Source organism: Schistocerca nitens, chromosome 2 (assembly GCF_023898315.1).
Source record: "Schistocerca nitens isolate TAMUIC-IGC-003100 chromosome 2, iqSchNite1.1, whole genome shotgun sequence".
In the NCBI taxonomy this organism is placed as follows: domain Eukaryota; kingdom Metazoa; phylum Arthropoda; class Insecta; order Orthoptera; family Acrididae; genus Schistocerca; species Schistocerca nitens.
In genome coordinates, this window is record NC_064615.1 from 675,064,147 (window position 1) to 675,208,325 (window position 144,179).

General features: G+C 38.6%; 2 protein-coding genes and 1 pseudogene across 2 annotated transcripts in view; 1 reads left to right on the plus strand and 2 right to left on the minus strand.

Moving 5' to 3' along the window:
• The first annotated feature begins 1,910 nt into the window (after positions 1–1,910).
• Positions 1,911–79,049, plus strand: LOC126236796 (hemolymph lipopolysaccharide-binding protein-like). Its single transcript, XM_049946383.1, has 5 exons — positions 1,911–2,005; positions 16,263–16,430; positions 32,333–32,468; positions 73,971–74,225; positions 78,833–79,049. Exons 2-5 carry the CDS (start codon positions 16,287–16,289, stop codon positions 78,988–78,990), a joined length of 693 nt encoding a protein of 230 aa, XP_049802340.1. The 5' UTR covers positions 1,911–2,005; positions 16,263–16,286; the 3' UTR covers positions 78,991–79,049.
• On the minus strand, positions 67,094–67,211 carry LOC126237569 (5S ribosomal RNA; annotated as a pseudogene).
• A 37,128-nt stretch (positions 79,050–116,177) lies between the features above and the next one.
• The window catches only part of LOC126235237 (kinesin-like protein KIF19), a 605,478-nt gene continuing 577,476 nt past the window's right edge, over positions 116,178–144,179 (minus strand). The window contains exons 17-18 of the mRNA XM_049943969.1: positions 126,994–127,045; positions 116,178–117,218 (exon numbers count right to left, since the gene is read on the minus strand). Coding sequence (XP_049799926.1) covers positions 117,186–117,218; positions 126,994–127,045 — 85 coding nt within the window. The 3' untranslated portion in view covers positions 116,178–117,185. The remainder of the gene's footprint in view (positions 117,219–126,993; positions 127,046–144,179) is intronic.

Sequence of the window (144,179 nt, forward strand, 5' to 3'; positions counted from 1 at the left end):
AATGGAGACGTGTCGTCTTCAGCGATGAGAGTCGCTTCTGCCTTGGTGCCAATGATGGTCGTATGCGTGTTTGGCGCCGTGCAGGTGAGCGCCACAATCAGGACTGCATACGACCGAGACACACAGGGCCAACACCCGGCATCATGGTGTGGGGAGCGATCTCCTACACTGGCCGTACACCACTGGTGATCGTTGAGGGGACACTGAATAGTGTACGGTACATCCAAACCGTCATCGAACCCATCGTTCTACCATTCCTAGACCGGCAAGGGAACTTGCTGTTCCAACAGGACAATGCACGTCCGCATGTATCCCGTGCCACCCAACGTGCTCTAGAAGGTGTAAGTCAACTACCCTGGCCAGCAAGATCTCCGGATCTGTCCCCCATTGAGCATGTTTGGGACTGGATGAAGCGTCGTCTCACGCGGTCTGCACGTCCAGCACGAACGCTGGTCCAACTGAGGCGCCAGGTGGAAATGGCATGGCAAGCCGTTCCACAGGACTACATCCAGCATCTCTACGATCGTCTCCATGGGAGAATAGCAGCCTGCATTGCTGCGAAAGGTGGATATACACTGTACTAGTGCCGACATTGTGCATGCTCTTTTGCCTGTGTCTATGTGCCTGTGGTTCTGTCAGTGTGATCATGTGATGTATCTGACCCCAGGAATGTGTCAATAAAGTTTCCCCTTCCTGGGACAATGAATTCACGGTGTTCTTATTTCAATTTCCAGGAGTGTATATCTTTTGTAAAATTGTCTGAGTATGAGAAAGATAAGTGTCATTATGTTTTGAAGAAGGTAAGATATGTATTAATTGTTCAAAGATTATAACTGTGATTGTGGCTGTGGTTTCACCCCTCAGTACTGTTAAATGTTGCTCAATATCATTGTAGTAGGACACAGTCTTTGCACAGTTGTCAGTTTTTATTCATTTTGAATCAGTGTTATGTTAGGCTGCTGTGAACCATTTAACTCTATTTAACTATATTTTTATCCAGTCTGAAATGGATTATGTCATGCAACTATAGTCAGGCACCTAGTTCCAAGGGTTGAAATAATCTCCTGACTTAAGTGAGTTAATTGCACAGTATTTGTTTTGTATTTGGAAATGTACAATTATTTGAAAGCTACATTAGCAGTTATATAAGTTGTAGATAGATTATCAGTCCCTGGGTAGTATGCAAGATAATTTCACAAAATAAAAATACATTTCAAAGAGGGAGTTGTGGTCAGTTTCTTCAAAAGCCTTTTTAGAACCTGAGGGTGCTCTGAATGCAGGTTTGTGTTTCCTGCTTATCTTCTATTGCTAGTGTAATAAGCATGTGATCATATTGATAATTATTGCAATATAAAATTTATCTATGGGCCATAACAGCTAACAGATGTTTACTATGAACTCTGCTTTTTGTCATTCAGCTGATCGGAATCTTCAATCTGCGGACATAAATTTGTAGATGAGGAATGTAATAAGGTACACTTTTAATTTTTATAGATTCCTGGTGTGTGTTGAATGACAGCTTGTTGATGGCTATATGAAAGTACATAAACCCAATCTGAATCATAAACAAGGTGACAAACTCTACATGGGAACCATTTCTGTCTTGTATTGTGTTAGTATAAACTGCATTTCACCTTCAGATTTTCATTAGTAGCAACATATTCCCTGAAGAAACAATTGTACTAGGAATGGAGTTTACAAATTCCAAAATCTTAGAAGATGCCTCTGAAATTTGTGTAGCTATCACATTCACACATTTTCTGCCACTTACTTTTGCTGAATAAATACTTCCTCTACTGTAGGCACATTATCCCAGAAGATGATTCCATACAGTGGGAGAAATTTGGCGGGACATGTGATAGACAGATAAGCCTCAATGAACATATCCTTTTCCTTATGAAAGATTAGAAGAAGGAAGTTTCCCACGGTATGGATTCCTCTGTCACAGTGTACTAGGAACTGAAACACAGCACAGTTTGATATTCATTGTGTGTCTAAACCTCATGTAAGTTACATGTTGTGCTTGTCATAGAATTAATGCCCTCACTCTCTGTACTTATTTTTAGTGTAACACTGAATTCACAATAGTTTCAGAAAACAATTTTTTTTTTACTATAGAGTTTTCACTTTTTTAATTGCTTCTTGTTTTTAAGTATGTTTTTCATTGTAGTATTTGTTGGTGTGGTAGCACCAATGAATCAGTCAATTGTCTTGTTTCTGCACTTTGTTTAACTCCTAAACTTCTAATTTCCTTCCAGTGCATTGGATTTCTCAAGATAAGAAATATGAAAACCATAAAAATTGTCAAGTTCTTTTTTTATATTTTCTCATCAGATTACTAATTTTTTTCTTTATTGTGTTATAGTAATATAAATTAGTATTTGCCATATTTATTATTAGCAACAAACTCAGTTAAGGAACAAAGGTACTGGATTGAGTACAGTTATTCCATGAGCTTGGAAGAGGCTTTTGTAATGTTGGTGGTTGTTTACTTCACATAGTATGTTTACTGCTAACTTCTGCTGAATGAATGCATGATTTATCTCACCTCCATAGCTATAAAAGATAATTATATAAAATAATAGGGAGTAGCAGTATGAAAAACTACACAGTACCATCGTCATCAGTCAGCATAATGCATAATGAGGGACACTTAGATACAAAACCTGATGGACTGAACATCTGTTGAGTTTGCCTGAATGTTGACTCAATTTTTACTTTATATCCAGCAGTACAACAAGCAGTTTTATGTATAATACTTCATTTAGAATTCAACTCAGGTTGATAGTTACAGGAGACCACGAAATATGAGTATAAGGCCCAAATAATGCCCCCCCCCCCCCACTCCCCCATACACCCCACCCCCCTCCCACCACACACACAGATGAAATTATTAAAATCCTAGCAATCAACTGCTGAAACATTCATAACAAATCTTCAGAATTTAAAGCAATACTTAAAAGCACTGGAGCTCACATAATACTAGGTACTGAAAGCTAGTTAAAGTCAGAAATTAACAAGCACAGTTTTTGGGATAAATAATAGTTATTTTGAAAGAAAAGTCTAATGGGAAACAGGTGCTCCATATAAGTAAATACGAAACTTAAATCCACTTGGAAAGGAATTGGAGCCGCATACATGAATGTTTGGGAAAGATTCAGTATAAAGTGCAGGCATAAACATGTAATTGGACCCGTTGTTAACCATCAGACTCAGCCCTGGATACAACCAAAAACTTCATAGTAACCATCAACTCACTAATACATATGTTTCCCAAACATACTGTCATTAACATATGAGACTTTAATCATCCAATAATAGATCTGGATACTTACAGTTACTGGTGGATGTGATGTTATATTCTGCAGAATAATATTAAATGGTTTCTCTGCAAAGTAATTGGAATAAGCAGTTCAGATGACTTGCATGATGGAAATACATTAGATTGTATGACAACAAATATACCTGACCTCTTTAGGTTTTTCCATATTCAAACTGTTGCCAGTGACCTTGAGACAGTTGTAATAACAATGGTTACTTAAGTACAAAGAGTCACTAAAATAAGAAGAAATACCTACATTTTCAGTAACATAATTAAAGGGGCAGTCATGTCATATCTCAAAGAGGAATTTAAAACATTTACCTCTGGACAGCATCATATAGAGGGACATTGGTTCAAGTTTAAATAACAGTTGACTAAGTACTAGAGAGATAAGTAACTAGTAGAACAGTTTACAATGGGAGGGACCCTCCATGTTATTTAGTCTCAGTGAAAAAACTTATAAATTTGAGGAACAACTGCATAATAGGTGTAAAACAAAGTGTAGGGGTATAGGTAGAATGAGTCTGAATGAAATCCACTGGGCTGATGATAGGGTAATGTGTGGAGCCTTGAATGATTAGTGTTGTAAACCTCACTTTAGAATGAATAAAGTTTATTGAATTCAGATATACTTCCTTAATAGCAAATTAAAATTGTCTATCAGTCCATGAAACTAATCATTAACAGTTCTTGGCAGAACTTCATAGAAGCCAAAATACAATGTAATATGAGATGGTCCCAGATAAAGCCAAAGCACTATTAGTATGCTATGCATGCACATAGTAATTCTAATATTAAATGAAGTTTCATTAAGCATAGCACTGTTCTAAACCACTCATTCATTAATTTTTGTAGCACTATGCGCACAGTAAACAGTAGAAGCAACTGAAGTTCACTGGTTGAAGTGAATCAGATAACAGCAACTAAGAGAGAGACCACCACTAGGCAGCCTTATATATGTCCACTATACAAATTCACAAATCAGCAGTGCTTCTGCCACAGGTACCCTAGCTGTGTGTAGGTGACATTACACATATCAATTCATACATGTCTTCCATTCATATGTATGGCATTGTTGCTAAAAGTACCATAGCAAAATTTTATTGAAAGATTTCTCACAAAACCAAAAGAAGGCTTTAGTGTTGTTGGGCTCCTTGGCAGCTTTAAAACAGAATTTCCAATTGAATCAGATTCCATTTTAACCACAACATAACAAAAAATTTTCAAACTAAAGCTGTGTTCAGTGGTTTTAAGAAAGCACAGGTTATACCCATCTACAAGAAGGGTAACAGCAGTGATCCAAAAAACTACCAAATAATTTTGTTAATATCCATCATTTGTAGAATCCAAGAACATATTCTAAAATCTATCAAAATGAATTATCTTGAACAAAATGACTACCTTCATACAACCAGTATGTTTTCCAAAAATGTCTGTCATGCTTAATCCAACTCATGCTTTTCTCATATGACATCCTGAAAGGCACGGGTGAAAGTGAACTACATCTACATTTACATTTAGATTTACATGTACATCTACATCTACACTAACACTTATATTCTGAAAACCATTGTGAAGTGCATGGCAGAGGGTACCTTCCTTTATACCACCTATTCCAGCTTCTTCCCATTCCGTTCATATTTGATGGTTTGGAGGAAAGATTGTTTAAATACCTCTGTGCTTGCTGTAATTAGCCTAGTTTGTGTTTGTGGTCCATGTTGGAGTGATGCATAGAGGTTTGTGGTACATTCCTAGGTTCCTCACTTAATGCTGGTTCTTGAAACTTTTCAAGCAGCTTCTAAGGGATAGTTGATGTCTGTCAACAAACAGGTTTCTCAGCATTTTTGTTTTGGTTTTTAACTAATGTCAGTTGTGGGCTGAATGTATTTTCCTAGTATTCTATCAATGAATCGAAGTCTACCACCTGCTTTACCTACCGTTGATCCTGTGTGATCATTTCATTTCATAACCCTACAAATTGATAAACCCAAGTATATGAATATAACAATGAAAACAATCAATTATTGATAAAATTATTTAATTAATGATATGAATATAATAGAGGGAAACATTCCACGTGGGAAAAATATATCTAAAAACAAAGATGATGTGACTTACCAAACGAAAGTGCTACCATTCAACCCATTACATGCGGTCTCCCATCCTTCATCAAAGACACCAACCACTTTCTCGAACGCCTGGAATCCTTACCCAATCTGTTACCCCCGGAAACCATCCTTGTAACCATTGATGCCACTTCCTTATACACAAATATTCTGCACGTCCAGGGCCTCGCTGCGATGGAGCACTTCCTTTCACACCGATCACCTGCCACCCTACCTAAAACCTCTTTCCTCATTACCTTAGCCAGCTTCATCCTGACCCACAACTTCTTCACTTTTGAAGGCCAGACATACCAACAATTAAAGGGAACAGCCATGGGTACCAGGATGGCCCCCTCGTACGCCAACCTATTCATGGGTCGTTTAGAGGAAGCCTTCTTGGTTACCCAGGCCTACCAACCCAAAGTTTGGTACAGATTTATTGATGACATCTTCATGATCTGGACTCACAGTGAAGAAGAACTCCAGAATTTCCTCTCCAACCTCAACTCCTTTGGTTCCATCAGATTCACCTGGTCCTACTCCAAATCCCATGCCACTTTCCTCGACGTTGACCTCCATCTGTCCAATGGCCAGCTTCACACGTCCATCCACATCAAACCCACCAACAAGCAACAGTACCTCCATTATGACAGCTGCCACCCATTCCACATCAAACGGTCCCTTCCCTACAGCCTAGGTCTTCGTGGCAAATGAATCTGCTCCAGTCCAGAATCCCTGAACCATTACACCAACAACCTGATAACAGCTTTCACATCCCGCAACTACCCTCCTGACCTGGTACAGAAGCAAATAACCAGAGCCACTTCCTCATCCCCTCAAACCCAGAACCTCCCACAGAAGAACCACAAAAGTGCCCCCCTTGTGACAGGATACTTTCTGGGACTGGATCAGACTCTGAATGTGGCTCTCCAGCAGGGATATGACTTCCTCAAATCCTGCCCTGAAATGAGATCCATCCTTCATGAAATCCTCCCACTCCACCAAGAGTGTCTTTCCACCGTCCACCTAACCTTCGTAACCTCGTAGTTCATCCCTATGAAATCCCCAAACCACTTTCCCTACCCTCTGGCTCCTACCCTTGTAACCGCCCCCGGTGTAAAACCTGTCCCATGCACCCTCCCACCACCACCTACTCCAGTCCTGTAACCCGGAAGGTGTACACGATCAAAGGCAGAGCCACGTGTGAAAGCACCCACGTGACTTACCAGCTGACCTGCCTACACTGTGACGCATTCTATGTGGGAATGACCAGCAACAAACTGTCCATTCACATGAATGGACACAGGCAGACAGTGTTTGTTGGTAATGAGGATCACCCTGTGGCTAAACATGCCTTGGTGCACGGCCAGCACATCTTGGCACAGTGTTACACCGTCCGGGCTATCTGGATACTTCCCACTAACACCAACCTATCCGAACTCCGGAGATGGGAACTTGCTCTTTAATATATCCTCTCTTCCCGTTATCCACCAGGCCTCAATCTCCGTTAATTTCAAGTTGCAGCCACTCATATCTCAACTGTCATTCAACATCATCTTTGCCTCTGCACTTCCACCTCGACTGGCAGCTCTGCCCAAACTCTTTGGCTTTGAATATGTCTGCTTGTGTCTGTATATGTGTGGATGGATATGTGTGTGTGTGCGGGTGTATACCCGTCCTTTTTTCCCCCTAAGGTAAGTCTTTCCGCTCCCGGGATTGGAATGATTCCTTACCCTCTCCCTTAAAACCCACATCCTTTCGTCTTTCCCTCTCCTTCCCTCTTTCCTGACGAAGCAACCGTTGGTTGCGAAAGCTTGAATTTTGTGTGTATGTTTGTGTTTGTTTGTGTGTCTATCGACCTGCCAGCACTTTCGTTTGGTAAGTCACATCATCTTTGTTTTTAGATATAAATTATTTACTTGGATAGATAAAAGAATCTACTCACCAAGTGGCGGCAGAACACACACATAAAATACTTGTGATTGGCAAGCTTTCAGAGCCAGTGACTCCTTCTTCAAGTAGGCTTAAAGCTTAAGCTCTCAGGTTTTCAAATCTCATCCAAAGCAGTCCCCCAGTTTCCTTCTCATCCCATACAATAAGTCTCCCCTGACCCACAGTTCTGGGTGACTTTCTTGAAATCTGCCCCTTTTCCTAGACCTCTCCAGTCCTTTTCCTTCCCCCTTTTTCCTTCCCCTCCAACCCTTGTGCCTGAAGGAGGAGCCACTGGCTCTGAAAGCTTGCAAATCACAACAGTCTTTTATGTGTGTGTTCTGCTGCCATTTGGTGAGCAGATTTTTTCATCTATACAATTAAACAAGTATATGAATAAGTTGATTATTCCCTATCATAATTTTCTGATACTGTAGCCATAGGAAACTACATTTATTTTCATGTTGTGGAAAACATAATTTTACACTTCTGAAAATTTATAGTGAGTCACCAATCTCTGTACCCATTCAAAATTTAATCAAGATCTGACTTTTTAAGACAATACTCGACTACAGATAACTGCATCATCTCTATGAAGTAGTAGTTTACTGTTAATAGTATCTGTCAGGTGATTAATATACAACATGAACAGCAAAGGAACAAACATACTTCAGTTAGTTATTTCGTTACTAACGTTTCTGTCAATGGCTCTCCATCCTAGACAACATTCTATGTGCTCCCTAACAATAAATCTTCAACCAAGTCACAGATATCATATGATACTCCCTAAGACTATACTTTCATTAATAAATACTGGAACTACCTGACCTCCTCATTCCATTCATTCAGTATAAAATGTGAGGAAGGTGCAAGTTTAGTTATGCATGGCCAATGTTTTTGAAATCCATGCTAGTTGGCATGTTCTGTTGGAGATACTCATTACATTTGAGTTGGAATCAGTCAACTCACACAAATATCTGGTACAACAACTTGGATAATATGAAATTAAACTACCATGGAAACTTAGTCACAGATTAATCAGGTGGCAGACTATTATTTGTTGACAGGTTACTAGGAAAGTGCAATTGATCTACAAAGGAGAGTCATCACAAAACACTTGTGTATCCCATCTCAGAATATTGTTCAAGTTTGTAGAACCATTATCAAAAGGGCTATCAAGGGATATTTAACTTATTCGAATAAAGGCAGCAAGAGTGGTCAAATGTTTGCTTGTCTCACAGGTGAACATTGCAGTAGCGCTAAGTAACCTGAAATGGTAGGCATCTGAAGATAGACGCCAATTGTCCCACAAAAGCCTATTCACAAAGTTGTGAGAACTGCATTAAGAGAATAACCAAAAACTGTACTTAAGCTCCCTACATATCACTCTCATAAAGAATGCAAAGACAAGATTAGACTGATAGTGTGCTTCCAGGAATCTGCCGAATTGTTGATTCCACTTTAGGCATAATATTGTTATAACAGACCCTGTCATCTTTTTCAGCTGATGTGAGTTGTTTTCTTATGTATACTAGCTGCCTGAAATCCAACCAGACTGTGAAGTATTGTTGGTGTGGGATCGTTATTTATAAATGAGCTCTAATCAAAGCAAGTGCTGCATCAATTGATACACATTTTTAAGAGGTTGCACTGCTGTTCTGTGAAATTTACCTTCTCTCAGCATTTTGTAGCTTTGGTGGCTGAGGCAGCCAGTGATATCTTAATAAATTTCATGTCAGACTCGAAGCCTTGTATAAATTGGAACCTCTGTCTCAATTTATTAAGTTTTTAAACATCTTAATTTTGTTCCTCTCCCAGGAACTTGGCATTAGTAGCATGAAAATGGTCTCATGATAGTACTTCACTTCATGATTATACTTGAAGCAATGGTCAGAACAGTTAATTTTCTTGGTTGTTTTAGCTGGGTGTGTTGCTGAACTTCCTTGCATCTCTCCTTGAAGTTCTGATAGTCTTCTATACTTAAGACACACCACATTCACATACACACTTGGATTTCAGTGCCTTAGATGAAACATTACAAAGACTGAGCAGGCATAGATTAATTCTAGGTGAGGGTTTATGCTGATGAAGTATTCAAATCCTCATCTATGTTTCAAAAAAGTCACCTGTATCCTCACAAGGGTCACAGTTTGTTACTGTCCCACTCAGGCTGCTACCCAATTCACATAGACAAGCCTTTAAACAAATAAATTGTAAGTGCCTTGTGTTAAATATACCTTAACATTTCTAGTTTCTTGCCATTTTTGAGACTTGGTTTTCATGTTACTTTATCACTGAAAAGTTAGCTAAGAAACCAGAAAACTGATACTTGTAAAAATTTAAATGATTTCACTCAAAAGTTTTTTGTGGGAGGGCAGGTTATGACTCCTATGAACCTCTCATCCCCTTGGATCCATGACAGAGACTGGGCCAGAATAAGGCAGATATATGAGGGTCATTCAGTAAGTAATGCCCCACATGTTTTAAACAAGCCATTAATATACACAAACAAATGTCCTTGTTGGTGCTTCACATATGATGTTTGTTCTATGCGCCAGTGAAGTTTCTAACTGTTCCGGCAGACGGCAGAGCTGTAGTACAGCATCAAAATGGTGTCTAATATAACTCACATTACAATTAGTGTGCTGTTATTGAATTCTTGTGTGCATAAAAAGAAACTGTGGTGAACATCCATAAACATTCTTGTGCAGTGTATGGTGATGTTGCAGCTGATAGGAGTACAGTTAGGTGATGGGTAAAAACAGTTACAGTCTCAGGAAATGCAGAAACAGAGCTCCATGATCAGCCACACTCAGGATGCCCTGTTACAGCCACTGCTCCAGAAAGGCTGAATTGTTCGGTTACCATTATCCATGCAAACTGGCGCTTAAAGATTCTCTACAAGGAACACACTTGTAAGATGATGAGAATGTCAGTTGTGCAGTGAAAACATGGGTATGCCTACAGGACAGGAGCTTTTGCCAGAAGGGAATACATGCTCTTCCACAGTGTAGGCATACAGCCATAGAACGTGTTGGAGACTACATAGAAAAATGTATATTGTCACCAAATTCTGACTCTTTAGAATAAGTATGTTCTGAGAAAAAATTTGGGTAATTTTTTACTGAATGACCCTTGTACAATTCTGGGCTTATCTTTTTCAACATTAATCTCAATCTCTTCCACATGTGTTGAGGATTTTGACTGCAATGCCCTCTCACTTTGTTGATATGAGTAATTATTCTTTTGTGGGTGTTGTACTTATATGATGAGAGTCTCCTTGTCTGAGAGCATTCACCCTCTATGGTCCAGAGTCTCTAACATGAAATTCCTTTGTGACAGATGGTGATGACCTGAAGTGTGGAGTGTGAGTAGATTTTCTACATACACTGTGTACCAGCACCCATTCATTCTTCTCTTAACCAACACATCAAGAAAAGGCCCTCCTTTTAAAGTTAAATAATAAATTTTGTACTAAGATGGATAGAGTTTAAATGTTACAAGAACTCTTCAAGTTTTTTCCCCATGTGATTACTCCACAAATGTGTTATCTGTGTATCAAGAGAAAGATATTGTGTTCTAAAGGAATGGGTACTGAGGTTGAAAAACAGGAAGGACACAGCAGTGAAAATCAGAGCATCTATGCAAGAGGTAGAAACTAAATAAGAAAAAGTGAAATCATGAATCCCTTATCTGTCCTATGCTGACGCAGTCTCCATAAATTCTATGAAAACATGATATCCAGTGTAATTCATCCAAATCAACAAAGATAAAAAGTATTCTCTTTCAAAATCTGTGTGTGTACCACATAGGAATGTGGCATGTTGTATGTGGAACAGACTGTTAGAGCAATTGATGTGAAGTGTGAGGGACATCAGCAACCCACTCAATGAAAACAACCAAGTAAATCAACTGTTGCCCAGCACTGCCTTGAATGCAAACATAAAATATGACTAGACCAGTATTATGGTGCAAATGCCAAGTTTCTGAGACACTGTAACTAAGGAACCTATCTGTGGTGTCACTGCCAGACACCACACTTGCTAGGTGGTAGCCTTTAAATCGGCCGCGGTCCATTAGTATACGACGGACCCGCGTGTCACCACTGTCAGTAATTGCAGACCAAGCGCCACCACACGGCAGGTCTAGAGAGACGTTCTGACACTCGACCCAGTTGTACAGCCGACGTTCATAGCAATGGTTAACTGACCAATACGCTCTCATTTGCCGAGACGATAGTTAGCATAGCCTTCAGCTAAGTCATTGGCTACGACCTAGCAAGGCGCCATTACCAGTGTATATTGAAATGGAGATTATATCTGTACAAGAGCGATGTACACCGATTATGGATTAAAGTTAAGTATTACAAGCTTTTCATACTTTATTGCAATTCTCAAGACATTGTCCTGTTCCAGACCTCACGCCGGTCTGCGTGTATTTAAACGCGTGCATTTCGGCCTCCTCTAGCAACACAGTGTTGTCTCTTCTGCCAACACTACACTATCAAAATAAAGATGCTGGAAAACCTAATAAACGAGGACATACGTTTGAACTTAAACAAAGCTTAGACTCAGAGCTCAGTTTCTTAAGATCTCATTGAACATTTCACTCAGCATAACTAGAAAATTTTGAAATAATGTACATTTCACAGAATAACTGTTGCTGGAGCTGAGAGTCAAACTTGAGTATAAATAGTAGCACAGCACCAACAATACTGGTTGAAGTGTAGGTGATAAATATATACAAAAACACTGCCCAGGACATGAAGAATACAGGTGTGTTGACCATAAAAATATTGTACATAAAATGGCATCCACAATTTGGCTGAACACCCTGAATGCACACCATTAATGAATCATGCTGAGAAAACCTGAGAGTTGACTAGATTAGGCCAATCACATTGCACACAGAAGCTTTTATGCAATCTTGCGATCATTCTTACCACACTCCATATGGTATTGGAGTGGGAAGTAAGAGTAACAAGTGATATAATAATAAATGATATTCCCTCTGCCATGCAATTCACAGTAATTTGAGAGTATGTATTTAGTAGCTCACATAGACTCAGAGCTTGACTGGCAGTATCTAACAGGTGGGTCCCTCTCTTTCTGGGATCTGAATGACCTGGCTCTCCTTTTTAACCTTCCACAGCGAACCCTCTCTCCTCCATGAGAAAGGAACTACTAGTTCCTAAAAATAGGACAATGTCATGTATATTTAAATGTGCCTGTCAGCAGAACTGGTATTTCATCTCCACATGTTAGTTCTGTTGAGCAATTCAATATTACAATTTTATAGTGCTTCCTTTTGATTTAGTAGTATCCGATTCAGTTGGTAGCAAGTCATTTTTATTGTATAAAAATTGCATAATGTGACTGCTTTTTTAAAAAAATGTCAGTATCAAGGTATGTACCAATTTGTCCTATTACAACTAAGACATGTTATAATTATTGTATGGAAGAAGCTTAATGTGCCAAAAAATAATAAATATCATTTGATTTTAGGAATCTGTAGTATTAGTTATCATCCAAATAATATGTAAGCATCTGTAAATGGTCCTCACTTACGATGCTAAGACTGTAAAAAATTATTTCCATCTCTTTATACAAATTTGTCATTAGTCAATGGGATTAAAAAGAATTAAAATCAACATTCCTGTATCATTATTTTGCTCCATTGCAATGATGTTATAACTCAGAAGACTATGACCACATGTGCTTCTATTTCACATATGTTTGTGCCAGAATTCACATAAATACAGGCCATTATTTGCTGAATGGGGCTGGCCACATAATGTGTTTTTGCATGCAGTGCACTTGCAGACTGTTACCTCTACACAGCGTGAGTGCACCAAGGTGTGTTTTTTTCCATGCTGCATTTCAGTTGGCACTGGTCACACATGTGGCAAACATGCTGCATCTGTCTGTAAACTTAGAAGTGAGCCGTACTGGGGAAGCAGCCTTTCCAGAAATAATGGCAGTACATAATGGCTAAGAATCTCTTACCTTTCTAGCTGTGCAGTTACTATGAGAACACATTAAACTTGGCCAATAATGCCTAGAATCATGTGGTTGTGTTAACATGGCATAAAATTAAGAGAAGCAACATTAGAAATTATATTTATTTATCTATATTAGTTTAATTATTACAAAAATTTGTGTGTGAGATGAATTTATGCATTTTGTTTAGTTTTCAGTACTGTTATATGGAGCATCATGCATTTAATATAACTCAAACTGTAGCAGACATCCCTCAATATCCACAGAAATATATTAAGGCCAACATCTTTTAGTTTGGGTGTACTTTATATCATTGTTAAAGGTAATTCATAAACAATAAAATGATTAGATGAAATAAATTTTTCTTATTTCTGCAGCTATACACCAGACTACAAGATGTGATTCGTAACATATTTCTATGATTTTGAAAGAAGCCTATCACAGTATGAGTTATGTTACATGCACGATGCTCCAGATGACAGGATTGAAAACTAAAGATGCATTCCAAATTTCTTTTTGTAGACAAATTGTTGTAATAACTATGTTTAATACTTCTGTTGTTATTATTATTTGTACCAAGTCCTCTTCCAAAACATAGGTTTTGCAGAATACATAAATATCTACATGTATCTCTTCTGACTTCCAAAGTTTATTGGCACTGCTTCCTTTCCAGTGATTTCTTATTTTACTTTCACAGAAAAAAGTTCTCCTGACAGAGCATGTGATGATTTCGTACCTTCTTTTTCAAAATCATGTACTCTCACCTCATCCTTTTTCTTTTCTTTTTTTGGTTTTCATTGCAGAAGAAGAAATGTAAGTTCCATAAATTTAACTGGTATGTGACATGTCATATTATCATAATTAAAGGACATGCATGTGAATCTGCAATACACTCAGATAAATTATTCAAATAAATCTTCCATAGCAAAGTTTTCTGTTTATTTATACACAAGAAATTCAGTTTTGTTATCACATGTGTTAAATGTAAATTCAGCTGCACTCTATCATCTGGTACAACTCTTATTTATCCAACATAATGATCATAAAATATTTCATGATGAGATTAAATATGGCAAAACTGGTTATGTGAATAAATGAGCAAAAAACATCATTGTAGTGGCTGTAGAAGGATGTATTCACTCCATCCTGCTTTCTTCCTTTTTTTGCACATATGGAACTCTGCTGTCATTTGTAGCAAGTGTCATTAGGTTTCAAACTACTTTGGTAACTTTACATTTATAAGATGATTAATCTGATTTTGTTGACCTTCTTCTCTGTCACTTTGGTAGTGTACCAGTCTGTAGTTGTAAAACTGAAAACCTTAATCAATACCAAATAACACTACAGTTTTGGTTTCACTTTTTCACAAATTTGTCATACTTGACATCCAATTGTTTGGTTCCTGACTCGTTTCTTAACTTCATGGGATAAATAGCACATAAACCAAGTCAGCTCTCACAAACAAACAGGAGTCTGGAGGCAGAATTTAGGACATAAATTATAACATTACTAAAGCACAGTTTTTAGAAACACTGTCCAAGAATCAGCAGCAGCTCTGGCAAGACACTAAAACAAAGTGATTAGGCCTAAGTGTGGCACAGAACACAGTGTACATTTACACTGTAAGCCACAATAAACATACTGATTTGCAATAATCAATCAGAGAATGTTAAACAGCAATATTTCACTCAACCCAGTTCTTAATAAATGCCACCACATGCAAGGGAGGGTATCCCATAATTCTCACATTGACTACTGTAAAAGGCTTAGTTTTTTATGGTCTACTGTAGGTGCAGTGTCCTTTTTACATCCCAGTGGAGACTGTCGCAGGAAGGAGGTTTCATGGAAAAAAAGTATTGGTCCCTGAGAAAGATACATGTTTTATTCTGAGAAACATGTCACAGGAGGCCCAATCCCACTTTGCTAAGTTTTAATACTGTATCTACATGTATACTCCACAACCTACCTTATAGCATGTGTCAGAGATTGCTGCTGGTAACATTATCTCTCCTGTTTCATTCATGAATGACACAGAGGAAGAATGACAGTGGTAAAACTCCATATGAGTTCTAAAGCTCTTATTAGTATACTTCTGCCATTCCTAATTCAGTACAACACCAGCATTAAAAAAGATTATTTGTTGTTAAGTTATCTGATATATTGATAAAATTAAATTTTGAAATTGTGTAGTTGTTTTCTACTAAAATAAATTCCATTTACACAGTTGAATGGATAAATGAAAGCCAAAATCCGTGGTGTGTGCGCTATGAAATTTCCTTCACTGTTTGAGTTTGGCAATTACAGTGAAATTTTCGTAGCTTCATTGATTGTTGTCTAGAAGATGTTGCTTTATTTACAAAATGCACTAAATGCTTATGTTGATACATAGATATTACTGCAACTGCATATTGTCAGAAATAAATACCTGTGTGTGTATGTGTGTGTATGTGTGTGTGTGAGTGTGTGTGTGTGTGTGTGTGTTTTCCTTTATGGTTATTCACACTATTACACTAATTATGCTTGCTCTTGTAACAAGGTCAAACAGGTAATACTGCTATTATAATTATAGGCAGCATTTCCTTATTTATATTTGATTGTTCTACTAGAATTAAACTCTTATTTTTGAAAAGGGAATGTCTGTATGTACAAGTACATAGCTTTTATCTTTTGAAGACTACTTTTATGAAGTAAGTATACTTCTATGAGTTTTTATGTACAGTAATCCATTCCAATTTCTACTTCTAAATTTTTCCAAATTTTTAACAGGTTGATTTCTGCTAAGAGCACTTTAAACATAATTTTTCTTTGTCTGGTTCATATTTAAATCGTATGTCATGAAATTTCTTTTATATAATATTTTTTTGTATTTTTTGTGCTTTTGTTAAAGTTTTTTGGCATCTTTTTCAGGTACAGCACACAGCAATAGCTACAATGGTGAACTGTAATTGTGTGTTACTAGTGATCTCCTGCACACTACTAAACGTGCATGCTTTGCAAACTGATAAATGTCAAGAAACTGTAACCTCATTTTCAGTTTCCACTCAACGCAATAATACTGGACACTGGTACTCTGAAGTGAGTAATTTACAATGTTTTATTTCTTTCCAGAGAATTTAAATAGTATTTTTATGACAAATTTTGATAAATGTATGTTGGTTATCATTATCAAAATAATACAGAGAAAAATTTGGGATGCTTTGATAATAAAGGAAAGTGAAACATATGTTGATTTTGTTACGTTTTTTTAGCTTTCTGTAGATTGTGACTCTTTCCATATGAGGATTCAGCAGCCTACAAATTTTCCATTATATCTACTGGTCCTCTTTTTTAAAAAATTCTTACTTCTTTCCTTTGGGGAAGGGCATTACAGTTATTAAAATTCTGAGTACTGTTAGCTGTTTCAGTTATCTTTAGTAACATGAGTCTTTAATCTTCCCTCACATTTCATGAAAATGTATGAAATTGTTTTTTAACATACAGACAGTCACCATGAATGTTACCTATCGGTAGAATGCTGAACTCAAATGGATTGCAGCATTGCAGTTGAAAGTAAAGCTAAATATGTACATACTGGAGATGTGTGTGGAACTGTATAGAGTGAATGAACATAATTCATGCCACAAAGGGAAGTCATGACCAATGATTGGGTCTATATCATAACATTACATACAGAAGGCTTGTCAACCAGGGAGGATGCTCAACATGTGCAACTGAGTCAAGGTGATATGGTCCAGACATAGAATCAGTTTCAATTGATAGATAGTGCTGAGGACTTACACTGCACAGGCTGCCCACATCTAATAAATTCACAGGTTGATTGATGTCTGCAACTTTTGAATGAAAGTAATCTGAGTACTCCAAAATTGAATTCAGTGTTTGAAGAGACTACAGGATGTCATCTATCATATCAAACTGTTAGGAGATTACAGCATGATGCAGATCTGCAAGACGATAGCAAGCATCATACTGTACACCACAACACCATGGACTCAGTTGCAGAAGGCAAGAAACCATGTAGAATGGATGCCTTCGGATTGTAATTTGGTGTTATGGATGAAACTTGGATCTATTTGTACACTGATAATCACAGACAACAAATTTAGAGGCAACCCAATAACATCAAATGCCTCTGACATTCTGTCCCACGTGTGCAACAACATGTTGATGGAGTGATGCTTTGTGATGAGGTCACCATACACAATGCCTCTGACATTCTGTCCCACATGTGCAACAACATGTTGATGGAGTGATGCTTTGTGATGAGGTCACCATACACTGCTCTATGGTACAGGGATAAGATCCTGTGAACAACAGTGGGACCATGTCACCAACATTTTAGTGACAATTTCATCCTGATGGATGATAACTTACTTGCACATCATGCTGTTCTCATGAATATGTTTCTTCAACAGAATGGAGTGGCCTGCCTATTTCCTAGACATGAACCAAATTGAACATTTGTGGGATCAACTGAAACAAGTAGTTTTTGGTTTTGACAACAACCACATATTCTGTGTATCTTACTAAGAATTGCCACTGAAGATTGGAACAATTTGGATGAGAACTGACATGGCAATCTCATTACCAGTGTGCCATTATGGATTCAAGCCTTTATCTGAGCAAGGGGAAGTTCCATCACACTGCTCAGCAGTGCTGTGAAGAAACCCCATGGGAAACAGATGATTTTATCTCTACAATTTTTTAAAATATTCTTTCAATATTATTATTATTTCTTTACTTTCTCAGACGTTAAGTCTGGTTGAGAATGGAAAGTGACGCGGACCTTGATCAAGTGTCACTTCCTATTAACTGTACGGTATGTGTTATATTGCATTTAGGAACTTTCGGGTAATTGAACATGTATCAATAATTACGGATTTCTGTAGTTGTATATATGTGTTTGGATGTAGCTGTATTGCATTGATGTACTGGTGGATATTGTGTGGTATGACTCCTGTAGTTGATACTATAATTGGTATGATGTCAACTTTATCCTGATGCCACATGTCTTTGACTTCCTCAGCCAGTTGGATGTATTTTTCAATTTTTTCTCCTGTTTTCTTTTGTACATTTGTTGTATTGGGTATGGATATTTCGATTAGTTGTGTTAATTTCTTCTTTTTATTGGTGAGTATGATGTCAGGTTTGTTATGTGGCGTTGTTTTATCTGTTATAATGGTTCTGTTCCAGTATAATTTGTATTCATCATTCTCCAGTACATTTTGTGGTGCATACTTGTATGTAGGAACTTGTTGTTTTAAAAGTTTATGTTGTAAGGCAAGCTGTTGATGTATTATTTTTGCGACATTGTCATGTCTTCTGGGGTATTCTGTATTTGCTAGTATTGTACATCCGCTTGTGATGTGATCTACTGTTTCTATTTGTTGTTTACAAAGTCTGCATTTATCTGTTGTGGTATTGGGATCTTTAATAATATGCTTGCTGTAATACCTGGTGTTTATTGTTTGATCCTGTATTGCAATCATGAATCCTTCTGTCTCACTGTATATATTGCCTTTTCTTAGCCATGTGTTGGATGCGTCTTGATCGATGTGTGGCTGTGTTAGATGATACGGGTGCTTGCCATGTAGTGTTTTCTTTTTCCAATTTACTTTCTTCGTATCTGTTGATGTTATGTGGGCTAAAGGGTTGTAGAGGTGGTTATGAAATTGTAGTGGTGTAGCCGATGTATTTATATGAGTGATTGCTTTGTGTATTTTGCTAGTTTCTGCTCGTTCTATAAAGAATTTTCTTAAATTGTCTACCTGTCCATAATGTAGGTTTTTTATATCGATAAATCCCCTTCCTCCTTCCTTTCTGCTTAATGTGAATCTTTCTGTTGCTGAATGTATGTGATGTATTCTATATTTATGGCATTGTGATCGTGTAAGTGTATTGAGTGCTTCTAGGTCTGTGTTACTCGATTTCACTACTCCAAATGAGTAGGTCAATATTGGTATGGCATAAGTATTTATAGCTTTGGTCTTGTTTCTTGCTGTCAATTCTGTTTTCAGTATTTTTGTTAGTCTTTGTCTATATTTTTCTTTTAGTTCTTCTTTAATATTTGTATTATCTATTCCTATTTTTTGTCTGTATCCTAGATATTTATAGGCATCCATTTTTTCCATCGCTTCTATGCAGTCGCTGTGGTTATCCAATATGTAATCTTCTTGTTTAGTGTGTTTTCCCTTGACTATGCTATTTTTCTTACATTTGTCTGTTCCAAAAGCCATACTTATATCATTGCTGAATACTTCTGTTATCTTTAGTAATTGGTTGAGTTGTTGATTTGTTGCTGCCAGTAGTTTTAGATCATCCATGTATAGCAAATGTGTGATTTTGTGTGGGTATGTTCCAGTAATATTGTATCCATAATTTGTATTATTTAGCATGTTGGATAGTGGGTTCAGAGCAAGGCAGAACCAGAAAGGACTTAATGAGTCTCCTTGGTATATTCCACGCTTAATCTGTATTGGCTGTGATGTGATATTATTTGAATTTGTTTGGATATTAAGTGTGGTTTTCCAATTTTTCATTACTATGTTTAGGAACTGTATCAATTTAGGATCTACTATGTATATTTCCAATATTTGTAGTAACCATGAGTGGGGTACACTATCAAAAGCTTTTTGGTAATCAATGTATGCGTAGTGTAGCGACCTTTGTTTAGTTTTAGCTTGATATGTCACCTCTGCATCTATTATCAGTTGCTCTTTACATCCTCGTGCTCCTTTGCAACTGCCTTTTTGTTCTTCATTTATAATTTTGTTCTGTGTTGTATGTGTCATTAATTTCTGTTTAATGATTGAAGTAAATATTTTGTATATTGTTGGTAGGCATGTTATGGGGCGATATTTAGCTGGGTTCGCTGTGTCTGCTTGATCTTTAGGTTTCAGATAAGTTATTCCATGTGTAAGTGTATCAGGGAATGTGTATGGGTCTGCAATGTAACTGTTAAATAATTTAGTTAGATGTGAATGTGTTGAGGTGAACTTCTTTAACCAGAAATTTGCTATTTTATCATTTCCAGCGGCTTTCCAATTGTGAGTAGAATTAATTGCTTGGGTGACTTCATGTTGCAAAATTATCACTTCAGGCATTTGTGGTATCATCTTGTATGTGTCTGTTTCTGCTTGTATCCACCGTGCATGCCTGTTATGTTGTACCGGGTTAGACCATATGTTGCTCCAGAAGTGTTCCATGTCTGTTATGTTTGGTGGATTGTTTATTTTAATGTGTGTGTTATCTATTGTCTGGTAAAATTTCTTTTGGTTTGTGTTGAATGTTTGGTTTTGTTTCCTTCTATTTTCACTTTTTTTTGTATCTTCTGAGTCGTTTGGCTAGTGCTTGTAATTTCTGCTTCTTTTCGTCTAATTGCTCTGTCGCTTCTTGTTGTGAGATTTTACCTAACCTTTTTCGTTTTTTTCCCGAGATTTCATTTCTTATAAATTGTGTTAGCTGTCCAATGTCTTTTCTCAGTTTTTCTATTCTGATCTGTAGCCTGTGTTGCCATGCTGGTTTTGTGGGTTTCTTCTGTGTGTTGGTTGGTTCTGATCTCTGTCTAGTGTGTATATTTAGTGTAGTGAGTGCTCCTATATAAACCAGTAGTTGTAACTCTTCCATAGTTGTGTTTTCATTTATTTTGTTGTGTATGATTGTGTTGATAGTTTTTATTGTTGTTTCGACTTGTGGGTTATTTGGTGGTCTATGCAAGAATGGTCTTATGTCTGTATTTGTGTCTTTGTATTCTATATATGTCAGCTGAAATTTTTCTTCTATATCTAACATGTGTGTCACTTCGTGTTCTATTTGTGCTTGTTCTGGTGGCTGTCTTAAGATTTCGTTTTCCTCTGATTGTTTAATTGGTGCGTGTTGTTCTTTGTTTGTTTGCTCTGGGATGTTTGAGTCCATTACTGTATTTTCTTCTTCTTCTGATTGCACATTATTTTGTTCCAGTATTTGTTGTACTTGTTGTTTGATGTTTTCTAATTCTGACTGGGGTATCCTGTTATTTTTGATTATTACACGGATCTGATCAGCTAGTCGTTGTTCTGTTAAAAATTTTAATTCTGGGTATCTGGTAATAAATGTTGTGTATACTTGTGATCTGTATCCAGTTGTGTTGGTTCCTAGGTTTGTTGCTTGGTAATAACAGAACATGAGGTGTCGATTAACTTCATCTGACCATCTCATCCTCTGTCTTTGTTTTCCTTCTAGGGTGGTTGCAGGAAGCATATCCTGCAAAACACCTCTATTTGGATTTAAATCATTTTCCAGTTGGCTAGCAGTGTCGTTACCATTGTGGACGGGCATAGGGTTCAAGCGTCGTCCCTGACCATGACGGCGCTTGTCCGAGGCTTCTTTAGTTCTGTCCTGAACCAACTAATCACACTAAAGGGGGGTTAGCCCTATTAGTGGTTTGTTCTTTTCGTCGCCTTTTACGACTGGCAGAACATACCGGAGGCCTATTCTTTTCCCGGGCCTCCACGGGTATTATTATTATTATTATTATTATTATTATTATTATTATTATTATTTAATGATCTGCGAATGAATGTATATGTGCACCATAGTGTCAATTACTGTTTTCTTTGCCATGAATTTCAAAATACAGAGATGATACAAAACTTCTGATAATAAGTGTATTACCATATATACAGCTGGGTTGTGCAAATTAATTGTAACAAGGTTAGTACTGCTCCACCTCCAACAGTGGATCCTGTTACACTATAGCACTGTCATGGCATCAGTATGATGCATCAGTAGCACATTAGAAGTGAAGTATTAACAGTTGTTAACTTGTTAATTATGGCTACAAGTTCTCATTATCACTCATACATAGCAAAGAAAAACTTAAAATTATTAAAGAACCAGAGAACATTGGAAACTGTGCAATGAGAAGAAAGTGCAATGTGAGCAAGGCTTGTACTTGCAGCTGCTGACAAAACAAATTGCGGACTCAAGGAATGAACAGTAATCACTGGGAATTTTGTGGCCAAGTGACTGCAAGGAAAAAACAGTGAATTTTCATTGCTACATGATGAATTTTCGCCATGAAGATTCCTAAACATTATCGCAAATTGTTAACAGGGGTTAAACATCAGTATATTTTGAGATGCTACTTGACAACAACATGAACAAGAAAGGAGAATGCATCATCATGATACAAACTGGCAGCAATGAGAAGAAAAGGTGTATAGTGATAATGTGTGTAACTGGCAACAGATGAAAGCTATCACCTACCACCTTATGTGTTATTTAAAAAGAAAACTATTCTAAAAATATCAATTAAATGCTTATTTGTGAGAGCATATATGAAGGGGTGGATGGATAATGACATTGAGGTTAACAAGGTGATGGAGTTACGTAACTTGTTGGTCCTGGACAGCTTCTACAGACACACAACTGAGGGAGTGCGAGACATGTTACAAAAAGGGAAAACTGACTTAGTCTTTATCCTTGGAGGCCTAACATCCATCTCACAACCAGTAGATGTATTTATGGATTGGCTATTCAAAGCTGCACTTAAACAGCAAAACACAAGTTAATGCCAAATGAAAAAAATCAAATTGCTGAATTTTTCCTAGATTTTGAGTGGGTGAAATGTGCATGGGGCTCCATCCCTCTACCACTGGTAGAAAAATTCTTCAAAAACTTTCATATCACAAATTCACTGGACAGAACCAAGGATGAAACTATGTGGGAAGACGGCCATGCTGACAATGATTCTTCTACTAGTAATGGTGATGAATAGAATCATAACATAAGAACAATTTTTTGTAAATAAAACACAAACTAAAGCCAATATTTCTCTTTTTGTTTTTCCTGTCTTAAAATTAGGGTGCACAGATTATTCAATGGCATGAATTACTTGCATATATACAGCACACGGGGATCAGAGTACATGGCTACTTCAATGATTCAGGGAGTGCACTCTGAGTATAAATATTGAAATCATGGAGTGATGACAGTGGTGGATGAACCAAAACACATAGAATTAACATGGAATTAATGTGTGCATATTTTCATTTTTTGTTGCAGTCTAAGGGAAATAGAGGAGCTTCTTTGTAAAAGCTCTCAGTTACAATAATGTGAATTCTAAGAAAGCATTATCAAATACATGGCATTCTACTACTTAAATAGCCATGTGCTGTGCTTCAGCACAATATACAGCAGATAATAAAAGCCTCTATATGACATACATATAGTTGGAGTGTTGATTGGTTGACAGGCACATAAACAAAACTGGAAACATTGCTGAGCTCTGCAAAAATGCCCTCCTACAGAGCTAACTAATATAACAAAACACATCTACATAGCTCTTACCATTCACAACGTCCCACAGCTGCAGTAAAGAATATGCAGATATGTGTGTGTGTGTGTGTGTGTGTGTGTGTGTGTGTGTGTGTGTGTGTGTGTGTGTGTGTGTGAAAGGCATTGTCTGAAAGCTCAGTGACATCTCTAATCTCATTTGCGTGCCTCTCAACACCTCAACTACTTGGAAGTGGGAAACTTTACTTTTTTCCGTTGTTTATATCCCATCCTGTCCTTTCTAGTGTTGTATTTCTGCAATGCTGGCAGTAAACAGTATATGTCTTACATGTAACAAAATTCATGCATACTAACTGGGAATTAAATTCTATAAAATTTTGTTTGCTTTTACAAGAAAATGACATCTTCAGAGTGTCAAAACGTGGACCTAAACACCAAACAGAAAAGATAACTTTAGTAACCCACCAAAAATACCAGTTGAACATATGAACATATTGGTATGCATAACATCACCCATGTCCACTGAGTGTGTCTCTGGTGGGGAAGCCACTGATATTACAGCTGGTAACATAGATATCAATAGTTAGTCAGTATAAGTCTTCCCAGCAACTGGTTAACCCTCAGTTTTTCCTTTGTTAGCTGTTGTTACCCCCTGTGAAGTGAGCTATAACCACTGCTATTATTTACCTGGACTGGACTGGATCTGTTTTTGGATAATGGCTGCCATCCTTACTGATTTACTGCTTGACTAGAATGATGGTCCTATTAACTGTACTCCATGAGCTTGTGTGACATTTTTGTGTAGAATTTCTATTTCATGACCATATGGTTTACACCTCTATAAGATTTATTTGGAACTGTGTTGAATACTGTAATTTCAATATGCAAGCATAATGAAGTAGTTATGGATGGATTTACATTAATTTTACTCATGAAGTACTGTTATATGGTTTGCCGGCCGAAGTGGCCGTGCGGTTAAAGGCGCTGCAGTCTGGAACCGCGAGACCGCTACGGTCGCAGGTTCGAATCCTGCCTCGGGCATGGATGTTTGTGATGTCCTTAGGTTAGTTAGGTTTAACTAGTTCTAAGTTCTAGGGGACTAATGACCTCAGCAGTTGAGTCCCATAGTGCTCAGAGCCATTTGAACCATTTGTTATATGGTTTTGTGGGCTAATGGACAATTAAATCAAATCTAATTTTGCATTCAATAAATGTTTGTTTGCCATAAAGTGAGGGTTACAATAATACTAACTTATCTAACATATGCAGCTCTATCACAGCATCTGCTTTAATCTGAAAGGAGCACATAAGAGTTTTCTCATTTTCAGTGTTTTGAAAATATATGCTTCAGTTCTACACAAATGCAACTCACAAACATGAGCACAGTCTCTGACAGCTGAAGCCAGACAGTTTACTTCAAGATGTATATAAACATAAAATGGTCATTTCTTACAGTATAAACAAATCGTACTTCAGGTTGTCACCTTCAGCTCTCAACACATCTTTATAGGTGGTTGCATTTTCCCAGGAAATGATGATTATCCTTTCACTGCCCAGGCATCTTAATGTGCAGTTTTACCCCATTTGGTGTTCAACACTTGAGTAGTATTCAACAATTATTGTTTTATCATTTGAAATGCAACCAATAAGGAAAATATGTTTTGTACCTCAGGAAACATGGCCCATATGCATTGCAACAAATGAATTCAGTCTCATCTTTCTAGTAACGGGATACCAATTTACACTCACTTCTTTGATTGCTGTTTAATATCTGCTGTGTTGTGATTGATCTATGCATCATCTGCAGTGACAAACTGGCAGAGAACATTAATTATATTCTTTTTGAAATGCTCCATACATTCAATTTTACATTTAATTTTAGTCAGAATTTGACAAAAATGATATTCACATTGCACAGAGTTTTAACAATGACTCTTTATGTGAGATGTACCACTCACTTTCAGTGAGAAGCCTATGATATTATCTATTTCACACATCTTTACCCCCGACTACTACATATGATACTGTGCACTTTCTCAGTGTTTTCATCTGTATGGCAGTTTTTGAATCTACTTCAAATGAATCCTTTATATACATCATTTACATGGAAACTATGAGCACATTGTACAATACTGCCTCAATCAGATCAGAGCTTGAGTCTGACAAAGCTTGCTCTGGGCATTGTTTTACTGCTGAAGATGTTGTTATCGCACCATCATCAATGAGACAAGTTCCTGTCATGCTCAGTTAAACTATGAAACTTTCATAATTTATTAATTAAGGTTTCCATTATAGATATAAATAATATTTTTATCAGTGACTAATTTTGAACCCCTTGACTGCAAAAAGCTACTTTGGCCCACCAGCAGCCACAATTCACCCCCAGAGAATGTGTGTAGGGACAACATGAGTAATCCAGGTATGGCAGCTTAGTGTCATTAATGAAGAATTATACTCCACTTCCACCACTGACAACACAGGGGAGGAAGCCACTGTCAAACTGCCAATAAGATCTGGCTTGACTGAGGAAGAAAGATTGTGACTGATAGCTGTGTTGTGTCAGTTTTCAGATGCTTTTGAATCTGAAGTGGAGAAAAGACAGACCAAGCAGCATATGGCAAAATACCATATAAACATTTGGGATCACTCAGAAGTTAGCCAACACTCATATAGAGTGTCACAAACTGAACAACACTACATGTGGAAGGAAGTGAAGGAAATGCTGCAAGATGACACCACTGAATCTTCAGAGAGTCCTTGGTCCCGACCTGTGGTATTTGCAATGCAGAGGGTAGCACAAGTTTTTCCTGTGATGACTATCAGCGACTGAACAAAATCACAAAGAAAGATGGCTGCACATTATTGTACTATGGGCACCCTAAATTCTTGAAAGGAGAAAAGAACTTCTCAACTATGGACATACAGGGAGGCTTCTGGCAAACTGAGGTTGATGAGGCTGACCAAGAGGAGACCTCCTTCATAATTGTAGATTGTATTTTATTGGTCCTGTTGTCTACATAGCAGCTTATGCATAAGTCATTGGACAAGTCAAGTTATAAATATTCAGGTTGAAAGTAATTTCAAGGCATACATATGTCTAACAGGAGTTTAAAATTCACCCATTTCAGCTTTGTAATACTCTAGACACCTTCAGACACATGACTGACAACCTGCTTCAATGCTGGTACTTAAAAAGAACAACATAGGTTTGCTATCTGGATGACATTGCCACTTTTTGAAGGCATCTGAAGTATGTTCAGACTGCAGGTATCTTGTCTATCTGAAAAGTGTGTCTTTGCCACCCAAGAAATAAATATCTGGGGTCATCTAGTAAATGGCAAGGAGTCTGTCCCAATCCAGAGAAAATAAGAACAGTTACAGATTTTCTGATTGCTTGGCACGTTTGTGATGTGAGACATTTTCTTGGAATACACTCATACCACCAGAAATTCAGGAAGAACTTCTGTACCAATGCATGTGCCTTGCAAGAACTACTATATGGAGATGCCAAATTTTCTTTGTCCTTAAGGAAGTCCTAACATCTTCTCCAGTCCTAGCACAGTATGCCTAGAATGTTGAGACAGAACTTCATACCAACACTAGTTGTTATGGGGTAGGTATAGTTCTAGTGCAAATTCAGGAAGGTGCTGAAATGGTGATAGCTTATGATTCCAGAGAACTTCACAAGTCCAAGATGAACAACTCTACAAATGAGATAGAGTGCTTCGCAGTTGGATGGACCATCAATGAGTTCCAGTCATATGTATTTGGCCAAACATTCACAGTTGCGACAGACCACCAGTCTCTACATTGGCTGACTAGCCTGAGAAACCCATCAGGTCAACTGGTAAGATGGACACTGAGGCTTCAGGAATATGACATCACAATGATATAAAAATGGAGGTGCAAACACAAGGATGCCAACCACCTTTCAAGAAATCCTTTGGCACAATGCAGCAGCATGAATCAAATCTCAGTCATTGCTGCATTAAGTGACATTGTCTTTGAACAGAGAGAAGATCCAGCGCTGCTGAAAACCATAGAAACCATTTAAAAGGAAGGAACTGACTGAAGGATAATTATGAACAATAAACAGAGTACTGTGTAAGAGGAACTATGATGCAATGGAGTGGAAATGGTTGTTCATCATCCCAGATAATTTATTGCCATGATGGTACAACATCTGATCACCTGGGATTTGTAGAGACTCTAGACAGAATCAGCTGCAGGTATCACTGGCTAGGTCTCTAAAGATGTATCAGACAATATGTCGCCCACTGTAAGGAATGCCAATGACAGTTTCATGTGCTGCGATTACATCTGGGGCATCTGGTATCAATTTTGCCTGGAGCAGTGCCATTCCACCAAGTTAGAATCGATATCTTGGGAAGGTTCCCAAAGTCAACAAACAGGAATCAATGGATGATAGTCTGCATTGACTACCTTGCCTGCTAGCTGTCACCAAACCTGTGCCAACTGCCGAAACTCCAGAAATTGCAAAGTTCCTTCTAGAAGACACTTCTGCAATGTGGACCATCCCATGTGATGATCTATGCTTATAGAAAAGTTTTACAGTCATGACTAGTATCAGAGGTAGTTTCATATTGTGACTTACCCACAGGATAACAACTGCCTAATGTCACAGATTTCTTTACTAAGACATTGTCAGATATGCCCTTGTTGATGTTGTACCAAGAGATTGGGATATAATAATGTCCATGTGACATTGGAATACAAGACAGTGAAGCAAAACACTATAGGCTTTACACAGTTCTTTTTTCTCCATGAAGACAAAGTGACAATGAATACACTGTTCCCACGTCAACATCAAGACTACAGCAAGACAAATGGCTTTCATATGGATGCTGGATGCCCAGGAGGAGCTGCTGCTTACATCTATTACTTTCCCCTCTTTGGGGAAGTGTGAGGGGGAGTTTGTAGCCTTTCGGCTTTTACTCCCCTGTGACTTGTGTGTGTGATTTTTCTATAGTTTTTTTGGTGACTGTGACTTGTGATGTTTGTTGTGAGTGAGTCTGGTACTTGCCTGGGGTAGGCGAAAAGATTGATGTTATATGGGAAGGAACTGGATTAGGGATTGGATATTGGGATTTTCTCTTCGACTTAATCGTCGAAGATCGTCATAGGGCGCTTATGCTTATCGCGGGACATGTCGTACTGACCTAGGGAGTGGATGAGCGTGTTTCCGGATCTGGAAGAACCCTCATAGAAGGCCCTTGCCAGATCCTGGAAATGCTCTCTCAGGAGTGGGATTTCGGCTGCGGCGTGCAAGTCGTCTGTGGGAAATCCGAGAGGTAGGTGCAGTGCCCTTCTGAGGGCGCGGTTCTGCAGCCTCTGGAGTTTGTCCAGGTGCTGCTTTGCCGCGTATCCACAGACAGGGCATGCATACTCCATTACCGGCCGGATCAGGGCCTGGTAAACATTTACTGCTACTGGGCAGGGAAGGGAGCTGGTTGTGTTCAGGATAGGGTATAGGATGGACATTCTGGCGCAGGCCTTCCTGTGGACCTCGTCTATGTGGGGTTTCCACGTAAGACGAGAGTCCAAGGTTACGCCAAGGTACTTGGCGGTTCTGCACCAGGGGAGTTGGATTCCATTTAGGTGAAGGTGGAGGGGGGGACATTGAGGAGGTTCGCGCCTTCCGAGCCTGCGGGTAATCAGCATTGCCTGCGTCTTCTCAGAGTTGATGGTGATGCGCCAGCGACGGGCCCAAGTTTCCGTGTCATCTAAAACCTTTTGTAGCCTATGGATGACCAGGTCCTTGTTCGTGTTTCTCGTGTAGAAGGCTGTATCGTCAGCATACTGTGCAGTGTGCACCAGGGGGGCCGTTGGTGTGTCCGCAGTGTACAAACTGTACAATACGGGCCCCAGGACCGATCCCTGTGGCACCCCAGCACGAATACGCCTTCTGGTGGAGGTGGCAGTTTCTACTTTGATGGAGAAAGTCCGATTTGTGAGATAGCTCTTGATGAGCTGAACTATGCTTCCGGGAAACCCTTGTGTGTACAACTTGTAGAGTAGCCCTCTATGCCATACTGAATCAAAGGCTTTGGCTATGTCTAGTAGCACTATCCCGCAGTAGCCTCTGTGGTTGAAGCCCTCTGTGGCTGCTTCGACCATTCTCATGACCTGTTGTGGGGCAGAGTGGTTCTGCTGGAACCCAAATTGGAAATCCGGCAGAATTTGCTCTCTGGTAATATGTTCTTGTATGGGTCTTAGCAGGAGGCGCTCATAGATCTTGCTGAGAGTTGGCAAGAGGCTAATCGGCCTGTAGTGCTGCGGGAATAGAGGGTCTTTCCCTGGTTTGTGTATCGTGACCACTTCCGCATGTTTCCAGCAAGCTGGGAAAACACGGGATCGAGTAATCTCGTTGAGGACGTTCGTGAGGTGTGTGATTGCTGTGGGTGGGAGATTTTTGACTAACTGATTAGTGACACTGTCGTGCCCTGGTGCCTTTTTTGTAGGGAGAGACCTGATTACTCTTGCCACGTCCTCGGGGGCAAAAACTGTGGGTTCGTCTTCTGGGTCCTCCTCAGCATTGAGGAAGACGGCCAGTTGACGACGGACCACTCTTTCATGCTCATCATCCTGGGGTTCTGCAGCTTGGAACTGCTTCTCGAAGGAGTCGGTGAGGGCGTTGGCCTTTCCAGCATGGCTGTAGACCATTCCCCGCTCGCCATGCAGTGGCGGCATCCTAGCGCGTCGTTTTGTAAACTGTTTGGTCGCTTGCCATAGTGTATGATCGTCTACTTTGAGAGCTGTGAGGCGGTTTTGCCATTGCTGGTTTCTGTGCTCATTGAGCGCTACCTTCAGTTCTCTCTGTAGACGATTGAGCAGCCTCCTGGTGGCCTGATTTCTGGTGATCTTCCACTCTTTTGCCACTCTGTTCTTATGTCGAATTTGAGCTAGCAAGTGTTCCGGGAGCTGTATTTGCGGCGGTGGGCCATCCCTTTGTGGAGGGGTGGCTTCTTCCACTGCCTGCAAGATGGTGCCTGTTAGGTCTTGTAGCGCTTGTTCTACTGTTTCAGCAGTAGGTGGCGGAGCGCGAGCGATATCAGAGGCGACAGTTTCTTGGTATCGCTCCCAGTTTGTACGTTTGTACGACGTCTGGTACCGTGGGAGTGCTACCCATTCTCCCACATCGACCTCCAGAATCACTGGGTTGTAGTCGGAGAACATTCTGTTGATTGTCCTTGCGGTCACAAATCCTGCGATCCTCCTAGTGAGAGCTATGTCTAACACATCGGGCCTGCTTCCGTTTTTCGGAAAATGTGTGGGCTCGACTGGACCCCATGTTTCGAAGTGGTGGGTGTGCACTAGTTGTTGCAGTTTGGCACCTGCTCTGGAGGTTACTCTAGAATTCCAATCAGGATGTTTGGCATTGAAGTCTCCCCCTATTATGAGTTTGCCTTCAATTTGCCCTAGAGCAGCTATGTCTCCCTCATCTATCTGGTCATGTGGGGGTCGGTAGACTGCAACAATTGTTAGGGGCCCAGGAGGAAGACTGATGTCATTATAATTCCAAGCACCAGCCAATGAAATACAGCCAGGGAGTCTAATTATGGATGTCTCCACCTGTGCAGAAAGTGAGAGTGTCAGAAAAATTCCTAAAGCACTACTTTGGGCCATATCATATACTTCATCATATGTTGGATGTCAGATGTGTAGTCAACGATTATGAGCCTTCATTAAGAAGACAAAAGCACATAGACATCATCCATATCTTCAGGATGAAGCTGTACTAACATCCAGAGGAGCAGTTTGAGGTGGAAGGTTCAAGGTAACTGAAGGCCCATGATTGTGAACTTGCAATGGGAGAAGTTACCTGTGACATTCATCACAGTGAAGATGATGTAACAACACAAGCAGAGAACAAGGATCTGCCAGTGCTGCCAAACAGAGGACCACTGACAAGATTTAAATTGAGGATGCAATAGTAGTCCCTGGTGAGAACTTCTGAAACAACAAATCACGGGACCAATGCAGTGATCGATGGTAGATGTGGCATGGCATAATGGTAAGTGTTGTTGGTTGGTGTGCTGCAGTTCACCAATTCAAACCCAACTATCAACAATTATTTTTATTTAGTATTGTAATTTCTGAAATGTTCTTGAAATGTCTCATGTTTGTAACATTTGTGTATTCTTGAATATTCAGTGCCTTTATAAGTACCATCATTTTGGAATATTCATTGTTTGAATAAATAGTTGCACTCTCCATGACAGAATCCAGTTCTGTATTAGATGTGTATTGGTGTGTGTAATAAATGTGCTTTCTGTGTTAAGTGTTGTACTTCAATGATGGCCCTGCCTTCAGATTTAGTCTTGGTTGTGGTTCCAACATGACAATGGATACAAGCATTATAAAAACAGAATTTCATTGTATCACTGCCATCTATGAACTACATCAAAAACATTTTAACTTGCCTTCTTAATGTACTCATTGTCTCCCTTGACATTCCTGAAGAGCTGTATTTATGTTATGGGTTTATGTAATAAAATATGAGAGTATTTCATTCTTATAGAGACAGGAGGACATTTAATATTGCACGGGAAAGTTACAATAGGCCATGAAAAATATATGTGGTGGTGGATGTCAATGAAAAAATGAGACAGTCGAGGAACATAACAATAATAAATTAACTGAAGAAAAAAGTTATCTGAATCTGGGTTTGGTTTCCCATTTAGGTTACAATGGACTTTCAGACTGATAAGGGCACTGATGGGTACAAGAGACAGAGTGGCCCACAGAATCTTGGTGTGAGTTTCTACAACAAGAGATGTGATGGAAAAGAATCTTTGTCCATAGTGACAGCTATAACAGGTAGTAAAATTATCCTTTTTTGTTTTTTAACTTCTGTATATTTGCTAAAATTTGCTTAACATGTCTTTTGTTTGTAATAAAAATGTAAAAATGACTTTCAACTATGTCACAGAAGAAATACAGGTTTTCTGCTGCAGTTAATAACCTGTGAAAATATCTAAGTATTTCTTTCAAATTTTCTTCCATCAACAAGTTTTGTAGAAACTAATGAAGACAGCAAAATACATTAATTGAATTTTTTATTTAATGTTTATATTCGCTATACAATTATAAATTTCTATAATGTCTGGCCCTTATCACATGTAAATGTGCAGATTTTGTCTATAAATTTATACGAACAAAAATAGTCTGTATGTTCCTTGAGTGAGCCTAAATTCTGTAACTTTATCCTGCTGGTCTTTATGTCAAAAATATCTGGGAATAATAATAAACCTCTTGAGCCACCTCAGAAGGAAAAGGATGAGTAATTTGGTTTAAGCTATACAAAACTTTGGTTTCGGCATTCCTTTTGGAGTTTTTTAAGTATGGATGAGGCACTTTGAATGTTCTAAGAGATCACATGATAGTCATGTAAATCTGCAAATATGAAAATTCCAGAAAAGAAACAACAAACAAAAAGGAGTAAAGACAAACACTGTCTCACTTCTCTGTGATGGAAGGCACATGGATACACATAACAGTTCAACAGCTCAGAGAATAACTGAAGTGGTCAGGTGATGTACTACCAGTACTTTGTAAAGTGTATTTGTGCATAGCTCTGTATACAGATGCTATTGACATATCAATGTGAAGGGCTGACTGGTGCTACAATTTCTCAGACTTACTTCAAATATAAATCTAACTCATGTACTTCAGCTAAATAATTTATCACACCTGAATCCAACACAAGCAGTTGCATTGTATGAGAAAAGACCTATATTTTGCCTTTCTGATACAAAACACTTTTACCAGTTTCTTAGAAAAATTCTAAGAATGAAAACAAAATTTATATCAATAAAAGTTCATCTTCTATCATTATTATTGTAGCTGCTCAGTTTGAAAGGCACATTTGAATTTATTCCAATAATATCTGGGTATATGCGAGAAAATGGGTGTGGTCATCATTTTATTATTCTGAGGGAGGTGCACTTTGAGTAGGTCTGGTCTGCTGTCTTCTTTTAGTAGCAATTTAGTCTAAATTCACATTGATTTTTCTGTCTATTGATCTGTTTAGTTTTTGCCATAAACTGTTGATAATCAAACCATAACTTTGTTCATCTTAGCGACATTTCACCATGCAAAAATTGACTTCAAACTCAAAGAGAATCGATTTGACTGTTCTGGTTTTATTTGTTATAAAATCTGCAGAGTTCTCTGAAAGAATGCCAGATCTCTTTAATAATGACCAACCAACATGTAAGAATACAAACAGTTGTTGACAAATTCTTGGTGAAAATTCTGAATTATGCTCCCATAACTAACTTCCAATGAATCAGACGCAGCAATATAAATAGCAGCTGATGGGTAATGGGGTGTAGCCATTACAGAATACTGACTCATTTACAGAATCAGAAAAAATTAACTCCTTTTCAGTTTGGCTTTTGTGAAAGAGTGTCCATGGGAAAAGCAAAGCAAGATGCCACAAATGAAGTCCTGACTTATCCAAACAAAAAACATTATCCTATTGGTTAAAGCCATATTGTGGTGAATCTGTGTCCTGGCAGAACTGCAAAAGGTGTGTCTCTTAACATCTCGTTGTCCCCACCAACCTTGCCAAAGTTACTTATTTGCTGTGGTTTCATTCGCATAGTTAGCAAATATTATAATCTTGTAAATAGTTTTAATAAAAATGAAACATAGCAAAACTGAATGTGCGCTAAGATTTGATACAAGAACTGCCTGGATTAAACACTTATTATAGTGAATAGCAAAACAAATTGTGACTGACAATGCTTTGCCATGTTTCAGAGTTTTTTTCACATTAGAATAATAACAAAATGTCAAATAAATAAGTAACATAATTGGATAGATAAAAAATGTCACCAGACAGTGACAGGAGAACACAAATATAAAACAGGGTTCTACTTATGCAAGCTTTTAGAGCCTGTGGCTCCTTCAAGCAGAAGGGTTGAAGGGGAAGGAAGAGGAGTGAAGGGAAAGGAACTGGAGACATTTAGGAAAAGGGGTAGAGTTTGGAAAAGTCACCCAGAATTCTGGGTCAGGGGATACTTAGGGACAGGATGAGAAGGAAAGACTCATTGTTAGGGGCTGCATTGGACTAGATTTGAAAACCTGAGAGCTAAAAGTTGGAAGACAGGGTAATATGCAAGACAGAGATTACTGATAAAACATCATGTGTGAGTTAATAGAGTGAAAAACTAAGTACATAGTACATAAAAGAGGTGAGAGATGTACAGTGCAAAATAGACAGGCCAGAAAACAAAAGATGTAGAAAACTAAAACAGACTGAAGAAATGCTTAGATAGAAGAAATTCATGTAAATTATGGCCAGATGAGTGGCCAAGGACATGCTGTAGCACTAGTTCTCACCTCTGGAGTTCTGAGAAACTGGTGTCTGGAGGAAGAATCCAGATGATGTGTGTGGTGAAACAGGCACCGAAGTCATGACTGTCATATTGTAGAACATGTTCTGCAAAAGGATATTGTGTGTTTCTGATATACACCCTCTGCCTATGTCCATTCATCCTCACTGATAACTTGGTGGCAGACATGCTGATGTAAAAGGCTGAACAGTGTTTACCGGTATGTATTAGCTGGTATATGACACATGTCATTTCACAGTTAGCTCTCCCTTTCATAGTATAAGTTTTGCCAGTTACAGGACTGGTATAGGTGGTGGTAGGAGGGTGCATACGGAGGCGTCTTGTAGCAGAGATGGTCATAGAGGTAGGGGCCATAGGGTAGGGAGATGTGTGCAGATGAAGCATAGGATCTGGGAAGGATGTTGCAGAGATTGGGAGTGTGATGAAAAGCTATTATAGATGTGGTGGGAAAAATATCGAACAGAATGGATGTCATTTCAGGGCATGATTTTAGGAAGTCATGGCCTTGTTAAAGTAGCCAGTTAATACATTCAAGAATAATATAAAATTTAGTGACAAGTGGTGTGGTCAAAAGTTGTCTCTTGGAGGGGTCAGCAATATCAGGATTGAATGTTATGGTGTGGGAAAACTGCTTTTGAACTAAGCTGGTGGGGTAATTATGTCCAGTGAAAGCTGAGTTGAGAATGGTGGTGTATGGCTATAAGGAGTCTGCATATGAACAAACACACACATCAAAAAAGTTTTGCATCACCTCAGTTCTGAGAGTTCTGGAACCTGTACAGAAAATTGGAGTAGAAATCAATATAAACATCCTTTCCACCCTTTTTATTGCTCATGAAAACCACAACTGCATGTTGTACCACCATACAGCGAGATCTTCAGAGGTGGTGGTCCAGATTGCTGTACACATTGGTACCTCTAATACCCAAAAGCACATCCTCTTCCACTGATGTATGCCTGTATTCATCATGGCATACTATCCACAAGTTCATCAAGGCAATGTTGGTCCAGATTGTCCCACTCCTCAACTGTGATTCAGTGTAAATCCCTCAGAGTGGTTGGTGGGTCATGTCATCCATAAACAACCCTTTTCAGTCTGTCCCAAACATGTTTGATATGGCTCATGTCTGGAGAACATGCTGGCCACTCTAATCAAGCAATTTCATGATCCTGAAGGAAATCATTCACAAGATGTGCATGATGGGGGTGCAAATAGTTGACCATGAAGACAAATGCCTCACCAATATGCTGCTGATATGGTTGTACTATCGGCCGGAGGATGGCATTCATGTATCGTACAGCCTCTACAAATTCATGTATAACCTTGTACACAAAATCATTAATGTTTAGTTACACTCTATATACTTACTACATTATCCTTTTAACAAGAATGATTTTCAAGTAGCATTAATCTGCACCTTTATGTTTTTCAGTCTCATTTCTACTAGAATACTCCACAGCAGTCTATTATCTCATAGCCAAGTTTCAATCAATCAGAAATTTTATACTGCCATTAAACTACTACTGGCACATTGCCATCCATGAAATTCAACAAATATTTGTCATAAGAAATCAAACTGTTATGCTACTGCTATTGGCATATTGCCATCCTTTCAATTTGATCAAACATTCTTTACACTTTACACATTTTCTCCCTACCATGTCAGCACCAAGCCATTCTGCACTTATTTATATCTGAATGCATCATATAGATGTCCACTTCACATGGTTACAAATAAAACAGACACAATACCTATATATTTCGCAAATACATGGAGGTAGAAGAACTTTACACTTACACCATCAGAGGCAAGCAGTTCACAACAGCAACCCATAGTGATGATTTTGTTGTCTTTGCTATATAATGTGATGATACATTGCATAACTCCAGACTTTCCCAACTGTTGTTGATTTCGACAACTGTCAGTCCATTCTCCCATCTCCAACCTCAGCATACAGCTCCAGTACAATTCCATGAAACAAAACAAAATGCCTTATTTTAAAATAATTTTAAATAAACATGTTTTCATACACTATTACAGTATAGATATATAGTATGTAATGTTTTGTTTTGATTTTGGATGCTCATAAATAGTGCCACTGTTTACATTGTACTGCAACAGTGGTTTTTATTTTGGTCACAGCTGTCTACATACAGCTAGGGCATTGCTGTTTGCACTGTTTAAGAGCTCTGTGTTTGCTTGCACTATTTGTTATTACTGACCTGCTTTGGTAATGATTCACATCACTAGCCAGCACCACCTGCAATACTCGTTTAAGTCTTACACCCTCAGAGGCTTACAATTGTAATTCACAGATATATCAAGAGAACCTATTAGAATATCACTTCAAACATAATGCACAAACACTCTTTTATTGAATTGTTGCTTCAGTCCTCAGTATGAGGTATCATTCCTTCTATGTTTGAGTGTCATTGTTGCTACAAAAAGTACTAGTGGACCTCTATCCATTTAATTGCTATGTATTTTCTGATGACTTTCATATATGAGTGTTATGTGACTTCATAAATGATTGGCCAACTTTCATGTCACCTAGTAACCACACTTCTCCTTTCCCTCACTATGTTGGTGCTGATTACCTTATTCTTAGGTAGACCTCTGTTCTACCTTCCTTTCCTATTTAAAACCAGTGTGTGTTTTTAATCTCTGCACTTCATATTATGTGGCATTCTATTTAAATGTTATTTACTATGTTCATGTTTTTATCAGATTTCCATGTCAATGTTGTATCTTATGTAGACAATATGTCTACTCCCCTGCACTTCATAAAATAGTTGGCACAAATCACTTTGCCCACATATGCTACTTAATTGCCAACTTACACATTGCCTTTTGCCTTTTCTCCCTCATTCTTCATAAATGATTGGCTAACTTTCATGTCACCTAATGACCACACTTCTTCTTGCTCGTAACATGTAAATAACTGGCCGACTTTTCTGTCACATAACCTATAACTCTCCACTTACCTCTTTTCTCTCTGTGTACATAATTGGCCAACTTCCCTGTCATCTAATGGACATAACTCTCCATTAACTATAAACCTTTTGACAGGACTGTTCCTAGCCTATCAGTGTATCATAATTAATTACAGCAGAAACCACTTCACCATTTAAATTCATACTAAAGAGTAACAATATGTCTATTTTAACACAATCTTTTCATAATCTCAAGACAACATTTACTTACTTTCATTATTTCTTGCCACTAGAATTTCTTCTAATGCACATTGCCATATTTGCTTACCTAGTTTAGCATCACCCTCTTCTTCTGCAGCCTTCAGCTTATTTTTATGCCTTATTTCACCTGTGTTATATATTATAGCTCTTGTCGTACTTTTGTATTCTTAAAATATTTTCAAACATAAAGATTTGTTTGTTGTTGCTGTAAATAGTTAAAAACTGTTCCACTATGTACTTTTGTAACCTGTGTTTTGTTATATGCATTAATATGGTACTGGTGTCTTGTTGTAACTATATACTGAATTCTCTTGCTGGTGTATCTGTAACTCTGTACCTTGTATAGTTGGGCCTCTCCACATGTATCCTGCCAAATATATGTTTTTCATCTGTTCTACTAAGATGCTTATTCTGATGGGTTACTTTGTTTCTGTCATAGCTTGTTTCTTTATTGTCGTATTCAGTATAATAAAATTTCCTCATCTTAACCTTGATAGTGAAGAATATTAAAGAAGACAGATATAGTTCTGAATGAAAGAAGGGGAAGAACTAGTAGGTAGGTGTGGTGGGCAAAATCACAGACAGAACGGACCACCTTTCAGGGCATCATTTTAGTAGGACATGGCCTTGTCGAAATAACTGATTAATACAGGATGACAATTATTGAAGTATATGAAATAAAATCATCATAACTTCTGAACGGTTTGTGTTAGAACACTCAAACTGCATGGTCAGGCATAGGGCATGATGTGAATTACGTGGTTTGGTTTAGAGATGGAACCCACATACATTTTGATGGTTTCATCAATAAGCAAAATTGGTGCATTTAGGTGACAGGGAATCTGCATTTCATGATCGACAAGTCTCTTCACCCTAACAGGTGACTGTGTTGTGTGCAATGTCCAGTCATGGAATAATCAATGCACTATTCCTTGATGGCACGGTGATTACCAAATGATATGTGAAGGTTTTGGAAGATGATTTCATCCTCCTTATCCAATGTGACTCTAATTTCAATAAGATGTGGTTCATGCAAGATGGAGCTTGACCCCATCAAAGCAGAAGAGTGTTTGATATCCTGGATGAGCACTTTGGGGACCACATTCTGGCTCTGGGGTACCCAGAGGCCACTGCCATGTGCCTTGATTGGCCACCATATGCTCTGGATCTGAAAACATGTGACTCTTTTTTGTGGGGCTGTATTAAAGAAAAGGTGCACAGCAACAACCCCAAAACCATTTCTGAGCTGAAAACAGCCACTCAGGAAGTTATCAACAGCATCAAAGTTCTGATACTTCAGCATGTCATGCAGAAATTTGCTATTCATCTGCGCCATATCATTGCCAATGATGGCAGGCATATCAAACAGGTCACAACTTAAAATTTGTGCATGCTGTAGTTTGTAACTAATTTACTTTTTCATATAGTTCAATAATTGTCACCCAGTACATTCAAGACCTGGATAGTACTGAGTGACAAGTAAGTGTTATGAACTTGTTTTTTGGAGGGATCAGCAGTACCAGAATTGATGTAATGGCTTTTGAAATAGGCTGGCAGTGGAACTACATCCAGTGAAGGCTAAGGTGTACTAATGTAAAGAGTGTGGATCCAAACAAATATGTTTTCCACGAATGCCATGGCTGTACGTGGGGAGAGGGGGGGGGGGGAGGGGGAATGTGTGACATGGAAAGGATGGCAACAACCAGAATCTAAGTACTATTGTTTGTTAGTAGATTTAATGTGGTCAGAAGTATGTAGCTGGTGTCAGTAAAGATGAGATCAAGATCAAGCAAAGTGGCATGGGTTTTGGAATAGGACCATGCGAAATTTAATTGGGAGAATATATTTAGAGATTCCAGGAATTTTAACAAGTCAGCCTCACCATGAGTCCTTATGGCAGAGATGTCATCAATCTAGCTAAACCAAACCAGGGTCTGAACACCAACAGATCCCAGGAAAGCCCCCTCCAAGTGACCCATGAATGGTTGGCATAGGAAGGAGCCATCCTGGTCCCATGGCCATACCCCTGACATTTTTGTATGTCTCCCCCTCAAACATGAAGTAGTTGTTGGTAAGTATAAAGTTGATTAAGGTGAGCAGGAAGGACATCATAAGTTTGGAAACAGGTGGGCACTGACTGAGGAAATGTTCAGCAGCACACAGACTATGTATGTGGGGGTTGTTGGTATAGAAGGAGGTATCTTCAATGGTGACAAGTGTGGCATGTGGTGGGAGTGAGATGGGCATGTATTTCATATGATATAAAAAATGGGTTTTGTCCTTAATATAGGTGGTCTGTCTTTATACTATGGGTTGCAGGTGCTGAAAAACTAAGACAGTTGTATGTTTGGTGGGTGCTTTGAAGCCAGCAACTATAGGAAAGGCAGGACGATTGGATATGTGGATCTTAGGAAAAAGGTAAAAGGTGAGGGTGCATGGTTTTGGGGGGTTTGGCAGGTAAGAAGTTATGTGGATTGAGGTGTTAGTCCTTGTGAGGGGCCTGAGGTTTTAAGGAGGGAATGTAGGTCAGTTTGAATCACTGAAATGGGATCTTAATGGCAGATGCTATAAGTAAAGGTATCAGATAACTGTTGTAGACCTTCACTAACATGCTCCTGCTGGTCAAGTACCACAGTGATAGATTCTTTGTCTGCTAGGAGGATGATGATGGAGTCATCAGATTTTAGGGAACACAGAGCATGGAGTTCTGCAGATGAAAGATTAGGGTTATGTTCTAGGGACCTTGGCAATCTTGTAAGGGATGATTTTGAGATAGTGTTGGTGGACTTAGTCGGGATAGTGGCCTGACCTGGTCAGTGCAGGGTTCAATGTCAGGTTTGCTGATAGAAATGTTTTGGGGTTGGGTGGCAAAGCAATATTTCCAGTTGACATCACATGTAAAAGAAAGTAGGTCTTTCACCAAAGCAGTGTGATTACAGCTAAAAGTGAGGCCCTTGGATAACACAGATAATTTAGGAGGGGAGAGTGCTGTAGACAAGAGGTTGGAAACAATGTGCTATTGTGACTACTTCTTGTGATTTTGAGTTATTATTGGTCTGGGAGACAGTGGTCAGGACTGTGGGATATTTACAATGTTGGCCAAGCCCAGTTTGTAGGAGAGGGGTAGTTGTTGATGGTGTGGCTGTTTAGGGAGCTGCTGAGGGACAGGATTGGAAACACCACTGTTGAGGTAGTTTAGGGGAAGGTGGGATAGCTTTTTGTAGTTGAGTCTGGAATGTTGCTGCAGTTTGAATTGGCTTATTGGATGATACCATCCAGGAAAATATGAGGACCAGATAACTGCAGGACTCTGTAGAAGGGGGGAAGTTGTAGGCAAAAATGTGAACTACTTTGCTTGGCAAATAAAGTAATGTAAGATACACCAATAAAGGTTTGGTAAAAAACAAATACACAAAAACATGAAACAATTACGTATAAACAAGGTAAGTGGGGGGTGGACAGGAAAATAGCTGTCAATTTTGCAAATAAATCGGTGAAAGATGATTGGAAGAAGGCCCTGCAGTGTAGTGAGCTGTAAACTAATAGTTATATGCAAACTTGTAAATAACAATTGACCCACCTATGTGAACAGAAATCAGTACTAGATAAGATGTGGGGGTGAAATGGTGATTAGGTAGATTAGCTTTTCATTGCCCTCCCAATTTCTTCAATATCCTTGGCTGACCTTATGCTCTTTCTGCATCCATCTCCCTACTCTGTGGCTCTCATGCCCATGACCATATCCACTGAAAGACTTGCCCTTTGCACTCTCCTACCACTTCTACCAGTCCTGTAACTGGCAAAACATATACTATCAAAGGAAGAACCACCTGTGAAATGACACATCTACCAGCTGTTATGTAAACACTGTTCGGTCTTTTAAATCGGCATGACTACCGCAACATTACCAGTTAGGATAAATGGACATAGGCAGAGTGTCTATGCTGACAATGCACAAAATCCTGGTTCAGATCATGCTTTTCAACATGACAGTCATGACCTGTATGCTTGTTTCACCACACACACCATCTGGATTCTTCCTCCAGACACCAGTTTCTCAGAGCTTTGCAGGTGGGAACTGGCGGCACAACAATTCCTTGGTTGTCACCACCCATCTTGACTTAATTTTCGTTAATTTCTTCTGTCTCGGCATGTTTCACAGTAACTACTCCTTTCTTTACTCCGTTTTAGTTTTCTAAATCTTTCATTTTATGACCTGTCTGTTTTTTGCAGTCCCCCTCCCGCCTCTGTTACGTGCTATGCACTTAGTTTTTCATTCTTATTAACTCAGTGTAATGTTTTAGCAATAATCTCTATCTTGTGTATTACCTTGTCTTCCACCTTTAAGCTCTCAGGTAATCAAATATTGTCTGGTACAGTCCCCTACAATCAGTCGTTCCTACTCTTCTGGTCCGGTATGCTTCCTTGACTCATTGTTCGGGACGACTTTTCCAATCTGTATCCCTTTTCCTGAACTTCTCCAGTTCCTTTCTCTTCCCCTCTCTTTCTTTCCCCTTCAACCCTTCTGCCAGGAGTAGGGGTCACTGGCTCTGAAAGCTTGCTTAAGTAAAACCTTTTTTATATGTATGTGCTCCTGCCACTACTTGGTGAGTAGATTTTTTATCCATCGAATTAAATTATATTATCAAAAACCGATTATTTTGATTGTTATAGTACATAAGTAAGACCTACTTCCTGTGGACTCACAACATCAGATGCTAAAGTAATGTAACCGATGAACAGTGATGGGACATACATTTATTTACAATGGTGTAGAACTTGGATTATAGGCAGAGAGCCCAGCATATCCCATAATATTCTTAATCAGCCACAGACAGTATTTTCTTGAATTCTTTTTTATTTACACAGCAGATAATATCAACCAAAACTTGAGAGCAGTACAAGTACTGGCCACAGTGACAAGTAAATTACATATACCTTCCACATTTTTTGCTTGCTGCCTCCACTGTTGACCTTGTTCCCAAGCTGAAAAAATTCGAAAGCTTTGGCCACATTGCGTATTTGGCCCAGCACCTTCTGTTTGACCTTTGAGATGTTACAATATGATACTGAAGTAGCTGCTAGAACTTCATTATTGGATATAGCAAGCTGTGTAGGTGGCAGCTGTGTGAACAAAGTGCACTATTGCCACATAAATCATGTTAGTAATACACTACTGCTTGGCACAAGAAATTCCTTTATGATGCTTTTTGGATGAGATGACACTGTAGAAATGACATTGTGGCAACAACATGCATTTACAGTCATGGGACGAGGAGTAAGGCAACTTACCTCCCCCTGCCTAATATTCTTAAGCCTTCTTTTTTCTTAGGTTTCTTTTATGCTTCCCCTCTCCCCCACCTCCACACCCCTCTGTCTCTACATCATTGATGGGGACCACACTTTTGCCACCCCTAGGTATGGCCCTGTGCATGACTGCTCATTACCATATGCAATTTTACATCATAGCATGAAATACTGTTGTTTTCATGTTACCTTGCATTTGTGGTTTGTTTTATTAAAAATTATTTCTTTATTAATAGTTATAATAAACTTTTATATCAGAGGTATACATCCACCCAATTTGATTCCATTGGGGAATACCTTAAGACTAAATCTTTCTACTTGATTTTTCCATTGGTGCTTGGCAGAACATGACAGTAATATTAAATGGAAAACACTTTACTAACATCCTGCAAAATTATATTATTTGGTCGCAAACTGGCTTTCAGCTTCTTAGGCAATGATAAGGTGACAAGCGAATGTTGCAAACACAGATCAAGTGACACGTGAATTACACACACATTAAATATATGTGAAATATGAAAAAGATGGCATTTAGAGAATTTACAAGGAAAATTATTACCTTTTGTATCAAACAGAAACAGTTACATTTAACTAAAGACGAAAAATGAAGTTTTCCATATGGAGATACATTTAATAGCTCATGAAAATTAAATATAAATTTACAATTTTTAGTCCAGTATTTGTATAATTAAAACTTAATTTAATGGGGGTGGGGGGTGGGGGTGGGGGGGGGTGGGGGTGGGGGGGTGGGGGTGGGGGTGGGGGGGGAAGGAAACTGACTTGGTCACTCTGTGACAGATGTTTATTGATTTTCAGTGTTTTCAATGCGGTAATCTTTCTGCTTTTCTTAACAAAATATAAAATTCACACTTGGCATCATGTTCAGATACCTAATTGCCACAGATGAGCCTGACTGACCAACATATACTTGATGACACTGCTTACATGGGATTTTGTGCATACTGCTCTGTCCCAGAGGTTGAATTTCGTCTTTACTGCTGAATCAAAAATTTTGTAGGCTGTTAGCGAGGTTATCTGAAATTTTGACAACATGTGGGATGGTGCACTAATTTTTGTTATTGTTGACTGGCTCCTGTTGGCCAGCATACAGAAGTCATGTAACTTTAAGGATTTTCATTTTTTGTAGTACGTTATTGATCAGGTCAGAGCTATAGCCATTACTGAAAGTGATAAGTTTGATGGTCCATAGTTCTGTTTCAAAGAGAGATGCAGGTAATGGAAGAGAAATGAAGCAGTGCAGCTTGAAGTGGAAAGCTGCATGTTTGTGACTGTATGGGTGTTGGGAGTTTGCAGGAATTACTGTATCTGTAGTATGGTTCTTTGTAAATGCTAAATAAGTGTTGTCTTGTGCTAATGCCTATATCATTCCAGGCAAATGCCGGGATGTTTCCTTTGAAAGGGCATGGCCAACTTCCTTCCCTGTACTTTCCTTATCCAATGACCTCGCTGTTTGGTCTCTTCCCCAAAACAACCCAACCCAGAGTCTTGTGATGTAAAACATCTGGCCTAAGCAAATAAAACTGAGAACAACTCTTGTAATGGCTGTAAGTTTACATTGTCCTTATATGGCCAACTATGAGCAGTATATAGTTTTACAGCTAAAGCCATTTCTCACTTCCCAGCCTCCATTGCTCACTGGACTCTCATCTCTTGAAGATTCCAGGAGTCTTCTAGATGGTCAACCTTGTTTCTTTTTCATCTCCCCAATCCAGCTCCATATCCTCTTTTGTCATCTATTGTTATCTGTTCCTTCCAAATGGCCATGCAGTAGTAACCTCTTGCTATCAACAACTTCCATTATGTACAATGCTACACCTTTAATTTTTATGAGCTCTTCATTTCTGGTGTGCTCTAATCTTGAGATTTCAACTCTTAGTATCTAGTAATCCATTTCCATGAGGAGCAGTTGATCTCTTTCTCTCTTGCTTTATTTCCCAAATGTGAAACTCATTAATACATGTGCTTTGTACCATTGTTTTGTATATAACTTTTTCAGTCAGCCTTCTTGAGGGAGTAAATCTGACCTGAAATCCTGATTCCCCGAACTGGGAAACGACTCAATGGAACTGCAATTTGTCCAACAGAAAAAAAGCATGTTATCCAAAAGTTCCCAACCAAGCCTCAGACCTGGATGAGTGTAACAAAAGAAACATTCAGCTGTCTGTAATTAATTGAGTTCTTTTCTGGGTATGACAATTAGTGTGTAATGTAGTAATATTCCTTCCTTTCCCTAAAGATCTGGGACAAAACAACTGCTCCATAATGAGTTTAGTTATGAAAGTTCTAATATGAGAGCACTGATATTTAGTATCATGTACATTATTTTATTTGTTCCTCTGTCATCCAGTGACCCACAAAGATTTGAAGGGAAGCACCATAAATTTCCTCTAAATTTTTTCTTGGTGAAATTCTAGATCATGTGTCCTTTTCTGATGTGAACTCCCAGCTTCATTTTGCAGTCTGATTCTATTCACTTTATCAAACCATGGTAGCATAACTGTTTCCTATGTCTATGTAGCACTCCCACATCAGCAATGTATGAATGCAGGCAGTTTGTGAGCATTTAATATGCATAATAGCATTCATTTATTGTTTTATTTATTTACTGCTGTGTGCTTGTTAATGCAAAACAGGTATTATAGTACAATACAACACGCAAATCAGTGAAATCCATTCACCACATGGTGGTTTTCAGAGTATATATGTAGATGTGGATGTAGATGAAATGAGAGTTGTGCCTGTTGGATACCACATTCACTGACAGAACCCAGAAATGCACAAGAATGGATTGGTGCCATTTTGATAACAATAGGAGTTAACTTTTACAGTCTTACATTAATGGCTAATGATCAATGGACAGAGACTGAGTGCAGTTATGGCCTAGCTATGTAGTAATCATAGTGCTAGATGGATTTGTCATACTGTGACTTTGGTGCAATGATATTATGACTAAAATAAGTAATTAAATGCAGGAGAATCCAATCCTCCTTTGGTATATGTTTTTCATGAGTTTGTCCTTACTATGGCCACTTTTGGAAAATGATTTCATGAATTTTTGAGGATTCAGGAGCATCTTGAAGATGAACCTCATCTTGATGACCCAGCAATCACAGAGACCTAAGAAAACATAAATGATGTGAGGAACTGATTAAAGATGATCCTCATCTCAGATTTTGTGTCATCGAAGGTATCAACTACAGTGCTGATTATCATTTAGACCTGACCCTCTGCCATTCACCTCACAGTTGTTTGCAGAGTACAGATGTAGATGTAGAATAATTACTGCATACAGTGAGGCCTTCAAACAATGATTTTTCTGTGCTCCATATGTGAATGGAACAGGAAGAAGCCCTAATGACTGGTACAATGGGATGTACCCTCTGCCATTCACCTCATGGTGCTTTGCGGAGTATAGATGTAGATGTAGATGAATTGAGAGTTGTGCTTGTTAGGTACCACATTCACTGCCAGAACCCAAAAACATGCAAAAAATGGATTGGTGCCATTTGGAGCTCAAAAAATTCAAGAAAGGGGAGTCCAAAGCTACAAAGACGTACATCATTGCCAGAGTAATGGACTTCTTGGAGAAGCAAAACAGCTTTATTGTTACTGAAACCACCCTATTCACCTGACCTGGCCCTCTGTGGCCTATTACTGTTCCCAAAGACAAAGGAAACAATCAACAGGCAGTGTTATTCACCCAGTGAAGAGGCTATCACAACAACAATGATGAACTACAACAAGTAGTTAGAAGTAGCATCAACAGGCAAGCTGCGAAATTATTTTGTAAATTGTCAGTCAATTTTCAGTCATAAAAGTCAGTTACATACTTTAAGTTCACATGTAGTAAGTAAATTTTCTGTCTGTTGTCAATGGATTCTGTTGCATCATGACTCAGAACTTTTGTCAGAGGATCATCACAAAACTGTCTGGATAAGGATGGCAAATGGCCTCCAGGGTAAGTAAAGTAGCCACTTCATTTTCTTGAATATCGGTGAACATTTAAAGCTCTTCAAGTTTTTCTTTAATTTCGTCAGTGAGTTTCGTGCCATTAGTTGTGCATGTGCCTCTGCAGTGAAATACTTTTGTATTTTCCATGCATCTGATGTAACGCAAGTGACAAGTTCATCTGTATGCATTAAAAGGATATGTATTGTAACAATTAATTACTGCAGTTATGGTAAAACATTCTATTTTACCCTTCAAAATGATGTGCTTATAAACTGCCTAGGCTATGAGATTTCATATTCAAACAACATTTAGTGTACTGTTTCATATTCAGACAACATTTAGTGTACTGGCATTCATTTGGACATGGTTTTTCCTGGTTTCAAGACAACATAATTGATAATATGATAAGAGTATTCCATAAAATAGGTAAACTAAAGCATCAGTGTATTAACAATTTCGAGAAAAACTGTGTTCTCTTATTGCTGGTGTAATGTTAAAAACCAACCAAATGATATAATAAAATCACTACAATAACCATGAGATTACCAAGCTATGCAAAAGGCATTGGATGCTGCAAGGAAGGAAAAGACACTGGTTTCTAAAGCACTGAAATATTCACTGTCTCAAAAAACACACTTAAAAGAGGAATTCTTAAAAAAAAAAAAAAAAAAAAAAAAAAAAGGAAGAAAGAATAAATCATGCAATGCTAATGAAAGATTCTTGGAAATATCAGATGTGTATTCAACCAAGAGCAAGAGAAAGAAATCTTTATGCATATTTTTGAGACAGAATGAAGATATTATGGCTTATCAGTAACTGGTTTACACCACTTGACATTTCAGCTTGCTGAGTGAAATAATCTACCACATACCTTTCCACAAAGAATAAAAGACAAGGGTTAGGTGACACAGTTTAGGAAGAGACATCCAAGCATAAGCCTTAGAAAAGCATGTTTACTTCATCTGTGTCTTATTTTTCCTTTTCTCTGTATCTGGCCACTTTGTCTCCACTACCACGTATAGTTTCATATGTGCACCTATGACATGAGACCAGATAAAAACATTTTCCTTAGGGTGGCCACTTTACTCACCTTTCCTCTACATCTCTTGGTTATTTAAACTAGCCTTAGCATTAAAGCCAAAGTACAGGGTTATTACAAATGATTGAAGCGATTTCACAGCTCTACAATAACTTTATTATTTGAGATATTTTCACAATGCTTTGCACACACATACAAAAACTCAAAATGTTTTTTTAGGCATTCACAAATGTTCGATATGTGCCCCTTTAGTGATTCGGCAGACATCAAGCCGATAATCAAATTCCTCCCACACTTGGTGCAGCATGTCCCCATCAATGAGTTCGAAAGCATCGTTGATGCGAGCTCGCAGTTCTGGCACGTTTCTTGGTAGAGGAGGTTTAAACACTGAATCTTTCACATAACCCCACAGAAAGAAATCGCATGGGGTTAAGTTGGGAGAGCGTGGAGGCCATGACATGAATTGCTGATCATGATCTCCACCACTACCGATCCATCGGTTTTCCAATCTCCTGTTTAAGAAATGCCAAACATCATGATGGAAGTGCGGTGGAGCACCATCCTGTTGAATGATGAAGTCGGCGCTGTCGGTCTCCAGTTGTGGCACGAGCCAATTTTCCAGCATGTCCTGATACACGTGTCCTGTAACATTTTTTTCGCAGAAGAAAAAGGGGCCGTAAACTTTAAACTGTGAGATTGCATAAAACACGTTAACTTTTGGTGAATTGCAAATTTGCTGCATGAATGCGTGAGGATTCTCTACCGCCCAGATTCGCACATTGTGTCTGTTCACTTCACCATTAAGGAAAAAATGTTGCTTCATCACTGAAAACAAGTTTCGCACTGAACGCATCCTCTTCCGTGTGCTGTTGCAACCGCGCCGAAAATTCAAAGCGTTTGACTTTGTCATCGGGTGTCAGGGCTTGTAGCAATTGTAAACGGTAAGGCTTCTGCTTTAGCCTTTTCCGTAAGATTTTCCAAACCGTCGGCTGTGGTACGTTTAGCTCCCTGCTTGCTTTATTCGTCGACTTCCGCGGGCTACGAGTGAAACTTGCCTGCACACGTTCAACCGTTTCTTCGCTCACTGCAGGCCGACCCGTTGATTTCCCCTTACACAGGCATCCAGAAGCTTTAAACTGCGCATACCATCGCCAAATGGAGTTAGCAGTTGGTGGATCTTTGTTGAACTTCGTCCTGAAGTGTCGTTGCACTGTTATGACTGACTGATGTGAGTGCATTTCAAGCATGACATACGCTTTCTCGGCTCCTGTCGCCATTTTGTCTCACTGCGCTCTCGATCGCTCTGGCGGCAGAAACATGAAGTGCGGCTTCAGCCGAACAAAACTTTATGAGTTTTTCTACGTATCTGTAGTGTGTCGTGACCATATGTCAATGAATGGAGCTACAGTGAATTTATGAAATCGCTTCAATCATTTGTAATAGCCCTGTATTTGTATTCAGTAGCAACAAGATGGGAAATAAAACCAACAGGGGGAAAAACCAAGGAGCTGAACAACATGTAAAGCCTTGGGCTGAGAGAGATCTTGAGGTACAAATTTTATAAGTTTGAATTTGAGCAGCAACATAGCCAGGAATATAGCATATTGCAAGTAAGCCAACAAAATCTTTAAAAAAATTGGAAATGCTGTATGGCAAGAAATCAGATTGAGCAAATGAAGATTTGCAGAGCAGTTTCCTCAGTTACACATACAATACTCATAAGTCAACTATTCAGAACTGTATGCACATAAAGAATATATGGAAGATTGACAGCAGAAAGCAAAGCTGTGAGAGAGAGATTTGGATTATGTTATGAATTCTTGGAATGTTACCATCAAAACTTCAGCAACTCCATACTGCATGGGATAATAGAACCACAGAGGATAAATCTCAACAGATTTTCTGAAGATTTAATCCAGAAGAAGACAGATTAAATGGGATGGAACATTCAAATAACTCACAGAATGCTTTTACTTTGAAACTAAAGAAACACATTGACATTGTAAGTCAGCAGGAAAAGCTCTTAGTTAAATGTTTCAAATGCAGCAAAAATTGGCATGTAAAGAAACATTACAGAAGAAAATAATGTGCCAAATGTTTAACATGCTGTAGTGACAATTCTTCATGTAACAACTGCAAGTGAAAAGGACATTTTGCCAGGGAATGTCCAACTGCAATATTGGAAGGAAATGAGGCATGTGCAAGAAACCCACTAGTAAAGAATCAAAAAGTTTTGAGCTTAAGACATTAGTTACAGCTGGATTATTTATTGGCAATATGACACATTAGTTACATGTATTATTTACAGTCGGCTTATTTATTGGCACTATGACACATTAGTTACATGTTGTGTTTGTACACACTCTTTGGTAGTCTAAAGTTATTAATAATAAAATGCAGGGAGGGAGTGATCATCTAAAACTTGTACAGAAAAAACATGCTGTTATAACAGTAGGATGACATGAAAGGTAGACAGTAATAGAGCAGGAAGTGACACAAATCTGTAGTCTGTCAACTATGTCATTCAATGAAGCAGTACAGAAATTTAAGGAGAGGCCTGAAAACTGAATTAAAGTTTTTACACTAGAAGTAAAAACATTTTGTCCAGTCACTGCAATTGTCTGTAATTGTATGGGAGACAGCAAATGACTTGAGATAACAGTTGAAAGAAATGGTTAGCACCTTGAAAAGAGTTACATGAATGTAAATGAGAGTAAAGCAAGGTTCTGATACCAGTGTAATTAAGTCAGATTGTATGGTGATTGATTTAAATTAGGAAATCATACATTGAATACATTGACAAATTTTTGGTATTTGGGAAGCAAAATAACTGTCTATAGGAGAAGTAATGAGAATATTAAATTAAAGTAACAGTTTTCTTAAAAAAAAAAAGAGTTACCAGCAAGTATAAATTTAGGAAGTCTTGTTGTTGTTGTCATGGTTTTTAGTCCAAAGACTGCTTTGATGCAGTCTCCACACTGCTCTATTCTGTGCATCCCTCTTCATCTCCATATAACTGCAGCACCCTAAATTCATTTGAAACTGATTGTTCAACAGTTTTTATCCTCACTTGCTTCCTTTCATTATCACATTTACCAGCCCTTGATCCCTTGATGCTTCCGTATGCCTCCCATCAACCAATCCCTTCTTTTAGTCAGGCTGCGCCATAAATTTTATTTTACCCCATTTCAATTTAGCATCTCTTGTAATCTTATTTGAAAATATTTCTTTGAAACATTCCAAAATTAGTCCCCTTGGATACTCTTTTAACCTAACAAGATGTTCTACATGTTTTACACTGCACACACACACACACACAACCATTTGCAGAAAACCAGTCAATGATACTTTTAAGAACTTTAAGATTTCTTCTTTTTTGTATGTATGCTTGGATTGATTACAGTGCTAGGTCCTCTGCAAAACTAACTAATTCTGCTTGCTGTACCTTAGACAGAAGATCATATACATATATGAAGAACAATAGTGGACCTAAGACTGAGCCTGTGAGAACCCCATACATGATTTCTCCCCAGTCAGAATTATGTCACCTGACCATATAGGTTGGATTACTAAGTACAACTCTCTACTTTCTTTTATTTAGATATGATATTATCCACTGGTTGGCTGTACCATCAGTTCCATAAAACTTCAATTCATTTAGGAGAATACTGTGATTCAGACTATCAAATCCCTTAGACAGGTAGCTCACAAAAAAAACCAGCCAGCATTATTTTATTGTTTTATGCTTATAACATGTAAATGGTGTGTCAGTAGAGAAAAGCTTTTGCTCAGGATATTATTGTTGCTAAAGGGGGATACCATTCTAGAACACATCATCATCTCAAAAATTTTGTAAAATTGCATCAGCAGTGAAACATGTTAGCAGTTATTGACATCTCTGTCATCACCTTTCGTAAAGAGCATTTAACAACAGTATATTTCAGTCTCTCTGGAAAAATGTCTTGAGTTAGCGATGCATTACATATTTTGTATAAGACTGGACTTATTATATGGAAACAAATCTTTAATACTGTATTGGAAACACCATAAATCCAGATGAGCTTTTATTTTTTAGAGTATGTATAATTTTCTTAATTTAAGAAGGAGACGCTAGTGATACATTCCTATGACTGAATTTTATGAGAGTTGCTTTTTCAACATACTGCTGTAATTTTTCTCTTGAACTATTTGTCACTACCCTTTTGACTATGTTTAAGAAATGATTGCTATATACATTTGCTACCTGTGGCTCATCATTTATAGCCCTTCCACTGGGTTCAATAGTGATGTTATCTTGTTCTTTGGTTTGTTGTCCTGTCTCTCATTTCATTATGTACAGTCTTATGTGTGTTGTCATAATTTCTGATTTCTGACATTATGTGCATGTTCCTTCAAATTTTAATAAACTTTCTTAATAATTTTGAGCAGCTTTTATAATGTGCAACTACATCAGGATCTCTATTTGTTCTTGCCAAAAGATACATTTCCCTTTTCTTTTCACAATGTATTTTAATCCCTTTCATGATCCATGGTTTTTTTACATGCCTGTTCAGTGTCATTTATGATTAGCTCATGCCGAAAGCTATATTTGAATAATGATGTGAATTTATCATGGAGTTAATTAAATTTTATGCTAGCATTTAGCTTATTATAAATTTCATCCCACTTCATCTCCTATAAACTATTTTTAGAAATATATTTATCAGAGTCATGAATTATTCTAACTTGTTTCCATTGAGAAGTATTCATGTTGTAAGTCACTGTCTTAATTATCCTAAGTAACTGTGCATTATAATTGGGGAGAGCATTTGTTCTGGGAAAAAAAGTTATGTTCTTGCTTTGAGATTCACCAAAGGAAAAATTATCATTTGAGTTCCTACTGTCTTTATGCACCTGTGTCTGGAAATTAGTTACTGACATCAAATTGTAAAATTCAAATAATATTTCCAGATCATTTTTCCTATCAGAATCCCTTAGAAAATCTACACTGAAGTCATCACAGACTGTTAACTGCTTGCTGCTGTCTGACAGATAGTACTGTAAGGAACCCAGTAAGGAATACAGTATATGCATACAAGAACGCATTATTTTTTAGTCCACCTAGGAGAAATGATTTTAAGTTAGTTTTAAATCTTGCTTTGCTGACTGTGAGATATTTTATATTATTGAGCAAATAATCAAAAATTTTTGTTGCTGTATATTGAAGTCGATTCTGAGCCACTGACAGCTTTAATAATGGCTAAGAAAGATCATTTTTCTCTAATGCTGTCTGTATGGACATTACTATTATTCTCAAATTGTGATGGATTATTAATAACAAATTTAATTAGTGAATATACGCAGTTCAAGATATTATTGATATGTGCCAGTGTCCCAAATTGGTGGAACATTCTGTTTCAGGAAAAAAAATGCAGCACAGGAGCAGTTGTTGAAAGCAGATACAAAAGTGCCAAGTTTATTAGCATGTTCACTAGAAAAATTGTAGCCGAGCTCATGCTGACATGCACCCATACATGTGAAATCTAGAACTAGTTATGCATGTCATTTGAGCACAGCATTATCCAATGACTGAACATGTTGACTGAAGCATTTTTTTGTTCAATTTAATGACAAAGAGAACATTACCACCCACACCATGTAGTAGCAGAAGTTTTTCATGGATTTGAGCAATGAACTGCAGACACACGAGGAAAATGTTTTGTCTGAAAGAATTTTAAATAGTAAAATTTTATCTGTGCTAGGCAAAGAATACTACACTTTTAGAAACCTGCAGGGTGTAATTCCATCTGCAAAACAAAGTGTGAACATTTTAACTGAAAAGTTGTACATGACTGACCTGCATGATCAAAGTATAGTTGAATCAGTTGCATTTTCTATCTGCAGTGGTCCCAAGAAGAAAATTCGGATATATGAAGTTTACGATAGTGAAAAAATAAAAGAGGATATTGAACATGAAAAACAAAAATCTTCTTGCCATAAATGTGGACAGATAGGTCATTGGACAGCAGAGCATCCAATGAAAAAGATAGATTACAGAATTTGTACCAGTCATTCTGAAAAGAATGTTTGATTTTTGCAACATGTTTTCAATGCCTCAGTCAATAACTGTGTGGATATTGACAGTTGGTACTGAGACAGTGGTCTCACAGATCACATCGGTGTGTATAAACAATATTTTCCATCACACACAAAATTCACTATTCCTGAAAAGATTTCAATTGGGGAAATAGAAGTAAGCATGTTGGCTCATGGAACTGTGAAATTTCAAATGCCTTTGGATAATGTCAGAAAAAAAGCCAAATTGAAAGCTTTACATTTCTGAAACAAGTGCTCAGTTGTTCTCCATAGCTGCATCAAAAGGTTTGGCATTAGACTTGACAACAGAAGTGTCAAAATTAAAGACAAAGTTATTGGGGAAATGATGATGATGATGATGATTGGTCATGTCAACCATGGTCTGTGTGTTTTTGGCACACTCATCCTTAAACAAGCACAACTATTTCAAGTGAATTTCATGACACAGTAGAATGTCCTCCAAGTTTATCTTGAGAGCTTCGGTCATGAGCACAAACAACACATTAAAATCATCTTGTAGCAGATGAACATCAGTGTCAATGGGCACTAAGAAATGTCCTGCAAGGGACATGCAAAGGAAAAATATATGTTGATTACCATTCATAAAATGTAATTGAATTGACCAATGGTTACTGGTGAACAAATCAATGCCAACAAAACCAGACCTATGTCTATAAAGTTTGTCAAAAAAGCACACTAACTACCACATGTGTTTTCAAGATGATTTTAGCAAGGTTTGTAAATTTTCTTCCTGAAGCAGAAGAGTGAAGTCAGCACAATCCTAGAACAGTCCCTGAATGGTGCTCAGACATGTTATCAAAGAGTTCGGGTATGACAGAGGAAAGAGTTTGATAACAAGAAAGTCTTGGGATTTCTGGCAAAAAGAGGCACAGAGCGTTGGATTACTCCACCCTACATACCACGCAAAATGGTGTTGTGTAAGTAAAAAACTGCACTATTGTGGAGTGTGCACATTCTATTTTGAAACCTAGTAACTACGAAAAGAACTATGTGCAGAAGCAAGCAGCATATCTTTTGAAACACACTGGAAAGTAATCTATTGAAAACAAACCTCCTTGTGAACTGTGGTATGGATGACCAGTAGGCATCCTGAATCATCTGAGAATATTTGGAACAGAATGTTTTGTGAATGAACAAGAGTTTTCATTAAAAGTTTGACAAGAAGGCTGTGCATGAATATCTGTTTGGATATGTGACTGGCAGAGATGGCTTTAGGGTCTGGATTCCATCTGAAATGAAAGCTCTAATTAAGGCTGAAGTTTTATGCAATTTGTTCACCAGTGTTACTGAATTTGAAGTTGCCTGTGATGAAACTGTTTGATAGAGTCAAACTAATCATTCTTCTGATGAGGAAAAGGAATCAGAAAATTTCAGCCATGACAAGAGGACAGAAGGTTTAAGGAAGGGGAAGAAGATTTTGATACAACATCAAGTTCCAAAGGAAGTCAAGTAATAATGAAGAAACACATGCAAAAACAAAAACAAAAAAAGAGAAAAAAAAAAAACAGAATGGATGGCCAGCAGAGATTATGTGTACATGATTGGAACTTCTATCATCAATGACAAGGATCCAAGCTTGTATACTGAAGATTTACAGTCTAACAACAAAAATCTGTGGCTGGAGACCATTCATGAAGAATGAACTCTGTGAAAGTGAATCATACTTGGGTGTTAGTTGAGGCATCCATGTGGCATACAGACTCGTCAAAATCAGTGAGCCTTACACAAGAAAACTGCAAAAATATGGAAATGTTTGCCTCAGGGTTGTCTTGTGGCCAAAGGAAAATTATAAAACCAGGAAATTGATTATGAAGAAACATTAAGCCATGTTGCACATTATGACACTATTCAAGCCGTGTTGGCAGTGGCTGCTGTGGAGAAAACTAAGCCCTACCAGCTTGACATCAAAATGACGTTTCTAAAAGTTGTACTCAAAGAAGATATATATGGAACAACCTGAAAGTTTTGATGATGACAGTGGGTATGTATGTTTACTGAAGGAAAGTCTGTATTGGTTGAAATAGGCCCCATGTTATTGGAAAAACATTTCATAGATTTTGTGATGGAAGCTGGATTTAAAAACAGTGATGCAGGTCTGTGTATCCTCTGCCATTGGTGCAACAAGAATTATTAGTTGCAATCTGTGTTGTTGATGGTTTAGCTGTGGGCAGCAACAGATCAGATACTGAAGAGTTTATGAAAATTTTGAAGCTAGAGTTTCACATAAGTAGAGGATCTTTCAAAAAAATTTTTTTGATATGAAGATACAGTAAAATCAAGACCCAAGAGGAATACCCAAAAGAAATCTTGGAAAGGTTTAGACTGGCTTACTCTAATGGAGTTTCTACTCCATTTTGGTGGAAAGAAAGTCATGTCAAAGAGAAGATGACAGTCAAAGTTCCTCATCACAGGGTGGTTTGATGTATTTGACTACAGTCTCATGCCCAGACATTGCTGTCACAGTGAACAAAGCAGCTTGAGACTGGAATCAAATAAAATGAATTTTTAGATACCTGAAGAATACAACTGATTATGGAATTATCTACAAGAACAAAGAAGTTTTAAGCATCTAAAGTAATGCTGGAGAAAAAACCATGAGACATTAAATAACAGGTGATATCGCAGCTCTCAATCATGGGGCTTAATCATGAACCAGTCAATTACAAAAGACAGTGTCAAAATCCATTACGTAAGGAGAAATAATATCAGCAAATGAAGAAGCTAAGAAGTTGGACTGCTGAAAAGATTGCTGTATGAACTTATTGGAACTTCAAAACAAGTGACATCTACTGCACTATACATTGTCAGTGCAAATACGGGGTGTTCGAAAAGTCTCTCCACAGTGCCGTATGATTATTAGCCACGCATGCCATATGCCGCAGTGAATATACTGAAATGAAACTCAGTGAAATACAAGTTATTAATTTAATGAATATTCATTTTTACTTACAAATTTTCACATTAAATGTTGATAGTTCCCCCTGTTGTTGAATACAAAATTCAGTTAATCTAAACACAAGCTGTAACATTTCTTCTGTAACAGAAGCAGTGAAAGTGGATATTGCAGTTTCAGGTCATTGATAGATTTTGGACAGTTTTTATAGACAGCTGCTTTTACTGCACCCCAGAAGAAAAAGTCAGGTGGTGTTAGGTCAGGCGATCGTGGAGGACCAAGTCCCTGTGAAATTTTGCCATCACTAAAAAACATCAGCAAGCAGTGACATTGAAACACAAGATGTATGCACGGTTGCACCATCTTGTTGAAAATAACTATTCAGTATTCCACTTAACACAAGTTCTTCTATGAATGGGTACAGAATATCACTGCAGTATCATTGTGCATTTATTGTTTCATTGAAAAATATGGGACCCACAATCTGACATCTAGAAATTGCAATCCAAACTCCTATTTTCACAGAATGAAGTGGTTCCTCATGAAATCATGCCTCATCAATGAAAAATGTTTCATTAAGAATATCCCTTCCATTTGTTGAATGATATTTTTGAACCATTGACAATAATGCAGTCTCTTGCCATGATCAGTGTTTTTCAGTTCTTGCACAACTGTCACTTTGTATGGGAAAAGTTCTAATTTTTTCCTTACAGCTATGTGGGCTGTTCTGAAACTAACATCAATTTCCTGGGCAAGTTTTCTTACTGACTTGCTCGGACTCATGGACATTTTATCGGAAATATTTATTTGTTTATCCTCAGACAAAACACTAGGATGACCACTTCTCAGTCCATCTGTCACTGAACTCATGCTTCAAAATTTGTTAATCAAATCTCACACCGTATCGTGGTGTGGGAGTGTTGTCTCCAGGAAAACTGAACTAAATGTTTGACAAACTGAAACTGTGTATTTACCACCAGCTTTGAACACTTGTTTGACTAAAAACACACATTCTTCAATGGTTAGCATTTTGACAGTTACAAAAATGAAACAAATGAACAAAGGAACTAAACTTACACATTCACGTCAACATATAATGACACACACCAATGATACAACTGATGCTGGCTGAGATAAACAAAACAGTGGAATATTGGGAGAGTCCACTTGAAGGGAAGTAACCCAGGAAGGCAAACAATCAGATGGCATGCATGGCTAACAATGATATGGCACTGCGGAGACTTTTTGAACACCCTGTACAGTGAAGTTGCCTAGAAACCCAGTTTGTGATCTAAAGTGAAAGCACATAGAAGTCCAACACTTCCTTGTCAGAGAAAGATTCTTGAATACAGACCTGGGGTTAGACATGCTGACAGGACTAACCAGTTAGCTGATTGACTAATCAGTTCATTGGAGAGGGTCTGACTCAAGATGCTGCATGAAAGAATTTCATTACTGAAGGTTAAATCCATGTGAAATTCAGAACTTACTTTCTTTATTCATCTTTGGAGGAAGTGATAACATATAGAAGTAAATATGAAGTGTTTTGTCATTTCTCCATAATGTGACTTTTCATATCTTTGTTATGCAAATCCAGTGGACTCTTTGGACTGGTAAAATTAAAACTGTCTGGTATTACATTTTTGTTGTGAGTGTATCTCTGAAGGACTATGCTTGGTAAATCTCTTGATATCTGATGACATAAATAATCTTAACAAGACATTGTTGTCGTTGTGGTGGTGCTGGTGGTTGTGGTGGTGGTGGTGGTCTTCAGTCTGAAGACTGGTTTGCTGCAGCTCTCCATGCTACTCGGTCCTGTGCAAACCTCTTCATTTCCAAATAACAACTGCAATGTAAACCCTTCTGTTACTCTTCCTTTATGATCTCCCCCCCCCCCCACCCCACCCGCCCCAGCATGTGCATGCGTGCACACACACACACACACATACGCATTTCCCTCCAATACTAAATTGGTGATACACTGATATCTCAGAAAGTTTCCTATCCACCAGTCCCTTCTTTTAGTCAACTTCTACTACAAATTTATTGTCTCCCCCATTCTGTTCATTACCTCCTCATCAGTTACACAACCTATTCATTTAATCTTAAGCATTCTTCTGTAGCATCACATTTCAAAAGCTTCTAGTCTCATCTTGTCTAAACTGTTCATTGTACATGCTTCACTTCCATACATGGCTAAACTCCAGACAAATACTTTCAGGAAAGACTTCCTAACACTTAGGTCCATCTTTGATGTTGATAAATTCCACTTCTTCAGAAATAATTTTTTTGTCATTGCCAGTCTATATTTCACACCCTCTGTACTTCAGCTGTAATCAGTTATTTCACTGCCCAAATAGCAAAACTCATCTATTACTAAGTGTCTCATTTCTACATCTACATACATACTCCGCAATCAACCATACAGTGCGTGGTGGAGGGTACCTCGTACCACAACTAGCATCTTCTCTGCCTGTTCCACTCCCAAACAGAACGAGGGAAAAATGACTGCATATATGCCTCTGTACGAGCCCTAATCTCTCTTATCTTATCTTTGTGGTCTTTCTGTGAAATGTAAGTTGGCGGCAGTAAAATTGTACTGCAGTCAGCCTCAAATGCTGGTTCTCTAAATTTCCTCAGTAGTGATTCACGAAAAGAATGCCTCCTTTCCTCCAGAGACTCCCACCCGAGGTCCTGGAGCATTTCTGTAACACTTGCATGATGATCAAACCTACCAGTAACAAATCTAGCAGCCTGTCTCTGAATTGCTTCTATGTCCTCTCTCAATCCGACCTGACAGGGATCCCAAATGCTCAAGCAGTACTCAAGAGAATGCCGTATTAATGTTTTATAAGTGGTCCCCTTTACAGATGAACCACATCTTCCCAAAATTCTACCAATGAACCAAAGATGACTATCCACCTTCCCCACAACTGCCATTACATGCTTGTCCCACTTCATATCACTCTGCAATGTTATGCTCAAATATTTAATCGACGTGCCTGTGTCAAGCACTACACTACTAATGGAGTATTCAAACATTATGGGATTCTTTTTCCTATTCATCTGCATTATAATACATAATTTACATTTATCTATATTTAGAGTTAGCTGACATTCTTTACACCAATCACAAATCCTGTCCAAGTCACCTTGTATCCTCCTACAGTCACACAATGACAATACCTTCCCATACACCACAACATCATCAGCAAACATCCGCACATTGCTATCCACCCTATCCAAAAGAACATTTATGTAGATAGAAAACAACAGTGGACCTACCACACTTCCCTGCGGCACTCCAGATAATACCCTCACCTACGATGAACGCTCACCATCGAAGACAACGTACCGGGTTCTATTACTTAAGAAGTCTTTGAGCCACTCACATATTTGGGAACCAATCCCATATGCTCATACCTTAGTTAGGAGTCTGCAATTGGGCACCAAGTCAAACGCTTTCCAGAAGTCAAGGAATATGGCATCCGTCTGATACCCTTCATCCATGGTTTGCAAGATATCATGTTAAAAAAGGGCGAGTTGCGTTTTGCTGGAGTGATGCTTTCTAAAGCCGTGCTGATGCATGGACAGCAACTTCTCTGTCTCAAGGAAATTTATTATAGTCAAACTGAGAATATGTTCAAGAATCCTGCAACAAACTGATGTTAAGAATATTGGTCTGTAATTTTGAGGATGCGTCCTTCTACCCTTCTTATATACAGGCATCACCTGCGCTTTTTTCCAGTCACTCAGGACTTTATGTTGGGCAAGAGATTCACAATAAATGCAAGCTAAGTAAGGAGCCAATGCAGTAGAGTACTCTCTGTAAAACCGAATTGGAATCCCATCAGGACCTGGCAATTTATTTATTTTCAACCCATTCAGTTGCTTCACAACCCCAGGGATGTCTATCACTATGCCCTCCATATGGGAATCTGTACGAGACTCAAACGGTGGTATGTTTGTACGATCCTCCTGCATGAAAGATTTCTCAAATGCTAAATTTAAAATTTCAGCTTTCGTTTTACTGTCTTCCATTGCCAGGCCAGACTGATCAGTGAGTGACTGGATGGAAGCATTCGAACATTTACCGATTTTACGTAAGACCAGAATTTCCTTGGGTTTTCAGCAAGATCTTTTGCTAAGGTATGACAGTGGTAGTGGTTGTATGCTTCGCGCATCACTCTTTTTACAGCAGCATGAATCTCTACTAACTTTTGCCTGTCCTCATTCTCCCAATCTTTTTTGTACCACGAGTGCAACTGTCTTTGCTTCCTGAGCATTCTCCGAATTGTGCTGTTAAACCACGGTGGGTTTTTTCCGTCCGTAACCCACTTTTGCAGCACATACTTGTCCAATGCGTGTTTTACAATGTGTTTAAAATTTGCCCATAATTCTTCCACGTCCATCATACCAGAAGTAAATGAATTCGATTCATTTACTCAGTGGGATACTAACGACTGCTTATCTGTTCTTTCTAGTAAGAATACTGTCATTTCCTAATTTAACTCCCTCAGCATTACCTGATTTAGTTTGACCACATTCCATTATCTCTGTTTTGCTTTTGTTGATGTACATCTTATATCCTCCTATCGAGACACTGTCCATGCCGTTCAATTACTCCTCCAAGTCCTTTGCCATCTCTGACAGAATTATAATGTCATGGGCAAACCTCAAATTTTCTATTCTTATCCCGGACTTGAATTTGTATTCCAAGTTTTTCTTTGGTTTTCTTCACTGCTTGTTCAATGTACAGATCAAGTAACAACCACTGCTTCCCTTTCATAGTTCTCAACTTGTATAACTGCTATATAGTTTCAGCACAAGTTGTAACTAGCCTTTTGCTCCCTGTATTTTACTCTTGCTACCTTTGAAATTTCAGAGAGTGTATTTCAGTCCACATTCTTGAAAGCTTTCCCTAAGTCTACAAATGCTATAAATGTAGGCTTGTATTTCCTTAACCATTCCTAAGATAAGTCCAGTTGTCAGTATTGCCTTGATATTTCCTACATTTCTCCAAAATCCAAGCTGATCTTCCATGAGGTTGCCTTCTACCAGCTGTCCCATTCAGTATAGCCTTGTATTTTCCTACATGCTGAGAACATCTTCTATCAGTTTTCCCATTCTTCTGTAAGGAATTCCTATTAGTATTTTGCAACCATTATTTATTGAATTAGTAGTTTTTTGATATTCACACCTGTCAGTGCCTACTTTCTTTGGAATTGGAATTACTACATTCTTCTTCAGCTTTCTTATATATGTCGCATACCAGGTGGAAGAGTTTTGTCATGGCTGGCTCTCCCAAGGCTATTTGTAGGTCTGACAGAATGTTGTCTAATACTGGGTTCTTGTTTTAACTTAGGTCTTTCAGTGCTCTCCCAAATTCTTTTCACAGGATCATATCTCTCATCTCATCTTCATCTAAGTCCTCTTCCATTTCTGTAAGATTGCCTTCAAGTTCTTCTCTCTTAAATAGACTCCTTCTGTATTAAACCATATGTTAGTGATGAATTAATTACACTCTTTGCAAAATTCTATCAGGCAACTTCTTCATTCATTCGTTTCCCCCACTCCATATTCAGTTATTGTTTTTCCTTCTTTTCCTTTTCCTACTATCAAGCTCCAGTCCTCCTTCACATGTAAATTTTTTGTTGTTTTAAGATGATTTTTCCTATTTATGAACTGTATATTTTTTGAAAACAAAACATCTGTTGTTTCCAGATAGAGACCTTAATAAATATATTAGAAAATCAGTTTAGGAAGATAGGAAAATATTTAAAGTAAAACAGTGGGATATAAATAAAAAGTTCTCTTGCTAAAAAGCATCTAAATGAACTTGGAAGTTATACTCACCTCAACAAAATGGAAGTATTGAAAAAAATCAGAATCAGGATTTCATTGTCTTGTGACACACATACCTTAATTACATCAATATAAGGAAAAAGATAGATTACTACTCACTCTAAAGATGACACAATGAGTGGCAGACAAAGACTGGCAAAAAGACTGTTACACATTTAGCTTTTGACAAAAGCCTCCTTTAGGAAAGAAAACAAATGCACACACACACACACACACACACACACACACACACACACACACACACACATAAATGCACACACATTCATTCTCATAAGCAAGCACACCTCAAGCAAACATGACCACCATCTCCAGCAGCTCAGACTAGAATGCATCTGTCATGTGAATGTAACCAGTGTACAGGAGGAGGGAGAGCAGAATGCTGTCTGGAGGAGCATGCAGGGACTAAATGGAGGCATGACAACAATGCCACCAGGTGCTGTGTTGAGGAGCTGTGGGTTGTGAGGGTTGCAAACAGGAAATGTTAAAAGGGAGGTTCAGGGAGAGGAAAGATGGGCTGGAGCATTGGCAGAGGGCAGCATTAAATGAGGGTCAGAGGACATGAATAGGAACAAGGTGATAAGACAGAGGGTGTGGAAGCTGTTTGGTGGAGGATATGGTGACAGTAGGTTACTGTAGATTGAGGTCATGATAATTTCGGGAGCAGAGAATGTTTGTCAGAAAAACTCTCATCTGCACAGTTCAGAAAATCTGCTTGTTGAGGGGAGGATCCACATGGCCTAGGTTGTGGAGCAGTCATTGAACTCAACCATGTTATGTTAATCTGTATGTTGTAGAACAGGGTGGTCTACTATGCTCTGGGACACAGTTTGGCAATGGCTATTCACCCTGGTGGACAGCTGGTTGGTAGCCACACCAGTATAAAAAGTTGTTCAATGATTCCAGCAGAACTGGTACATGACATAGCTGCTTTCATAGGTGGTCTGGAACCTGATGGGGTAGGACATGCCTGTGACAGGACTGGAATCAGAAGTGCTGGGAGAGTGGACTGGGCAGGTTGTGCAATTGGATCTGCCACAGGAACATGATCCTTGTGGCAAAAGGACTGGGACTGAGAGTAGCATAACAATGGACTAAGATGATGTTAAGGTTGAGTGGGAGACAGTGCACCACTGTAGGATGGGTAGAAAGGAACTTAGGTAGGACATTCATAATTTATGGTGTGATGATTAGTAATCAAAGCCCAGACAACGAATGTGGTTCAGTTGTTCCAGTGCAGCATATTATTGTGTGATGAAGGGGGAACTCCTTTGTAGCTGTATCTTGGGAATGGTGAAAGGATTGGGGTGTGTGGGGAAAAGGCATGGGAGAACTGTTTGCGTATTAGGTCAAGGGGTAGTGCCTGTCTTTGATGGCCTTGGTTAGACCTTCAGTATAATGGGCAAGCGGTTCTTGTCACTGTAGATACACCATTCCTGGGTGGCCAGACTGTATGAGAAGGATTTTTGGGTGTTGAAGGGATGACAGCCTCACTTACAGTCTGGCCAATTGGGGATGGCATATATACAGTGACAAGAACTCTGTTAGCCAGTATACATAAGGTTTCACCAGAGCCTTCACAGACAGACACTATCCTCAGATCTAGTCTGCAAACAGATCTCTCATGCTATTTCTATGTACATCTACATCTACATCCACATGGTTACTCTGAAAATCACACTTAAATGCCTGGGAAAGGGTTCGTTGAACCATTTTCACAATAATTCACTGTTATTCTACTCAAATAGCACACACACACACACACACACACACACACACACACACACACACACACACATTAAAAAAATGAACAAATGTATCTTTCTTTGCAAGCTCTGATTTCCTTTATTTTATTGTGATCATTTCTCCCTATGTAGGCTGGCATCAACAAAATATTTTTGTATTTGGAGGAGAAAGGTCATGATTGAAATTTTGTGAGAAGATCCTGCCTTTGTTTTAATGATGTCCACCCCCAGCTCCTCTATCATGTGCAAGACACTCTCTCTACGATTTCTCAATAATATGAAATGTGCTGCTCTTCCCTGCACTTCTACACACATCCCCAATCCTCCAACCACACCCAAGAACCAGCTACAAAGGAGTGCCCCCTTTGTTACACAATATCACACCAGACTGGAACAGCAGAACCACATCCTTTGTCAGGGCTTTGCTCGTGCCCTGGTGTGAGGGACATCCTACCGAAGATTCTTCCCACCCCTCCTAAAGTGGTGTACCATCATCCACCCAACTTCCACAATATCCTAGTCCATCCCTAGGCCACTTCCAATCCAACCCCTTTGCCACAGGGATCATATCCGTGTGGAAGGCCCAGTTGTAAGATCTGCCCAATCCACCCACCCAGCATTTCCCATTCCAGTGCTGTCACCAGCTTATAACCCTTTGGTATTAGCCTGTAGCCATGTTCTGTGACACTATGAAAATGTATCTTTGCTTTTTTTATTGTGATGGTTACTGTGTCACTTTTGTATCCAACAAAAAAGAATATTATAATGTGACTGGATAGATAAAATATCTACTTACCAAGTGGCGGTAGAACATGCACATATAAAAAATATAATCTTCTTTTATATGTGTGTGTTCTGCCACTGCTTGGTGAGTAGATTTTTTATGTATTCAGTTACATTAAAAAGAGCATTCTGTTATTTGATTCCAAATTTGTCCTGCTCTGTGATTCTCAGCTCTAAGGTATGTAATATGACTCATTTGTGATGTGAATTCAAGAGCGTCATCATGAACCCATTCAAAGAAATGAGCATCCTAAGTATATCTTCTCAATGTATTCATTCCTTGCTGAAATTTGTTGTGAATAATGTATCACTTTTTTTCAATCATGGAACCAGATCACACAATCAATACTGTATATCGAGATAGCGAGTATAAATACTTCTTGACTATTAATTTGGTCAAAAAATATGTCCATTGTTATTTCCAAAATTTTTCCAGCAGTCATACAAACCAAAATTAAATTTAAGCGTGTTAGTTCCTACATAAAGTATCTTATTATTGATATTATTATAAGATGTTCCACATAGATGACGATCTCTTAGTTTTATATGTATGCAAATGTAGTGTATTAAATATGATCCAACTTAATAAATGCATGATACTGGCAGAGTGAAGCCTACAGGTGGAAACTGCAACTTGTTTTTACTATTTGCTCGAAGATGATTTTGAATACTTCACAGGATCATTCAATCAGGACTATACAAGTGTGATCACAGATGTTGGTTGTAAAGTATCATTGCAGTTTGGCTAATGATTTGGTATCATCTTCCATATACCACTACCTATTTTAGATTGATGAAGCTATGTCTATAATTTTTATGGTTAAAAACTGTTAGTATTTTTCTTTTATGATTAAACCTAGTTGGGTAACATATTTTTTTCCACTATATGCTACCATTATATGATACTCTTGGTTAGTTAAACAATTTGTTATTACAAGGAGAGTGGCTGGCCATCACTTACTTTCTAAACTAAACTAAACTGTGTTTGGACAGGCCTTGGAAGGTGCTAATGGTACCGACCAGCCATTGTGTCATCATCAAACCACAGTCATCACTTAATGCGGATATGGAGGGGCATGTGGTCAGCACACTGCTGTACTGCTTGTATGTCAGTTTACGAGAATGGAGCTGCTACTTCTCAATCAAGTAGCTCCTCAATTTGCCTCACAAGGGCTGAGTGCACCCCACTTGCCAACAGTTCTTGGCAGACCGGATGGTCACCCATCCAAGTGCTAGCCCAGCCCGACAATGCTTATCTTGGGTGATCTGATGGGAACCAGTGTTACCACTGTGGCAAGGCTGTTGGCATCACTTACTTTCAGGAGGTGTAATTTCTTGTGTTTCCAAAAGAAAAACATGAAGTAGAAAACACTGATCCTACCTTCTCAAGCTTAAATGTTCTTACTTCTAGGAGGAAAGTGAAGTTCATTAGTGAATGCTGGGAATGGGTTGGGAAGGGGTTGGGAGAGGTGGTGGAAGGTGTGGGTGGGTGGGGGGGGGAGGAGGGGGGGGGGCAAATGGCACACTGTGACTCAAGGTTGAGGGGCAAAGATAAATAGGAAGAAATCTGGGAGAGAGAGTAGGAGGCCAAAGACTGTACATTCATAAGCACCTTTTTTAGAGATGAGAGGTGGGTCAAGGTGAGAAATAAATGTGGATTAAAGAGGAAGGGAAATGAAATGTAGGATGAATAAATCAATTAAGAAGCATGTGAAAAAGGGAAAAAGAGGGAGAAGACCATTAATAAAAAGAGAGAGAGAGGAACATGAAAGTAAAAATAAATTAATTGAATAAGTAATGAATTTAAATTACTGAAAAACGGAAGTGGGGTTGTTAATGGAGCCTAAGTCCAGGATGGTGTGAAATGGGGGATATGTTAGAGACAGCAAGTTCCCATGTCTGGATTCCAGGTAAACCAATATGAGATGGAAGGATTCAAATGGCCTGTGTGGCAGTGGAGTTTCAACTCTTGACTGCAGTTGGTTACTGGATTAAGATGAGCTCTCTGATCTTGGGACAACATACTTATTCAGAAATGATCCCTCCTTTATCCCTCCTTCTGTTCAGTATCAGGGGAAAGTAAAACTCAAATTGCTGTACAGATATGTTAAAGTGTTAAATTTTCCAGGTATACCACTTACTTTGTAAAACTCTTCCCAAGGTTCTTCCTATAATTTCTCTCTAAACTCCACAATTGAATCATTGTTTATGATTTGGTGATAGAGTATTTCTCTTATTGTCTGTAGCTAACTGGTCAGTGTATTTTACTGTTAATATTTGATCATTATGGTCAGATAAATCATTGTACATCTAAATCATTACAGGTTGTTGGGTCTAAAAACCAACTGCTAATGGCTGTTGCACTGTGTCCTTCAAGAACTATCTGACAGAAAATCAACAATAGTGTCTGCACAGATAATGAAAGCAGGGCTGTACCAAGGTGATCTAACATGCTTGTATGCCTCCCCCCCCCCCCCCACCCTCTTACTGAAAATCTCTACAAATTTTTAGCAAATTTTGTAATTTGTAAGGCAAGGTCTGTAAAAATGATGCATTACTGAAATACGTTACTTAAATGAGCTATATAAGTGAATAATATCACACAGGATAAATAATTTTTCATTGTAGTAAATATTACAAATCATATAAAATTTCTAAAAAAAATTGAAAGGAAAACAAATCTATATCTTATTTCTTATGGCAGCTACAGTACTGCAGTGTGATAAATAATAAAGAATAGATTTTATTTGCTTCACAGGAATTATTAATGTGCATAAATTATTAATTCAAATTAAAAGAAAAAGGGCTATAATTTAGTGTTCAAAACACATTCCTCTCCAAGAACTGAGTTTTTAATGTAATGTTACTTTCTGTTTCCTTGCTTTGAGCAAAGTAAGCTTGTTGATTATGGTACTGAAGTCAAATCTAGCATCTCTACTGTATTCTGTTGACAGGATAACTGAATTTGACCATCTTGATCTTAAGTAGATACCATATTGATCTTAAGTAGTTAATTTGCTGAAACTGTGTACTACCATCACTAGAATTATCATAAATACCCTCAAACCTATTTTGATGTTTGAATAATCATCTCATATCCCATACTTATAAAAAAATTTAGATAAAACATCCAAATGGGAAGCTGTATCTGTGTTTCATGTGCTCTTTGTACTAGAATTTAGAAGCTGGTGCATCATTAACTAGTTCAGCAGTATCAATATTTCTGCTATGGTATTTCATTACCCAACTCAGCTGTATCAATATTTCTGTTATGGTATTCTTATCAGAAAAATCTGCATTAATTTTGAATTTTGCGAAATAAGGTACAGACCTCTCATCTAAGGCACCCTTTACAGTAAATTAAAGTGAGATGAAATGGTATGTTACATTTGAAATCTGTTTCCCATTTCATTTACTCTTTTATTAAAAACTTTGAAGCAGACCAGCTTAAACAGCTTCACTCCAGTCCTTGTTAGCAGAAACTGGAAAAAAATCAGAAGCCTTCTCTCAAATAGCACATCTGTTTCAGCTTCTGCTCCCCAACCTTTGATATCCTGTGATACCTAGTGAAATAGCAGCAAATACTCTACTGTTGAACATGAGCTAGCTGTGTAGGTGACAGTTGTATCAAACTATGTACACTGTTGACACATAACCCATGTGATACCTCTTTGGGAGTGATTTCTTTATTATCCTACTTGGATGAAATGTCACAAAAGTGTGCATTTACATCTCAGGCTGAGGAAAAGGCTTCTTATCAGAGGCAGAAGATAGGAAGGTGAATTATAGGAGGTGTAGGAGAACAAATGTATATCTCCTGAGTAATTCATAAATCTTCTTTTTTTTCCATCACCTCTGTGCCTGTGCCCTTGGTGGAGGCCTGTCTCACCATGGTCTCAGTACAGCCCTAAATGCAAGGTGAAATCATTAACTCTTTTTCTGGCATTATCCTATTGTGCCATGATCCTTGGTATTCCTTAAACCAATTAAGAACAAAATTAAACAGAGTCAAGGGCAATGGATGGATAGCATAGTGAATTAATGTATCTTGTGCCTAGTATAGAAAAAGCTAGCTAATTCTGCAGACAATTAGAAGTCTAGTACCAAATTCTATCATCAACAGTACTGTAAAATTGTCCCTCACTATATATAAAAAAAACCACACATACACAAACTATACATAAAAGTAAAACATTCCACTAATAAAGAAAAAACAACCACAGCATTGTTAAACAATGAACAGATGAAAACAGGGATATGACTGAAATTGAATTCAAAGATAACAGCTGTGTAACAAACAGAGATTTATTTAATAATAAATTCAGTTGTCACTATGTCATAGTGTCAGTAAACACTGGACATTTTAATAAATAAGCAAATTCGTTTCCATTAGATTTATTCCAGTACACACTGGTTGCATCACCATTTGTTTCAAATAAGCAACGATTAAGCAGATAAGAGAAGTTATTAGGTTGCTGGAAACCAGAAATTTTTTGTCCATGTTTCTTTTATTATAGATTCCTTACATGAATTCCAGTCATTGAAAAGAAAGTTTGACAATGTGGGTTACAATAGCAAATAATTAAAATTTTTCTGAACCTAATTTTTTACTTGCTTCTCGATTCACTTTTCATGAAGTGGTAACTTTGGTGGTTAAACACTGGACTCTTATAGGAGCAGTGGCAGTCAAGCCCATTTTTCTGTAGTGTCCTAAATCAATTAATGAAATGATTTATTTTAACATAATAATCAATATCCTTCCCTTTCCTTGTCCACTTTAAGCTCATTCACTGTCTCCAGTGATCTCATCATTGACAGACTGTTAAATTCATGAAAGAATCATATTCAATAAATTTACCTCAGTATGGGGGAGCAAAAATTTGGAGGCTCACAAGCTTTGGTTATTCCTGATTGGCATAACTGATTTACCACTCTCATTAAAACCATTCAAAATGCCTGCTGATGGTACCAGCATACTAATCAAGAGCCCAAACTGAACAACACCAGGCATAGCCTAGATATGTATTTAAATCTATAAATTCTGTATGGAAAGGATAGATCGCTACCCACAACATAGAGGAGGCACTGAGATAAAGATAGGCACAATGAAAAGAATGCTAGAAATATTTCAGCTTCTGGACACATTCCTCTCATAAGAAATAGAAAACTCCCACACATTCACACAACCACAACTCACACACATGTATGTGGGTGCTAGCATCCACACAATCACATTAGAGGTACTGAGCAATTTTCATTGGGATATGTAGTGAGAATACAGAAGAGCTGTGGAGCAGAGAGGTGGAAGAATAGCACATTAGGGATGGGGAAAAATGCTAGTGCTACTTGTGGGGTTGTGCAGTGACATGAGAGGGGAAGGGAAGGGGGAAAGGGGAGAGGAGAGACATTGAGGAGGGAACATGACTATGTAGGTGTGTTGGAGGGTAGAAGATGTCTGTAGTACTGGAATCAGGAATAAAAACAGGGAAGGGGATAGGAAGGTTAAGGACAGGAGCTAGCAAGGGTTTGGAAGTGAGGGATTATGGGAAGAAAGGATATGTTACAGATAAAGTTCCCACATGTGCAGTTTAAAAACACTGGTGTTGGTGAGAAGAGTCCAGATGGCAGAGGCTGTGAAGTAGTCATTGAAGTGATGCATATCATGTTGGTTAGCATGCTTAGTAAATGGGTGGGCCACCTGTCTCTTGGCACAGTTTGGCGACAGTCATTCATTCAGACAGACAGCTTGTTAGCCACGTGGAATGCAGCACATCAGTTGCAGCTAAGTTGCTAAATCACATAGCTGCTCTCTCAGGCAGCCCTTACTTTGATGGGGTAGGAGATGCCTGTGACAGAACTGGTATAGGAGACGTGGGAGGATATATGGGACAGGTCTTGCAGTTTCATCTACTGTGGGGATATCAGCTATGAGATATGGGCTTCGGAACAGGGATGGAGTAGGGAGGGATCATATCCCTGCAATAGACTCTGATGCAAGATCTGTCCTATGACAGATAACAGGCTGTCTGTCTGAATGAACAGCACCTCCCAACTAGCCAAGAGACAGCTGGACAACCCAGTTACTGAGCATGCTGCTCAGTGCAATGTACTTCACTTCAGTGACTGCTTCACAGCCTGTGCCATCTGAATTCTTCCCACCAAAGTCAGCTTTTCTGAATTGTACAGGTGGGAAAAGTGGGAACTCTCCCTGCAAAATATCCTTTGTTCCCAAAAGAGCCAAGTTCCAAACTCCACTAGTCCCTTTCCTCTAAATGCCTATGCTCACCCCCCTCCCCGTCCAATTCAAGTACTACACATGCGTTCTATTTTGCCCACACACCTACGTAACCCTTTTTCCTTCTCTACTTCCCTCCTCTCCCCTTTCCCCCCCTCTCCTCTCTGCCCCCTCTCCCAGCACAGCCTACTGATCTGATATGTAAATTCTATCATGTCTCCATAACATCCTTGCAGCCAGCGCTAGTGACTCCCCCCATCCCTATACTGCTACTCCTCTTCCTCTCCACCCCATGCCTCTTCCTTACCCCCACTACATACCCAAGCAAAGTGGAATGTAAAATTTCTGTTTACCTCAGATACAGTTGCAGTCAGCCCTTAGTACCTGTAGCAACAGGGGCCATGTATGTGTGTGAATTGTGCTTGTGTGGATGTGTGTGTGTGTTTTCTACTTACAAAGGACTTTGACCATACGCCAAAATATTTCTCGTCTTTTACGTTATGCATGTCTGTGACTTATCACCTCCTCTAAGTGGTGACCATCAGTATATCTTTTCCATATTGTTCTTATTTCATCCTGAACTGTCTAAATCTGTACTTTGTCTCTTAATGCAGGGTTCAGTATGTGGTATTAAGCATCAAGCTAGAAATTGGGAATCTCTAATATTCAGAAGATAATTATAAAATTGTGTTAGGTTATTTAAATTCAGAGATTATAAGATAGCTATGTAATGCACCTCATGAAGAAGCAGTTCATTTGTTTGTTGTTGTTTTCAATTTGATATTTTAGTGGCAATTTTACTATGTTAAATCTAAATTGTTTAAGCTCATATACTGCAGACCAATGTAGTGCTAAATCATTGTGTTCAAGTTTCAGTTTTAGCTATTTATGTATTCTTTAAGTCATTCCACATCCCTCAAGGTTGCCCATAATGACTGGATCTAGGGAACATAATGAATGAATGAATAAACACCTGAGTGATTGAATCACTTTAATATTGAGTCACAGAAATGAAGGAATTAATTCATGAGCATTCTGAAGTAATACTATAAAAATATTTTCTTAAAAATATTGTACATTGGCCTGATAACTGTAATGGCCATGAGCTTTAGAGAATAGAAATTTTTATACTCTATGTCACCAAATTTTGTACGAGCTGTCCGCCTTATTGTATCTTGTTGGGAAATCCTTAAAAGAAAAAACAGAAACTATACAGGGGTTTGTTTTACTGGCTTCCTCAAGTATAACACAACATCCAGAGAATTGGCTCTCCTGCCACTTTCAACTTAGATCCACAGGTTTGACAAGAATTAGCATCCCTTAAACCAACTTGTTATGTACAATATTTCATTCAGCAAAGAGTAATCAAATACTGAAATTTACTTGGCTTCTATTTTTAACATCATGTGTTACTTCAAACCTTGTACCTACTAAGTATGTGTGACAATCATCTCTCTAGCCTTATGAGGATGCCAAAATGAGTTTGAGTCAATATGAACATATTAAGTATGACACATCAAAAAGTAGTTTGTAAAATGATGTGCTAACTCCTATATTAGCTGCTGAAAATATTTCTGTATCAGTTAAAGATTGACAAATGATTACTTGGATTTAATATTTCTTTAGTGTAGATATTACTATTTTCAAACTCTTAGGATAAAACTATCTAAAACAGAGACATAGTAAAAGACAGAGATGAGTTTCACTGGATTATAAGAAGACACAAAATCAGCTCATGCAATAAAATGAAAAATGAAGAAACATGAAACAAAAGAATCTTACTGATATAAAAACCCAATTACATAAATTTGTATTTCTTTTATTTTAACAGTTCCACCACCAAAACCTGGTCCTGGATATGAGCTTTTTGCTGGTGTTGGTTATTACAAATTTCATACCACTAAGGAGACCTGGAGTGATGCAAGAAGGATCTGTGTTACTGAAGGAGCACATCTGGCTATTTTAAATTCAGATACTGAAGCAAATATTGCCAAACAGTTGTTTTCAAAACACAAACAACTTGATTCATGGGCATTGATTGGTTTCAATGATGAAAACAAAGAAGGAGAATACATCACAATATTTGGTAATCTGCTACTTTTATATATACATTTTTTCATATGTTCGTGTGTAATATTATAGCTGTCAGCAGAACAGGCAATGTAGCTAGAGGTTGTGGGAGGATGAGCCTTTGTGGCAATCTGCCTTAGGTGCATGCCGTAATATATCATGCGATAGGGTACGGCCTGTGAAGAAAAGAGATGTCACACGTTTTCCCTGTCAGAAACACAGCTGCAATCTTTCTTTGGATGTCATACCAATAAATAATGATAAAAATATGTTGTCATACCAATAAATAATGACAAAAATGCAAAAGTATGTAACAGAGAAACAAAGGTAACTTGGGAAAACATCTTGGTGATATCTACTTATGCCCCACCACAAAATATACTTCCTAAAGTTTTCTTGTTGATCTGGTGATAGTGGTGTAGCAGTATCATATTAAAAGGTTCAAATTATATCTCTCCAATAGCTTATGACAAACAGATGTGATTATTATAATGATTAATATCAAGTTAATGCATTAGTACAGAGTTAGTAAATCTGAATTACATACAAGTTACAATCAGAATGTCATGCTATTAACTGCTAATTAGGTACTATATCAATATGCAAATGGAACTCCAAGATTCCAACTGCTAAAAGTATCTACTGTGTCAACAGGAAAGTGTTGCATAATGAAATTGAACTTGCATTTCCTACTTCCTTTTTTACCCATCTTTCCCTCTTTTCTTGTTTTGTTTCTCCTTTACTAAAGCAATATCTTATTTGGAACCATGTTGGACAGAAATAAGTAATACTGATTTCTTCATTTCAAATGATTTAATTTTTCATTATTGGTTTGGCTACTTATTGTTTTTGGATATCATGAGTGAAAATGTGTCCGCACCATACCTAGAATTTATGTCAACGTAGGTCTTCTTTTTTAATGTGTCCCATATCTTTAGAGGAGACAATAATGATCAAAATAACAAAAAAGTCCTTGAAATAAATACTCATTGAATTATGGGCTACTCTGTCTTTTGATAGCCATTAGTCTGTTGACAGTACAAGATGTGCTCATTGTACTTATCACTCATTATTATTTCTCAAACCTCCATCTCAAACAATCATGAGCTCATGTGAACACACCTATTTGCCCTCATATGTAGTCAAGTGCTTGGGACGCATGACCATGTATTTGTGCACATCATAGATGGAGGCAGAATGTACCAATCCCTTTAAATATCCTTATAACTAGATGCCTAAGGGATTATGGTCAGATAAATAAGTAGACTGCCCTATTTGACTTCTTCAACAAAAGCATTGCTCTTTAAGGGTTTGTGTTAGGCATAGAGAAGGGGGTGGTGCTTCATTGAGCTCAGTGAAGAGTTAGAGACACAACCGTAACTTTTTCACAGGGTAACCTTCCCCAATAGCACAGGTGACATAAATAGCACCTGATAATTTGTGCAGTAAAGTGTAGACATTTAAGAGTCATCAACCACATTTCTGCCCACACACTGCTGCTAAAGGGAATCTGATGCCCAGCTTCCATGATTGCTTAAAGATCTGTATCTCTCTATACTTTTTTATTGTCATAATTTATTATCTTGTTGCATACAAATCCCACTTATTACCCACCACAGAATCACTAATCATGGTCTTATGTAAGCACAACGTCAAGACGATGGATACCAAATGCTGAGGTAGGAGGCAGATGTGAGCAGTGCATCTGACATCATCACAGTCAGAGAACCAAGTACAGAGTCAAGCATAGTTAGTAAACAATGAGTATCAATAGAACACAGCCTTCACCACTCTGGAACAACCAACCATTTATGACACAAGTAAAGTGGACCATTTCTCAACAAGTATTTGTCTTTGACAGATGTTTTTGTAGTTTTGACTAGTACTTTCTCCTGTAATAATATGGGGCACATTAAATAAACATCCTGTATATCTGGATACTTGTATGTTGTATGTTCTGCATGTAATGGTACAATTAGTGCCAGAGGGTACATTTTATTATGCCAGGAATAGAGATTTATTTTCATTCCAGTCATGCATGGGGAAGGACTGAATGACTTTCCACATGCAGTCCATCACTAATTTAGTAGATCTTCGTTTACTTTATAGCAGTGTTACTTAAAGAGTCTTGAGTCATGTTTAGAGTTCTAAATGAAAATAGTTCCTTGAAATATTCAGAATATACTGATCTGACAAAAGCCATGGCATGGTGATATGCAAATATACAAATGGTCATAGTACTGTGAACATTAAAGTATAAAATGACAATGCACTGGCAAAGATGACATTTGTTCTCACATGATTCAGGTGAAAAAGGTTTCTGAGATGATTATGGCTGCCCGGTGGGAATTAACAGACTCTGTACGTGGAATGGTAGTTCGAGCTAGACACATGGGACATTTAATTTTGGAAATTGTTACGTAATTCAATATTCTGAGATCCACAGTGTCAAGGGTGTGCTGAGGATACCAAATTTCAGGCTTTACCTCTCACTGTGGATGATCAGTGGCCAATGGCCTCCACTTAATGACGGAGAGCAGCAGTGTTTGCATAAAGCTGTCAGTGCTAAAAGACAAGCAACAATCAATGTGGGATGTATGACAAATGTATCAGTTAGGACAGTGTGGTGAAATTTGGCCTTAATGAGCTATGCCAACAACACAATAATATGAGCATCTTTGCTAACAGCATGACATTGCCTGCAGCACCTCTCCTGGGCTCATGACCATATCAGTTGGACCTAAATGACTGGAAAACTGTAGCCTGATCAGATGAGTCCTGATTTCAGTTGGTAAGAACTGATGGCATGGTTCAAGTCTGAAGCAGACCACATGAAGCAATGGACCTATGTTGTCAACAAGGCACTGTGCAAGCTAGTGGTGGCTCCATAATGGTGTGTGCTGTGCTTACGTGGAATTCACTGGGTTCTCATTTGTGTTCAGTAACTTCGTGCATTTGTAGATATCCATGGACTTCACGTTCCCAAACAATGATGGAATTTTTATAGATGACAGTGCTCCATTTCACTGGGCCAAAATTGTTTGTGATGAGTTTGAAGAACATTCTGGACAATTTGAGAGAATAATTTGGCCACCCAGATTGCCATACATGAATCCCACTAATAATTATCGGACACAAGTGAAAGGTCAGTTCATGCTCAAAATCTTGCACCTGCAACACTTTCGCAATTATGGGCTGTTATAGAGGCAATATGGCTCAATATTTCTGCAGGGGACTTTCAATGACTTTTTGAGTCCATGCCATGTCAAGTTGCTGCACTATATTGGGCAAAAGGAGGTCTGGCATCATATTAGGAGATAGAACATGACTTTTGTCACCTCTATGTAACTTTCTATTATAGAAGTTGCATGCATTTCCTGAAATTCCTTTGAAACTCACATATGAGTAAAAGAAAATATGAACATTTTTTCATATGTCATATGGGCCAAAAACACTACTGACCCACTAACACAACAGCTGTAGTCAGAAATGCTTCTTTCTCAAGACAACATGTCTCACTATTACAAGTGGTTTACATCCAAACAGTTCATGGTGACAGCTCAAAATTTGTCATGCACATTTTGCAGAGTCACAGTATCCATGTATTCTGAGCACAAACATAATGAGGTATCTCAAACAGAGTAACTCATTCATGCAAACTAGCTATAATTCCAAAACCTTCACTCACAGAAAACCCAACTTGCGCATTTCTGAGATGACATTCTGAAATCAATGAAGCAAGGCAGTCAGATGCATGCAGTATTTTGTGACTTCCAAACAACATTTGTCCATTTACCACACTCACATTTATTAACAAAACTATGCTCATATGAGGTATCAGATGACATTTGTAACTAGATTAAGAATTTCTTGGTAGGGAGGACACAGTATGTTATCTCGGATGGAGAGTCATTGACAGAAATAGAAGTAACTTCAGGCATGCTCCAGGGAAGTACATTGAAACCCTTGCCATTCATTTGGTATATTAATTATGTTGTAGACAATATTAATAGCAACCTCAAACTTTTAACATTTCATTGTTTCTTCATTTGTTTTTGCATTTCCAGCTAAATTTTTTACCCTTTGAAAAATAAACTTTTCACAGGTATCTGTAAATTTTTATTCCAATTTATGTTCCAAACTTAGAATTACTTTTTGGTTCATTTTATGGAAGTAATGATCAGCTCTATTTGTAATACTGACTGTATTATTTTCAGATTTTTATTATGTGTTACAAAAACTGATCGTAGACAACCAAATTAACTTCCAATACAGGCAGTGAACTTACCATTTTGGATTGCAGCTCTACAAAATTTGATATATTTAAAAAAAAATATATTCCCAAATTTTAAGGGACATGAACGTAGGATTGATGTGCTCAATGATGAACTTATCTGAATATTGAACACCACTAAAAGTAAACACACAGTAACTATATTAGCCGAGTTCTAACACCTTGTTTAACATCATCTGCACAGTGCCATATCAGTTGTTTTCATGTTTCATTTTATTATTTAGAATATTTTGTTATATGACATACTCATGTCACTGAAACATTAATCAGAGGAAAGTACTGAGTGTTGGTGATGTTCATTATTTTATATAAAAAAATTTCTCTTGTAGATGAACCACTTCATACAACAGGCTACACAAAATGGGCTCGTGGACAGCCTGACAATTTCCATAATAATGAAGACTGTGGAAGTATTGACCATGAAGGTAGATTAAATGATTATCCATGTGATGCCAAGGCTCCATTTATCTGTGAATGTGAATTGTAATGAATGGTAACAAATCTGTACCAATATGTGCATATAATAAAGAAAATTGTTGCAAATTACGATGATTCCTGTGTATTGTGAAAGACTTCCAAAAGAGTTTTTTATGTAGGTGTATACATCTCTGTTATCTAAATGAAAGTTGGTAAAGAAGGATTTCCTTTTTGTGAAACTAAATGTCTGTTATTTAATGTTCTTTGAAAATACAGTGGTGCATAATTTAAAAATATATATATACTTACTCTGATTCTCATTCATTCATTCATTCATTCATTCATTCATTCATTCACTCACTCTTTCATCATTTTCCACTGATCCTACTGTGCAGAAGAACATTTAGAATGTATCAACATTTACACTAACAAAAACTACAGGGTGATTATAATTAAAGTTAAATTTTCAAAACGCTATAGAAATAACACCACTGGTCAGAATGACGTCCAATTACAACGGAATATTATCAGAGAAGGGGGAAAACATATGGTAGAAGAAAAAAAATAGTATGAAAATTGATCAATATATGGCACTGTATGTGTCACAATATGTTAATGATAATACCTGTCATGCGCATGACCCATTGAAGTTGGAATAAACATGTTGGCTACACGGCTTTCCTTTTTTTTGCATCTGCGACATTCGCCATGACTGTCTCAATGCATGATCACACTCTGCTTGTAAAGCTGTATTACAAGAATGATGACTGTGCACACACATTGCTCTGCAGAAGTTCTGGACACTGAACAGTTTGAAAAAGGCCTTGGTCCAATGACTGCCATGGGTCTGGAGAAAAAGATTCGGAAATTCAAAAAGATGGGTTCTTTTGGTGTGCAACCTGGTAGTGGTAGGAAATGAAATGATTCAACATCAATGGAAGCAGTGGCCACAGCAGTGCAGAAGGAGATGAGTGGTGGTGTGCAAACATAGTGCACAGAGAATTCCATGAACATTGGACATACCTGTGAGCACAGTGCATAAAATCCTATGAAACATCCTTCTTTGCTATCCATTCAAAATTACCTATGTGCACAAGTTGCTTCCTGTTGACCTGCCAGCAAGAGAGACCTTTGCTTCAGAATTTCTTGCTCACATGGAAGTGGAAAATGATTGGCTGTGGAAGATTTTCTGGACATATGAATCCCACTTCCATCTGACAGGATATGTCAATACACATAATTGTTGAATATGAGTATCGGAAAACCCACACGCAAATCAACCAGTACCACTTCATCCTGAAAACGTCACTGTGTGGTGAGGGTTTATGGCATCATTTATCATAAGGCCATATTTTTTTCGAAGAGACAGGTGCTTCCAGTCCTGTTACCTGTACCATCATGGTAAGCACTATGAGTGGCTTTTGCACAACCACATCTTTCCAGGTCTCCAACAGCGTGGATGTGTGGATGGGGTAATTTTTATGCAAGATGGTGCACCTCCACACATTGCAAATCCAGTTAAGCAGCTGCTGAAGTGCCATTTCAGAAATGGTAGAATCATCTGCCACCATTTCCCTACAGCCTGGCCATCCCAATCTCCTGATCTTAATCTGTATGACTTCTGGCTGTGGGACTGTCTGCAAACTTAGCTACATTGAAGTCACAAATTGTGTAACACATTTTGAATGTCACCCCGGAAACTCTTCAATCAGTCATGGAATATGCTGCTTCTTGATTTCAACTTGTTGCAGTAAATGGTGGACAGCATATTGCACATGTCTACTGCCAGTCACACAGAAATTAATAATCCAATTTGATTTTGATTGATGCTTTTTCTGCGGTTTTTGGCCTCAAGAAAATTAAAAGCCAATGTGATTGATGATTTTTATGTGATTTTTGGCCTCACAACAATTAACAACCATTGTGATTGTTGGTCTTTATGCAGTTTTCAGCCTCAAGACAATTAAAAAGGATTTTTCCAATCTGATGTGATATGACTTGTTGTGCTGGATGGGCTTTCATAACTAATAGTATCACACCTGTACACCCATGCACACTGAGTAGTACAGGTTTTTTTTTATGTAAGATGTACACTTAGGCATTGTTGTATGATTCATGTGTCATTTGTAGTCGACCACTATTAAAATATGATGCTTACAGCACCATCTATTGCTAAATTTTGTAACTATTTATTTATCTTCTGCCTTACGTTTTTCCCCATCTCCGATAATATTCCATTGCAATTTGTTGTTATTCTGACCATTGGTGTTATTTTACAGCAGTTTGAAAGTTTAAATTTAATTATAATCACACTATATATTGTTATAACTTACACTCTGTTGGTGTTACATGGTGTAGAACTGTAATAACACACTTTTATAGTAAAAATTAACATTTATTTCAGCACTGAACAGAGCAAATACAGAAGTGGATGTCGAACATGGTGTGAACGAACAAAGACAGAATGAAAAGCCAAAGAGAACAAGCAAAGAAGTGTCACTTTGCGTCAGAGACACCGCGGAGCCTCCTCCCTCCCCCCCCCCCTACCCCCCACCCCCCACCTTCCCAGCAGTGCAGAGCATGGGGGGGGGGGGGGGCAGTGGGGTACTCAGCTGGCTGCATCATAGCTCGAGAACGCTCAGGTTTCTGTTCGGGCGAGGTCAGTTGCTGTTGGGAGGGTGCAGGTAGTAACTCCTGTAGGCCACCAGGAGGCAGCTCCTGGCAGGTCGCTGAGCTGCTGAGGTGCACATGCTAACCTCTACTGGCGGCGCGTGGAACTGTCAAACCAGAGGTGCTAACAGAAGGTGAAGGCGACGTCGTTCTTGACAGGCAGTGTCGGGTATGCAAGAAGGTGTTCCTCTGCACATTGCACTGTCAGTAAAGTGGCTGCTTCAGAAGCCTTTTGGAAGTGCTAGAATTATCAGCCATAAATTCCCTACAGCCTGTCTGTACAGATCACCTTATCTTAATATGGGTGACTTTAGGCTGTGGGGTTACATAAAATATGTTGTGTTCAGTGCTCCAATTACAAACAGAGCTGAATTGTTGGCCTGCATTGTGCCAAGCATTCTGATCATGACCCCCAAGTCACTCCAGTCTGATGTGGAATATGCTGTTTCTCGATTTCAACTTGTGGCAGAAAATAGTGAACAGATACTCTACTTGTCTTGTGCCAGTCTCGAAACAGTTAGAAATTGATATCATTTTGTTTTTTATGCAGTTTTTGGTCTGAGTACAATTAAAAACTGGTTTTTCCCATTTGGTGTGGTATGACCTTGCCATGGTGGTGCCGCAACTGTTGACTGTGGTACTTGTGCACTTTTACACATTGAATGTTACAGATAATATAATGTACAACTTAGACCATAGCCATCTTATTGCAATTATCTCATTTATAGCCAGCCTCATTTAAGTTAAGATGCTTACAGTGCCATCTATTGGTAAAATTTTCATTATAAGTAGCTATAGGCACATCAAAACGATTCACACAATTATAGCTTTTGGCCATTAAGGCCCTTGTCAGCAGTAGACATACATACACACAAGCACACACACACACACTCACACAAACGCAACTTGCACACACGTCTGCAGTCTCAGAGAACTGAAACCACACAGTGTGTAGCATCTCTGATATATGGTGAATAGCTACTTTCCCTCTCTGGTATTGTTACATTCCATCCTGGATTTTACATTGTTTTTCTTGTAATAATGTCCCTGGAGCACTTGACCATGGGCTTATCAGGGTGAAACACTGTGTACTCACGTGACTCTGGAATTGTGTGTATTCATTTTGTAGGGCATACATTGAATTGCCTGGTTCTGGATTGCAGTAATTCCATGGTGGAGAGTTTATTTCCTCAAGTCTCTCATCATCTTAAATGATCAAACTGACCCAGAAAACATCCACTATAAAGCATCTTCAATCTTAAAAATAAACACTGCTGTGTGTAACACATAAACACAACCACTCACTCTCATTTATTGATAACCTACTTCCTGTTACAAGTCTGCTCAACTACTTCCACATAAACCACATATTTAACAGAGCAATAAGTGTTTAGCAGTAACAGCACTGTTTTCTTCCTAAACTACATTAAATACACTAAGTTTCCACCAACAAGGCAAATTCTGTTAATGTATTACCTGTACAAGAATGTTTCATTTGAGCCTCTCTCATAAAAGCAACACAGCATTGTCATAACCATAGTATATATTCATAAATATTACTAATAACTAATTACAAAACACAAAAATCATCTCATAAGACTGCTTTGTGGTCTTAAGGTATATGGATGTTATGGAATAACTGTGGATACTTCAGTTGCCTAGTACTATCTTTCTTTCTCTTATTTTCTTCAACCACTTTCCTTCCTCCTTCAGAAGGAGTTGCCAGTAATTTAGGCAGTGCTTCCAGTTCACCCTGAAATGGACAAATACTCTCCACACACACAATTGAGCTTCAGATCATAAGTTGTAGCTTGATATTAACTAGAAACATCATCTTGACTAGCTGGTAAGGTCCTTGATAATGCAAAATGAACATTGTAGTTTTTGTTTTCAGCATTTAGGGGACAGATAACTTTATCCAATGCCCAATGTGGTACTTAGGCAGTTTTACCCTTTCATTGTAAGTGCCTCTCTGTCTTTTTCCAGCTTTTGTATTCTTCTCTGTAACCTATCACCAGATATGTTTTAACCATTTAGAAAAATGTGAAATGGTGGATATATCTCTTCCTGGGTTAGGTTGGCATAATGCAAAAGGGAAGGGCATTTCTTGGCTGTTGGGGGGTTAAGCTCATGTTTCCATGTATTTTCAGGTTGTACATGGCCACGTCAAACTGTAGAAGGCTGTCTCAATTATCATGGTACTATTTGCATAATAACATTTTTCTCACTGTCCTGTGAACCATTTCAGTTCTGCAGTGCTCTGGCTCATAACTTCGTTATGTATAATGGTTGGCATAATTGCTTCAGTAACTCAGACATGAAGTTAGTACCTTGGTCAGTAATAACTGACTTTGGCTTTTAGTTTCTGTATTTCAACAGCCATTGATTAAATATAGACTGCACCACCATTTCATACCCATTAATTTGGTGTTGCGATTGTGGCCATATAAACTTATTAAAGAGTACTATGAAGGTGGATAAGAACCACCTACAGATATGCTTAACAGCAACACAGTAATAATCCCAAAAAAGGAAATGCTCTGGACTGTGAGAACTATAGAACTATCTCCTTACCATCAGACACTTCCAAAATAATATTAAATATAATAAAAAATCGAATAAAAAAGAAAATTGAGGCCAACTTAGGAGAAGACCAATTTGGTTTCAGACCCAGAAAAGCAACTAGACAGACAATACCAGCTCTGAGGATGGTATTTGAAAGACAAATTGGAGTTAATAGGAAAACCTACTTGACCTTTATAGATTTACAAAAAAGCTTTTGACACAGTTAATTGGAAATTGTTATTCCAGACAATGAAGGAAATATATCTTGATTGGAGGGACAGAAGATTAATCTGGAACCTATATAAAAGTCAGGAAGCAGAGACAGAAGTGAATGGTGTGAAGAAGAAAGCAAAACTGAGGAGGGGAGTAAGGCAAGGATGCCCATTATCACCATATTTGTTCAACTTATTTATTGAAAAACCCATTGAAAAATTGAAAAGAATAACCAAAGGAATTAAAATTAACAGGGAACAAATACACTGTATCCATTTTGCAGATGATATAGTAGTACTTGCTGACTCAGTAAAGGAAATGGAGTTTATGTTACTAAAATTTGCCAAAATCCCAAGAGAATTTAATCTAAAAATAAGTAAGAAGAAAACAAAAACTATGGTAGTAGGGAAGAGAAAAGAAAATTGTGAAATTAATATTAAACTAGAAGATGATGTTCTAGAGCAGGTTGAGAACTTTTGTTATTTTGGGAGCACAATGACTGATGACAACAAATGTATCACAGATATAAAGAGAAGAATAGCCTTGGCAAAACAAGCTTTCCAAAATAAAAGGAATTTACTAACAGACAATCATATAAGCCTATAAAGTAGGAAAAAGTTTGACAAAACTTTTGTCTAGAGTGTTTTAACATACGGATGTGAAGTGTGGGCTCTGGGAAAGGCACAGAAAAAGAGACTGGAAGCAATGGAAATGTGGATATGGAGAAGAATGATGAAAACAAGCTGGGTAGATAGAAAAAGTAATGGACAGGTCTTAAGAGAAGTGAATTAGAGCAGAATACTGCTAAATTATATAGGAAGAAGAAAATCAAAAATGATAGGGCACATAATAAGACACAACTAGTTCCTAAAGAAAGTATTTGAAGGAAAAGTTTTAGGGAAAAAACCAAGACGCAGGCCAAGGGCAATGTATTTTAATAACATCAAAGAAAATTGTATTTAGAATTAAAGAAGATGACAATGGAGAGAGGGACATGGCAAAATCGACAAGGCATAGCCTTTAACTTATGATGATAATGATGACTGTGGCCAAGCAATGTGAGAAATGATAAGTTACTGTTAAAACATAATGATTCCCACATTTGTGTGCATGAAAGAGCTGTAGATGACCAGCCCAACTTTTAGGAATAGTCTATCCACTTCAGGTAACCCTTGTAATGGGATTTGCTGATGACTTATGCCATCTGTTTGAGCACAAGGAATGCAGTTCTTAATTTTATTTATTTATTCAAATAACTGTTTTGAAAGTACAATAAATCAACTTTGGTCTTGCTTCTTTGTATTTAATTTTCATTGCTCCCAGACTTCCTTCATCCTTCAAGAGTGTTGTTTCTTTTCTTCCTGGATCCACTTTATTTCTTTTGCAGACCCCTTTCTTACCTGAAATTCTGCCGTTTGTTTTGCTTCTCTAAAAAGTGTCCTCTTATCTATTATGTCCATTCTAATTCTTTTGTTTCTCATATCTTTGTCGATTTCAGTGAACCATCTACATCTTGTAGCTGTCTAGTAAATTGAAGATTTGCTTGGTTAGTCTGTTACTATCCATTATTACGTGGCCATAAAACAGTAGTCTTCCTTCCCTCAAAACATTGGTAGCTTTTCCATTTTTAATAGAACTCTCTGTTTGATCTTAACAGTAGTCTTCCTTCCCTCAAAACATTGGTAGCTTTTCCATTTTTAATAGAACTCTCTGTTTGATCTTAATTTGTCTTCTACATTACTATTGCGTCTATGTTCCAGTATTTTCCTTAGAATTCTTCTTTCAACTTTTTCCAGTTTTTCAAGACCGCCAAAGTGTTTCTGCTTTGTACAGTGTTTCAGAACTTACCACTGTTTGGTAATGTCTTAGTTTTGTGTTCCAGGACAACGCTTTTTTTTATATACCTTTTTTATCATTTGGAATGCACTTTCCAGTTTATGTACTCTATTTTCTATGCCTATCTTTTCTTTTGTATCACTTGCTATCCATTCTCCTAGGTATTTAAAACAGTTTGTTTCAGATATTGTGAAGTTACAAATTTTAAGATTTGGAGAGGCATTATTGATATTTGCCATGAAATACCTTCTTTCAAATCATACTTTTAGTCCTATTCTGTCTGCTTGTATCTGTAGTTCTGTGATTTGTTCTGTGGCAATAATCAGTGAGTCATATCATTTGTAGAAGCTAGACAGTCTGTGGTGATTTTATTTAGGTTTCTTCCTAGGTGAACACCCTTGATATTGATTGATTTTCTCCATTCTCTCACTTACTTCTCTAACATGCAGTTAAAAAGTAGGGGCAGTAAACCATCTCCCTGTCTTATGCTTGATTTTATTTCAACAGATTTTGACAGTTCCCCCATAGATTTTATTTTTGATGCCATGTTCGTTAAAGTTCCATTAACTATGTCTGTTGTTTTATTGTCAAGTCCATATTCCTTTAAACTGTCTATCACTGCATTTCTACCAATGGAGTGAGATACTTTCTTAAAATTTGCAGAAGTTATCACATATTTCAAGCTTGTGATTTTCTTCATTTCTATTATGTTCTTTAGATATAGTGTTTGCGCTGCACATGACCTTCCCATCCTAAATACTGCTTAATACTCTCCTAGTTGTGAGTCAAGTATTCCTTCAGATCTATTTGCTAATTTGTGTGTTAAAGACTCCAGGTAGTAATACTGTGTTTTCTGATGGAAGGTGACTAGGGTGTTTGACACAGTTTGCCAAATATTTTATGTTTGCTCTTTCAAGTGCTCTGTTTTTCTCGCTTGTTGGTGCATGTGCATTTAAAATAGTAAAAACTTTGTGTGCTGATTTAAACATTAGTATAGAAAGTCTTTTATTAATTGATTTAAGTTCTGTTACTGAATTTAATATTTTTCATCTACAATGAAACCTGTTCCAAATTGTGGTACATTTTTTCCTGGTTTTCCCTTAAATATCCTGAATCCTTTTGAGTCAAAAGAATTTTCATCAATAAATCTTGTTTCCTCAGTGCTGTTATTATTATTCTTTTTCACCTTAGAAATGTATTAAAGTTTTAAGTTTTCATATGTTAAGAGTGAATTTACATGGAAAGTGGCTAAGTAATTTATGTTTCTGTGTTTGATTTTATGGGTTTGTTGTTTACAGCAGGTTTCAGAATGCTCTGACATGTTCTTTGCACGATGTCATTGGTGCCCAGAATCTGAATGCCTGCTTTTCATTTACTTGGAAATAAGAGCTCGGATGCTCCTTGGGGTAAAATCTGTTACAAAGTGCATCTACATTGTTAATTGGTTTTTGAGATGGGGAAGTAGTCTCCAAACAATTCTAGCTTTTTTGTTAGCTCTGAGAAATGTGTTTCCTGCTGCATGTCTAGTGGACAGACACTGACCTCTTCACCACATGTTGCAAGTCAGATGCATTGCAGTTTTTTTCCTGTGTTGCTTCTTCCACTAGTTCCAACATTCCATGATCCATTCTTTCTGCCTTCACTACCATTGATGTCTTCACTGTAACCCTGACATGGAGCCCTCAGAGGGTGCTGTCACCCCGGCCAGGTCAGCCAAGGTCCTTTTCTTTTTTACGAGGTTGTTACTCCTCCCCCTTGTCCTTCCTCATGACTTGAGGCCCCAGGCTTGGAACCATCATAGCAGAATTATAGAGTTCTTTATGTAATGCTCTACATCTTTTGTTTTACATTTTCCACTACACGGTGCTCTTTGGTGTGTCAGATGTCCTGCTAATATGAAGTTGTCATTTAGCAAGCTTTACTGGTACAGCTATGTGGGGCCTGCATCATGTTTGTTTGTGCAGTACACTGTCATTGGAACTGAATTCTAAATTTTGTTCACCTTGCAGTCTGCTGACAGATCAGTTCAGATATCTGTGCCCTACACCATTCTTCTGTGCTCACTACAACACAGTCTACCAAATGAGCATTGTTGTTAAGTCCATCAGCATTCCAACAAGATTTTCCTGGTTAGTGTATCCCTGAAAACCAAATTTTCTTGGCTGTATAGCCCAGCAGGTCAAATTAATTGTTGGATATTTTAGTCACAGAAGCCATTTTAGTGCTGTGTGATCTGTTATGACCTTAAAATGCCACCTATGTAGATAACAATGGAAGTAAGTGATGCCAAAACTTAGCATAAGCATTTCTTTTTAAGTAGTTTAATAGTCTTCTCCTGCCTTATTCAGTTGTCTAGAAGTGTGTGCTGTTAGGTGTTCTTTTGTGTCTATCTCTGGACTCAACACACAGCCTAGAGAATGGTTGCTCATGTCACACAACAATAAAAGCTGTTTTTAATATCTAGAAAAAGCTAGGACAGGATCAGTGGTTAATAATTCTTTTCGTTACTCCAATGCTGCATCACAATATGAATCCAGTGAAACTTTACTCTCTTCCTTAACAAATACATCAAGGGTATTCGTGTCTCTGCAAGTTTTTTAACTTATCTACTACAAAAGTTAGTGATTTTGAAATATGGCTAATTCATTTGCTGTGCTTGGTGTGGCGAAATCCTTTATGGATTGCACCAGTCATGGGTCTTTGTACACCATCTTTTGTGATAATGTGGCCTAAGTAATGGACCATCAGCAATATGAAGTGGCACTTTTACGAAATAATGGTCAGTCATACCACACATAATGTTCCAGATACCTCTTGTAGACATAACATGTGTTCCTGGATGCCCTTGGAGAAAAAAATGATATCATCCAGGTAGACCATGCAGTATTTCAGTTTTGGACCCTGTAATACCCTATCTAACAAATGCTATTAGTTGAGAGTGAGGTTTCCTAACTGAAAGGTATCAGATGATACTGCAAATGACCAAACAGGGGCAAAAACACTGTTTTAGGTTTATCGGCTGATGCTACTTGTAACTGATTCACAAATCCACAGTGGTAAAATAACTTTGTGGTGCCGATGAGGTCGATACCAGCATCGATATGCACTCATCTTTGGACTCTGAGTATCGTCTTTGGACTCTGAGCATTGTCTTTGGGCTGTTCCACCATGTTCATTTCTTTGTGAGCCTTACTTGTGTTTAGGTGAATAAATGAACCATTGCTAAATGGGTGTTGTTTGCTGTAACCAATCCAAACATCTCCCTAACTGGTGACCCCGAGTTGTAACAGCTTCCGTTTTCACCGTTTTACTGTGTCCGTGACCTCCGCGTTGGTTATTTTTGTGTGTATTACATCGACACAGCATTTGAACAACGACTTCACCCCAGCACCTCACGCCGGATTTTGTGATCAACATGCATCATGTTGCAGGTGATGTACACCCACCAGGACTGAAACATGATGCCTCTCACTCGATGATTCCGCCGATTTCGCCAGACGTTTTCGAGCCTGCAACAATAAGTGAGGTTAGGAGTGCACATGACTCTGGCTATCAAATGCCTTTGTTCCCGCCACATGTGCCATCCCTCATCGACTGTGAAGTTACCTATCGTTGATCTCCATGCAGTGCAGGACCAATGCCGATTTCTGCAAATGCTTCGTCAGACAACCTACTACTGCCAGGACAATGAGTTGCCATGCCACAATCCGTACAGTACCAAGTAGATAAATGCCACGTGGCCGGAACTGCTTTGTTCACAGGTCTACCTCCTCAGCATCTGACCATGCCTGCACCTGCCTCGGTTCAGCATCAGCACATCCCTTCCTACTTCGATACCTCGGCCTGCAACAGGAACAATAACTTGTTATCTGTGCCTGACCTCCACCTCCATCCCACTGCTACACCTCAGTGTTTTGTACCACGACATTCACCTTATCTGCACACCATTTTGAGTGGAGTGACTATGAACAGTGGGCATTCACACATTCCGTCCCACATTCGACATCATTTCCTACACTGTGCTTCTGGACAGCCCGCACCTCCACAGCCTCCCTGCAACACAGGTGGCCCCGGCTCTGATCATACGTTGAGCTTTCTGCGGACTAACACGCGTTCTCAAAATTTGAACTCTTTCTCACCTGTCTCCCCTGTGCCAGCTCCAGTAAAGCTTCTGCTATGGTTCTTGGCACAACTCGGTGCCTCATCAGCGTCGGTTTTCTGCAACACGTCAATCTGAACACACCCACAATGTGTTGAACTTCTGCAACCGCAATCGACACATTATGGTATCTCACCCGTGTCAGCCTTCCGTGTCATAACGGATCGCACTCAACCACAACATGTCACCTTCATGCTGCCACCTGACCAGCCGTCATCGCCACATACCCTGGAGACACACTCTCCTGGAATACTGCAGCAACAACATCTCGTTTTAGGCAGTGCCCAGATGAATTCAACTCACCCTGTTCATTCAAATGTTCTACAATGCTTACCGAAGCTGCCGCTGTTCAGTACCGACAGGGCAACAACCTGGTTCAAAATTGTGGACGAAGTGTTCGACCATTACAAACTCGATGAGTCAACCAGGTTTCTGTGTCTCATCACCCACCTGCACGACCAGGAGGACTTGATTGCTGACCTGGTCGATGTCCCGGACTCATCTACCCGGTACACTATAGCCAAAAAGACAGTTCTACGTCGACTTGCATGCTCAAATGAGGCAGCAATACGGCAAGTGCTCCACATCGAGCGACTAGGCATCAACAAACTTTTCCAGCTCTGGAGATGGCTACGTGCCCTGGTCAGCGCTGATCTATTCTCTGACACAGCTCTCCTCGCCATCTGGTCAGATAAACTATCTCCTCACATCCGCTTTGCTCTGGCTCAAAGGTCTCCTGAACCTGTCGAGCAAAGAATGACAATTGCTGACAAGCTCTCTGCAAACTGCAAACTCGAGTGGACTTTTTTAGTTTGCGAAATTGACGAACCTATACTAGGCATTGACTTCTTGTGACACCACAAACTTTCACCAGACTTAGTGTGAAACACCGTGTTTCATCATCCATCCAAGACTCACTTCCCGTGTGCTCCGTCAAGCAAAATCCCCTGCGACACATCGGTTGAGGCTCATCTCATCAATACATGCCCGTCTCTATTGACGACGTTACACAAAACCATGCACAAGCGCCTTGTCGAGCTTGAACACGTCACTCGCATGCACAAGGAAAATTTCGAGCTCTCCCTCCGGCTCCACAAAACACAGCTCCAGCTCTCCAATGCAGCAAAGGAATTACAGATACAACAGCAAGGACAAAGCAAGGTCAGTGAGTGCATCGAATCTGCTTGCAGTCCCAGCAATCGAGCCTCCGTGTGTTTACCTCCCACTACCCCTCAGAAGTGTGCTATCAAGACTGCCATAATATGTACTGACAGCTCCACAGGGCCACACCCTCCTAATATGGCAGCGTTTGACACTCGGCCAGACACAAGTGCAAATGTGCTACCCCGCACCTCGCGGACAGCACCTCAAACTATGCAGCTTCAGCTCCTGCATGCTGCCGTGCAACTGCCACTGACAACACAAAGAATGCACTCATGCCAAGCGTTTCGCCTGCGACCATGCTGCCACAGGCTGCGCCCTCGGACAATGGAGTCACTAATGGCTCACAAGAGCTACCAAGCACACCCGACCATGGTGCCACTGCTTCAAGCCGGCGGCCATCTTGTCGCGTTGACTCCTGGGACGCTTTGCTGCCTCGGCTCCCGTCGGATCCGCCGAGTGGCTCCGAACACTACAACCACACCTTGCCTCCACGCCCACCACACATTGTAAACAAACCGCCTCTCGTGCCGCCGGCAACATTTCTGTCGTCACCAACGGCATGGTTCACAAGCTTCACCTTATGCCAGGTCACCCAATCTACAGTAAACCACGTTGTTTTGTCCCGAGCGCCTCTCCGACCTTAAAAATCAGATTTCTGAACTATTAAGCTCCAGTATCATTTAACCCTCTGCCAGTAGCAGGTCTATGCCCATACATATGACACCCAAGAAAGACGGGTCCTGGCGCATGTGCAGAGACTACCGTCGACTAAACGCATGAACAATTATGGATACCTACCCCATACCCAACATTGCCGACATTACCATTTCCCTCGCAGGTGTGACCACGTTCTCTCTCATTGATTGCAAATGGCCCACCACCAGATCCCCATGGAACCTGAAAACATCGAGAAGACAGCAATAACAACCCTGATCGGGTTATTTCAGTTTCGATTCATGCCCTTTGGTCTGAAAAACGCAACCCAGACCTGGCAACGCTTCATCAACGAAGTGCTATTCGACCTAAAATTCTGCTTTGCATATCTTGATGACATTCTTGTGTTCAGCTCCTCCGTCGAGGACAACATTCAACATGTGCAAACTGTTATGAACACTCTTGCGGTAGCAAGCATCGAGACCAACCAGGACAAATTGCAGCTACATCAACCCGCTGTCACTTTTCTTGGTTTTCGGGTCTCTGCCGACGGCATTTCAACGCCCCCTGAGAAAGTACAAACAATACTAAACCCACCCAGACCTTCGTTATTCAAAGAGCTCCGGCGCTTTCTGGGGACGGTTAATTATTATTGCCGACATCTACCTTGGGCTGTGGAGATTCAGGCTCCACTGACGGACGCCTTGGCAGGCACCAAGTCTTCTGGATCTCGGCCGGTTCCATGGACCCCTCCTATGGCTGACTCTTTCACTGCTCTCAAAAATCTTCTTGCCAAGACCTGCACCATCGCGCATCCTCATCCCAATGCGTAGCTTTCCATCACCACAGACGTGAGCAATACTGCAATCGGCGCTGTTCTTAGCCAGACAATCGATGGCCAAACTTCGCGTCTGCAGTTCTTCTCGCACAAGCTCACCAATACACAACGGAAATATTCCACGTTTGATAGGGAGTTGCTCACGGTCTACGAAGCAATCAAGCATTTTAAGACTGACGTTGAGGGACGCCCTTTCTATGTTTTAACGGACCACAAACCTCTGGCTGTGGCCATTACAAACCCGCCGGCTGACCCACCTCCTCGCCGCTTTAGATACATGGACTTCATATCTCAGTTCACCACCGATGTCAGACATAAAGGGTGCTGACAATATAGTTGCTGATTTCCTTTCATGAGTCGACGACGTCCATTCGCTGTTGGACCTCTATGAACTGCCTAACCTCCAGCCCACCGAAGAGGAAACTCAAAACCTGATTTCAGACCCTACTTCTTCACTACCCTTCGTCCCCACCACCTTCCCTAGCATTTCTGGTGAGATCTGGTGCGACGACAGTACGGGCACGTTACGCACTCTCATCCCAACTGTGCTCCGTCGAACTGTCTTCAACGCATTGCATAATTTAGCCCACCCCAGTGTTCGTGCGTCCGCCCACCTCATAGCGGAGTGCTTTGTGTGGAGAAATGTCAACAAGGACTGCCAGCAATGGGCACGCTCCTGTGTCGTGTGCCAACACTGGAATGTACACAAGCACACTTCAGGCCACCTCGGCGTCTTTTCAATCCCTCCTGGGCGTTTCCAGCATATTCATATTGACATTGTCGGCCCACTCTCCCCCTCTGACTGCTTTCGATATGTTCTCTCTTCTATCGACTGAACAACTCGCTGGGTCGAGGCTGCCCCCTCCCCAATATTACGGCAGAAACTGTTGCTCGAGTTTTCGTTGAGTCATGGGTATCGCGTTTCAGATGTCCAGCTATCGTCACGACTGACCAGGGCCGACAATTTGAGTCGGCCCTGTTCAACGAGATTTGTAACATTTGCAACACCCGGCGCATCCATACCACAGCATATCACCCGCAAAGTTACGGGCTAGTCGAGCACTGGCACCACACTTTTAAGGCGGCTCTTCGGTGCCACGACTCTCTATGGATGGAGGCCCTTCCCTTTGTGCTACTCGGCATTCATGCGATCTATAAGGAAGACCTCAAAGGCACAATAGCCGAATTTGTATACGGCCAGAACATTGTTCTCCCTGGTGAACTTGTGAGCTCTTCCGCTTCTCTCCCTCAGTCTCACATACCTTCCTTTGTTGACTGCGTCAGATGCCACTTCACCAACCTCCATATCCCTCCACCCGCCAGCCATTCCCCCCCTAAGGTACACGTCCCTAAATCTCTGAACAATTGTGAGTACGTCATGCTCTGAGATGACACTGTCCGTGTTCCCCTCCAACCTCCACATACTGGCCTGTACCAAGTTCTCTGGTGCACAGCCAACACTTATGACATCCAGATGAAAGATTCAGCAGTTACAGTCTCTCTCAACAGACTTGAGCCTGCTCATGTTGAGCCTTCTTCTACCCCCTTTCAGGCCACAACCACGCCACTCACTGTCGTGGCTCACGACGCTCCAACCACTCCCTCCACGTCGGACTTACACACTCGATCGAGTGACTTCCAACTCCAATCGTCAAGCTCCCCTCTGACCTCGCCCTCTACGCCAGTCTCACACACTCCTTCGAGTGACTTCCAGTTCCAATTGCCAAGCTCTCCTCCGACCTTGGCCTCTACTCCGGTCTCACGCACTCGGTCGTGTGACCACATGCTCCCCACGTCGAGCTTACCTACTCTCACGCCCTCGCCGCCGGGCCCTTTGCCGGACCCTTCGACCTCTCCATCGTCGCCTGCCTCACCGTGTCAAGGTTTCTTCAGCCCCCCCATCTTGAACGTGCCCCTGCTTGAGGTGTTTGTACCTGTCCCCCTCGGATATAATCCATGACATCTCAATAATACTGCGAGATTATACACTGTTCGTTGTGTTTCTCTTCATCCAGTGCTCATGACATAACCTCCACCGTTCCCTGCCATCTGGTGAAATGTGTTCCCCTCCCGTCCGACTTCAACCTGGGCATCATGCTTCATGTGTTCGCCACGCCCACCGGAGACATCATCATCGTTGCTCCGTTCCACCCACAAACCGCCAACCTACCTGTCGCCGCACGAGCAGCACGCCTGGTACGATGCCTGGCTCGCTTCCAGGACTTCCAGGTTTGGTGGCCGAACCTTCCTTCACGACATCTACCCACACAGCTCCCCAATGATGCTGTCAAACTGACCGTGGTCTGGCTCCCCCGCAGGCCACCCCTGCCGACACCTTAGTCACCCCCCCTCCAGGCCTCTCAAGAGTACTCCATACTGGGTTGGGGGGGGGGGGGGGGCTATGTGGCTCCAATGAGGTCGACACCAGCATCGATATGTGTTCGTCTTTGGACTCTGAGCATTGTCTTTGGACTCTGAGCATTGTCTTCGGGCTGTTCTGGCATGTTCAGTTCTTTGTGAGCCTTGCATGTGTTTAGGTGAATAAATGAACCACTGCTAAATGGGTGTTGTTTGGTGTAACCAACCCGAACATCTCCCTCAACTTCATTGCTACAGATTGTTTAAGGTTTCTGTAATTTTTAGCAAGGAGAAGGCCTCAGTCACTGCTCACTGGTTTACATACCTGTAATCACAAAAGAATCTATGAGCCTTCTTGCCGTCTGCGTATTTCTTGGGTGTAATGACAACAGGTGCTGACTAGGGACTAGGGCTTTCTTTTATAATTCCATCCTGCAGCTGTTGATCAAAAATCTCCTCCATCACTGGTTGCAGTTGGTGGGGACCTCATGTGGTTTCTTTTATACAAGAGGCTCACTCCCAGTGGGAATTGTGTGCTGTGCTATTTGCACAGCAGGTAATGGTCCAGGGTGGTTAAATAATTCTGCATTTTTCTCCAATAATCTATTCATGTCCATTCTATCACATCTCTTCAGATGCTACATCTTTCCCCTTAATGTAGTAAAATTGACAGGCTGCCCTGGCTTCATGGATTCAGCAGTGAAATTTCTATTCAATTGATATTTTTCTAAGTTAGCCATCAGTGCACCTTTTGAGAATCTCACCTTTTTCGAACCAATATTGTCCACACTGTTGGCACTGCCCAGGTGCTATCAATTTCCTACACAAAAGATAAACTTCTGCACATGAGACATTGTGAAAGATACAGTTCTTCATTCTCTAGCAATGGCTCTACTTTCTGAACATAGCAGGTGAACTAAATAAAAAATTAGTTTCCACAGGGAATCTTAACTCTCTTGCAAAACGCCTTTCTGAGACTGATATCTGAAATATTCTTCTTTGATCCTGACAAGAGGAAGACTGAGTCAATAATTAAATCACTGAAGATTAAGTGGAGTATCTAGCAGAATATGAAAATACTTAGCCGTATTTGTAATTTTTCGTTTATGAATGGTCAGCTTCTTGAACAATTAAAGTACTCAGTAGTAAAGCTGTATTATAAAAAGAGAGAGAGGCATAATGTACACAATTTTAGACCTATTTCTATACCATTAGTATTTGATAAAGTTATTGAAAGAGCTATGCACATAAGGATAATTGATCATTTCATTTCACAGAATTTGCTGTACAGTTTGGCGTCAGAAGTGGGTTAGCAACTGAAAATGCTATTTCTCTTTTCTCTTTGAGGTGCTGTGTGGACTAAACAAAAGGTTTCGAATGCTAGGCACCTTTTTTTGATTTAACTAAGGTGTTTTATTGTGTTGATCCAAAAATATTGCTCCAGAAGTTGGACCATAATGGAATATGGTGGTAGCTTACCTCTTACTTTAAGAACAGAAAGTAAAAGTTCGTTCTCTACAGTATTAAGAATGACTATGATGTGGGGTTCAAGTGGGACACAGTTAAACAGGGAGTGCCCCAGCGTTCAGTGCTGAAGCCACTCCTGTTCCTTATTCATGTAAATGATATGCTTTCTAGCATTACAGGTGAGCCTAATATTTGTTTGCTGATGACACTAGCTTGGTAGTAAAGGATGATGTGCGCAGTGTTGGCACTGTTTCAAATACTGCAGTTCAAGACATAAGTTCAAGGTTTGTTGAAAATAAACTAATGCTAAATCAGAGTAAGACTCAGTGTTTACAGTTTCTAACAAACAATTGAACAAAACCTGACATTTTAATTACACAGAGTGGGTATATGATTAGCGAGACTGAAGAGTTCAGATTTCTATGTGTTCAGATAAATGGTAAACTGTCACGGAAAGCCCATGTTCAGGATTTTGTTCAAAGACTTAATGCTGCCATTTTTAGTGTTATAACAGTATCTGAAGTAAGTTATAGTTCGACACAAAAAGCAGTTTAGTTTGCTTATTTTTATTTGCTTATTACATATGGTATTATATTTTGGGCTAACTCATCCCATTCTCAAAGAGTATATTGGGCTCAGAAATGGGCAGTGTGGACAGTAAGTGGTGCAAGTTTGCAAACCTCTTGTTGACCCCTGTTCATTAGTTTGGGTATTCTGACACTGGTCTCTCAATGTATGGTGGTTGGAACTTAAATAGTGGCAATTATTTATTCACAACCTATCCAAAAAGAGTTACATGTTTGCACCTGTTACTGTCCTTCAAAGTAGTCAGCAGCATTGTGTAGATCCCATTGCCAGCAATGTGGAAGGCGTAGTATACTGTTAGCAGAGCCTATTCTGTTGATGGTGCAAATGGAGCAGTCTACTGCCTGTCGAATCTCTGGAACAGTTCTGAAGCGAATGCATGAAGTGGTTTCCTCATCTTCAGAATCAAATCAAAGTCACAAGGAGTTAAGTTATATTACTGTTCATTTTTGAGGCATCACCTGTGACCAGCTTTGTGAAAGAAGCGATGACACCTTCTGCGCAACCCACCCATCATTTTGCACGACAATGCGCGGGCGCATACAGCGCAAGCTGTGGCTGCTCTGTTTGGTCGATGGGACTGGGAAGTACTGTACCATCCACCATACTCCCCACACTTAATTCATTGTGACTTTGATTTGATTCTGAAGATGTAGGAACCACTTTGTGGCATTTGGTTCAGAATTGTTTCAGAGATTCGACAGGCAGTATACCACTCCATTCGCACCATCAACAGAACAGGCTCTGCTAATGGTATACTATGCATTCCACGTTGCTGGCAATGGGTTCTACACAATGCTGGTGACTACTTTGAAGGACAGAACAGGTGCAAACATGTAACTCTTTTATACAAGTTGTAAATAAATAATTGCCACTATTTAATTTCCAACCCTTGTATATATATTCTTCACTGTCATTTGTTGTTAAAAATATCAGCCTATTCCCAAGAATTATAAATTTTCACTCAGTTAATACCAGACAGAAATCCAATCTGCATTCGGATTGCACTTTCTTGATGCTTGTGCAGAAAGACATGCCATATTCTGCTGCACCCATTTTCAATAAACTACCACAAGAATTCAAAATATTACCAGTAATCCACAAACTTTCAAATTTAAACTGAAGAGTTTCCTGATGGGTCATTCCTTCTATTCTATTGAGGAGTTTCTTGAAAAATTAAGCTGTTTCCTGTTTTATATTGTTGATTGTGTCTGCATAAACTTATAGCTTGATGTATTTTTAGGATTCACAAACATTTTATTTTATCTGTTATTACTTTTCTGTTGTAATTTCATATACTGACACATTCCATGACTTCGAGATTTGATGCTCAATTTGGTTCTACAGAACTAGATCAGTAAAATAAAAAATAAATAAATAAATAAAAACTACATGCATGTACCGACTGGAAGATCAACTCCTACATTCATCCAAAGTAGCCTATCTGTACCTTTTGGTATTGTACCCTACAAATAAACTCTAGAAGACTGTGTTGGCTGTGCTGTTTAATTACTTTTCCTGACATCTTGGATTCTCCTTGTGACAGTTTGGTTCTTTCAAGGATGAAATTGTGATGGAATGATGCCCCATCCAGCTCCACTAACTGTGGTTATAAATGGACTTTTTTGTGATTTTTAACTAGGAAGTCCATCCCATGAATGCCATAGTAGCTTATGCCTATATTAGGGAAAACTTCCTCACACCCCAAAGTTTCTCATGCCAACTCAGAAATTTAACAACCCAAACTGTGTGAGTGAACACTATTATCACCTATGCCACTTAGTCTAAAATGTGGTAGGTTCAAATTCATTCTGACTAGTCATGAATACCTGTTATCCCGTGTCCAACAAAATTTTACATGATCTTCCTATTCCACAGCCAGATAGACAAATGTCTACATTGATGTTTGGCTGGAGTGTCTTACGGTCAAAGTTATTGGGAGCACTGTAGGGTGTTCACACCACCTCATGACCCATTTAATGGAGGTGCATGAGTGTTATCCTGATTCCTTGTTCTGCATGTCTGTGAACATTTTTAGACAGTGTGTCCCATCTTTATGCATCTTTGACAATGTAGCTTCCTACAAGACCACTGAATGTGACTTGGAGAGTCACATCAATAACATATGAACTTTGTATTAAAAACTGCTCACTTACTGCTTGCTTAGTCAATTAGTCAATGTCAGACAAAGCTGCTGCAGTTCTTATTGCTTCATTCCACATTTCTAGGATTTCCATGCACAATTTTCATGACATCTCAGTAAATGGACTCTGTAAAAACACATCAAGTGACTGATTCTCTGCTTCATACAGAATGACCTTATTGGCACAGTTATCATCCATTCATTCATGTATACTAATACTGGTTTTTCTGATACTGTGACAAATCAGGTTGGCTTCCATCATCCTACTTTGTATGCACTCGTGTTTCATATGTTAAGGTCTATGCAAGATTTTCACTCTTTTTTTTTTTCTTTCAAAATACTGATATTAAAGTTCCCGCATTGAACACATGGTACACAAATTATCGAAATTGTAGAATAAAATCGCCCTACAAAACTTCATTATTCCAATTATTCAATTGTAATTGACTAATTGGTTTCATCAGAAATGGTAGCAACGAATAGCTATGACAGTTATAAAGTTTCATGCATCAAGCCACAGTCAGAATCTTATAGGGCAATAGGTAAATTTGGAATGAAAGGCCACTTTAAAATTAAAGAGCTATTTTTTTTCTCTTTTCAAATATGCATTTACATTAGCCCAAACTTATTTATTTAAAAATACATTATTAATTAATGATCTCTCTTGATTTAGATTTTCAGTACCTATTATAGCCAAACCACTATAAATTTCCACTGTCTGTTCATACACTTATGACTGCCCATATTTTCTAAATTTGTTGACACCCATATTAATGTGCAAGAGATGCTAATTGAAAATTACCAAGTTCAAAATAAACAATTTTAACATAGCAGACAAGCTTTTTCTACATTTAGTTTAATTAAGGCTGAGCAGGCATATTTCACTGATATGAGAAGTGCCCATTAAAACGTGCTTTCAGTTCAGCTGCAAAACATTGGTTATTACAGGAATTGTTTTGTGACATATTTATTTAATTAAGAGTGGAGTAACCTTGGAGAACTTCATAAGTACTGTACCTTTGACTCTTCTTTTGAGCAATGGCGTAGCATGAGGGGAGACTTTGAGACTTAGTCTCCCCTGTATTCATGTTTAAAAAAGATGCAATAGTAATTCATAACAAAAATATAAACAGCTTTCTGCTAAGAGCTCTAAATGTGTGAAGACATCAGTTTTGTAGCCTGTGCCGCACCCTGAGTACTGGTATATTTGCCTGCTTGAGACTTGACTGCTCCCAGTCTCTGCCTCTCTTCCCTAACTGACTGTGTGTGCCTACGCGTTAGTGGCATTATCGCCTCTCCTCCACTTCCCCTCTTCCTTGAAGGGTGTTGTGCTGCACTTACTATAGCAGGTATTGAGACTAGTCTCTGCAGCTTCTATGCTGGCTTTTAACATGGAAGTGAACAGTCGCGCGGTTTGTGTTCATAGTCATTCTTGTGTGATTTTAATGCATATTTTCGTTGTGTCGCCAACATGAGTGAGCCAGCAACTGAACGCCTTATGGAATTTTTATTAAAATGCCTTTTCTTCCATTAATGTACTGTACAAAAAAAAAGTGCAAATTGAAAGACAAACGACCTACTCCTATACTCAGCGTAGTTTTGAGTGAAGCCAAACAAAAATGCACTTTTCAGACAGCCTAGTGCAAAAAGTGTACTTGGCTGACTCCGAATGTTGCTAATGACAGATTATATTGTTATATATGTCTTTTGTTTGGTGGTGAAAAGGAATGGTGAAATGAGGGCATTTATGTAATAAAGAACTTTGACAAGAAAGGACAAAAGCATCAAAAAGTCACCTGCAGAACAAAGAATCATTTCAGTTATTGGGCAAAAGTAGAATTGAGCATGTGGTGTCACCGCCAGACACCACACTTGCTAGGTGGTAGCCTTTAAATCGGCCGCAGTCCGTTAGTATACGTCGGACCCGCGTGTCGCCACTATCAGTGATTGCAGACCGAGCGCCGCCACACGGCAGGTCTAGAGAGACTTCCTAGCACTCGCCCCAGTTGTACAACCGACTTTGCTAGTGATGGTTCACTGACAAAATACGCTCTCATTTGCCGAGACGATAGTTAGCATAGCCTTCAGCTACGTCATTTGCTACGACCTAGCAAGGCGCCAGTACCAGTTACTATTTATTGATACTGTAATAATGTACCGTCAAGACCGATGTTCGCCATTATGGATTAAAGTTAAGTATTCCACCAGCTACGTACGTTTTTTCTAAAGTCTAATTTCCCTGTCCTGTTCCAGACCTCACGCCAGCCTGCGTGAGCTAAAACGCGTGCCTTTCGGCTTCCTCTTGTAACCCGGTGTTGGCTCTCCTGCCAACCCACAACATTTGGCGACGAGGCAACCCGCGTTCTTATTGATATTGCCTCGATTTACTTGTGTAATGGCTTCACCACAATCTCCAGATGTACAGTCCGAATTTTATCGCTTACAGAATCAGCAGACGCAGGCCTTACTGGATGCCCTTGGATAGCTTGTCCAGGGTCAATGTGCAATGCAAAACGACACGGCAGCCGCCGCCCCACCGCTCACGCAGCCACAACACCCTGTTGCACCAACTTTTCGACCTTTTGATGCTGCACTGGAAAGCTGGATGGAGTGGTCACGCCAATTTGGATTCCATCTCGCCGCCTACAGAATTCAAGGTAACGAGCGGCAGCCATTTTTGTTGTCTTCAGTCGGCGTCCAAACGTACCATGTGACAGTCAAATTATTTCCCCGACGTGACGTAGCAACTCTGTCCTACGACGAAATTTTGTCTGCATTAGATGCATATTTCAAAGAATCAGTCAATGTAGTTGCCAAACGTTATACCTTCTTTCATACAAAACGTACGGCAGGTCAGACTAATCGGGAGTGGGTTGCAACCTTGCAAGGCCTTACTAGGGATTGTGCTTTAGAGTGTCAATGTGGACTCCCTTATTCAGGTACTATGGTACGTGATGCAATTGCACAGAATGTTTCTGATGTTCGTATACGGGAACAGATTTTGAAACTAGTCAATCCCTCCCTTCAACAAGTGATGGACATATTGGATCGGCAGGAATCATTTGAAACTTCACCAGCCGTGTGTCAGGTTAACCGGCCCGCCGGGCGAGCTGCACGGAGCAGTGAACAGCCCTCGCGTCCGGCCACGCCGCTGCCGCCAGGCTCTCAGCCACGTGTACCGCGCCGGCAAGCAAATGCAGTGCTAAAATCAGCCCGCGATGTGCTACTAGACATTCGCGTGAGAATTGCCCGTCACACCAGGCTATTTGCTTTTTCTGTAATAAAAAAGGACATGTTCAGACTGTTTGGCAGAAAAAGCTCAGATCGGAAGCTCAAAACCCTTCCAGGCCCTTCGCTTTGCGCCGGAATCGGAATCGAACCAAGGATGCTCAGGCTTGTGACACTTCGCCCATGGAAATTCATATAGTTCATGCCACTCCGCCCAGTGCCACTCTCTCTAACAGTGACTGTGTTTGTCCCACAAATAGTGTGCGTCGACATCGCCGAAAATCCTGTCAAGTCACAAGTGATTATGTGCCAGTGTCAGTTCACGTTGCACGAGACAGTCGCTCTTGTTGTCAGCAGGACAATAAACTTTCTGTGGACTTGGACATTAACAGCAAAGTGATACCATTCCAGCTCGATACCGGGACTGCAGTTTCACTGATCAATCACGACACTTACAAACTGCTGGGCACACCTCCGTTGTGTGCCACCAATGTTACGTTAACTACCAATTCAGGTCACGAGATCCCTGTGTTAGGACAGTGCAGCCTTCTTGCAACATACAAGGGACAAACAAAACTTGTGTCATTTTACATCCTTCGTTCTTCTTCTGCAGTGAACTTGTTTGGTTTCAATTTATTTCAGTTGTTTAACTTGTCTATAGTAAATCAGGTCCTATCAGTGAACCAGAATGTGCCTTCCGACAGTGTTTCTCGTCTATGTGAAGAATTTGCAGACATTTTTGCACTGGGCCTCGGTGGCGCTAAGAACTATAACGCACATTTGGAACTGAAAGTAAACACACAACCGAAATTTTTCAGAGTGCGCAATGTTCCCCACGCATTGCGTGATGAGGTTGCAAAAACATTACACGATTTGGAATCACAAGGTGTAATTGAACGTGTGCAGGCTTCTCTCTGGGCATCACCCTTAGTAATTTTGCCAAAAACCTTCAGGAAAATTGAGACTTTGTTTGGACTTCAAGGCGACAGTGAATCCACAACTAGTGATTTCAACTTTTCCTTTACCCTGCCCGGAAGATCTTTTTGACAAATTGTGCCCGGGTAAATATTTTTCAAAGTTGGACCTAGCGGATGCATACTTGCAACTACCGGTGGATGAAGAGTCCCAGCGCGTTTTGGTGGTTAACACGCATCTTGGTTTGTATCGATTCAAACGACTGCCATTTGGGTGTGCATCTGCCCCTGCATTGTTTCAGCAATATCTACAAACTGTTTGTGTGTCGGTCCCTAGTGCAGCAAACTATCTGGACGATATTGTGATATCCGGAAAGACGGAAGAAGAACATTTATCCAATCTCAGAACATTATTTCAGGTCTTCGACAAAATGGTCTTCGCTTGCGGAAGGACAAATGTGTGTTTTTTGCTCGTGAATTACCATATTTGGGACATGTAATCAATGCACACGGCATACATCCGAGTACAGAGCACCTCCGTGCCATACAGGACTTGCCTTCGCCGCAGAATTTGAAGCAGCTACAGAGTGTGTTGGGAAAAATCAATTACTATAACAGATATGTGCGCCACGCCTCCTCCATTTCAGCTCCGCTTCATCGCTTACGCCGTAAAGGTGTTCCGTTCGTCTGGACGACGGAATGCGAACGCGCCTTTCGCCAGTTGAAATCGGCGTTGCTTTCCAATACTTGCCTTATGCCATTCGATCCCCAGAAGCCCCTTTTGTTGATGGTGGATGCATCGGATTTCGGGATCGGTGCTGTGCTTGCGCACAAAGATGGATCGCACGATCGCCCTATTGCCTTTGCGTCCAAATTGCTCTCGTCTGTGCAAAGAAATTATTCACAGATCGAGAAAGAAGCATTGGCTCTCGTATTTGGTGTTACAAAGTTTCATGATTTCTTGTATGGTCGTCACTTTACCATCATCATAGACCACAAACCTTTGACATTGCTTTTTCATCCGAACAAGCCTGTACCTCCACGTACAGCACAGAAATTCATTCGCTGGTCTATTTTCCTCTCGCAGTACCGCTACGATATCTCGTATCGGTCCACTGCTCAGCACGGAAACGCCAATGCGTTGTCCCGTTTGCCTGTTGCTGAGGATAGAGCATTCGATTCCTCCAAACTTGCTTGCATGTTTATTGATTCGGAAACCGATGCCGTGGTCGAATCATTCCGATTGATTTTTGTCGTTTAGCTACAGCCACAGCTGCCGACCCTGTCCTTGCTACTGTTCTGCATTTTGTTGCTACGCAATGGCCCTTTTCAAAGTCACGGGTCGGGGACCCGTTGGTTCGCCGATTTTTTGCTCACAAGGAGAGACTTTTTGTTCGACGTGGTGTTTTGCTGTTGCGTTCTGATAATGATCAGTCCAGGGTCGTGGTACCACGTTCGTTACAGTCCTCTGTTTTACAGCTTCTCCACCAAGGACATTGGGGTATAGTAAGAACGAAACAACTTGCTCGTCAGCACTGTACTTGGTTCGGAATCGATGCTGCGATTACAAATATGTGCTCTTCTTCCATGGTGTGTGCCGAACAACAATTAGCACCACCGCGGAAATTCTTTGCATGGCCAAAAGCCACTTCCCCTTGGCAACGCTTACACATCGATTTTGCTGGTCCATTCTGGAATGCTCGATGGTTGGTTGTGGTTGATTCTTTCAGTAATTTTCCTTTCGTTGTCCGGATGTCTTCCACGACGTCATCTGCCACCATTCAAGCGTTATCTGCTATCTTTTGCATTGAAAGTCTTCCACAGACTATTGTTTCCGACAATGGCCCACAATTCATGTCCGCAGAATTTCAGTCATTCTGCAAGGCCAATGGTATTAAACATCTGACGTCCGCGCCGTTTTTGCCACAGTGAAACGGTGCCGCTCAACGATTGGTCAGGACTTTCAAATCCCAGATGTTGAAGTTGAAAGAGTCGCATTCTCGGGAGGACGTGTTATTGCTCTTTTTGTCCTCGTATCGCTCTCAGCCCCGAGATGGTCGCTCGCCGGCTGAGTTGCTCCACGGTCGCCCACATCGAACCTTGATGTCTTTGCAACATCCGCCGCATCAGGTTCCTGTGCAGCGGCAGACGCCTGCTTTTGCTCCAGGCGACGTTGTCTACTATCGTCACTACCGAGGTTCACGGCGTTGGCTCTAAGGGCGCATTTTTCACTGCCTTGGACGCGCTATATATCTGGTTTTGGGGGCCTCTGGTGAGGTGCATCGGCATTTCAACCAGCTGCGCCTCTGTCATCGCACGGGATCTGCCGCTCGCCGTCTGCTTTCAGTGACAGTGCCGTCCGGTCAGCGCCCTGAGGAGCCATCTACTGGCTCGCCTCAGCTCCAGGTGTTACCGACGCTGCCTTCCATTTTGCCCCATGGCGACGCGCCGCCACCACCGCCGACACCGCCTGTTCTCCCATCGGTGACGCCCGCAGTGGATGCATTGCTGCAACTGCCGGGCGCCTCCCTGGGTCACACGCTGACGATCGCTTCCCGTGACCGGATGTCCTCCGAGAAGGAACTCTTGCCCGCACCGGACCATAATTGATGATACAGACTCTCAGTGGGATCCAGAATCTTAGAGCTGTGCTGTGGCAATGAAACAACAGACGGATGATCCTACATTTGTCTACTTGCTTTGTTTCTACTGAGGGTTCTTTGTTTATGTTGATCATCTCTTTAATGTTCTTCAGTCAAAATCTGTCAGTATAACTGCTTGCTATGACAAAATAAGAACTGTTTTGAGAAACTTAAGACAATTAAGAATGGAAACATCCGTTGATGAATGCATTAAATGCAGCTTGTGTTTGAACAGCAACTTATCATTCTGTGACAGCCAAAATACATCTCTCAAGACACTTCTGAAGCCGGGCGTTGTGGCTGAGCGGTTCTAGGCACTTCAGTCTGGAACCGTGCAACCACTATGGTCGCACGGTCGCAGGTTCGAATCCTGTGCTTCGGTCACGGATGTGTGTGATGTCCTCTTTTTTTTTTTTTTTTTTTTTGGAATGGAAAGTGTTTCCCGAACTATCAGAAAAAATTCCCAAAGTTGAAACTGCTTCACTTATTAGAACAGAGCCCTATTTTCAAACAAGAACAACTTGAAAATGAACTGTGTAACATATATGCTGATGAGAAAAAACACTTATCTCCAAGAATCCTCTTAAAGTACATTGTCAACAATGATTTAGAATCTATTTATGAAGAAACAACATAGTTCCTGCATTTAGTTATGACCGTACCCGCATCTACAGCAAGCAGTGAACGAAGCATGAATACTCTTAAATGAGTCAAGAATTATTTAAGGAATTCAATGTCCAACACCCAGCTGTTGTGTTTGAGCACATTAGTAATAGAAAAGACACTACTTGGAGAGCTATCCAGTGATCAGATCTCTGTAGACTGAGTTATAGACTTATTCATGGAAAGAAAAGACAGGCACATTGCACTTGTGTACAAGAAAATATAAGTGCTTTCTCTTGCAGCTGGAGTTCTACAAATTTGTCATGGTTTCTTGAACAAGTTAGTTATTATTATCATTATTATTATTATTATTATTATTATTAGTGGCGGTGGTAGTAGTAGTAGTAGCAGTAGTAGTAGTTGTTGTTGTTTTATTTGATGCACTTTGTTTCATTTGTTTAAATTATTGTTTATTGTACTATTTCGTCTCTTTATAATAACTGTAGAGTCTCCCCAACCTTTACAACCATGCTACACCACTGCTTTTGAGGTGTAGATCCTACAACTTCTAATTTCAGGACAATTCAGTGAAAATGCATGGCTATCAAAGGCCTGTACAACAAACGGTAGCTCCAGTAACATGATGATGCAGTCTACAGAACTTTCTACTGATTCTCTGTGTTTTTGCATTAAACCATTATGTTGTATTCTTTCCTCTATAACAATCTAGTGACCCTCCAGGAAATTCTGTAAAAACTGAGCATCATGCAACTTCTCACTGCACATTACGTATGTTTTGGCATCCTCTACTAACTTCAAATGAGACACACTTGACAACTACTCACTACTCCAGTTTCCTAATTCCATGGCTGTATTTAAACTATTAAAAATGATGAAAACATCTTCCACAGATATACCAAAAAATTGGACCACCAATGAGATAGTACCAGCATCAGTGTTTTGTGGAGACATGCTAGAAGCTGATAGTTCCATTCTTTCACCCTTTAAATAATCTATTTCATTCTGGAAACCCTCATTACCAGCCAAAACTTTAGCTACCTCATCCAGCAAATGCTGAGTCACCTTCTGGGTTGTTACTTTTTCACCAAAACACATTTTTCCTACTACTACTACTACCACAGCCCATACATTAAAATCAAACAGAAAAGAAAGGAAAGGAAGAAATGCAACCTGACAGGACCAAACAAAACTTAAAGTCAGCTGCATCCTCTTAGTTTCTACCCTCCGTTGCTTTACCATAACAGCCTCCAACCGCTGTTCTGACATCAAGTGTATCAGGTTGTTGTTATGGAAAGGCATGAGTAAGCAGTTATCTGCTGGAGGTGGGTGGAGATGCCGATGACATATGTTGACAACCTTTTGCCAAAACTCTTTATCAGCAATCACACATGAATGAAGATCAGTGCTTCCGCAGCAGGCAGACAGTAGACTATGGGTGGTGATGAGCTAGGTGGTAGTGAGCACTAGTAGGACTTCCCAGGCAATAACATGGAACTGCAGGCTGTAGGGTGGCAGTGAGTGGTGGTCATTTTTGGGCTGTCCAGAACTTATGGCTCGACCTCGACCATGAAGACAGTGGCAGGTACTGGCAGTCCTAGGCTTGGACAGGTAGGCAATGGTTGCTGCTTCATGGCCTGGAGGTGAAAAACATACCCGTGTCATAAGTATGCCAATGACTGACATGAGCTGGTCATTGTAGCAGGGCCTAGCTGTGACAATGGCATTGGACTGGACCCATGGGTTTAAATATTGCAGCCCAGAGCTGAGTTTGTGGAAGGTCCATGCATCTGTATTGCCTGGAAACCTCTGGAACTGAAGCTGATGACCAGGGTATGGTAGTTGTCATTCAACAGTTAGTCATGCCACAGAAACTTCCTGACATCCCATGCTCTTGGCACACAAAAAGAGGCTGACACGGGATTGGGAACTGTGGGGCATCATCCAGTGAGCTGACTGAGACTATCACCTGGTAATAGTTATGGGCCACCTTCCATGCTGCTAGAGCTTTAGGCTGCTACAAAACACAATGTTCAAAGCTGGCACTTGGGACAACTTGTGTACTCTTCTATCTAATACTGCCATGTCCTTCATGCAGATACTGTCAAGTATATGAATGTTATTTCAGTAAGGCCAAAGGGGACTGAAAGGATTCTCAAGAGAGACCTTAAATCACTGACCTCACCCACAACAGTGCAGAAGACTGAAATTATTCAAAGCAATGAATTAAAGAAATTCAAGTGAAAAGTGAAATATATACAGTCTAGATAAAAAAACGAATTTAAATTTTAAATTCTTAAACAGAGACTCACTGATTGCATATAGTAGCTCTAAACATAATCGACTAATTTGACATAGACTCAACAGGCTTCATCTTCTTCTTCTAATAATGGCATAATTTACATAATGTAAAGACAAATTAACAATTTCAGTAATTTTAAAAGAATATTTTATGAATAAGATAAACAATAAACCATGATTAACAAATCAGAATCAAAATAAAGACCTCCATATTAAATATTTCTAGCATTTTATATTGGTACTGATTCAATTTTGAGAACATACTGTAAAATATTACCTATAAGTGAAACACTGTCAAGCCATTCATGGACTTAATGTTCCCAAACAATGATGGAATTTTTATGGATTACAATGTGCCATATCACCAGGGCACAATTGTTCACGATTGCTTTGAAGAACATTCTGGACAGTTTGAGTGAACGTTTTGGCCACCCAGTTCACCAGCATGAATCCCATTGAACATTTATGGAACATAATTGAGACATCAATTCATGCATAAAATCCTGCACCTGCAACACTTTTGCAACAATGGATGGCTGTAGAGTAACATGACTCAATATTTCTGCAGGTGACTTCTAATGACTTGTTGATTCCATGTCACATTGAGTTGCTGCACTACACATCAACCCCTCCCTCCCCACTCCCCCCCCCCCCCCACCCCCCATCCCCTCCTTTCCCCACTCAAAACATAGGTGCAGTCTGTCACTGATGTAGACTCTAAAGTATCCAATGTTGTCTTCCTGTTATGATGAATTGTGAAAGATCGGATTACAACTGTGGTATGATGTGCATTTTTGTGTGCTGTTTCACTAAAGAGTCACAGGTTATGGGCCTGGTATCATCAATCTACAGTTACAAGAAGTGAGGCTACCACCTAAATAACGAAAATGGTTGGAAGATCATGTGAGATGTGAAGAAACTTGAAGTACCTACCGAAAATTTTTCTGCTTTGTAGATTGCAAAGAGTATTCAGAAGTGATGTGAAACCAGTTTTGAAGTGAAAGACATGACTGAATTCGATGAAAAGAAATGGGAACACTTTTATGCTGGATGGTACATTTGTAGTGTGTAAGGGAAACTATGAATTAAGGTGGATGAGTGAAAAATTGAACTGTTGAATAAAGATAATTACTGCCACAGGTCACAAGGATGGTATGCGATTGATCCTCGCAATGTGTGTGTGTGTCACTAAATAGACTTGCTAATCACAGTAGAATTAATAAATTTCATAGTAATGAGTTCTAAAACTAAAAGGTACTTAGCCACACAGCCTGGCTAAATTCATGTTGCAGGAGCATGTAATGATGCAGCACTGTTTCACTGTTTCAACTTGCTGTACTGTGAGAGCATTAGAATTAGACAACTGGATACTGAGATTATTTGAATTATGTTGCATATAAAACAAGTGAATACAACATATTGTGTTGTTATTGTAAAGATAGGTAAACAGGGTACAAAAGAGCTTACAACAAATGTAGTAATGGATCTAGTGCAGATGAGAATGAATTTGATAACATAGTTGTAAATTGCATGAATGCTTCAGTGTCAAAACTTGACTCAAGATTTGAAGGCAAAATAGTTAGTCCAACAGTAAATCTTACAATTAATCCTATGGCTATTTCAACCACTAGTCAAGTACAAGATATGAATACTGCAGCTTTCCAGTTCAGTGGATTTCTTGAAATATTTATCTTCTAGGCAAATGAGTGTTTCATTGAAGATGTTGTTGAATTCAATGGCCAGTTCAGAATGCACTTATTGGATTTGGAGCAGTAAGAACACCAATGTGCACTCCATGTACATACCAGGTGGAGTCGTTCCAGACATGGAATGGGTCCTTTCGGAAGCCATGAAGAGCAGAGGGTGCAGCTCAATGCAGGTGCTGGCTCTTGTTGGTACCAATGATGTGTGTCACTTTGGATCAGAAGAGATTCTCTTTCTTTTTGAGCAGCTAACAGAGATAAAGGCTGCCAGTCTTGCTTGTGAGATGTGAAGCAGAACTGACCGTTTGCAACATAGTCGACAGGACCGATTGCTGACTGCTTGTACAGAGTCAAGTGGAGTGTCTGAATCAGGGGCTCAGATGGTTCTGTGACCATGTAGGCTGCAGATTTCTCAACTTGCACCAAAGGAGGGTTAGGTTTTGGGTTCCACTGAATAGGTCTGAAGTCCACTACATGCAGGAGGTGGCTACATGGGTAACAGGGGCTGTGCGGCATGGACTGGGGAGTTTTTAAGGTTGTAGGGTCTTGGGAAAACACAGAAAGGGCTTCAGTCACAAAGGGTGCAGGCCGAACACAGGAAGAATGTAGATCCAGGAACCATCAGTGTAACAATTGTAAATTGTCATAACTGTGTTGGGAAAGTACCAGAGCTCCAAGCACTAGTAGAAAGCACTGATGCTCAAATCATTATAAGCCCTGAAATTTCCCTAAAGCCAGAGAGAAGTTCAGCTGAAATTTTTGTGAAGAACCTAACAGCATTCTGAAAGGATAGGCTAAACACAGTTGGCGGTGGTGTGTTTGTTGCTGTTAGAATTAGTGTACCTTGTCATGAAATTGAAGTAGATACTTCCTGTGAGTTAGTATGGGCAGAGGTCATTCTTGGAAACTGGAATAAAATATTAATGGAATTTTTTTCTGACGTCCCAGTCCAGATGATATTTTTTCTGAAAGGTTCAAAGAAAACTTGAGTTTGATTTCAAGCACCTACCCGACTCACACAAATGTAGTTGGTCCTGACTTTAATTTACCCTCAATATGTTGGCAAAAATACTTGTGTAATTCTGGAGGTACACATAAAACATCATTTGAAATTGTGCTAGACACATTCTCTGAAAATTATTTCAAGAAGGTAGTTTGTGAGCAGTTGTGAAAACACACTGGACCTCTTAACAACAAATAATCCTGAGCTAATAACAAGCATCAAAACAGATACAGGGATTAGTGAACACAGGGCTGTCATAGTGAGATTGAATATTGTAACCTCCAAATCCTGCAAAAATAAATGAAAAATATATCTGTTCAAAAAAACAGATAAAAATTCACTTGGCACCTTCCTATGGGACTATCTCCACTAATTCCAAATTAATTATGTAAGTGTAGACCAGATGTGGCTTGAATTAAACAAATAGTATTGGCAGTAACTGAGAGATTTATACCAAATAAATTGACAAACAATAGAGCTGATCCTCATAGGTACACAAAATGAATCAGAACACTGTTGGAAAAAAAATGCCAAATTTAAATTGACACAAAATCTCCAAGATTTGCAATCTTTTAGAGAAGCTCAAAATTAGTGTGGACTTCAATGTGAGATGCTTATAATAGTTTCCACAGCAAAACTTTTTCTCAAAACCTGTCACAAAATCAAAAGAGATTTTTGTCGTGTCTCAAGTATACTATCGGCAAGACACAATCAATGCCTTTTCTGCATGATAGCAATGGAAATACTGTTGATGACAGTGCTGTCAAAGCAGAGCTACTAAACACAGCCTTCCAAAATTCCTTCACCAAAGAAGACAAAGTAAATATTCCAGATTTCAAATCAAGAACAGCTGCCAAAATGAGTAACATAGAAGTAAATATCTTCAGAGTAGTGAAGCAACTTAAATCACTTAACAAAAGTAAGTCTTCTGGTCCAGACTGATTACATTCTTTTCAGAGTGTGCTGATACAATAGCTCTATACTTCACAATTACATACAAACATTCGCTCAATGAATGCTCCATACCCAAGACTGGAAAGTTGCACACATCACACCAAGATTCAAGAAAGTTTGTAGGATTAATCCACTAAATTACAGAGCCATATCATTAATGTTGATATGCAGCAGTATTTTTAGAAAACATCATTCTTGTGAAACACAACTAGTTCTTTACTCACACAAAATGCTGAGTGCTATTGACAAGGGATTTCCAATTGATTCTATATTTCTGGATTTCCAGAAGGCTTTTGAAACTGTACCCACAAGCAGCTTATAGTGAAACTGTGTGCTTATAGAATATCATCTCAGTTGTGTGACTGGATTAGTGATTTCCTGTCTGAGAGGTCACAGTTTGCATTAACTGATGAAAAGTCATCAGGTAAAACAGAAGTGATTTCTGGCATCGTGTAAGGTAGTGTTATAGGCCCTTTGTTGTTCTTTATCTATACAAACAATTTGGAAGACAATCTGAGTAGCCGTCTTAGGTTGTTTGCAGATGATGCTCTCATTTATTGACTACTAAATTCATCATAAGAGCAAAACAAATTGCAAAACAAAAATGGCTCTGAGCACTATGGGACTCAACTGCTGAGGTCATTAGTCCCCTAGAACTTAGAACTAGTTAAACCTAACTAACCTAAGGACATCACAAACATCCATGCCCGAGGCAGGATTCGAACCTGCGACCGTAGCGGTCTTGCGGTTCCAGACAATTGCAAAACAATTTAGAAAAGCTGTCTGTATGGTGAAAAAATTGGCAGTTGACAATAAATAATGAATAGTGTGAGGTCATCCACATGAGTGCTAAAAGGAACCCATTGAACAGAGATAGAAACGTTTACCATTATTCAGATGCACAGGGCATATTTGGCCTAGTGTGCCAGATTTCATGATTCCTGGATGATCTTCTACTTGAATTCCTTGTTTTCACTATTAAAAGATTTTCATTGTTGTGTTCTTGTGACATTGACAAACAGTAATATTTTTGCGAATGGCTTCATTTGGCACAATTTGTAAAAAGCTGTTAATGTTTTGTTGAGAGGTAGTTCACTTGCAGTTTTTCTGGCAGTATCTTCTGTTGAGTAAACTCTCTGTCCATTATCCAAGCATACTGCTGTATGTTGCACAATTAGTATGTGTTCGTATAAGTGAAAACTGGAATTCCACCACGCAGCTTGATTACTGTTGATGTATCTTTGCATTTGGTACATAACAACCCTGTCCTTTCTGTTTTGTTGTTCACTGACTTTGGCTATTTGAAATACATACTTGCTGGCATATTTGATGGATTTCACTGAATTGCAGTATTCTATGTTCATGTGTGCTTGGAACATTTTGGAAAGTAGTATGTTATGTGGTACTACATATTGATTACCTATTTCCAGTTCATCGCTGCCTTGTATTCATATTTTTGCTGCTAAGCCGCAATTTTTGGGTGACTGTCTTCTGTATTTGGGATAGCCATCAACACTAGTTTGTGTGTCGTCCAAGTGTGGTTTTGGGTATCATGCAATGGAATGTGTACTAAAATGATATGTCAACTAAATTTTATGAAATGTCTGTTAAATGATGGTACCCCTTAGAGAAATGGCTGCAGGGGCAGGAAGGGGCACCAAGTACACTCTGTGTGTATACATGGAGAGGAGATAGAAGTATTAGTCGTGTGACTTGTGAGTTAGGATATGGAAATGAAATGAATCACAATGAATCACAATGTCATCTGACCATGTTATGTATGTAATTGGGGCAATGCCACCATTGTCATCTGTTCCACTGGACTAAAGGCTAATCAAACATAGGAAATTTCAAGCACTCATTCCTGAGAATGTTGTATTCATTAAGACTTTTAAAAACATTTTACCCAGGTCACGGGCTGACGAATAGTAATTCAGTACATCAAAGATCTTGCACAAGGGGAAGCTGCCCTTGAACAATGAAGTTCATAACTACAAAACAAGAAACAGAGATGACTTTCATTGCTACAGTAAAGAAAATTAAAGAATTTCATAAATTTAGAATAGAGGTAAAATAATTTTAATAGTGTATAACTTTTATAGCATTGAAGAATATCTGAATATGAAAAACTAAAATCATTTACATATACAGACTGTAAGACAGGCTCACGTACAACATTAGTTTTCACTGGAGAATGCACACTTCTTGGTCATTCTTTTGGTTTGTTCTTGAGGGCAGATCGAGTCTCCAGTCAAAAAAACATTTTATTGCGTGTTTTGACAGAATGGCTTCATGATGTCCTAAATTATAAAAACGTCAAAACCCCCTCTGTGCCACTACCAAACTATCATTGTTTTTATTAAACATTTTTATGGCTAGCACACACTGTTATCTGTTCCACTGATCCATGGTTACTGAGATGGCAGACTGTTTACTCACTAAGTATCATGAAACCGCAGTGCTGCCACTTGCCCATGGCTACCACTACTCATTTCAAACATTTCCATTATTCTGAATCACCCTGTACTTGTGTAAGATGATTGTTAAACAACTTAAATATTAAAAAAAGTTATTGTAACTAGACCTGGCTATGAACTGATTACATCTATACATTGTTTATTATTAACAGATGAGTAAAGAAATTGAGTTGAATTGAACTGAACTGAATAGAATTGAGGAAATTACAAACAAAATTAATCCAAGTATACAGAATGTTAAAACAAAAAATCTTGTATTTTGAGAGGTGGTAGTATGGACCACACAAGAAAATTGTCCATTAAACTTAGGTTCTAAACTGCATACCTTAAGAGGTATGAGCACTTGTTCCATAAAAGGGTGTTTCACATTAGTCAAGATGAACATGTGCTCATAACTCTTAAGAAATACACTTTAGGGCCTATGTTTACTGGACACTTTTGTCTTGTGTTGGTGCATTTACCACCTCTAAAATAAGAGATATTTTTTCACACGTTGTATTTGACAGGCAAATTTATTCAGTTATATTTCACACAAAAACATAGCAGCAACAACATGTAGGGATGTGATGTTATAATTACATAGGAATAGTTGCAGGCAGAATAACAGAAAGCATTTTGTTCAGTGATAACGCAATGGCAAATTGCAATTCAGTTGGTTTGAAAAGCTAGAGGGCAGATTATAAAATCTTATTGTGGTATAGGGTTAGATTAATTTTTTTAAAGAGATAGATAGATAGAGAGAGAGAGAGAGAGAGAGACAGACAGACAGACAGACAGACCAAAAGAGTGAGAGGGGGGAGGGGGGGGGGTTCATTGTAAGAGAGCTCAAATAGCATCTAATCTGACTCCTCAGTACTTACTATTTGTACCTTCAAGATGGCAGAAATGCTTAAAATAGAAAAGCTGTTATTATCTGTAGCTGTCAGAATTTTTATGGTTCTTACCCAAGGGGGAGGGGGACAGGTCACTCAGGCTCCAAATTGATATAAAACCACATGGTATGAGACTCACACATACTAAAAACAGTGAAAGGACAATGGGGATAATTTAACATGGTTTTAATGTTTCTAGCAACATTTATTTCTCTGTATTTCTAGCCTTGTCACACAGAATACAAGTTTTCCTTTCATGTTAAACACTGGAGTCTAAACTTATATATGGTTCCTCCTCTATATCAATACCTTAGGCCTTTGTAGAGTACTATTCTTGTACAAACATCTAATATCTTTGTAACAAAATTTATAATGTATATCTGTAAACTGTACAGAATTTAATTGTTATTATGACTCTGTACTATTTCACATATCCTGTTACAAAAATGATTACAGCCAACTGTTCCAACAATGACAAATTCTTCTCTAAATTACACAATACTCAATATATGGAAAACCTTATGAAAGTTGTATATGTTTGTGATCACGAGTTAAAAATATAGATAACATGAAAATCAGCATTCATCACAGAGGTGAGTTTACAAAAGTACTTAGCAGTTGTACAGCAGATTGCACTTTAGATCACAGCCTGCTTCAGTATTTATGTTTATTCCTTCTAGTGACATATCTTTTCTCTAATAGTAGGACACTGCCATTTGAGCAGTAATAGGTAACCCCAAATATTGATCTTATTTTCAATTTCCTCTCTGATTATTTACACTTGCTAGCATCTTAACACCACAGCTTTTGTTAAGACAATCTATCATATCACATTACAATGTTTTCATGTTGTTAACCATCATTTTATATATCAAATTAAGATTCTTCAAGATATCTTCTATTCATCAGGCCACAGGGTGTCTCTATTCATCTGAAAAATGTAAATATGCATCAGTTTTCAAAATACACTAAAAAAAAACAAAAGAAGAAAATATTTATTATATGGATACTTAACAAAATTCATAAATGTGTGACTGTAGTGGAAAGAACACAGACATACAGTTGTTTAAGAGTAATTCATGATTTTAGAAATGAATATTTTGTAATAAATCAGTAAATAGATTGATGGATAAGGCAAGAAGTAAGATCAACTGTAAAACGTGAATATGGTAAAGTATGCAGTATTACAGAGCCACTTTTTCAATTAATAGGCCCTACTGTATTCACCCCCACCCCTTCCCTCTCTCTCTCTTTCTCTCTCAAACACACACACACACACACACACACACACACACACACACACACACACACACACACACATAAACACACACAAACTGTACTTCAAATTGCTTTTATTATGTGCTTTAAAATTGTAGTGTAATGTCTGCAAATAACACTGAAATGGGAATCAGTTGCAAATATATTTCTGTGCACCTACAGTGCAAACCACTGTGAAGTGCATGCCAGAAGGATTAGGGTTTTTTCAGTTCCATTCACATCAACAGTGTGAGAAGAAGGATTTTTCTAGTTCATATGTGCTTACTTTAATTAGTGTCAACTAGCCTTCTTTGTCCCTATTGGAGTGACCCAAGTGGGGTTGTAGTATATTCCTAGATTCCTCACTTAATATTGGTTATTATAGGTCAGGGTGGCTATTTGTTCTGGTAACTGATTGGAGAATCTAGTAAGCCTCATCCATGTTTTTATAAATGATTGTCTGTACTCTCCTGCATGTTCATTGCTACCATGTGAAGAAGCAACAAAAAGCAGACCATTAAACCAACCCAGAGTCTTATTTTCCCTATTATCATCATATCTGCCTCCTTAACCTAACATCATCATTGTGTTCTGTCTCCAGCCACAGTTATCTGAAGAATCTTAGTTTGACCCAGTTTCCATTTCACTCCCATACATAGCCACTCATGAACCAAGAAATAGATGACCTCAAAATCCCATATCACCTCTTATCTAATAGTGAGCTTCTAGAGTTACTATGTCATGACCCATGTCATGTTACAACAACATGAAAACTGTCAAACAGAACAGGTAACAACTGTATCCATATTAAAACTGAAATTGGAGGGGCAAGGCATGTGGAAGAGGAGTGGATGGTAGATTGACAAAGATACTTCCATTATTGTTTTCTAGAGATAAGAAAAAATTGAGAGAAGTTGCTAGTGGAATGCATCTGTACAATGTTAGATAATATGTGGGTGCAACATGAGTGCATATAGCTGAAGGATGTAATCTATGGAAATGTCTGTAGGAAGTCAGTATCTAGTGGTGTATGTCCAATGACAGACAAATTTGAAAATGATGATTATGATGATAAGAAATTATACATTATTAATAAATTTTTTGAACCACGCGTTTCACCAGGCAATTATCCAATCTGACAGGTTGAAACCTGCCCTGATATTTATATGCATGAAGAACACACTGAAAGAAACACAACACTGCAAGTATTCTTGAAAATTGTCAAATTCATAGCTCATCAGGCAGCTGGAGAAATTAAAACCCTGTTGTAGCTGTAGCAGACAGTGCATGAGCAACATAGTGGGCACATAGGCTTGGTTGACAGCACATAGGTAAACAGATAACATGGCACAAAACAATCATAATTTGTAAAGCAAATATCAATTCCATTGATAATTTCTCTGAAACAACTGTTCACAGTTTGTATCCACTTGAATTTGTACCTCATTTAATGTCCATAATTGCATTTGCGGTATTGCTAAGTGTTAACAGTGGAGATAACCAGAATTAATTTTCTTTGTGAGTTCTTCATAGAAACTTGGTAATAGCATCTGTGTTTGTGCAGATGTTAGATTTTCACAGTAATGTGGAATCCAGTTAATGTTTTCAGCCTTGCAAGGACGAAATATGATGAATGCACTATGTTCTGAAGACATACATGAGTACTATTTATTAGTTAATTTTATGGATACTCATTCATAAGTAATTATGGAAACATCAGAAGAAATAGGAAATAACTGATGATTCTGTGAATTGTGGTTCAAACAATGACTGTTGTCTTCATTAAAATCCAGAACAAAAATACAGCACCTTCCTAGCCCAAATAAAACAGGTATGGCAATAGCCTTCAGTGTCAAAGAAAGAAGGAAGGAGAAAATGCTGAAACTTTTAGGCAGATTGAAACGGTGTGCTGAACTGACATTTCCCTTTCACAGGCAACTGCTTTACTGACTGAGCTAGCCAGGCACAACTCACAACCACTCCTCAGTGCTCTACTTCCGCCTTCCAAGTCTCTGTCCGGCACACAGTTTCAGTCTATCAGGAAGTTTCAAATCAGCACACACTCTGCTGCAGCATGAAAATGTCATTTCAAAAACACATAAAGTTTTGCTTTGTGGAAAGCTGACTCAATTTCATAAAGTCTGAACAGAAATTGTATAAATGAAACAAAGATTTACATAAAGTCTGACATATGCGCCAAAATGAAACTCACAAAATTTTGAAAGAAAAACTATTCGAAAGATTTAGAACTAATAATGGGAGTCAGTGCATCATTACTGAGGGAGATTCAGATCACTTGTCCCTCTGAACAGCAAGTGATATTAACATTACTGATTCTTTGTTGATCTAATTAAAAATACCGGTATTCAGGAAATTATATGGAAAAGGAAGCTGCAAAATTACCAAGTTACTTCAAGTAATGTGTAGAGGAGATGTGATTAACATAAATAAAGAAACGAGAAATTCGTAGCTGACATATAGACAAAGGTTCTTTTTTTGTCCTAAAATGCAGTGTATAAAGCCAATCAGTCAGGCTTTGTGCAAGAACCGTGTGCAGATTCCACTTTCTCTTTTTGAGCAAAAGGAAGACAAAGTTGTTTGTGCAGTTGATGAATGCTGCGACACATTCATATATAACAATTCCAGTGATAAGTATCAGTGGATTACTGCTTCTGCAGCTTTATTCCTGTCCTCAGGAATCCCAAGGCAAATTAGGACCAGAAATTAAAAAAAAAGGACTGTTTATTTGCAAAAATCTTGTAATCAACATAGCAAATTCTGGAAATGTGGTAGAGAATAATTTTCAGTGTTACATCTTGGACGTCTTCTTACCAGTTTCAGCAAATAATTCACTAGTTTTGTTGGACTCTTGGCCTGGATTTAACAACATATCTGTCTTTAAGAAGGCAACAAAAAGAATCAGCCTCTCGATAAAGAAATTTTTCAACACTGTAATGTATTTTTCAGAAATTTGTTAGACAACATAATTTCTGATACTTCCTTATCATTTCTGGTTTATCAGTGGTACAGTATTGTTAAACTTCACTCATTTCTGCAGTGTCAGTTTGCATCACCATGTTTTAGAAATTTGATTAAGTATGCATGGTACACAGTATAATATGCAGAATAACAGCCATGACCATTACTTACTCCATCTCAGTTCTGTCTAAATAAAACTAGTAACTACTGTGATGTGCCTAAATACATTAATTTTTGTTTCTTTTAGCAGGTGTGCCTTGTGTAAAGAGATATTTGTTTTCATCATGCAATAGACACTTTGCATTTTTGAGACAGCCACTGGAAATAGTCAAGAAACAGCTTCACTTTTAGTGAAATACACATTATCCAAAAATTATCATAACAACTACACTACAGAAATTGTTATAAATGTTTCATGTCAACATATTAAATTCCAAATTGAAGTAAGTCTTTTGTAATGTAACATAATACATTGCGTTGAATTTTTTCCTCTGCTAATCACTTGTCTAACAATTACATTTCCAACCGTTTAGCTGATGAAATGAACTGAAAGTTATTCTACAGATTAATGATTTGAGACATTTTTGGTATAGTTAACTGCTTAAAATTTTCTTTCTCCTGTCGTGGCTCTGTTTGCTTGTTCACCAGTTTGGGCAGCAAGCAGTGGGTGGTGGGGGGGGGGGGGGGGGGGAGCTGTATCTTTATGCAACAAAAATGAGTAACTTTAACATATTTTTAAAAAAATACTTGCGGTGCACCTTAGCAGCTAAAATTTTGACAGTGCATTTCTGTCAGTGTCTGCTTGCTTTATGAACAATTTCAGGTTATATTTTGACATATCGGATTGGACCATTCCTTTATATGTATATAGGAGAAGCTTCCCCTCAATTCAAAACATTGAGCAACACATTTTGGCTTATTGTCCAGTTGGACATCAAGAAATTTTGCACATATTGTTTCATTCAGAATGTGCATTTCTGTGGCAACAGGTCACTGGGCTCTAATCAAAAACACTGATTTCCTAGAATTCTGGAAATGGGAACTTGTTCTCCATCATACCCTCATCCCCATTAAAAACTTGTCTCACTTCTTTTTTGCCCAAAGGTAGAATTTCATTATTTGCTTAATTATTTTTTCCTTCTATTTCTTAAGTGTATCATTACTTCCACTTATAATTTATCTCCCTCATCTATCCATCTACACTTATAACTCATTTACATACATCTACATCCATACTCCGCAAACCACTATGAAGTGCATGACAGAGGGTACATCACATTGTACCAGTTATTTGAGTTTCATCCTGTTCCATTCACATATGGAGCACAGGGAGAATGATTGTTTCAGTGCCTCTGTTTATGCTATGATTATTCTGATCTTGTCTGCACAATCCCTATGTGAGTGATACATAGGGGGATGTAGTATATTCATAGAGTTATTATTTAAAGCCAATTCATGAAATTTTGTTAGTAGAAAAAAATGGCTCTGAGCAGTATGGGACTTAACTGCTGAGGTCATCAGTCCCCTAGAACTCAGAACTACTTAAACCTAACTAACCTAAGGACATCACACACATCCATGACTGAGGCAGGATTCGAACCTGCAACTGTAGCGGTCGCACGTTTCCAGACTGTAGCGCCTAGAACCACTCGGCAAGTCCAGCCAGCTTGTTAGTAGACTTTCTCAGGATAGTTTATGTCTATCTTCAAGATTCTGCCTCAGTTTCTTCAGCACCTCTGTAACACACTCCCACAGGTCAAATAAACATGTGACCATTCGTGCTGCCCTTCTCTGTGTATGTTCAATATCCCCTTTTAGCCTATTTGGTATGGGTCCCACCAACATACTTGAGCACTATTCTACATTGAGTCACACAAGTGATTTTTAAGCAGTCTCCTTTATAGACTGATTGCACTCCCCCAGTATTCTACCAATAAACCAAAGTCTACCATCTGCTACCCCCACAACTGAGTCTACGTGAACTTTCCATTTCAAATCCCTACAAAGCGTTACACATAGAAATTAGTATTAGTTGACTCATTCATATTATAGTCATAAGATACTACATATTTTCGTTTTGTGAGGTACACAATTTTACATTTTTTAACATTTAAAGCAAGTTGGCTACGAAGTCTTTCACGACATATTTCTTGGATAAAAATCTCTCGGTGCACATGCCACATCAATTTAGGATAAAACTCCAAGCTTCTGACCACTACCTCCATGGTCATCATCAGGGCTAAAACTGACTGTCGTAAACTAGCAAGGCTCCAACTTTTATATTCTAAGGACGGCTTCTGATTGGCTGGAATACATCATAGCAACAGTGATATGGCACATAGTGAAGTGGTACTCTCTACTTCCATAGATGTAATTTAGATCCCGCGTTGCTTGCTGCGCCATCCCTTGAATCAGGAGGTAAAGAGCAGGAAGTTTTCCTCTGTGGTTTTTCTTTATCCAGTGCACTCTTCCAGGTGTTGCTAAGTGCATAGCCATTGTCTCTGTTAAATTAAACTCAGCGATAACAACTCGCTGGCTGCAAGCAAGGTATCTTTGTGGAATTAGACAGTGTTTTGTTTTCCAACGTTGTATGGCTTTATCTCTGTGACAAGTGACTGTTCATATCAGTAAACATAAATGCTATACTGTGTGTGTTGACTTGTGGAGTTCGCTTTGTGTTGTTTAGCTGTTCAATTTTGCGTATTTGACAAATTTTGCTCGTACCTGTTTTACGTATTTGGTTTGTGGATATCAATATGCCCCATTTCAACAATTGAGTGTTTAAGAAAATGCACAATGAATGGAAGAAGAAATCTTTTGTTGTTTCAAAGGGAGATGCTGCTCAGACTGCTTCACCAACTACTCCAAATGAATGTGATAGAATGACTTCCAGCAAGAAACTTTGTGACAGCAAAGAAAAAATCGAAAACTATGAAAGTGAAAGTAATGATGTGAATGAAATAATTAACATTTCCTTGCTCTCTAATATTTTTAAACATAACGTATTATGCCAAGTTTGCAAAGAAAGAGGACTGGATTTGAAAATAACTTCACACATTGGTTTGGTATGTAAAATGTTATTGAAGTGTAACAAATGTGCTGCAGAAGTTTCGTTTTCTAATTCTAATAGTATTCCTCATAGTGGTAATAGTGGAAAGAAAGTGTATGATATAAATGTTAGGCTAGTGTATGGCTTGCATTGCATTGGCAAGGGCAGTGCTGCAGGGACAATGCTATGTGGAATTATGAACTTGCCAAAACCACCAACCAAGTTTGGATTTTATAATGAATTGGTGGGATCTTCCGGTGAAGACGTTCCTCAAGCAACAATGGAGAAAGCAGTTGAAAAAGCTGTGACAGATAATGGGAATTGTAGAGATTTAACTGTTGCTTTAGATGGATCATGGCAACATAGAGGTCATAAATCTCTAAATGGAATTGTGACAGCTACCTGTGGAGACAGTTGCAAAGTAATTGATGTTACTATTCTCTCAAAACATTGTAGATGTAAGTGCAATACCAAGGACGAACATAGTGAAAGTTGTGACGCAAATTTTCACGGCACGAGTGGAGCGATGGAAGTAGAGGCAGTGAAAGCAATTCTTTCCAGGTCACATGAGTAGTATAATGTATGATACACTAACTATTTAGGATATGGTGGTTCTCAGGGATATAAAGCTGTAGAGTGACTCAAACCTTATGGCAATGAAATTCATATTACAGAACAGGGGTGCAGTGGACATGTGCAGAAGCACATGGGGACTTGCTTGCGCAAACTAAAGCAGACATTAGGATCCCAGAAGCTTAGTGATGGTAAGACCCTTGGAGGAAGAGGAAGATTGACAGATGAAGCAATTGATAGATTGCAGAGGTATTATGGGTGTGAAATTAGGCAAAATACAAGAAGCAGTGAGCACATGAAGAGAACGGCATGGGCATAATTTTTTCATACTGCATCAACAAATGAGCACCCACAACATGCACTGGGCCCCACAGGTGATGACTCATGATGTAAGTACCAATCAGGAAAGGAATATACTCATAAAACAGTTTTCCAAATGCTGTAATTGATGTAATCAAACCCATGATCAGATATTTATCACTGCCAAGTTTATTGGAAAAGTGTTTACATGCAAAAACACAAAATCCAAATGAAAGTGCAAATAATTTAATTTGGATTATGTTTCCCAAAAGAGTGTTTGTACAGATAAAAACACTGCATTTTGGAGTGTATGATGCAGTGGCAACATACACTGAAGGAAACATTATCAAATGTGATGTGCTGAAATGTTTAGGTTTTCAACCAGGACACAACACTATTTCCACAATGCGCCTTATTGAAGAAGAAAGACTAAGAGGTGCAGGAAGAAGAGACAAAAGTCTACAACATGCAGAAAAGGGGAAGAAAATACCATTGAAAAGGAAACTAACACTGGAAAAAGAAGAGGTTGCTGATAATCCATCTCATGGGGCAAAAATGTATTAAAAAACTTTGGAAGCCATTTCCCGTAACTTTAAAATTTTCGTATTTGAGGGACATTTTCCCAAAAACCGCTGACAATATATCAATGAAATTTATACACAATATTAAACTTCCTGGCAGATTAAAACAGTGTGCCAGACCGAGACTCTAACTCGGGACCTATGCCTTTTGTGGGTAAGTGCTCTACCAACAGAGCTACCCAAGCATGACTCACGCCCCGTCCTCACAACCTCACTTCTGCCAGTACCTCGTCTCCTAACTTTGAGTCTTGCTCTGGCACACAGTTTTAATCTGCCAGGAAGTTTCATATCAGCGCACACTCTGTTGCAGAGTGAAAATCTCATTCTACACACAATAATGTTTACTTCTTTCCTTCATTTTTATAACAAATTCTAAAAAGTATTGTATAATTCAAGAGTTATAGAAGAAAAAGTGCAAATTTTTAGAGAAAAAAATAAGTATCTGTTTAAAGAAATTGTGGAACAAGAACCAATAAATATTTCTTAACATGGCATTATAACTTTGTAGAGAAATATTCAATGAACATGAAGTCCAAATTTCAGGGCAATATGTTTAATGGTTTTAGAAAAAATGTTCCTTCTATTTTCTAAAATTAACATGGAGGAGATGGATCATTCTGGCTTTCCTTAAGTACAAGTGAAATGAAGTTTTCTCTAAACCTTTCATTTACATCAGATGAGCCTGGTGAGTGATAAAATGATCCAAATTCCATTTTATTGTCTGTCCTATGTATCATCTCTGAACTAATCTGACATAGAACTTAAAATTGTACTATCTGGGACCTAATACTTTCTCCAGTGCCTTCTCTTCCCCCTTTTTCTCCCCACTTCGTTCATCAGGAGGACACTCTGGTGTCTGAGTTATCTATGTCCCATGCCAGTCTCCAAAATCAATTCTCTTCTTTTTATTTTCATGATCAAGTTAACTATTTACTAATGCTTTACATGCAAATCATTGAAGTTAACTGAATCCAAAGATATACTGAGTCATATCTCCAAATATCATTATAACCATTAGACAATCTGTCCTATGGTTCTTTTACTTAATTATGTATGATAGTTCAATTGAAATATGTTAGATCTTTTGGACATTATGGTGTCAAACCATTCAGTATTATTACTATGAAAGATTATAGTGGTTAGTTTCAAACTGTCAGTTGAGTAACATCATCACACCTACTTGTAGGACATTGAAATTTCCATTAAGAAAATGAATCAATAATGTTACTATATTCATATTTGCATGGATACTGTATTTAGTATTTAAGTAAGAAACCTGTATCTGGTAAATGCTGAAGTAGCTTTTAGCACTTTTGAAAAAAAAAAGTCCTCTAAATACATCTACAGTTTGTTTCATCTACCACTTTAAGGCACTATAAGCTTATTGCATGGTACTGAATAAAAATCAGTTTGAATTCTATAAGTAACTGACTCAAAGTAACTGTTTAAATTGTAACAGTGATCATTATCATGCACCCAGATTTGTTTTTAATATGGGAAAAGGAAGATTGAGGTTTAATGTTTTAAAGCCAATGAGTACAATTGCAAATTGGGGAGGAAAATCAGCTGTGTCCTTTTCAAAGGAATCGTCCTGGCATTTTTCTTAAGCAGTTTCTGAAGAGCATGGGAAACCTAAATGTGAATGGCCAGATCGGGATTTGAGCTGCCATCTGTTAAACAACTCAATCAGTTGAACTAGAAATGATTTTTACAAGGATACTCAAAGCTGTAAAATTTGGTTATAATGAATTCATATCAACACTGTAATATTAAAATTTTTGGTAACTTTAAGTCTTTTCTTTTATAATGTATCATGCTTTTAAAAAACATAATTTGACTACTTTCCATATTTCAGTGACTTTTTTCCCTAGGATCCATGAAAAAATATGGTCACATTTTATGAAAAGCAAAGTATATGTAACTAAAATATGCAACCAAAATTGATTCTAACTACATCTAAACTGTACCTGTCTTGCAGAAGATAAATTATTCTGACTTGCACTCCTCCTCAGACCACTTCTGAAACACAAGGCAAATTGAGGTAAAACTGCTGTATATTTGCCAAAAGAAAACGATACAAAAAAAATCATTATTTACAGAGTGGTCTCAGAATATTTACTTCATATTTAACATTCAACTGCACTTTGTCAGCACTGGAACTTGAGTGAGATAATCCAGTGTTTTTAGAATGGCTATTGTAATGTAGACAGTACACCAGTGAAATTTGTTAAATAATGGACTCTGATTAAATTGTAGTCAATTAGTAAACAGTCCTACATAAGCGTTCTAAAACATTCAAAAGTGCTACAATTGTGACACTGTTACACTGAGGTGGCAAAAGGCAAGGGATAGTGGTATGTATATATACAGACGATGATAGTAACAATGTAGTGCAGTGCAGTGTAGTGCAGTGCATTGGTGGAGTTGTCATTTGTACTCAGATGATTCATGTGAAAAGGGTTGAAACAAGATTATGGCTGCATGAAAGGAATTACAAAACTCTGAATGCAGAATAGTACTTGGAGGTAGATGAATGGGAGATTCCATTTTGTCAATCATTAGGGAACTCAGTATTCCAAGATTCACGACGTCAAGAGTGTACCGAGAATGCCAGATTTCAGGTGTTACCTCAAACTATGGACAATGTATTGACCAACATTGTCGGATCAGCGGCATTTGCAATGAAATAACCATAGAAATCAATGTGGGATGTACAGTGAATGTACCCATTAGGACAGTGTGGTGAAATTTGGTGTCAAAGGGCTATGGCAACAGACGACCGAAGCAAATGAATTTGCTAATAGCATGCCTTCACCTGCAGTGCACCTCCTGGGCTCATGGCCATATCATTTGGACACTCGATGATTGGCCTGGTCAGATGAATCCCACTTTCAGCTAGTAGGAGCTGCTGGCAGGGTTCGAGTGTGGCACAGACCTCAAGAAGCCATGGACCTAAGTTGTCAACAAGGTGCTGTGCAAGCTGGTGGTGGCACCATAATGGTGTGGGTTGTGTTTACATGGAATTGACTGGGTCCTTTGTTCCAACTGAATGGTTCATTGAGTAGAAGTGGTTATACTTGGCTACTTGGAGACCATTTGCAGCTATTCACGCATGTCATGCCTGAACAACAATGGAATTTTTATGGATAAGAATGTGCCACACAAATGGTTTGAAAAATCATTCTAGATAATTCAAGATAATGATTTGGCCATTAAGATTGCCTGAGATGAATCCCATGAAACATTTATGGGACATAATGGAGAGGTCATTTTGTACACAAAATCCTACACTGGCAACTTTCTTGCAATTATGGATGGTGATAGTGGCAGCATGACAAAATATTTTTGGAGAGGACTTCCAACAACTTGTTGAGTTAATACTATGTCAAGACAAAAGGTTGTCTGACATGATATTAGGAGGTGTCCCATGACCTTCGTCACCTCAGTGTACAGGCAACTGTTTACAAAATGAAGGAATATTAGTATGGCAAGATCATTGGAGATGAGCACAAGTTTAAATTTGATAAAGATGGGGAATGAAATTGGTTGTATTCTTTTGAAATAATCTCAAACAATTTTTTAAACCAAAGAAAACATAAATATGGCTGAATGGATGGGGAATATGAGTGCAGTGGATTAATTAGTGGTTGGTACTACATTGTTCAGAAACTGTTAATAGGTGTCATTCTGTATTATATTAATAAAGAATCTATAAATGTCTAGTTACATCAAAGTAGAAATAAAGTTAGTGAATTTTTTGGCCATGACTAGTGGGCAGCTGTTGCATTTCATGCTAATACAGGCGCTGAACAAAACATCGTGATGCCCCTAGGATAAACACCTTATTTGTGGTTATTTTGTAAGTTTCCTATAATGCAGTAAATTCTATTTCATTTCCCATAGTACTGTAGCATTTTTGCAACTGTTATGAGTAGGATTATTAATTCTGTTGAGTCAAAATAAAGGTCATTGCCAGGACTTTGACACTAGAAAATATATTCATATTATTTCTTTCATTAGTATAATCTTATTGGCATGTGATTCAGTAATTAATATTATTATGAATGAACAATTTCTAAAAACTTCAAAAGCAATTTAAAATGGTAAAAATGTGTCAATTCATTAATCATAAAAATTTCATGATTTTAATACTCATTTAAGTCAGTTAAAATATTAATTCTGTAATTAAGAAAAAAACGTTTTGAAAATATCTTAAATTTTTAAAGCTAAGGCCACAGAAAACTTTTGAAAATATTTGAAACCTTCAAAACTAAAGCTACAGTAAGCTTTTAATGTCATAGATTATATATGTATTGGTAAAATTCTGACAGAATTTAAATGCTTTTGGATTAAAGGAAACCACTCAGCAAAAGCCGAAGCATGGAGTCACAGATAAGCACACACAAAAAGAAAGACAACATGCTACCTTTTGGAGTGATCCTTTTCCAGGCTTGTGTGTTTGTGTTTACTGTATGTATTTTACTCCAGCTCAAAAAGGGGCCACTCTGAAAGGTAGCAAGTTTTCTTTCTTTTTGTGTGTTCCTGTCTGTGACTCCATGATTCAGCTTTTTCTGAGTGGTCTCCCTTAATCCAAAAGTAATTATATTAAGTTCTACTTTTTGACAGGCTTTAAAAAATGTGCATTTCTTAATTTTTTCAGCAAATTCTGAGTAAATTTTGTTCAATTTCAGATATAGAAATAATTCCATTCAACTGAATGCCTGTTTTATTAATTTCTCCATTTTGTTGACATGACATTAAAAGTTCTTTCACAGTTTGTTCACATCCAAATGAGTGCAGAGTGAGCAAACTTTCTTGGAAGTTTCAATGAAATCTCAACAGCCAATGGAATGTCAGAAAATGTGTACTGTGTATGATCAAACATTCAAATGTTTTTCACTTGTGCTCACCAACTGTTTAAACTCATGATCAGTTTACTGATGCTTGTTTGCTAGTGTTAACAACAGCGCAAACGATGATTATGAAATTTTTGTGCCTGGTCCATAAGCAGGCAAGTCTAATAAGGAAAAGATATACATCATTTCAAAAAGATGTACAAGTGGAATCTTTATTCAAAGGCTGTCATTTTCAGTAATGGATGGTTGCCAGTCCTTGTTATGAGCAAGCAGCATCATTATGATGATGATGTGTTGATACACTATCATGTCAAACCTCATACCTGTACATCTACGTGATTATTCTGCAATTCACAATTAAGTGCCTGGTAGAGGGTTCATCGAGTCACCTTTAAGCTCTATTGTCCCACTCGAGAACAATGCGCAGGAATAATGAACACTAAAATCTTTCTGTGCAAGCTCTGGTTTATCTTATTTTGTTATGATGATAATTTCTTCCTATGTAAGTAGGCACTAGCAAAATATTTTCACACACTAAGGAGAAAGTCTGTGTTTCAAATTTCATGAGAAGATACTGCCACAGTGAAAAACAGATTCGTTTTAGTGACTGCACAACCCAATCCTTGTATTATATATGTGGCACTCTCTGTTCTGTTTTGAAATGGTACAAAATGAGCTTACCTTCTTTAAAGTTTTTCAGTCTCCCCTATCAATTCTATCTGATGTGGATCCCACTCTGCATAGCATTACTCTAGAAGAGGGCAGACAGTCTGTTCAGTAGACCTGTTACATTTTGTAAGTATTCTGCCAATAAATTACAATCTTTGCTTTGCTTTCCCCACAACATTATCTATGTGATCATTCCATCTTGTCTAAATCATTTTGCAATTCATTTTGATCATCCGACAACTTTACATAAATGGTAAATGAGAGCACCATCTACAAACAATCTAAGAAGGCTGCTCAGATTGTCTCCTAAAACATTTATGTAGATCAAGAATAACAGAGGGACTATAATACTTTCTTTGGGAATGCTGGCTATTACTTCTGTTGTGCTTGATGACTTCCTGTCAGTTATTATCAACTCTTACCTTTCTGATAGGAAATCATGTCATGGGGACCAGTGCCATCTCTTATTGATTTATTTGGTACATATCTCGCAACTGCCATTGATACTAGTTCTTTGAATTTATACCACATCTGGTCTGCACTTACATAGTCAGTCTGGAAGGAGTGGACATTGTCTCTTAGGAAGGTGTCAAGTGAACATTTATCTGATTTTTTAAATGATTGTATTTTGTGTTCATTTTTTGTGGGTGAGGATATTATGTATTCAGTCTACAACAACCTTATGGTCACTAATCCCTGTATCTGTCAAGGTGCTCTCTATGTGGTAAGGATTATTTGTTGCTGAGAGGTCAAGCATGTTTTTGCAACCATTTACACTTCAAGGGAGGTCCTGGACTAGTTCTTCAAAATAATTTTATGAGAAGGCATTCAGTATGATTTTGGATGATGTTTTATGTGTCTCTGACTTTAAACATGTATTTTCTCCAACATATTGAGGGTAGATGAGTGGTGAACCTATTTGGAATGACATTCAAGTTTTCTTTGAACTGTTTGGACACTGTATCATGTCGGCCATGGGGGTCAGTAAAAGGAAGCAATTATTAATTTATTTCAGTTGACAAGTATAATCTCTACCCATACTAACCCACAGGAACTATTTTCTTCAATTTCACTCCAAGGTAAACTACTTCTGGCAACAATAAACACTCCACCACTAACAGTATTTAATCTGTCCTTTCTGAATACAGTTAGGTCCTCTGTAAAAATTTTGGCTGAACTTATTTCTGGCCAGTGCCTGTAACATTTGAGATTCAGTACTTTCTATTAGAGCTTGGAGCTCTGGTAGTTTTCAAACACAGCTATGACAGTCCACAACTACAATATTGAATGTTCCTATGTCCACCATCTTCTTGTGTTCCTCCTGCACTCTTTGAAACTGAAGCCCTTTCTGCACTTTCCAAAAATCCTCTAACCTATAAATTTGTCCAATCCACTCTATACAGTCCCCGCTACTTGTGGAGCCACTTTCTGCATGTAGTGGGACTCCTGACCTATTTAGCAGAACCTGGAAAGACACCACTCTATGATGCAAGTCAAGAAATAAGCCTTCATGTCAGAAGCAAGGCTGTAAGTCTTTACTGCTTCAGTTAGCTGCCTGAAACTAGAGAGAATCTCATCTGATCCTCAGTGACACACATCATTAGTACCAACATGAGCCACTACCTGCAGTTTGGTGCACCCTGTGTGGCATCCAGAAGCACTCATTCCAAACGTAGAATGACTCCTCCTGGTATGTACATAGAGTACACACTGGATTCCTTCCCCTCCTTAACAGCCATGTCACTAAGGGGCTCCATTATATGTGGGTTGGAACTGAAATAGTGGCAACACTGCTGTGGAGACACTATGCAATGGAATCTACTATTGTCGCTGATAGTACACATTGTTGACATACCTACCGTACCTCCAAGCAAATTGACTTGCCCATTCCACATCACCAGCGTGCACACAATCAAGGGAAACGTGATCAGTTGTGAGCGAGCGGTCAAAAGTAATGGTATCACTATGTTTTCAAAACAAGAACAATGGAGTTGGATCAAGATTGAATGTGCCAGAGGTCATACAGCATGACAGTCTCATCAAGGTGTTCAAGAACTAGTGAAAGAAGCGGCAACACTTTCTGCACAACCCACCCATCATTTTGCATGACAATGCACGGGAGCATGCAGCACAAACTGTGGCTCCTCTCTTCAGTCGACGGGAATGGGAAGTACTGTACCATCCACCATACTCCCCAGATTTAAGTCCTTGTGACTTTGATTTGATTCTGAAGATGAAGGAACCAATTCATGGCATTCGCTTCAGAACTGTTCCAGAGATTTGACAGGCAATAGACCGCTCCATTCACACCATCATCATAACAGGCTCTGCTAACGGTATACTATGTCTTCCACACCACTGGCAACAGGTTCTACACAATGCTGGTGACTACATTGAAGGACAGTAACAGGTGCAAACATGTAACTCTTTTGTATCGGTTGTGAATAAATAGTTGCCATTATTTAAGTTCCAATCCTCGTAGATCCAAAAAGGAGCTAATTTTTTAATGCACACTTACTTTCCGCATTGTGAACAACAGTCAAATATCTACTAAAGGTAGTTAAAGCTGTAGATTTAAAACTGTTATTAGACACAAGGGGCATTTAAAAAAGACCATTGGTTATGACAAGAAACTAAATGGGATGAATGTAGCTGTTGGGATTAGTTGGCATTGTGAGAACATAAAACTGATAACAACAAATACACATAATATTTTTATGCATCCTGAGTTCAAGGAAAACAGGGCTGGTGTATTTTGCAGTAATATAGGATGATATAATTGTTTATTGCACTCAAGTTTACTTTCCATTTCCATAGAGTCCTGCAAGTTTGTCTCAGGCTCTTTCTTCCCTTACAGGGTCATTTTAGGTATGGAGTGAAGAACAATATGCAACTTGATAAAAATATAAGTGTGTTTTATATTGAAGATATAAAAAGCTACTGTCCATCCAGTAAGTCTCCCCTGACCTGGGGTTCTGAGTGACATTTCTGAACTCTACCCCTTTTCCTAAACCTCTCCAGTTGCTTTCCCTTCACCCCTCTTCCTTCCCTTCAGCCCTTCCATTGGAAGATGGAGCCATTGGCTCCAAAAGCTTGCACAAGTAATATCTATTTTTTTATATGTGTGTTCTACTGCTGTTGCTTGATGAGTACATTTTCTATCCATCCATTTACATTATATTGTCAAAAATTGATTATTTTAATTGTTCTAATCTAATGTAAGTATTTTTCTGAGCTCATACCTGGTGATTCATGAAGATATGGAGATATTTTAATATGTTATTATACAAGTAAACCAAACAAAAAAGTTCATATAAACATAGGTCTGCAAATGTTTAGTTATGGAGTTATGGGTAATAAAAGATTTTGCCTGAAATTTAGCAACTTCGCTAATATGAAGCCATTGCAAAACTGTACGAGGTTAAAGTAAATCACAATTTCCATTTGTTTTGTTGTTATTGATCTGGTGAATCTAATGAAATGTGTACCAGATGTGTATCTGCAGCAGTTTTCCAAAACATCCAGAGAAGCAAAGTAAATTTGTTTACTTTCCATTAAGAATGTATAAACATTTATGTCATTGTGGCAACCATTAGTGAGTTGTTTCAGTCATTTCCTATCCTTGAGACAAGTTAGTTTTCTGTATCGTTCAGTGAAAGAACATAATAACAACAGTGTATTTAGTGATGCCACATAGTAACTGTTGTAATTTGTAGATTATTTATGAAATAGGGATTCCTTTCAAATTTACGACAGAGGTATATGTCGATATGTTGTTTATTTATGGCAAATGTGATGGTAATGCTATGGCTGCAGTTAATGGATATCACATACATTATCCAACTTGGAAGATTACAAATGGATGAACCATTAGTGGAGTATTTTGAATATTATGAGAGACAGGTTCTCTACCTAGCATTCATAATCAGTTTGAGTGCTTGATATGTGAAGACAATGAAGAGGATATTATGGATGCAGTTCAACAATTCAGGTGCCAGTACATGATGTATCTCTCAATGATTAGGCATTTCACAATCTAAAGTATGGCATACTCACAAGTACAATAATCTGTATCCTTACCATAAACAAAAAGTGCATTTGTTACATCCAGGAGATCTTGCCCTTCACTTGGAGTAGTGCAGCTGGTTAAATACTAATCGGTAGTTACACAAATACATTTTATTCACTGATGAGACACGATTTACTTGAGATGGTAAAAAAAATTTACATAAGGAGCACATATGGTCTGAAGCAAACCCACATGCAACAGTACAACACAATTTCCAAGCAGCAATTTAGCATAAATGTTTTTGTGTGGTATAATCAACACACACTTTATTGGACCATTCATTTTCCCAGGACATCCAACTGTCAAGAGGTACTTGCTATTCCTTCAAGAAGAAATTCCCTGCTTGCTCAAAGTTGTTCCACATGCTATGCAATTGCAAATGTATTTACAACATGATGGTGCACCTCAACATTTCATGAACGTTGCTACTACATATTTAAATGAACATTTCCCCAAAAATGGATTGTTTGTGGTGCTACACATCTGTGGCCACCCACTTTGCGAGATTTAACACCAATGGATTTTTGTGTATGATGATGGATGAAAGACATAGTTTATGAGGACAAAGTCAATACATGTGATTCACTACTTGCTTACATTATGAATTCAATAAGAAGAACAAAATCTGTTCATACACATGCAGCTAAAACACATTGCACTCGGTGGAGACATATCTGAACATTTACTGTCAATGTATCATGAAATTGTATGTACACTGTACAACTTCCTTAACACTGAGCTTTGTTTTTTTCCAGTTTAATATGAATTCACATGAGTTATTGTATTAATGAAAGCAGATTATCTAATACATTCATACAGTTTCAGTTTTGTTGTTATTACCATCATTTTTCCAAAATTAAATTCCATAGAACTTCTATTGAAAACTTTGTGCAATTGTCTGAAATTTTTAAAGCAAATTGTGCCAAGTAGTTAATAAATTAAAAATTTTACTATATAATGTCTTTGCTTCTCTGGATATTCTGGAAAACTACTGTATATACATTTCTGGGACATGTTTTATTAGATTAACAACAAAATAAATGGAAATTGTGCTTTAATTTAACCTCATACAGTTTTGTAATAGCTTCATATTAGAGAAGTTGCTAAATTACAGGCAAAATCTTTTATCAGCCATAACTCTGTAACTAAACCTTTGTGGACCTATGTTTATATGAACTTTTTCTTTAGTTTCACTTGTAAAATAACATATTAAAATATTTACATATCTTCATGAATCACCCTGCATTTAACCTGTGTCAGATGTGGGAACAGCACTAATTTTTTGTCAGGGTGTGTGTGTGTTGGCAAGGGTATAGACACTTAATTACAAGGTTCGAGGTCCACATGCATAATGTAATCAGTGAACGCTTCACTTTCACCACCCCATGTTCTATCAGACTCAATGCCAAATGCAACTCTTTATTTTGCACCCATTGTACTCTAGTACATTTGCAGTGACACTTTTCTTTGTATTCCAGTAACAGTATATCTGAAGCCATAGGCTCTTACCTGTGGCTAGGTGCCTACTCTCTAATTGTTTAATTGGAGATGGCTGGTGATCCTGACGCCATTTATCCTCTGGGCATTGTCCAGGTTTCTCCTCCTTAGTGAATATGTACCTACATTAATCTAATAATGAGGTCTGTCATGTTATGATAAATATGTATGACTCCACTGGGGGGGGGGGGGGGGGGTATTGAATGCCCTAGATAGCCTCACAAAGCAAACCCCTCTGTCCTCAATGCAAAATTATTCTATGCCACTCAACACAGAGTTAATGTGTGTGTACGCTGACTCTAAAACTGGATGTCACACTGTTCATGGTGGACAGTGATAGCTTGAAAGTATTGGTACTTGTTACCACAGGCACTTCATAAGAGGCCTTATCTACTACTTCAAATACATATTCCTGCAACCACACTTCTCATCAATTTATTCCACAAGGTATCTGAAGATTACCTTTCTAGCTGTGGTGGTGTTGACTAATTTAAACACTGAATTTCAAGTTACATGTGAATTACTCTTAAGCTGCACATAGGCAGTTTTGTGCACTACATATGTCAGTATGTTTTCTTTTCATGACTTCCTCATCTGCTCCATTACACTAAAGGCTTTTTCCTCAAGAACAGTTATTCAGTTTACAGAAATCACTGCTAGAAAATCATCAGCATACACCATGCCCCATGTTCATCAGTATCCCAAACCGTAAAATTGTTATGAGGTCCCAGAAGAGAGATCCTGAGATTGACCTGTGAGCACTCCTCCTTGACATGTTTAATCACTTTCAAATTTCCAGACTACCACTACACCACTCACCCACTGCAGTAATCATACAAGTTGTGACAAAGTATTGAAGGTACCTGCATTTATGAACAAATGTGAACTGAGAGAAAATGTGACTCTCCTTAACAAATAATTTGATAATTGTAGCTGAAAAACTAGCTGAACAATCAAAAGCAAGGTACAAACAATGACTATCCTTAGCAATTAATTTGATAATTGTGGCTGAAAAACTAGCTGAACAATCAAAAGGAAGGTAGAAACAATGAAAATTTTCCTGGAGGTGTGAGAGAAGAAAGAAATCTCTGTACAAGGCTTGCGCTCAAGACCCATTCAAGATTCTGTGGTAAAATTTGTAATAGAGAATAAAATATTTTTTCATGAAATAATTCTTGTGCACTAGGTCTTTCTATTATGATTTGGTTTTAAGAAACTTTTATGGGTGAAGTTTGTTACTATTTTTAAATTATTTTGCTGAAATGAAAACTATTTAAGTCAGTACTGTGCCTTTTTGATAAATCTTGGGTACGTCTGAAAAATATTCTACTTTTTTAAAATGAACTTTTAATTTTATAGTTTATGATTTGAAAATATTTTGGAAAAGTTGGGTCTCTTAATGTATTTTGAAATTTTTGTGCCATCTAGTTGTACGGAAATCTTTGTACTTGATTTTTGACATATTTGGGGAACTGCTGTACTATATTTGTGTGAATTTGTGTCTGTTTGGAAAAAAGGTCAGTTAGGTCAGACTTGATAGTAGCTGTTGTCATATTCTAGATTTACAGTTAGCATTTGAATATAATTATTATAGGAGAACTACAATGGCTTTTAAGATGAAATTTCTTGCATATTAACATATCTTGAGTATTTTCCAAACTACATTATGCTACTACACATGTCATTTAAGAAATGAGGCTGTTTTTCAGACCATATAGGCAGGATAAGTTTTGAAAATTATTAGAAGTGAGAGCTAGGAGTGATTCTGTGAGTAAACCTGATTACTGATGACAATATTTTTCAGAAGCACTTAAATGAAAAGAAATGTACTGGTTTGCTTTTTGTTTCATTATTGATACTCTGTGTTCAGAGTATTTTTGTAATGTGAAGCTGACAAGATGAGTATGATGATGCAATGTGTCTATGTGTAATGCAATGATGAAGCATTAGGGTGAAGTATTATGATAAGTTATTGATCTGATACAGGCTGTATTGAGGTATTATTGAATAGTGTTTTTGTGATGATAATGTGGAAGATGATGATGTCAGTGTTAGGAAACTTCATTCTGAATTGTGGTGGATCACGATCAGTTGCGTCACATCTTAGGTGTTTGTATTGTTGAATATGATGAAGGTTTATAATGTGTTTACTGTGGTTCTGATGGCTTTGAAAAAAGTTTGCTGACTACATCAAAAACTATGTGACAAAAACATGTCTTGTGTTAATGATTGTTTGTGGAAAATATTTGTAGCACAATGATATATGCTGACTAGCATTTTGTACCACCAGAGTGTTGTAACAAGACTCATTATTTTATTTATTTATTTTTCAAATAGAATAGGGTTCAACACAAAAGTGAATAAGAAGTTAAAAAACTGTTATTGAAATATAAAAATTATGTGGAATTTTGGCATCTAATGCAATACTAAAAATCTTTTCATTGTGTCCTAATTTGAATGAAATTGTTGTAAATTTTGTGGAACATTAACCTTCTGAAATATACTTTTGGTTGATGTAGATATGCTGTGAAACTACATGTAAGGAATATAATAACATTACTAAAGGAGATAAACATTTTTTCATTTGATATTTATTTTTTCATTATTGTGTCTGATTAATAACAACATGCAAATTAGGTCTTTTTTAAACAAATGAAATGTCAGCATAATGTGTCAGTTCATTCATGTAATTTGTGTAACTGAATATCATTGTAGCCACAGCACTTACTCAATACTAAACATACATTACTTTCAGGGAACTTTTTTTCAGAAACTTATTATTATTATTAGGTATGTTATGTTACCCCCCCATGAACCATGGACCTTGCCGTTGGTGGGGAGGCTTGCGTGCCTCAGCGATACAGATGGCCATACCATAGGTGCAACCACAACGGAGGGGTATCTGTTGAGAGGCCAGACAAACATGTGGTTCCTGAAGAGGGGCAGCTGCCTTTTCAGTAGTTGCAGGGGCAACATTCTGGATGATTGACTGATCTGGCCTTGTAACATTAACCAAAACGGCCTTGCTGTGCTGGTACTGCGAACGGCTGAAAGCAAGGGGAAACTACAGCCGTAATTTTTCCCGAGGACATGCAGCTTTACTGTATGATTAAATGATGATGGCGTCTTGGGTAAAATATTCCGGAGGTAAAATAGTCCCCCATTCGGATCTCTGGGCGGGGACTACTCAAGAGGACGTTGTTATCAGGAGAAAGAAAACTGGCATTCTACGGATCGGAGCGTGGAATGTCAGATCCCTTAATCGGGCAGGTAGGTTAGAAAATTTAAAAAGGGAAATGGATAGGTTAAAGTTAGATATAGTGGGAATTAGTGAAGTTCGGTGGCAGGAGGAACAAGACTTTTGGTCAGGTGATTACAGGGTTATAAATACAAAATCAAATAGGGGTAATGCAGGAGTAGGTTTAATAATGAATAAAAAAATAGGAGTGCTGGTTAGCTACTACAAACAGCATAGTGAACGCATTATTGTGGCCAAGATAGACACAAAGCCCATGCCTACTACAGTAGTACAAGTTTATATGCCAACTAGCTCTGCAGATGATGAAGAAATTGATGAAATGTATATGAGATAAAAGAAATTATTCAGGTAGTGAAGGGAGACAAAAATTTAATAGTCATGGGTGACTGGGATTCGTCAGTAGGAAAAGGGAGAGAAGGAAACATAGTAGGTGAATATGGATTGGGGGGAAGAAATGAAAGAGGAAGCCGCCTTGTAGAATTTTGCACAGAGCATAACTTAATCATAGCTAACACTTGGTTCAAGAATCATAAAAGAAGGTTGTATACCTGGAAGAATCCTGGAGATACTAATAGGTATCAGATAGATTATATAATGGTAAGACAGAGATTTAGGAACCAGGTTTTAAATTGTAAGACATTTCCAGGGGCAGATGTGGATTCTGACCACAATCTATTGGTTATGAACTGCAGATTGAAACTGAAGAGACTGCAAAAAGGTGGGAATTTAAGGAGATGGGACCTGGATAAACTGAAAGAACGAGAGGTTGTAGAGAGTTTCAGGGAGACCATAAGGGAACAATTGACAGGAATGGGGGAAAGAAATACAGCAGAAGAAGAATGGGTAGCTCTGAGGGATGAAGTAGTGAAGGCAACAGAGGATCAAGTAGGTAAAAAGACGAGGGCTAACAGAAATCCTTGGGTAACAGAAGAAATATTGAATTTAATTGATGAAAGGAGAAAATATAAAAGTGCAGTAAATGAAGCAGGCAAAAGGGAATACAAACGTCTCAAAAATGAGATCGACAGAAAGTGCAAAATGGCTAAGCAGGGATGGCTAGAGGACAAATGTAAGGATGTAGAGGCTTGACTCACTAGAGGTAAGATAGATACTGCCTACAGGAAAATTAAAGAGACCTTTGGAGAGAAGAAAACCACTTGTATTAATATCAAGAGCTCAGATGGCAACCCAGTTCTAAGCAAAGAAGGGAAGGCAGAAAGGTGGAAGGAGTATATAGAGGGTTTATACAAGGGCGATGTACTTGAGGACGTTATTATGGAAATGGAAGAGGATGTAGATGAAGATGAAATGGGAGATAAGATACTGCGTGAAGAGTTTGACAGAGCACTGAAAGACCTGAGTCGAAACAAGGCCCCGGGAGTAGACAACATTCCATTAGAACTACTGATGGCCTTGGGAGAGCCAGTCCTGACAAAACTCTACCATCTGGTGAGCAAGATGTATGAGACAGGCGAAATACCCACAGACTTCAAGAAGAATATAATAATTCCAATACCAAAGAAAGCAGGTGTTGACAGATGTGAAAATTACCAAACAATCAGTTTAATAAGTCACAGCTGCAAAATACTAACGCGAATTCTTTACAGACGAATGGAAAAACTGGTAGAAGCGGACCTCAGGGAAGATCAGTTTGGATTCCGTAGAAATGTTGGAACACGTGAGGCAATACTAACCTTACGACTTATCTTAGAAGAAAGATTAAGAAAAGGCAAACCTACATTTCTAGCATTTGTAGACTTAGAGAAAGCTTTTGACAACGTTAACTGGAATACTCTCTTTCAAATTCTGAAGGTGGCAGGGGTAAAATACAGGGAGCGAAAGGCTATTTATAATTTGTACAGAAACCAGATGGCAGTTATAAGAGTCGAGGGCCATGAAAGGGAAGCAGTGGTTGGGAAAGGAGTGAGACAGGGTTGTAGCCTCTCCCTGATGTTATTCAATCTGTATATTGAGCAAGCAGTAAAGGAAACAAAAGAAAAATTCGGAGTAGGTATTAAAATTCATGGAGAAGAAGTAAAAACTTTGAGGTTTGCCGATGACATTGTAATTCTGTCAGAGACAGCAAAGGACTTGGAAGAGCAGTTGAACGGAATGGACAGTGTCTTGAAAGGAGGATATAAGATGAACATCAACAAAAGCAAAACAAGGATAATGGAATGTAGTCAAATTAAATCGGGTGATGCTGAGGGGATTAGATTAGGAAATGAGACACTTAAAGTAGTAAAGGAGTTTTGCTATTTAGGGAGTAAAATAACTGATGATGGTCGAAGTAGAGAGGATATAAAATGTAGACTGGCAATGGCAAGGAAATCATTTCTGAAGAAGAGAAATTTGTTAACATCGAGTATAGATTTAAGTGTCAGGAAGTCGTTTCTGAAAGTATTTGTATGGAGTGTAGCCATGTATGGAAGTGAAACATGGACGATAACCAGTTTGGACAAGAAGAGAATAGAAGCTTTCGAAATGTGGTGCTACAGAAGAATGCTGAAGATAAGGTGGGTAGATCACGTAACTAATGAGGAGGTATTGAATAGGATTGGGGAGAAGAGAAGTTTGTGGCACAACTTGACTAGAAGAAGGGATCGGTTGGTAGCACATGTTCTGAGGCATCAAGGGATCACAAATTTAGCATTGGAGGGCAGCGTGGAGGGTAAAAATCGTAGAGGGAGACCAAGAGATGAATACACTAAGCAGATTCAGAAGGATGTAGGTTGCAGTAGGTACTGGGAGATGAAGAAGCTTGCACAGGATAGAGTAGCATGGAGAGCTGCATCAAACCAGTCTCAGGACTGAAGACCACAACAACAACAACAACATGTTATGTTAAATATTTGACTACAGTGGACTGTCAGATCAGAAATCTGCTCACATTTCATGCTTGCAAAATTCAAAATCCTAGGGATGGGGGGGTGGGGGGGTGGGGGGGAGAGCGGAAGGGGGGAGAGGGCGGAGGGGGGGGGGGGTGCCTATCATAATTGAGCTTGTGAATGGGCCACTTGCACATTATATTGAACAACCCAGTACACTCCATATATTTACTATATGATACAGATAGTTCAAAACTGCAATCTTGAATTTCAGAGAGTTTCAGTGACATACATAAAGTATGTTAATTTAAAAAAAAAAAAAAACTAATTATTTTTTGGTTTTATTTCAAAACTTGGTTACCTAAATTTCATAGAGATTACAATCGCTTGTTATAGACTTTCAAATCCAAGGTTGGGTTCACATACACACAACAAAAATGTTACCACTGCTAGTGGCATGCTGCAGCTGAAAGCAGTTGCACACGTGAACTGCCAGTTTCTAGTGGTGCAAATTAAGAAATGCATCTTCTGTCGTGCCACAAAAAGCTCAACTTGGTTGTACTTTGTTGTGCCATTTTTCTTCCACCACTGCTCCTTTGTAACAGTATTTCAAAATATGAGCATTCCATTGCAGTTATCGTTGAATCATTTGTTTCTCTACTCCATGCAATTTCAGTATATTTTTGTTTTATTATTGAATAAAGTGAAAACAGTGGTTCGAAGGTACAAATTTGCAGCTTCTTGAGCCACAATAATAGCAATTTATATGTGTGTTGTGGGGCGGGGGATGCAATATTTGCAAACCAATGATGTATCCCACAAACTAAAAATATTTTTGGATGAATAAATAAATAAACTTAATATGTGTAACAAAAAATGCAAGTTGTACAAACTTCATGATTTGCAACACCAGGCATTGTATGAATTGTGGGTTATATGCAGGAAATATCTCCTAAATGTGATGTGGCAGCTGTTAAACTAAAAATTATTTGTTCAAAATGCCTTTATCAATGAATACAATAAGATTTTAAAATCTTGGAAGAGTGATGTGTCTGACAATGTTATTTACATGCCAGCTGTTGGTTAGTTTGCCACTACAGATAGCATTTTCATCTCTGAGTGTTATTTCTTTTATAAATGTTTTTGTGGCCCCTGATTTATCCCTGTGCAAAATCTATTTTTGGATTCAACATTGGAGTTTTGTTTTCATTGTATTTAATTCTTGTCACAGCTCTAATTCCATAACCTCTAATATAGCATTCATAGCCACCCACACGATTTCAACTGGTGTCATATTGAAAACTGTCGAACTACACAGAATTTGTGGTTGCCTGTGTGAACAGTAGCTTGTGAGACCTCTACAGGAAGCCAAAAGCTGTGGTGCCACATTAGATGTGTGTGGGAACCTAGTTAACTACAGAAACAATTATTGATGAGAAATTAATTTGTTATTTAAAAGAATTTCTTTGACATACAAATTATCTTTGTCCTGTTTGGCAAGTTGCAAGTTAGAAGTTTCCAGGTAGTGACACGAGAAAGTTGGTTTTGTATTATATATGTGTTGTTTCACAGTTATAATTGATTACTTGAAGCATAATCATTTGGAAAATGTGGAATAAATGTGCTAATAGTAAATGTAAACACCTGGAAATTTTATTATTTGTATTGGTATTCAGTATTCAATGAACCTAATAATCTTCTGTATCACTCAGGAATATGAATACCTCAAGACTGATTTTCCAACAATATGAATAAAATGTAATGATCTTCAACAAACAAAATAAGTTAAAATAATTACTTTCAATTTTTGTATCAGATATGTGTTGCTGTTAGGTATAAGTACAACACAACTAGTAGACTGAACACAACTTTATTCCATGGAAGCCTTAACAACTTGAACACAGTATTTAAGTAACATTCAGCAGGAACCAATTATGTATGCAAAGAGCTGTAGCAATAAATATAGAGAACTGAA

Coding starts and splice junctions, on each gene's coding strand:
- LOC126236796 (XM_049946383.1), top strand. CDS start 16,287: ATGGTGAACTGTAATTGTGTGTTACTAGTGATCTCCTGCACACTACTA. Junction 32,469..73,970: donor CATAGTGACAGCTATAACAG/GTAGTAAAATTA, acceptor TTATTTTAACAG/TTCCACCACCAAAACCTGGT. Junction 74,226..78,832: donor AGAATACATCACAATATTTG/GTAATCTGCTAC, acceptor TTTCTCTTGTAG/ATGAACCACTTCATACAACA.